The following is a 139,280-nucleotide window of genomic DNA, read 5'->3' on the forward strand; positions in this document are numbered from 1 at the left end:
GACTTATTTACATAATATGACCATTAATTTTTTTCACAGCTTATAGTTCCCAGTTTCCCAGTTTACAGTTTGAAATCTTCATTCCTTTTCCTCCTTTTCCCCAAATCCTAATACTACTTCACAGTCACTTCATACGAGTACACACCAGCAACAGTTTAGCAATCCCACCACAATGTCTTCAAAAATTGCAGTTTCTAGTTTGTACAGAATATAAGTGTCTTGTCTTTAGCTGAATTTTTATTTAAGCAAATCTACCAAAGATTCTTATCACTTTCTGTAGCAAAAAGGATGTTACCAACTGAACATCCCTACCCTTTGTATCACTGTGTTTGTGTTTGGGTTTGTAAAGTGTGTGCTCATCTTCACTTCTGCTGGTTATTCACTAGGGGTCAGTGTATGTTAACATATGACCACTAAAGCAATGGCTTTCATCATTTCACTTTTCAGTCCACAGAAGTTTTAACTTTTGGATGCCACATGTTTGTGACCACTTCTTAAATTATTTTATATCATCTAATAAATCTGTACAACATTTTGTCTCTTTAAGAGCTCCTTAATGTGGAGATCACGGGATTAAAGCTAGGTGACAGTCAGGCTGTACATTTAAGTCTTAAGATTGGTTTATTATAACAAAGGCTGTATGTTAGTCATTTAAAACGGACAGATTTTTCAGTTTATCTACAAATCTACAGTTGGCCATCTCTTTTGAGCTCCCATACATTTTTACATCAATGTATTGCACTGAAATATCTTTGTATGCAGAGTTTTACAGAGTCAAATTCTATAAAAGCACACTACTTGCAACCTGTTACAGTTGCAGTGTGCTAAGAATGGAGGCTGATGTTTCTGTACAAATTTAAAGCCTTCTGTTTGTTTTATCACTTTCAGTCCGTCAACCTTTGTTTGTATAGCACTTTTCATATAGGTTAGTGCAATTCAAAGTGTTTTATGGGTGACTGAAGACTGATAATTAGATTTCAGGTTCAATTTTAATTGGAGAGCTCCAAATCATAATATACATTATCTCAAAGCATTTTACAGGGTAAAACACTGAAGCAATTTGAGACACACATGTATGAGGTAAACGGTTACATAAGGAGTGCACCCCTTTTTAGTTGCTTTGCCATCATGCAAATGTGTGTGGTTTTATCCAGATCAGATTCAGCCTGATCCCAGCAAAGCAGACACAATGTTTGTGCATTAATTTCTTCCCAGAATAACTTTGTATCATGGACAAACACAAAGCATCACATACATGTTTGGCTCCAAATGTAATAAGTAAAGTTTTAAGACCTGGGATAAAATAAGAGGGACACCAAAAAGAAATCGCCCCGTAAGTCTGCAAGAAAACACTGCTCCTGTTTGTTTGAGACCCACTTTTATTTTATCTGTTGATCTATGATTTTCCATGGAAGGCTGCAACCCCAAAGACACAAGTAAAACTCATGTGCTAACACATAACAGGTGCAGCATTACATAAGCAACGTGCTTCTTGCAGCCTGGCTCTTATTATGCAAATGCATGTGGCTTGTGTTTCAGGCAAAGCGACTAGCCAGCGCTGACAATGTATGTGTCCACACATTATTCCTCCACTAGTGGAAAGTACTCATGGGGATCATGTTTAGATCTGCTTTAGCCAAAACAAACTGCTTGAGAATTCCCACCAGACCAGGCAATGTAATTTGGGACAGATTGAGGTGCCGCTTATCATAATAAGAGTCCTTTGTATGCAAAGCATTTGGCTACTACACAACTACAGTAGTTTGGCAGTAACACATGAGGGTTTGACCCAAAGACTGAGAAACTTTGGATTAAAGGAAGAGGAGAACCAAATATTTTTGTATAGCTCCCAGTGATTTTTATTTTTTTCGACATTGGACACTTGTCTAGTCTAGACTACACTACACTCTTAAAACAAATGGTTTTATAATGAACCTTTTAAGGTTCTAAGAAATAGAGATTGTTAAAGAATGAGAGAAATGTCACATAAAGGGGACGTCCTACCAACCCAGATGAGCTGACATTGGGTGCCACAGCACTACCTCTGCTTTCCAGTCACTGGCAAGTCAAAGAACAACATTGCATATTCCATTTTCCAAACAAATTGAATATTGATTATTGTGGATAATATTCTTTAATTTGGGGGATAAAACATTCTGTATTGAATCTCTTTACTCCTTTACTTCATTTTTGATTTCACAGGATCTCAAAAAAATTTTTTTGTAAATATATATAATAGAACAGCAACAATAAAACACATGCTTAAAAATTCAGCTGTTAACAGGTTGATTTGGTCTGGGTTCATGCCGGTTGCTACATTTTCTGATGCCACAATGTCATGATTCCAGATGTCAATAGTCAGTAGATGCTGTGCCTGTTTCAGGCCCAGTGGCACAAATTTGATTAAGCTTCCTACTGTCACTCTTTAAAATAAAAATGGGGAAATACTGGTTCCCATTATAGACTTGTGGTTTTTCAACTCCTAATGAGGCCACTTAAATCCAAAATCCTGTCTGTGCCACTGTTTCCCTGTTTGTCTGACTCAGACTTTATCCTTAATTACCTTTCTTGTTGCTCTGTGGTTCTGTGTGTGTCATGCACAACCCTGTAGTTATGAAGACATAGGAAATGCTGTTTGTGCTGCAGCTATTGTACATAGACCATAATTTGATATCTGAATCTCATAATCACATAATTACATTAATCCACTGTAAAGTTGTGTGGTGGTGAGAGGACTAAGGGCTGCAACAGCGGAAACACATCACATTATACAATATGACACAGTTTCGAAAAACTTTTTAGTCTAAGACACAACATTCATACTGAGTGTCAGTTGTCATGTGGGAAACCACATGCAAATTGATGTTGGCACATGTTATAGTCTAATAAACCAGTCTCAATACAGTCACTCACCCAGTGCCAAAAAAAAGATATACTTAAAGGAATGGTTTGATATTTTGGAAAATACGCTTATTTGCTTTCTTGCTGAGTTACCTACATGGGAAGGTCGATACCACTTTAATTATATAAAAGTGTTTGTGTTATCACACAGACTGGACACAGAGAGAGGTAGCACGCCTGTCTGTCCAAAGGTATTAAAAATGATCTAAGAGCTCACTTATTATAATGCTACATTTTGCTTGTTAAAGTGATGGAAAAAAACAAAGTGTAAAAACAAGTTTTATGGGTAAATGTGCCAGACACAGTGACTTCCTGGTGTCTTATTGTCACTGAGTGGTGATGTGAACAAGGTGAAGCCAGGTCAAGAACCAGTCCACAATAAAACTTCCCGTAAAAACACTGTCTCTTCTTTTTACACTTTCAAATTTAACAGATTAAAAGACAAGATATGATTTGTTGACTGGTGAGCTTTAAGCTGCAGTTATGATTCTCTGGACTGCACATAATCAAACATATCTGCTTCTTTCACATTTTTACAGATGTGTCCAGCAGGAAGCAGTAACACATTTAGAAAACCGTAAAGAAAATGTGGAATAAATCAGAAAACAATATTCAGTTTAAACAAACCACTACATCTGTAAAACAAATGTGGAAGGATTAGGAGTTTTCAGTGTGAACGGATGGGACAATGATATAAGGTGCCAAGAGGAGGAAATTTTTTTCCTGTGTTCTGCAGGAAAAAGACTTGTGGCTGTGCTACACTGAAATGTATGCCCTGAAAGGCAAAAACAAGAAAAATTCTCTGGTTGACACACAGGTCCTCACAGTGCATTGTTGAGGCTGCACAGTTACCCATTATACTCTTCTCTGTGCAAACATGTTGACATGTTTCCCCACAGAAGCATAATTCAAGCCTTAGAGGTTCTGTTGGCTAGCTGTTTCCCCTTGTTTTCAGTCTTTGTGCTAAGCTACGCTAACTAGCTGCTGGCATTAGCTCCATATTGACTGTGCAGACATGAGGGTGGTGTCGGTTTTCATGAATCACACTATGAAAGCAGAAAAGAGTATTTTTCAAAAAGGTTGAACTTTTCCTGTTAACACTTTAACTACACAGGTAGCAATAGACTTACTGCCATGACAATGGATATTTTGGATAATACTTTCATTCTCAGATAAGAATATTCTGAGGGGAAAATGTTCTTGCATAGAGACACAGTAGCAGCAGCAGAATCAGCATCAGACTAGTATTACATCAAATACCACACCAGTCCAACCAGCTGCCTACCTCATACTCAGCTATTCTCTGCGTTTGACCTGCCCTGTCACAGTCAGCCAACATGACAAAGACTTTAAAGGACACTGGTTCAAAACCAGTCCAGACAGGCTGTTCCGCAAGAATCTCAGCAGTAAACAAATCCCAAGTGGAAAACCTGAGAAATCCCCAGTGAAGAATTTACACTGGTTTCAGGATAAGAATCTACTGCCAAACAGTGTTATGCCTGGAATTTGCTGATGTGAGTGCGAACACTTCTGTCGGCTATCAGCCACCTCCTTCCTCTTCCTCAGCCTCTCTCTTCTGTTTACCTCCCTCTCTGTCTCTACCCTCCTCCTGTCTTCCTAACATCCATCACCCCTGTCTCCTCACATCCTTCCTCCCTTTCTCTCTCAAATTCTCTTCTCTGTCCCAACTTTACTCTTCAAACTGTCTTCCCTCTTCTTCCTACCACATTTTCTTTTCAGTGTCTCTTCTTCAGACTTTTCTGCTTTGCACTTGGATGAGAAAATATAAAACAATATGTACGTTGTTATGTCCGACCAAGAAATTCAAATTCCTCTGGCATTCCAGCACAGCTTAACATTCTCTTGGGTTTGGATCTCCCCACTTCCTCTCTCTTTCCTCCCCCCCCCAACCCCTCTCCCACATACTCCTCGCTGCTCTCCCTGTAGTTTCACTCCTGCTTTGTTTGCCCGATTCCTCTCAGCATTATAAGGAAGTGGGCTCACTTTATGAGTGTCTCTAACACACCCACAGTTGGATATTCAAAAACTTCAAAAACAAATTTTTCCATATTACCAGAATTCTGACATTTGTATTTACTTCAATCTGTCCTGACAATATTTGACTTTTCACTGTAGAAAATTCTTGTTTTGCTTTCTTAAAAAAATTGCCACACGTGCCCTTGTTATATCCCTGCTGTAATTCTCTGTCCTTTGTCAGTGTAAAGACTCCCTCCCTTGCTTTGGGTTTGTTAAAACTGCAGCTACCAGGGAAGATATAGGATCATATTACACTAACCCTTGTATTACTTTGCTGGCTACCTATTACCTGGTTAATTTCAAAGATTGTTTAAAACATTATTGCTTTTAATGCCCAAAACCTTTGCCATTAAAACCCAATGACTTTAGAGCAACTGGTCAGTGAAGACCAGCTTCGTGCTAACATCCGTATACTATCCTAGTATCACTGCAAACATGAAAAGCCTCCACAGAGGATGACTGTTGTAACTTTCATGGCAATTCATTCAATGCATTTTAAGACATTCCACTCAAAGCAACAAGTGCCAACTTCATGGTGGTGCTAGACTAAAAGTCAGGGGATCACCAGTCATTCGAGTTCCTGTGCAGGAATAATATCTGTATCAAACTTTATAAGAATTCATCTGATGACTGTCTGCACAAAATCTAATAGTAGGCCATCCAGTGCTTTTTGAGATATGTCAGTGTGGATCAAAGGCCACTGTCATCACTAAAAAGATCACATATTTCTTATGTTTAAGTGTAATCACACATGAGATGGTATATTTTGGTCCAAAGAGAGAGGTGTTATTTAAATCCATATATTGGATAAGAAGGTGACATACTTATGTATTTAGATCATTGAACCATTTACAACCAGAATACTGTATGTACATACTCTACATTTTGAACATTTTGAACTTGATTTACATATTTAAAGAGAAAGGCTGTTACACTGTATAATTACAATAAGAGGTATTCTTGCAGTGCCCAAAGCCTCTGCTCACGAGAGGACAATAGGATTATATGTACAAAAGTCTGTTCTTCCTCTCACTTTTCTTGCTGCCTGAGCCTCTCTCGCCCTCCCAATGCGTTCAGACCGCCGCTGCCCTACTGGGACAAAGCACTTACATAACCAATCCTTCTCTGTAATCCCAGCCCATGTAGCCCCTCCCATCCCCACCCTACACTCCTCCCTGTCTCTCCTCCCCTCTGTTCCACTCTCTTTCCCTCCTGATAATGGGGGGGGGGGGGCTTGCTTGTGTCCAGATTACAATGGAAGGAGCAACATGACCTCTTAATCTTAATCTCACCCAGTTACATGTATGATCAGCATCATCAAGACTGAATCACAAGGCCTCATTCTGAACTGCTGAATCACTAGTTTTTATATTAGTGGGTGTTAAACTGTCATTAGGTGAGTCTCCTTATCATAATTTGCTGATAAAAAAGACAATGATAACTGAGAGAGGAGACTTACTTTTGCCTTGATTTTATTTTCATTTATTAAAATGAATATAATGTGTCATTAATGATTCAATTGTCACATTTTTAAAACTTTTTTTTTCTCTACCTACACCGGAGAAATGTCAATGATGGTCTCAGTCAGTCAGGAAACCCAGACAATATCAAGGTGACTTGTCATTTTGAATAACTATAGTGAACAACCACACACAACAGATGCAAGGGGAAATTCAACTCCGATAAAGGTTCTGACTAAGAATTTGGAAAGGACAACTGAAGAGGAAGTAAAGTGAAACGTAAATGGCACTTGTGACTGCTACCCATCCCCTGGCGATGGTGTGTACTAATTTAAGAGGGAACATTTACTTATATATTTATTTATCTTTTCATTATAACAGAAGAAATAACTTTGAACAATGTGGTAGCCGGGAATTATTCATATTCATATATTTATTTTCAAATTATTTTGTCATTTTAAATTTGGACGAATTTGTACAATCGGCTATTCTCTCTGAGCGCGCTCCCGCGACAAACTTCACCAACTGTGCGCGCTCCTGACGAGCGGCTGGTACTTAAGCCTGGCGTCTCGTCCGTGCTCCAGGAGCAGTGCGAATGTGTACAGCCAGCTAACGAATGAAAGACGATAAAGAGGGATCCTGGGTGTATTATTTCGCCATATACACACCTGTCTGTCTACAGTGAACTGAAGGATATTTCGTCCGAGGTAAGCGGCTGTGCTGTAGCGAATGAAACATCAGATTTTCGAGTGTAGTGTGTGCTGGGGAAAACAACAGCCCCGCTGTAGCAGACATTAGCTTCCTTCGTTAGCGCGGTGCTAATGTTGGCTGTTAGCTAGCTGTGCTTGGCAAAAAAAGCTGGATAGTCGTGTCGCTAGCTTGTTTGTTGTCATGACGCACACTTGTTTGTGGTGTGCAGTCGATTGGCATACTTAGCGAGCAAACGTGGTCGTTAACGTTTACTGGACTGTGCATGAAAAACGGTAACGTATCGGTCGCTAAGCTAACAAGTCACCGATTTAGCTAGCAAGTATGCAACGGGGGACTGCTTTACGGCAAGACGAGGCCTTCTATGTCTGTAGTAGTCAAAGCTAGCTATGCTACGCTGTTGTCTGCCTTGCCAGACAGGGCCCTTTTGCTTTCAAAGCAGGTTAGTTCAGGTCAACAGAAACCTATCGTGGCATTGTTTTGTGTGGCAGCGTCACTGGCACAACCTGGTTTAGTGACGGCCGTGGGAGAAGTGATGACTAATGTTTACTCAAAGTAAGGATTGAGGCTGCTGTCAGAGAGCCGCCGTGACTGTGTCTGACTGTGTGTGTGTTTGGCCTCTCTCAAAGGGAGGACGAGTGAATGTCAGGTTGTAGTTGTTGTTTCTCAGAGGGTCCTGAGCTGCTTTACTGCATGTTCACCTCAGTATGCATCTCTAGTGCAGCAGTCGATCAGATTGTATTATTGTTAACATGGACACCTGTAGATGAGTTGTGAACGTTGCTTTGAATAACTAAGCCCCAAAAGCATCACGGTGTGACCTTTTATGATAGACTTCATTCAGTAGAGTAGGGGAACCTCACTGGAGACCACATTTGATGTTTTTCTACCGAGCAAGGTCTCTGCTCAGGTTGAGGAGGGATTGACCTATGCTTTTTTTACCCCAAAGTTAAGTTTTCACTGTCTTTACATGTAGGTAAAGCATGTAGGTAATAGAAGACATGTAGCCATATGCTTAATGCAGCTTTTAACGTGTGATTACATCGTAGTAATAGATTGTGAGCTTGTTTGTTCATTTTTGATCAGACCAGAAATTACTTTGTAATGTTTTAAGGGTAACAGTGAGATGTGGTCATGCTGACTAAGCTCAAGTACTCTGCAAGTACAGCTACTGTATAGTACACACACACACACACACACACACACACTTGTAACAACTGCATGTAGATAACTGTGTCTGGGCGGCCCAGAGAATATGTAAATGGAGGTTCACATCTATAAAGGTGTTAGGTTGTTCTAACCAATTTACTGAAGGGGACCAATAGAACTCAGAGTTGTTTTAATATTAATGAAATAGTAAACTATATTGTCAAACTTTAGATAAATAACCTCAATATCATTCCTATATTGCTGGTTCCATTGCAACTAAAAATGGCACACAAATCTTCCCTATTTGGGAAATTTTGAATGAAATTTGAAAGTCCTTTGGCCATTAACGCAGTCTGTTACTGATAGGAAAAGTAGTTGTCTTATATATAATTGATTACAAAACTGACAAAGACTGGTTTTCACTTTACTTTTACAAACATTTTACAAACATTCTTGGTTGTTCAGAGAAAACAAAAGAACAATTACTGAGGAGATACTCTGTTCTTTTTTTTTTTTGTTTGTTTTTTTATATATAAAGACATTTTGACATCTTTTATATTCTTCTGTTGTTATCCCTGAGGATTGTGTGCTTGGTTTAATTGTGCCAAGAAGAAGAAATCTGCTACTAGGGATTGTAACAATCAGAGAGGCCTCATACTTATGAGTTGTTTGGATAAAGTGTTAACGAATGTATTACAAATGTGTCACAAGGTTATGTAAGTATTTAGAAAGAGCCACTCTTCTATCGATCACATCTTTCTATTAAAACTTGTTTTTGAATTGTATTGATTGTTCCTGTATAGAGCACAGTAAGGCATTTGATCCAGTTTATAGATAACTCTATGTTATAAACTGCTAAAAGCAGGTATTATTTATTATCAATGAAAAAAATTTCTATGTTTTTCAAATTTTGTTGAAACAGTTGTTTCAAAATAACCTTCGTCAAGAGACTTTGTCAAGAGTTGCAGGCTGCACAAAATTTGACAGAGACAGCTACCTCTTAATTTTCTCAACTTTCTATTCTAAAACCCTGGATGAGTGTCATCTGTCTTACCTCTGGCTCACAAATACAACAATGTCATCTGAAACTAACTTTTGAGCAGGGGTTGAAAGATTAGTTGGTACAAAATTTGCAGCTCAAGTGACTTCAGAAGTCTGTCAGCTGATCTGTATGTAGTGTTTAAACAGCAATTTAAGTTTTAAAAATATGTATGAAAACCAAATGTAAGGACAGCAGAAAGCCCAAGGTTATTGGAGGATATAAAGTGCTGGATAGAAAGCAGAGTATCTGCAATCTTTGTAGAGACAACTGCCGGGGTGATTAATATCATTGTGTTTGAAAGTAGGAAGGTTGGCATAATAAATAATGGAAGCAAAATTCTGTACAGTACCTTAAGGAGCTTGTTAACATACAAGATGTGATTGTGGGAATAAATCCCAAGAAAAGCCTGGTTTTCAGACCCCAGTATTCTTCCTAAAGCTTGATATAGATAAGTTCTTTTCATGATATCCACAGTCAAGAATTTGAACTGTGAACCTCTTCTTTCACAGACACACACACACACACACACACACCTGCACAGAGACGATGTTGGTCCCCGGTGCTAGTTAGGGTTGTGTCAATCAATCTATCTGCACACGCCCTCGCGGTTTTGAGAGGAGGACCAATCAGCTAAAATAAGCAAAAAAACGCACAACATACCATCCTGAGCAAAACGGCTAGCTGCTTGTTTTTTGTTTTTTTGTTTTGTTTTTTTTTTGACTCTGCACAGTACAGTGTTGGTTGTATGTAATGCAGCAGCAGAGATGAACTTGTTTTGACCCATGGGTTTTCAGTAGCTTTTAGAGAGGCTTAGTCGCTTGTTAATGTAGCTACAGGGATGGATGGATTTTCATATGTGGACGGATGTTGACAAATGCCAAGAAGGTGGAGGTTTATGTCATGGATAGGAAAGACTCATCCGCATGAAGTCCTCATACTCAGTTGAGTGTTTCCAATCCATTGATTTATTTGTGTCAGCACACCACAATATCAGCATTGACTGCCACAGTGATTTTTACTATTTAAAAAAAAAAAATTATTTCATTGTAGAGCTCATTTTCTCTCTCAAATGATGGACACGTGTCACAGGCATAGTTGGACTGGACATAGGGATAACCTGGAGAAATATCGCTGCATTGGTGGACCATGGAAATAATCCATAAAGTTTTAAACCAGAAACACTGTGGCTACACTGCTCTTGGGATGAAAGGGAGAGCTGCAAAATAAGTTTTAAAAACACACAATCGCCGACCAATGCGTCTCATACAGCTCACTCTTTCTTGCCTGCATCTCATTTCATTGTTATTATCTTATATCCAATGCAGTATTTGGTCACAGTGTGATAGCAATTACACAAAAGGTAGCAGTGTGCTGAACTTCGATGCATTCACTCATTCATCAACATTTTGAATTTCCCTTACACAAAAGAAAGAAGGCTGCTTGCAAATGATGAAGGTCCACCGGTGGGATGTTATCCAGCTGACAGGAGTTGCTGTTGTTGGTATGCAACCTTTCTGTGAACTGCTAGAGTTTAGAAACTGTTTTCCACTCCATTTTCGCTGGTAAATTCAGCCAGCTATCTGCACATACAGTTTTTGGGGGCTGATTTCCTTTATAATTTTAGTTCTGCAGTGATGATGTTGTAACCACATATGTGCACTGATGGTGCACATATGCATCAACCCAAGGGGTCATCACTTCTAACCTTTGAGCTCCTGTTGTATCTCCATCATACAATAGCTATGCTAAGGAGTGTTTACCTAGTGAGGATGTTTTACAGGTTGCTTAAAAATAAGCAGCACAGGGCTGTGCACCTTGGCTTGAATAGATTGAATTAATTGATCATGAGTTTTATGGTTTTTCCAGTCCATTTCTTTTAAAATTTCATTTTGTTTTTTACTTTAAAACGTATCTAAGAACATTGCAGAATGAGTGCCTGTGGTTTTATCACTAACATCTATGGTAGACCAAAGATGGGTTTGAAGCTATGGCCTGCATGGATCTCACCTTCCTACACAAGACTGATGTTTGTGTGTCTGTGTTTGAATCTGAAAAGATGCCACACTTAAACTGATTATCCTTGGTAAATTTGTTTCATCATCCTCAACCTCACATCTTCCTAGTATCCAAAAAGCTTGGTTTAGACATCTTGTATTTGTATTTCACACGGTCCGTCAGAGCTGTCTGTCTGCTTCTGTTGCTTCTGCCGTTACCTGACTACCTTTGTGCTCGTGCATGCACAGTATCACATGGAATAACAAGCTGGACTTGTTTTATGTGACAGTTTAAACAGCACAGGTTGTCTTAAGATGTAATTATATGTCTAAGTGTCTTTTTGTTGACTAATACTAGTTGATTTTGGGAACAATGACGGAAATTGAATATCAATATTCAATAATAGTCAATATTTATGGACAATGATGTTTTATTTTGGCATGACTTTTGGTGCTTTCTAGTGATATTTAATCTATCAAGGGGTGAATGAGAAGCTATGTGCATGCTTGCCTGTCTGTACAACCTAGTCAACCTTGTTGGCAGACCTTTGGGTTTTCATGCCTTTGCACTGGCAACAACGATGTCTGGAGACATTATGTTTTTGAGTTGTCCATCCATCTCTGTCTGTGTGTCCCATTCATGTGAACACAATATATCAGGAACGCCTGGAGGGAATTTCATTACATCTGGCACAAGCATCCACTTGGATTAAAAGATGATCTGATTAGAATTTGGTGCTCAGAGGTCAAGGTTACTGTGACCTTACGACCTCACCTTACTAAATTGGTGATACTAATCTTTGATGCCCACCCGGACAATGTGGTAATTGTATAGATTAGGGCTTGGTGCTGTGGCCAATCATGCCCCAAATTTTCATGTCAGTCTATTGATCGTTATTGATCATTTTTAATAAAGAACTGGAGAAAAGTAGTACACTACTGTGTGGGTTATATTCATGTACTGTTTGGATGTTGTGTTGTATGGTGTTGTTGCTGAGTACCTCTTCATCATGGACTGTGTATGGGTTGTTTCTGGAGATGTAACAGATGTTGGTTAAAACTAACAAGAAGTTATGTTAGAAGTTAGTTAAGTTTGTTGTATTCCTACTATTTGTCAGGATAGTTTTCCTGCACAGTTTACACACAATGGTGTTCTGATATCGTTTAGACTTAAAGAAAAAAAATGCCAAATTCGCGAGCTGACCTGCCCTCTCCGTCTTCACCGGCTTATTTTCTTACTCAACAGTTCTGTTGTTGTTGGTGCAACCAAATAACACACCTGTTAACCTGTTTGTGTGTTTATAAGGGAGAGTGCAAACTTGGGGTTTGTTCATGCAACTGTGCAACTATCTGACTTTCTATTGAACCATTTTCCTATTGCTATTGATGAAGTGTCTATAGCTGGTACATATCGTTATCGTTTTATTGCATGGGCCCTGCTGGGTTGAAGAGGTGTGCGTGTGTGTCTGTCATGACTACAACTTTGTTCTGTCAGAATCAGCTTTATTGGCCAAGCATGTGAACACATACAAGGAACTGGAATGTTTTATGTTCCTCAATGAACTTACACACTAATATCGTAGACATGGAGCAGAACAAGAGCAACAAAGCTTAACAATTCAAATCAGAATTATTATCCCTATTCCATGAATCAAACAAATTTATTAAATCCCTTCAAAGTCATCACTACATATATTATGAGTCTGGACAGACGTGGATGTAAAATGAGACTTGATTCGTTGGCAGAGGCATACATCTGCAAGGTGGTAATTCTAGTTTTTAATGCACTGTCACCTGTCACAGCATCAGCAGTGCATGTCAAGTGAGTAGAGTTCAGCTCTTCCTCACAAGATTGACAGCTGTTGTGACAGCTGGCCTGATACATGGTGTGTGTGTGTGTGTGTGTGTGTGTGTGTGTGTGTGTGTGTGTGTGTGTGTGTGTGTGTGTGAGTATGAGAGACAGAGAGCGAGAGAGAGAGACTCATTGGCTCTGTATTAATGAGGTAATTCTAGATCTTACTAATGCCAAAGGGAGTCCCGGCTTTATCACTCCCTATGTGTGTGTTTGTGTCTGTGCATGAACATAAGACACAAGGTGTTTGTGTGTGTGCACGTGCGTGGTTTTGCCTCTGCCCTGATATCCCTGATCTGTGTGGCTTCTCCATGGTAACAAGCTACTAAGCTGCACTGTTACTCAGTTGTTTTTTCTGCTGTGGAAAAGACATGATTGCCAAAGCAAAAGAAGTTATAACATCACCCCTAAAGGAAATGTTCATGATTTTTTACTTTTGTTTGACTCAAGGATTGCATATGGAGCATGGTCTGACTTATACACACATTTACAGTAATATTCCACAACTTGTAGCTAACAAAATATCCTTTATTTGTATACATATCTTGGTGCTTTCTATATTGATCTATCTCCTTTTACTTTCATCCTGAATGTGTTATATGACAGTTCTCTACAGTCTGGAGCAGGTGCAAAAATTCAATTCATGTGTTACAAGGCTCTGGACTAACTTTTTTCACCACCATCCCGAAAAACAATTTAACCATCCTGGAGTGAGTGTAAACGGTCCCAAAATGAAAATGTTGTTCCTTTTACTTTGTGAATACCACACACACACAGATTCTTTCGTTATAGATTCGATAGTTAGATGTATGCTGCCTCCTGTGGTCCAGGTTTTGCTCCTGATAACCAATATTTGTGTCTTCATTTCTTAGTATTTCCGAATATTCAGTAATGGAATGGGGGGGGGGGGGTCGGCCTAGGCTTTTGACTGGCCAACCAGAACCAATCTGGAGACACAACCACCTGTAGCCTGTGTCACACTTAGTAGTAAATTCAACACCAGACATTTTCTTTCTTCCTTCACTGGATCTTTCTAGAATAAAATTCAGTAGATCTGAGCTGATCTGACTCTGAGTATCTTAATTGGCTTATGAGAATTTCTGATGAAACAAGAGCAGAAACCAAAGACAAAGAATATTATTCTGATAAATAAACTCAGACCAAATTCCTGTTGACTTCTGCGTAATGCTTATTGTGTAAAACTGGACTTGCTGGGAGCTGTGGTCCTGAGCCCACTCTGCTGCTATGTTCCTCCTCATAGACAGTGTTCCTCCCTCCTAGTTCAACAACAATTTGATACATCTGGATTTTTCTAGATCTTAAGTTCTTTGCCCTGAGATTTTCAGCCACTGTTGTTTTTTTTACTTTGTTATTCACATAAAGCAAGTCAGCAAAAGTCCATTGCTGCTTCAGTATTTAATCAATGATAAAGACACAAACACAGACAGTAAGCGGGTGATCTGAGCTGTGAGGCTGAACTGAGCGTAGTTACCTGGGGTGACAGCGAGGGAGACAACGGCCACACAAAGCCACAGTGTGCAGTCTGCACACAGCGCGTCTGATCCCCCTCCCTCTTTCTTTCCCTAGCTCTCTCACCCTTGCAGCCCAACAATCAGCTAGGCCCACCAGGAATCTTCCCGTGCCTCCCGATCAGCCACCCTTGTTTCCCAGTTTGTCATTTTGTCCAACACACATTTTCTATCATCCCCGGGACAATGGGACGTCGATAGTCTTGAGCCTTGTTAAACAGACAGCAGGGTTCCTCCTCTGCTTCACCAAAGCTCCAGTCCATGTCAGCGAGCGGCTCTGCTCTTTTGAAGAATTATATCAAGAGTCAAGGACCATCCTATAGTTGATCCTTCACTGTGACCAAAGCACTTAATGCATCTAAAATTCAACTTGAAAATGACTTAAAGGACTTGTGTCCATCTAAAGTAAACATGAGAGTATTTTTTTAAAATAGAAGGCAAGACCTGAACCAAAATGGTCCAGGTGGCAACTGAACCTGAGCCAAAACTGACCCAAATACACCTGAATCCAGAAAATGTGGGTAGCCCTTTCCACTTGCTGATGCACTCCCTTATGTATGTTTTAAGAGTGGTTTCCTCTGTTACCTTATCTAACTCTGAGCCACATGGGAGAGCCTCTCATTAATAGTGAATTTGCTCCTGACAAGTTCCATTGGTTTGCTTACTCACACACTGTTCAATAGAGTGACATTCCTGTTTTGGAACAGTAACATTAATTTACTTGTTCTTGTGGCAGTGATGCTCAGAGGGTGAGGTGAGTGAGAGAGTGAGGTCAGGACCTATGTTTTTTTTTTTGCTGGTCAGGTGTGCCTGAGATTTCATATGTTGAGAGCAGATGATGCAGTTCATATTAGGCTGGGTTCCATCCACCTGCAAAATGCAACCCAGTGCAATGTAAATAAATCATGTAGTAAAAGAAGCAGGTAACTTAAATGTCCACTGAAGCTTCTGCTCCGCTGGAGTGATGAAGAACAGGCCTATGAAAACATCGGATCTGTGTGGAGTGACAAGGAGACTGTAATGTTAAAGTTTGACTGTCGCCCTTTTGAATATATCAATGTATTGCGCTCTTCCCCTGCTCTGGTTTAATGGGCCTGCATTCTGCAGCCAATTTGGTTGAAAGATGATACATTTGGGCAGGAACCTAACCTATTTCTTGCTGTTCTTGGCTGATTTTACATTCTTCATCCTAAAGATGTAGAGTTTAAACAGGCGTAGGGACAGTAATGTGCTGGTCAGCTTTTAAATGTACTTTACAACCACCTTTATGGACTTGTAATGCAAGGTTCATTCTGTATCTACAATGTGCTTTGTTAAATTTAGCTCAGGATTAGCTACATCACGTACTGAGCAAAGGTGAACCCAATGAGACCAGTGAAATCACGTCAAATCAGACCTATCAAAGCATTGTTAGAAAGCAGGTTGTGATATTTTGTTTAACTACAAATGGAGACTTAATGTAATCAAAACACATACTTTTGACAAATGACTGAAGAATATATTTATTTGCCTTTTATATTGGCCTTGCATCAGTGACTCACATCGGATTAGCACAAGCCAGACTGTACATGGAAATGACAGCACAATTCATTTCATATGGAAATGTGGGCTTGTGCACAACTCGGCGACAGTGTATTTTAGAACCTCCTCGCCAAGCCAAGCTTTTTTTACATCTCCAACTCACTGGTCTTGTTGTCTCTTACTTAATTTCAGTTCAGTGGTGCTTTGTTGGCTTGACAAAATTAAGACCTCTGCACTGCCAAAGCATGTTTAAGATGTAAATAATCTGTCTCTCTCCCCTTCCTCCCTCTCTTCATCTACCCCATTGTAAACCCAGGCTGTAGATGATGAAGTATTTGGGTCTCAGGAGTTGAACTGCTGCCTGGTCCAGATGGCTCATTGTTGTATTTGTTGCCCTGCCCCTTTAATAGCACACTTTGGGCATTGACTAGTGTCACTAGTGTTGTTTTATGGCTCACAGCGTGTATGTCTGCCACAGCAGGCTCTCTTTGTGCCCATATTTTTTGTGCTGCTGAATTTCTGACTGCATTATGTTGATATTGTCCGGTGATAATGTGAACAGATGCAGTGTAACGATGGTGAAGAGAATACAGCAGTGTGCCTCCTGTCTTCTTTTAAAGCTGAACAACTGTGCTTTCACACCGGTAGCGCAACCAGAATCCAGGAGCACTTCACCTAAGAAATTATGGTGTTGTGAACAACTATTCCTCTTGAAATGTGGTATGTCATGAGGACATTTTCAGTGGCATTCTTAGCAAGAGAATGGATGCAAACAGAAGAGAAGGAAAAGCTGGGTGGTTATAGTGCTTAAATCAGTTACATCTGTGTTTGAGTCTGTCCATATGTGATTGAATCACCCAGAATGCATTTTGGTGCACCATGTGAATGGGGCCAGCATCTCTTTCTGTGTACACTAAGCTAGCTATCACTTTCTCTCCTGCTGACAAACAGATTCTGGCTCTCAGTGATATTTTGGTTTCACTTTGGCTTCTTTTCCTGGCTGGCTCAGTTTTGTGTGTTTAGAGAGGGAGCCAGAGTGTATGTGCAAGAGAATGAGTGTGTATCTAAGAAAGGAACAAATGAAAAGGACACTTTTTACTTTCTAGAGTCATTGCAGATATGTAAAATGTTTACATTTTTAACATTTAAATCATGACAGCTGCAGTCCCCTGATCTAAGAAATGCACCATATTGTTTTGATCTGCAAATTCTGGCTGTAATTTTGTAAATCCCAGAGTTCAGTATGAACATAGAGTACAGGTTTTAACAAATTGGAAATTGTTAGGCGTGAGATTATTGAGTGTGATTCATACACTGGTTACATTGAGGCAAATGGTGTGAGAGGAAGTCAGTAGAAGGATTAAATGAAAAGAAAATGCAGTGAGAAAGGTATGGTGTCAACAAGGGCAGCGGGTGGTACAGCCTGCAGCCAGACAGGCTGAAATCTGAGACCTGCAAAAGCACAGAGCTAGACCGAGGGAGGGGGCAGAGAGAAAGGAACACAAGTGGGAGAAAGAGAGTGAGACAGACTGTCCATTGGGGAGAAAGACGGCAAACTATGCAGCCTCTAAGCATGAAGTGTACATGCAGAAAGGAAAATGGAGAGATACTGACATGATAAATGAAGTGTAGTGTGTTAAAAAAAATCTGGAAGAATCAAGTTAAAGTCTGTGTGAAAGAGAAATAATGTGTTGCAGAGAAGAAGGGGTTATGTGCGAAGGTAGGCAGCTGCCAGGAGAGAAAGGGGAAGGGTGTGAGTGAGCATGCTCTGTTTGGAGAGACATTAGATGCCGGCTTAGCTTCTCCCTGTTCTGCACAAACACACCCAGCAGCAGTGACACCTACCACACTCCAGGGGACAGAGAGAGCATGGCTTGAATAAAATAGCGCAGAGGAGAAAAAGTCAGGGGGAGAGAGACTTTGTCTGGGACTTTCCCTTCTTTCCCTCTCTTGCGAGCTACAGCTTTCTTCCAGCAGGAGTCTAATAGGACAGGGCTTTGTTTTCTAATCAGTAAAGTGTTGTTTTTCTAGCAACTCATCAGCACAAGATTTGTTTTTCATAGAAACCAGCCCTACTTTTGCCCTTGGAATTGGCTTTTTTTGTGCTGCAAACCCGCAATTTTTGGAAACTGTTTTGGTAAAGGACATACCTGTCCAAAGCTGGTCCAGTTGCCGATTTGGCAACAGAAGAAACAAAGGTGGAACTTGTAAAAGGATAAATATCCAACGTTGGAGAATGTCTAAAGTGACTTGACTACAATGTCTCATGTTGCCTTTAGTTCCTAGTGGCTGGGAGCAGCCAGGGAGTGGCTAGTTGACCACACACTGACAGACTGCTTACAGACTAATTTTGCAAGGCTTTCTGTGGAAGAGAAAGCAAATCAGTGAGCTCTTCTGTTTCCTTGTACAGCGGCATAAGCACATAGCAACCTGCTTGGTGCTCCTTTTTAGTTTGGCATTCAGTTTGGTCCTGATAGGCAGGTTTGATGGATGTCTTCTTCACCCAACGGATGTCAGCGACTGCTTTGCTTGCTGTTGCAGTGACTGGGGGACTTTGGAATTTGATGTTTTGTAGTTTTTGGGATTCCACTGATGCAGGCATAGGCTCTTTGGTCTCTTTCTCTTGTCCAGTCCCCAAGTGAGCATTTATTTTTCCGGCTATCAACAATCCCCATCTGCTTCTGTCTGGACACAGCTCTCATTCTTTCATTACAGCCTGCCCTGGACCCTCATGTGCTTACCCCTCCTAAATGGTGGACGAGGAGGACGAAATATGATCCTCTGTTTTGTGGTGTGTTTAGGGCAGCAGCAACAGTGTGTGGTTTCCATGGAAAAGGCAAGAGAAATAATGGTACTGAGAGGCTGCGTGAATGCCCTACCCCTATGTCTGTGGTCCAAGTGAATTTGAAGCCAGCTTGCGTAGCTCTGCAAGCTCCGCCCTGGAACTCCTTGTTCAGACTCTTCTCATGTGTAGCCAAAAGGAACGTAACCAGGACTGAAGGTGAAGGAGCTTTTAAAAGATAATGCACGTGTGCACTTGTTTGTGGAAACATTTACACCTTTACTCCTCATTAGCTGGATTAGCTTTTGTGTAACTCTCCTTCTAGCTGCAGCTATGGTGTTGTAAAATGTCATAAATTCCTGTGCTCAGTCCAGCTGTAGCTCTGGGAGTTTGTTTAGCCAAAAGTGTACACACTGTATGTTGTGACGGTATGTATGTTGAATAGCTTGTGTGTGGGTGGGAACAGAAGATGCTTCAAGCAAATGTGGCCTGTGTGCACTGTGCATTATATCTGCTGTGTATGAAAACTGTAGAATGTGTGTGTGACTGAGAAAAGAGTGGGCTATGAGTTGAGAACAAAGAGTGGCATGCATGTGTTGAAGGCCAGCGTGTTTTCGGTCTCCCACTCAACTCATGCTCTCTTCATCTAGCTCCCGTCTCTTAGCCCTTTTCTGCTTCATGGTACCGGCCAGTTGATTGACAGCTTGGCTCGTCAAGGTTGTAGCAAAAGCAATACATAAAAGCATGTTTTTATTTCCACTTTTTTATTGACTAATTTTATTTATTCCTGTTTATATTTCCACATTTATTTTCTTTTTACAGACTTATTCTTTTTTTATGGCAACCCTATGACTCCATAGCCATGTTAATTCCGAGAACGAGTGCGAGAGTGTGTCGAGTTTTGTTCAGCCCATAGACATCGAGGTTGCCTATAATAACAGCAGCAGAGTAAGGCAATTCTCCATGATGTTTATGTGATTTTTACTGAAATTGTGATTTAATGACTCAAATGTCTTTTTAAGAACCACATCCAGACAAAATCAAGGGTCTTAATGTGCTCTGATGGTGTGAAGCCTTGTTTACAGTCACAGCCTGTATTTTCATGTAAATGTATAAATTATAAATTTGTTGCTAAGAGAGTGTTGATAACACGCTAGAAGAGCTAGAGTAAAGTAAAACTCTTGGGCATGTGATGACAAGCAGTTTGTTTGTTCTGTATATCACCCAAAGCAGTGGAAAATCAGATAAAGTTGGTGAAAGTGAACTACACAGCTTATAACATTATGGAAATCTGTACATATTCTACTATGAAAATGCTAGCTCCATGCACATAGTGGCATTTACATGACTGTCATGTTTACATAGGCTCCAACTTACTGCTTCAGTCACATATTTTGACTTTTGTGTGCATGTAAACTCTGCAGTTGTTAATCTGAAGCTTGAATCTTAATAATTGAGGGAATGTCACAGAGCTCCTTAAATCAATGTTATGTCTTTTAGTTTTTTCAACTACAGACTGTCCTGAGGAAAAATTGCAAGTGCAAACTGTTTAGACAATATACTTTAGCTGCAAGGTTTGCCTGCTGTGTTGTGTTTGTAAACACTGTCTCACACTGCTGAATGTGTATGCGCTGAATACCAAGGCTTGATCCAGAACTTTAATGTATAACAACTGTGTTTATCACTTTAGAAGTGGTATCTATAAGGCAGGTACCTCAGTCATATTGCAGTTGCTTTAGCAGCGTAGATGTTGTTTTTTCACTTTCAAAATAATGAGTCTTCATGCTTGTTTCCATATAGATTGTTTAAAGCCACATTATGCAACTATTTACCATAAAAGAACAGCTTCAAAATCATTCATTTCATGGTACTTAACCTAAAATTGTGAGAATAGTGCCTCTGTCATTTCCATGCCCTGCCCTGAACGCCTCTTCTTGCACTGTGTAACTTGAGTTAAACATGTTCAGTCTCCCAGAAGAAGTCTGCAATGCTTAACATCACACAGCAGCAATGGGCTCTCAGACTGCTAAAAGAAGAAGCTAGCTTGGTATTCTCCGTATGGATATCATGGCAGAGGCAACGGGACTAGCTCCTAGCCTTTATGTTTTAGCACACAATTGCCCTGGGTTCAGATGTTTTCGGTCAATCAGATTAGCTGAATGCTGCCTTGACATGAGAGAACAGCGTCCTGTAATTACCACTTGTGGCTGTAAAGGCCTCAGTTGTCCCTGCTCAACACAATTTATAGTGTTGCTTTAAGAGCTTGCAGCAATACAACACTGCTATTTTAAGTAGCATGAATGACAGATATGCAATATACTAAGGTCAGACTTAAGTCTTTTCCAGCTAATGTTTTGGCTTTTACCTTTTGTGGTATAATGGATGCACTGTATGTGCATCTGAGCTAAATCTATCAACTTGATTCAGAGTGAGAGTCATGCAAAAGTGATTTCAGTCAGCTGAGAGACACTTATGGAAAAGTTTTGCATCAGCATACTCCAATCCTGACTACAGTAGCAAGGAGCCACTGACTTAAACACGTGGGTGGAGCTTTATCTGTTTTATGAAATATGAATTAACAGTGCTGGGAAAACGATGGAGCTAACAGACAGTACAGTAGGAATCAATGATTGTAAAAGTCTCAAGCTAATGTCCAGTGCATTAGCAGCACACTAAGTGTCTTAGATACCTTGAATGAGCATTGTTCAGTCTAAATAAGTGTACAAGACAGACAGTGCCTTTCGTGGTCTTTAGTAGCCTGGTAGCACCGTGGAAGAGGCTGCGATAAACTTCAGACTGTGTCATCATAACAATCAGATCTGCTTCATATGTGAACTGACTTGAGCATGTATGATACCCACTGTCAGAAATGACAGAACCAGGCCACCACTGTAGCCAGTGAAGGAAGATGTATGTGTACCACAAGTGTAGCACTGCATATTTTGCTTCCTGTCTGTTGCTTCATGGTTATTTGAGAGATTTGTTGCTTTGTTTCTCAAAGTCCTGTTTGTTTACACTGTCTTTTTTTCTCACTTTTCAGAGGTCCCCACATTTCAAGAGAAGACGAAGGCCTTATTTGGAAATCTTATGGACGAAGGTGAGTAAATATCTCTCTGCTAATGTTTTTTTTCCCCTCTCTTCACCTGATGCCCTTCAGCTGTGTTCTATGACAGCGACAGCCTTCTTAGTAGACTGTTTCACAAGTGTGTGTCCTGATCTCCTTCTTGTAGTCTTAGCTGTCAGTTGAGTTGTTTCCTCTTCAAGGATTTGCAGCTTTCAGTTGGGCAGCTCCTAGCACTATTGCTCTTCCTTCAACATGATGTCTGTCTGCTAATACCCTGTCATTTTGCCTCTTGTTAAAAAGTGCATAGAAAACTCTGTGTTCAACAGAAAATTGTTTATCCCTTCCCATATACCTGTATGTTGCTCCTCCTGAACAGAGGGTTGTGTGCCGAGTCATTGTTTGTGACTGCTCATCTCTCTGCCATCATCCTTCCCTCCACCTTCTAGACACAAAGCAGTATGTGCTCATTTCACTCTCTCTATCTGTTGAGCTGACTCACTCTGTCTCCTCAGCCCCTCTGAGCCCATGTTTTCACTTCCTTTGTTCAGTGTTGCCAGATTTGGCCAACAGCCAGAGCCTTGATGCTGCCCAATCATTGTATCATTAGTCTAGTTTCTAATTTTCACTTAGTGTTTTTCTCTGGACATTAGTCTTCACTTATATCAACAGATAAACTTTTATCTGAAAGAGGAAGTATTGTTGTTATGGTTGCCATGGATCCAGTTACTCTGGGGCCACAACTCAAGCTTTTTTTGTAAACTTAAAATTCACCCTGTAAAATCTATTTGTATTCTCCTGAAAACAAAAGGGTGCTGGGGCTTGCTTATCTGTATTTGTCAGTCACTTCTTAGTCCCCATGTGCCAGCTGAACAAGTGATACTATGTTTATCCCCCCACAAACTCTCTTTAGCTGGGCATGTTGCTACTTGTTGTAGCCTTACGTGCTGCCAACTAGCTATTGGACCTGCTGTTAGAGAGGTGGGCAGATTTTTTGTCAAGTAGTATTTAAACCATAGATGTGATTCTTACAATATAGGCTTTTTACCATAACCTGTGCTTCCATGCTGGTGACGTTTTCAAGAGCCTGTGTATTGTTTGGCCAATCATAAGCAATATATGAACTACATCAGTCACAACTGTGCTAAGCTGTAAGTGAACTATATATCATTATCCCTAAATAGATGACATCCTCACGGTAGAATTAAAACAATATGTTTTTATACAGTCCTATTGGGATCGGGTTTGGCACCTCTTCTCAGCTCTTAGACTATAAAACCTGCCCCTTATCTTGGCCTCCTGATCTATTTCAGGAAAGTGTGTTTAGCCATAGATTAGTTCTATTCACTGAGCACTGAGTCAGTATATTTCATCCTAAATTAACTTTAGCCCATTAGTCATTGCCATACACAAGCATCTTCTGTTTCTTCTGAAATGAAGAGGGATTGTTGCAGCCAGTCTAGATTGGCAGGTTGACACTTGGAAATTTCTCACTGACTTGCATTGACACTTGTCATCTCCAGTGGTCACGCATATTATAAGATAGAACTGCAGTGTTACATTTGTTTGACAGCACCAGTCAGCCACACCCCAACAACACAACTACCCATGCTCACATGCTCTCTGTGTGTGTGTGTGTGTGTGTGTGTGTGTGTGTGTGTTTGTGTGTGAGAGACAAACACACAGCTGGCAGACAGCCTCCACTTGTGATAAGTTGATGTGTCCTTATCAAGGCTTTTTTAAGCGAAAGGAAAATGCTCTACAATGAGTCCATATATAGTGCATGGTATGGGTCAGTTGTATTCGTCTGAGTTGCGCTTGAACTGAACAGAGGCAAAGGTTAAACTTATTTAGTTAAAGTTGATGGTACAGGGGTATTTTGTGCTTTTAAAAATTAAGTAAGTTAGTTATTGAGCTTGATAGAATAAATGTTCTCCAAAAATGCTGTGTGAGTTTCCAACTTGGATGTATAAAATGCTATTTTAAGTGTATTTTTATAGGGATACAGTGAATTTAGACATACACATGCTTGTACATGTTTCATGAAGCTACCCATCCACAGCAAATGACTCTATCCTTGCATTTAAGACAATAGCATTGTCTTCAAGCTGGATTTGCCAAGTCATGACTCCCTGTTCGAAGCCACCCTATGTTAGACATTCTAGTTTCACACGCTAGTTGACTGTGACCCTGGCCTTGGACAAGCTGAATGTCCTGAGCTAGGTGAATGTCCTTAGCTAATTTGGTCCCACTGCTCTTAGTGCTGCTGCTAGCATGCTAGCCAGCTAAGAAGATCTATTAATAGCTGCTAAGACAGTATCTTCATCACAGCAGACGTGTTTATAGGCAGGCAGGCACAGGAACAGCGAGCTCATTAGATCCCGTTTGTACTTCTGCTGTTGGCATGAGTGTGTATATACAGAGAAGCTCTACCCAAGCAGCCCTGCCTGCTGGTAAAGCTGCCAGTTAGCAGGCTAGATGCAAGAGGGAATGATTATGATGTAGATAAAAGCATCACACTGAGTATTTATGGTTATTGGATGACTTTAAACCATCTGGGATGGGTCAAAAATGTCATGAAATTACAAATCACTGAAAGACTTCCTTTGTAGGCATTTTGGAATTAGTTATTGGCTTTTAAGTGCTGTTTTCAAAAAGTACAGTTTATCAGTTTTACTTTTTTACAGATATTTTTAAAAAGCTGTTTATTGTTAGACTTCATAAAAAGAAAAGGATGAGAAGGATCTAAATGTTGCACTAATCAAACATCCCAATATGTTTGTTGAGTAAAAGAATTCAGAAGACCACCCAAGATGGTCTCTGACTCCCAACAAGTTTTTTCTATTTAACATCTTTTAATTTAACTGCTACTTTAGGCAAATTGAGTTGCCATATTCAGAGCTTTGGCAGCACTCTGTTGGTTGGTGTTAATTCCCCAGCTGTTGTACTGTCTGTCTACATATTGCTGCATTATCTCACCACCTGATTCTCCTCTTGTCTTCACCTCCCACATACTATCCTCCCCTCTCTTCACATTCTCTCCTCTGCTCTGGGTGTCCCTGTAGTGCGTCTGTCTGTGGGTAGGGCTATAAAAAGGATGAACTATGCGGGGGTAGCAGAGTAGGTGGAGACATGGGCATGCACAGTCATCCCCACCCAAACCCCTGTACTGCCCAGAAAAGATTTGACCTCAGAAACAGTTGCCTTACCTTCCTCTTCTTCTTCCTTTTTTAATCTCCACTCTCGCCCTGCTGCATTTTTTTTGACACCCCATTGTCCTGTTCAATTCGAAGTTTTTATTTTTAAGGCTACTTGATTCTAAACTTTGCTGTCTCACTCTCCCCCCACCTGCTCCCCCTCCCTTTTTGTATCATCTCCTCCACCCTCCTCCCTTCATCTCCACTGGCTCTCCTCCTTCCTCTCGTCTTCAACACATACCTATTCCCATGCCCATCGTATTCACTGGCCTCTCCTCCACCCTCTCCGTAGCTCCATAGGCCAAACCATACTTAATCACAAACCTGTTACCAAGGCAACTGCACAGCACGATTGGAAACAGCAGCTCCACACACACATACACATACACAGCACATCTGAGTTCACTTTACTGTCTCGTTGGTTTTTTTTTTTGGTTTTTTTTTTTTTAAACATATATGACTAAGAAAATCTGTGCAGCTGCAGCACTAACTTGGCGCTCGGACAATAACAGATATGTTGTACATGGTAGGTGAGAATACTGATATGTTGTCTGCTCATTCTATTATTGCTTTTTTGTTGTTTTTTTTTTTTTTAAGCGAAGATACTGTAAGGTTTCTGTCTGCTTGTTGCTGCCAGCCATAGAGAGAGAGAGGGTATATCCCCCTATAGAAATATACTGCCAAAGACAGCAGTCTAATTGGTTTGAAGAGCAAATGCACTGCGGTTACAGACATGTAGCCTGCAGCAGTCACACAATATTGGGTAGTGTGATAGAATGACTAGTTTACATAGTTTGAGACAAGTGGGTAACCACACTGATTGTTTCTTTATGGCAGTAAATCTGTTGGGTGTTCTATGACAATCTATTTGACATTTATGTATACCAATAAGTTGTAGATCACGGAGTGCCATTGCAGTGAGAAGTGTTTATGATAGATGGTTAAACATGCAATATATGGTAAACATGCTGTACAGTGGGTTGTGGGTTGTGGCTCTGGTTGACCCTGAATGCTGTGAGAACTATAAAGACTGGTGGATATCACAGATGACATGAGTATGGAGAAGCTCAGCATGTAAGCTGAATAGTGCAACTGGTGAAAGCATGTGAGGAGGATGGAAGTTACATTTCCCACATTTGTTCATCAGGAGGTAAGTTACAGGGCTGTCACGGCCTGAAACACTCCTCTCTCACATGATGATGATGGTGATGAAAGCTTGCTGATGGGGCCGTATTTGGAGCCACTTAGGCTTGCTTAAGCTCTCAGCAACGGTCACTGGGTTGTCAGTCTCAGCCTGCCTGTCGTCATTATCTCTCTTCCCACATTTCTTTAGTGGATTGCCCTTCAGTTTTGATGTAGAGGTGTCAGAGGTATACAACAAGGAAACAGAACTGTCACAAATATGTGAGTAAATAAAAGGCATTACAAGGAGAGCTGTAGACAATTGGTCATACTTAGTTTCTGATACAAAAGCTTTGTGTCTGTGAAACAGTGCAGTAGGATCTGCTGAAAACTTTATCACAACAACCCCTCTCTTTGTCTTGTTACCAGAAATGAGTCGCCAGACTGCCACCGCGCTGCCCACAGGAACCTCTAAGTGCCCACCCTCCCAGCGCGTGCCCACCCTGTCAGGCACCACAGCCTCCAACAGTGACCTGGCCAGCCTGTTTGAGTGCCCTGTCTGCTTTGACTATGTCCTACCCCCTATCCTGCAGTGCCAGTCCGGACACCTGGTATGTACAGTCCGGCCTGGAAAGTAACCAGAGCCAGTTGTTGCAATACGTCTTAGATATCATTTAGAATATCTACTTGCGTAAATTTTTTAATTTGTAAATAAAAATTTGGGTGTAGTAATGCAGTGTTTCCGCTGGTAACATTTCTGTGTGGCGGCCTGCCTCACCAAAATCTTTGTCAAAAAATCTAACCAAATCACCTTGGGGATTCAACAACATATTTTATTTCAGGAAAAAAAAAAAAAAAAATATATATATATATATATATATATATATATATATATATATATATATATATATATATATATATATATATATATATATATATATATATATATATATATATATATATATATATATATATATATATATATATATATATATATAAATATAGAAATCTAGTCTAAAGCATTTCATAAATGTGCAGTTTAACCCTTTTGATGCATTGAAATAAAAATCACATGATAAAATGATGGCTTGCAACATTTGTCTGCATTAAAATTTTGGTTGAATGTTTATTCATTGGTGGTTTATATTTGAACAATTTTAAATTAGCAAAAAGGGTGAATTACAACAAAGCTAAATTTACATGTTAGTGTAAGGCAAGAATCCATGATAAAGACATTTAAGGCCTTGAAGCACACTGCCTGTGTGGCGTGTTCAGAACGTCTGACACCTTTCACCATAGTTTCAGTGTCCGAGCCCAATCTGAATATGACACAATCATATAAATGTTATATTTTTAACCATTTTAGCAGCTGCATGTGGAGACAGTGGAGGCCACATGTACTATAGCAGAAAATAGCAGAAAGCTAAAGGCTAAAATCATATAATGCCAATATTTGAACAGGTGAAGGGCAGAAATGTGTTCTCTCTCTGTTTCTCCCTCTGTGTGTGTTTCCTTTACTGAGATCTGTTTATATCTGATATATGTTTCATAAATATTAGCCAATAAGATCACAGAAAATGGAAATAGAGATTCCAACAACTACCACTAAGAGACTAACGCCTCAGGGCGAAAACACTAACTTGTATTATTTGTCCCTTCCCAGGTATGCTCCAACTGCCGGCCCAAGCTTACTTGCTGCCCCACCTGCCGAGGCCCCCTGGGCTCCATCAGGAACCTGGCCATGGAGAAGGTGGCTAACTCTGTACTCTTCCCCTGCAAGTACGCCTCGTCGGGCTGTGAAGTCACCCTGCCTCACACCGACAAGACGGAGCACGAAGAGCTGTGCGAGTTTCGGCCGTACTCCTGCCCCTGCCCTGGCGCCTCCTGCAAGTGGCAGGGCTCTCTGGACGCTGTCATGCCTCATCTGATGCACCAACACAAGTCCATCACCACGCTGCAGGTCAGACACTGACTGTGGTCCTCACTATCTTGAACAAAGTAGCCATAATGCATTTCACCGGTAGCTGTTTTGGACCCATATCTATAACATACTTAATGTACATTTAATGCTTCTCAACTTCTCATGTTAACATAATGGAGCCATGGCTAATGGACACTTGCTCCATTAAATGTATATACATGGATTAATTGAGTTATATGTAAAATATAAATTGAACATTTCTTAGCAGATTGATAGGTAAAAGGTGTTAAGGTCTTACAGTGCACTTAGTAAGCAGTGTACCAAGGCATCCTTTTGTGTGGCAAACCTAAAACCTCTCCAAAATGGTAAAAATGTCCTTTCCTCTATTTGATTTTTCTATTTATTTATGTCTTTTAACAGCTGATCACTTTGATTTAGTTACAGACATATTTATTATAAGAATTGACAACAACAAAATGAGGGTGACTTTAAAAACTATTACACTGGCTTGTCTGAATGTCAGTTCTGTGGTGCTCTGGCCCTCTGCAGGTCATGCCTGTGTAGCAGAGATCACTCACACATGCATTACAAGACCTGTACTTGAAGGCTGTTCAGTTTTTCTTCATCAGGGCAGAGAACACAGCACTTCCTGCCGGCTGTTGTCTGGTCCAGATGATCTGAGGAGATCACATCAGTAACAGGTTTAGGAAAACGTCCATCAGGCCCCTTTTCAGCAGTATCCGCCTGTGTGCCACATTCATGTGCCATGAATGACACAGCAAATTCAGTCACAGTGCAGCTTCATGACCAACACAAGAAATCACACTGGCAAACGACAGTAATGTGTAATAAATACAAGCACTTGTTTACCCTGCAAAACTGTCTTCCTTTAAAGATGATGTGATCCACAAAAGAGTCAGTGTTTCTGATATCAGAGCCTCAGTTGCTCAACAATTCAGATTCAATTGTAAAATCCTCCAACCTCTCCACCAAGATTAAATGTTACATTTCTGTTGTTTTCAGTGAACTCTAGTAACTTTGGGACCTGCATTATGACATAGTTTTTAGTTTTGGTTTGTGAGCAGCTTGTTTCACATGTAAACAAACTGTAGATGCTGGCAGCCACACACCAAGTGACACTGCACAAAGGGGTGAATACTGGTTTTTTAGATGTAAGGACGAGACTGTTTGGACGTGTTATCATATACATGGTATATCATATTAGGGATTAAATTGTGTATGTTGCTTAGAATGACTTAAAAGTTATTGTCTTGAGCGCAGTCTGCTTTTTATGCCTCCACACCAGAGGCAGCCAGGGCCATAGGCATTATGTTTTTAAGTTGTCTGTCTATCCACATATACGTCCATCCCATTCTTGTGAACAAGATATCTCAGTAGCACTTTGAGAGTATTTCTTTAGATTTGGCAGAAACAAGGATGAACTAATTAGATTTTGGTCATCAAAGGTCACTGTGACCTCATAAAACAAGTTTTTTGGCCATAACTCAATTACACAAATGTCTAATATGATCAAATGATAAAGTGATGACATTTTATATCCAAATGGTCACAGGTGAACTTGGAAACTATGATATCATGATATCATGTCCTGCAAAAACATTATTCATCACTGTAACTCGGGAACAGAAGGGAAGATTGTGACCACTTTTCCTTGCTTACTTGACTGGTCGATGGAGGTATGCAACCATCTGGCAGCAATTCTTTTTTTGCGTTTGTTTCTTGTGTTTTATGTGTTACATGTAATGATGAAATCAATGCAGCACCCCTTTTTAGTTACCATGCTGCATTTACCAAAAAGACGTGACAACAGTTGACATTTCCATCAGTTCTCCATGTGCGCTGGAACAGCATCCCCAGCAATTTTTCCATCCACACATTCTGTATAGCAGCACTGGTAATGATGTATAAATTAAAATTGTCATGGTACACAAGTCAGCAGTGTTTTCCTCTGAAAGTAAATTTCCTGCAGTGGCTCTAAAAAACCTTTCACAAACAATTCTGAAGTTTTGACATTTCTCATTATTATGTAACCTTTGTGTAACTTTTATGTGTCTCTGTCCAGGGGGAGGACATCGTGTTCCTGGCCACGGACATCAACCTCCCTGGTGCGGTGGACTGGGTAATGATGCAGTCCTGCTTCGGCTTCCACTTCATGCTGGTGTTGGAGAAGCAGGAGAAGTACGACGGCCACCAGCAATTCTTCGCCATCGTGCAGCTTATCGGTACTCGCAAGCAGGCCGAGAACTTTGCCTACCGGCTGGAGCTCAACGGGCACCGGCGCCGCCTGACCTGGGAGGCCACGCCACGCTCCATCCATGAGGGCATCGCAACAGCCATCATGAACAGCGACTGCCTGGTGTTCGACACGTCCATTGCACAGCTGTTTGCCGAGAACGGCAACCTGGGCATCAACGTCACCATCTCCATGTGCTAAGAACTTTGAAAAGAAGAGGGTCAAAAAGTTACAGATTGTCGGGGGCATTTTTAGGGGGTCCAATCAGTTGTGACCTCACAGCGCCCCCTCTCTGCCCCACCCCTAGAGACGTGGAACTGGACTGTCTGAACGGGCAGCCGTGGAGGCCCAGGGGGTGGGTGGGATGGATGAATGATGAATGGATGGAATGACAAGGACATAACTGTGTAGTGATGGCTATAGACTTCTAAACACACACATATAAATATATATGTGAGACTCGTGCACGCACATGCAGTCTCACCCTCTCTTGGTCATAAACACGGACACAAACTGAGAAGCTGTTCAGTCAAACTCGCTCGTCAAACACTCGTTTCTTGGTCACGTCTCTCTCTCGGAGCGATATCCCGCCACTCTTATTTTAGTGTCTCGCTTTCTCCTCCTCCCCTCAGTCATTTCTGACACTACAGTTCTCCAGCCTTTGCTCCGAGTTGCTGGAGGCTGGTCACAGCTAAGCAGCTCTGTGCCGTGACAGCTACACAACGAGGAAGGCTCAAGCTATGTCTCAACACGGACTCCTGGTCAGTGCCAGATAGCTAACCAGCTATCTATCTTTCCCTTCTGTCTGTAATGCACCTCAGTACCCGTCAGACCTCCCGGATCAAACGGTTCACACAACACTGACACTTGCAGGGCCAGGGCCGCGGCTGTGGCTGGTATTGACTAACTCAAACTGGAACCCAGAGCTCATCAAAACTTCCTTATCATAGATTTGGATATTTATTTTCACCTGTGACTGACATGGATGTGGATAGCTGGGACTGGAATTGTCACCCAAAGGCATGGATGGCTGTAGCACCCAAAACAACCTCTGATCTGCATTAGGGTTCCATGGATGTCCATCTACATCTGCGATGTAAAACATCCGGACAGGCTCATCTGGTTTCCTTCCAGGCCACAACGGTCCACCCCAAGGCTAAAGATTGTGCATCGGACGCTCTTTAAGTAGTTGACTGTCATTGTTGATAGTTATTAGACTCTGCTCTCATACTGTATGGATTTAAGAAGGCCCTCAACTACATCAGCTCTGGATTTTTTTTCTTTTTTATTTTCATGAAGTGGACACAACAGTGACGTTATGACACACACACACACACATAAACACACACACATACACACACACTTTCAGTCTCTGCATTACAGGCTGTGTGTGTACAGGTGTAATAGTGGATGAATTGAGTGTGTGTCGGAGCATCTTTGACCGAGGAACAGGATGTTTTTTCTTTTTGTTTTTTTTTTTCCCCTCAACGAGGAAAAACACTGCATTTCAGTTGATTCAGTTTTCTTTTTGAGTTTATTCTTAAGTCTGTATCTTTTTAATTATTTTAGTTGTATTTTTTTTGTATTAGAGGAGAGAACGCCGTGTGTGTGTGTGTGTGTGTGTGTGTGTGTGTGTGTGTGTGTGTGTGTGTGTGTGTGTGTGTGTGTGTGTGTGTGAGAGAGAGAGAGAGATGGACATTTGGCAAGAAGCCTGCTCTTTTCTCCCTTCCATCTTTCCCCCGCTCTTCTTTCATTTCCACTCTGCCTCCTTCTCGCTCTGTCTGCCAGCGTTGGCCTCAACCACTGACTGACTGATCACCCAACTAGGAATGAGGGACAGTTTCTACCGTTATAATGTTGCTATTGTTATTATTATTAAATGGAGATTATCATAATTATCATTTTTTGTAATGACTTTTAAAAACAAACGTTAAAAGGCAGTTGTAAAACTTGTGGCTCAATGTCAGTGTTTGTAGTTAAAAAGCAAGTTGTGTCGTTCTTCTGAAGGTTTGTTTGTTTTGTTTTTTTTCCAGAGTTGAATTGTTTTTCCCCATCTGTTTGTCTCTCTGTCCTTTTTGTTTGTGTGGTAAGTCTTTTGTTTTGTTTTTTTTCCTTTTTTTGTCTGTGGGGAGGGAGGGAGGTCAAGCCAATCATCTCTCCCTTTCTCTTCATGTGGAGTCTCAGTAATGTTGCTGCTCTCCCTCAGCTCCTTGACTTTTTTCTGTTTTAATTTGTCATTAAATAAATCTATCTTTTTCATATCTAGTGTCTTCATTTCTTTCATTGTATGCCTCAGAATCTGACTGTGGCTGTGCGTTTTTTAATCCAACACTGAGGAGTGCTAATTTATGTCTGGGGGTCCCCATTGTCTTAGTATTCTGCACACCAGTGGCACAGTGCACAACCTGCTGTTGGTTTCCCTGTGTTCTGCTGATTGACAGAGGGTGGTGGGAACACACACAAAACGCACCAGTGCACTTGCAGGAACATCTACTGGAACATCTACAGCAATGATTCAAAAGCTCCAGAGCGGCTGAGTGAAATGTTATTTCACAGTGTTGACGCTGTAGTTGAATTGTCACCACATTTCTAGAATATGTCCTGGTGGCAATAATAGCAATAATAGTACTTGTAGTCATTTTCTTTGAAAAGTTACAAAGTGCTTGGAGCAAATGCAAATTAAAACAACAAATGGAATCATTAGAAATAAAGGCAATAAAATTGATTAAAAAACATAAAATTCCAAAACTGGAGAGATGAAACCAGATTAAATGGTTATTGTACATAAAAGCATTTTTACAAAAACTTTTTTGAGAAGTGATTTAAAAGAAGTTACAGATGGAGCCTTAGTGCTTCAAGTCAAAGGCTTTTGTCAGTGAGATATTTTGCTCATTAATTCCCTGACAGTCAGCAAGATGTTAAAATCAAAGGTCAGGGTTAGCTCCAGAACAGGACAACAACAGAGGATTTAGTCGTATGAACAAGTTGTAGCACAGCAACGTGTCTGATCTTGCAAATACATACTTTGCTAATTATCTGGACCAAGAAGTGACTGGTTCAAGCCCCAGCCAGAGGGAATCTGAAAGGTTAAAGGAACACGGTGGTTATTTTCCTACCGTGTCTCAGGCTGTGAGTGACTGTGTTGGGCAGCCTGCAGGTGTGGATAGGTGCATCTTTATTACCATATCAGAAATAAATAAAAAAACATACCCTCAAAATTCCAAGTCGAACCAACTAAGTTCCAGTTTCTTAATGTTGAGATCATGCTTCATTTATTCTGCTGCACAAATCAACATCGTCAACCTTTATCTTTTTCCGGAGATATATTGAGGGGTGACCCTGATTTTCAGTGATGCCGAGATTACAAAAGCAGAAAAAAACAAAGCAGACAATCAAGAGTACAAAGCAGTTCCTGATAAAAACAAAACGATTTAAAAGCATATTTCTGAACTGTCCATATGTTCTCAGGGTAATGAAATTTAAGCTTAGTGTAAATAAGCATAGTGTCACCTAAATCAGTATATGGTGATATACAGCATTTTCTTCTAAGAACTGACATGGCCAAAGGAAAAAACCTCCAAATTTTAGCTGTAAAATTCATCCCAGTGATATTGTCCTCAAAGCATGTGTCGGCCTCCCGAGTTTGTCATTGTTAAGTAGGTCTGTGGATGTAGGGCAGTCTGTGAGGTCAGATAGGTGGATCCGACAGGCAGCGTGGAACACAGAAATAGTTTTGTGCAGCTGCAGGCCCACAAGCTCTTCACTTAAGATCAGGGTAATACTGTGGAGAGAGTACACGCAGATTCCTCTGTCTGTCGCAGGTTCAGCAGTGGCCTCTGCCTGGGGAAGGGACTGTATGCAAATTCATTACATTTTTCTTCTTGGTGAGGGCATTCTCTTCAAGAGATTTATTGCATAAAAATGATGAAATGGCACTATCATGATGACATGCATCTGTAAGGCATAGTTTGATGTTTTTGGAAATGCACTAACTGGTTTACCGCTGTTATATCTGTGTGGTAAACATGTAGCTGAGGGTTAAGCTAGTTAGCGGAACGTAGCACACAGGAACGACTGGAAACCGGGGGAATCAGCTCGCACTGTTCTGTCCGAAGGTCATGAGACGGCTACCGGCACCTCGAAAACTCACTGAGTAATATATTTGTCGTTTGTTTGTACAAAAATGAAACAGTAAAAAAAGAAGAAGAAAAAAAAGACATTTATCATAATAAATGCATTAACTTCATTTTCCTTTGTTCTGCAGCAGGGATGAAAATTACATTTACTCCCGCCACTCTAATGCTGTTGTTTTTTAATGTACTTTTTTTTAACTATCTTTAAGTATCAGTAATTTTTCTTTGAAGTGTTTTGTTTTTCAAGCTACAGCGCTCATCCTCCCGCAGTGTGCGTATGGAGGTATACTGACAACAACAACAACAACATTTGAGGGAGCACAGAACAAATACTGCACACTCAATGTGTTACTCAATGTGTGCGTCGACCTTTGAGGGAGTGCAGGCCTGGATCTGTGAGAGCAGGATAAGGTTGGTGTTCGAGGGAGGACAGGATCGCGAGCGCAACAGAGGAAAAGTGTAACCACCTTTGAGTCGGCAGCAGTGGCACTCGAGCTCGTAGCGCTCAGCCTCAGCTGCGCTTTGTTTGTGCTAATCAGTGAATGTTGACATGCTAAGCTAAGGAAGGTCACCGCAGTATATGTTGCCTGCATGTTAACATCTTCTTTGTTAGCATTTAGCATGGCTGTGTCTAAACACAGCATCACAGAGCAGCTGGCGTGGCTGCTGACTCATGAGTATTGTTTTTCTGACAAAGAAATAAAATCCTGATAAGGCTGGGGAGGTTCTCTCTTTTTCAGACAGTGAAATAAAAACCACGCACACACACACACACACACACACACCATAACTTTTGCACACTCCCTAATGATCCTCCTCATCCCTCAAAGGAGCACAAGGGCCCCATTTATCTCACAGTGGTAGATATTAGGTTATGTACAGGATCATTTCATGTGGTGCACAGTTCTAAAATATCCGAACATTAAAAAGCAGACAGCGTCTTCCAGAAGCTGCATCAGGCCTAAAGACTATTCCAGACATCCTGGGTCAACCCTCTCTACACTTCCCCTCTCCTGCCATCATGTGGTCACGGGGGTCCACACCTAAAATTAGCTGAAGAAAAGACAGGGGTGTGGGTGGAGGCGGTGGGGCGCCCTGCCAGTATGTGAGTAATTATGTACAGGTTAAAGACTTCTATTCACCAGAGGGGAAATGTGTGTGGTTAAGGGAGGGGGTTGAATCCAGAGGCCTCACAGGGGGAGTCCTAACACTGGGGTTTCACTGAAACTGGGTGTGTCTGCAGTGACCTCACTGCAGAGCACATGCAGAGCACATCCATGCACATCAGCGTCACAGAGAGCCGCATGCAAACACTGTAGTGCTCCGGCTGAGGTGAGGCCTTTTGTGTCGTGACCAAGAGGGAGAGATGTGAGGAACTAAAGCCCAGACACGGAGGTGACAAATGCTGTGGCAAAGCACAGGAAGGGCACCGGCCACATAACAAGACTGATTCAGTGAAGGAGGGGGCAGGTTCGTAGTCCGCAGAGCTTCCTCAGTTGATCCTTAAAGACTAAACAGCAGCCTCTGGAGGCTCATATGTTTATTACAGCCCCCAGTTTCAGGAAAAAAAAAAAGGTGCTCAACAAATGTTAACATCTTTTTATTTATGAATTATCCTGTGTGCTACATTTACATTCAGCTGAGTCCCACTTCCATACTATATACTCACAGTGCACAGTGTGGCCTATAAACCAATTGACATAGTGTTTTCTTTGTAGTTTTTGCCTTTAATATACAACACATCACTGATCTCCCACATTCTTTTGAGAAAACCCTTTTATTCAGTGGGATGTTATTCTGCGAGAAGAAGTCATTTTTTCATCTCTGGCAATTATTAATATCAATCCAATGCATTTATAATGTATAGACATGTAAATAAGGGTGAAACAATAAAACTAAATTGTGACAGAAGACATTTTACTGTTGATGAGGTACGTCAGTGAAATCATATAATGAAGAGAATTCTGTTTGCAGACGATGAAGATTCTTAGACAGTGATTACAAATAAAAATCAACACCCAATTTATTTTTGTTGTTTGCACCACTGACGAATGCCAGAAAAGAAAATTCGCTGTAACATCAAATATTCAAATCTAAATAACACTAAACTAACTAAAACTAGTTTGCTTTTTTATTCTCAAAAAAAAAAACCTTGGCTGTTTCTGTGCTGCAGTCATCAGGGACCTACTCCAGAGACCTCTGCCGCTCTGAGACGTAGGAGTTTGATAGTTTTTATTCTTAGGTTTGTGAGAAGGATTAAAAGTAGCAAAGTTTTACCTTTATCAGTTTGATAACTACAGGTCCTGGTGGAGATATGGTTGACTGGACATAAAGTCATCCAGTTACCACCAACACCACCATTATCCGATGAGCTAAACTGAGACAGAACATTCCCAGAATTGGGAGTGTTGCGTTTCTTTCACAGCCTTGTTTTTGCTGGACTGCATTATATGGCTAAGTGCTCCTGTTGTTGTGTCCACCCCTGCACACGGGTCATTAAGGCCTCCCTCAGTGAGCTAAGTGCAGGCTGTGACTAATGCAGCTCATTTACACTGTAAAACGCGACAGGATTAAAGTGCTGGGTAAACGCACAGGTTCGTACACACAGTGTGTGAGTCAGCAATTAAGGACACGAGAGAGAGTTGACGAGGAACGTCTCTCGTCTTCAGTGTGTTCATCAAACAGCTGCGTGTCATCACAAAACATGGGACCGACATCAATCATCTCTCTCACAGACACACACTTGGCTGCCATGACTGACTTTTTTGTCAGTGTGTAATGTGAATGGACTTGGTCCTGATGATGAACCCACAAAGAATTATCACCCAGCCGCTGATGTTTGCATATTTTCTTGCAACGACGTGTGTTTTAATATTCCCTGCAGTACAAGTGTCGTATGCCAAGTCTGTTTTTCTTGCCTGATGCTTTTGATGTGTTAGGCTTTTATGCGTGGACAGTATCTGTGTGAAATGTTCCGCTCCAGTCCATTAATCTTGTCATGTCTGTCTTAACACTGCATGCTGGTGTTTCACATTATAGGGCAAAGGAAAAAAAAAAAAAGTCACATTTCTGGCACATAGTTGTAAATCACTTTTTTCTGCTTCAGGGTGGATTTAGATGAATTACATGTACACAAACTCAGATGCTGATACAATTATATCCATGTGTGTATCCAACACAGTCCCTCACTGAGGAACAAGAACATCTAAAGGAATGAAAGAACATTTTTTCAAGAGTTCAACCATCTTTAATTCAATTTTCTTTTTTTATATTTATCTAATAGGACACAAGTGCATCTTGGTTTAGTATGAAATCACTGTATTGCATTTAAAAATCAGTATGTTTGCACCACCGCTCATCTTTCATGTTAATAACAGGAATTGCAATCCAATCTGCAGTCAGCACTTCAGCATAATCACAGCCTCGTGGTCACAGTCAAGTCACAGCACACAGATTGATCCCAGACCTGCCTACAAGTCAGCGTGCCCCTTCTCTGCAGGGTATACTGCACGAACATAGTGCATTATGGGAGACAGAGTAACAATTCAATGTAAAATAAAGTCAACAAACAAAACCTTAGATGAAACCCAGGAGATAAGCAACCATATACTGTACTGATACTGCTGTAGGAGCTTGAATTAGTTTTTTCAACTAACTGATTAGAGATTAAAGGAAAAGTAATTCATATCTATTTTAGTAATTTAACAAACAATATTTCTCATTGACCTTCACAGATGAAATACAGTTTTATTTTTTATTAACCTGTGCGATAACCTGTTAATACATTGTAACTTTTGGAGCTCCATACCACGTCATCTTTGCTCGCAGATGCACAGGAATCCAGAAAATAAATGTGTCTCATTCTCTCTGCCAGAAACATGGTGATGAGACAACACGCCCATCTAAAACTGTAAGATATATATGGTCAAACTAACTAGTCTTTTGTGGTTAGTAATAAAAATTTCCACTTTCCAGATAATAAATTCCAAAGTCTGAAAGTTCAGAAACCGGTAATAGATCCTTCGAACAGGCTCCTGGTAACTGAACACGTCTCAACAGCATCCATTGTCAATATACAATTACTTGTGTGTTCATTAAGACACAACTAAGTGTCAATCGTTCGGTGCTAAAGTTGCTCACCAATGTGTCCTGGCATTAATAAGCTCACACCCTCTTCACAAGGATGTGGCAGTGCTGCTAATATGATGTAAATGTACAAGAAAACAGCCGGCTGTAGGCTGAACCCAGACAGGCAGCAGAGCAATATTCAGCAGTGACATGAGCTGGATCTGGTCCACTTGAGTTGAGTGAGTGGGTGTGCAGTGCTAAAATGCATAGACAAATAAACTGCTGTGACGTCATCTGACAGGACGTCGTTGTGCACTGTCCGTGTTCATGTGGACTTAAATCACATCTTCATTTAGCTCAAATTAGCTTGTCAATATAAAAATCTCACCCGCAAACATCCTTAAAAAGGGGTTGGAGCATAACTGTGGGACTTTTCTGGGCCTTGTTTTCCCATGTTTTTATTTGGAAATGACTGATAGAGACAAAAATTACTCATGTCAGTGGAGTCTGGGGGCTTTGAACATAGTGATTTAACTGCTGCTGTTTCTGGTTTTAAGAAAAATAATCTTACTCCTTAAAAAAAAAAAAGATCTATCTTTGTAGAAATCCTACCCATGTTTTCAGATACTTATAGTATATTATAGGCACTTATGATAGTACTTTATGCCAAATGCCACGTTCTTCCTCTATAGCTGAAGAAGAAGATTTTGTGCCTATCAACCATTTACACAAAACATAAGAAAATAAGGCCCTGGTTCAAAAATCCAGAGGTTATCCTTTAAAGACTGAACAACATGACTTCTCAGAATTAGATATGGTTTACTCCTGCCACTGCAAATCAGGGAAAAGCTCATTAAACTCTAAGCTGTTCGAGCTGAAGGACACCCCACTTCCTCCTCTGTTAGGAGGAGTGCGTGTATTCTCATCAGTGTGTCACAGTTTGCTGGTCAGCTGAGGCGGTGCGTGTGTGCTGGCTGTCCCTTGAAACCCTCCGTCGAAGGCGGCGTTCAGCACCTCGTCCAGGTTCCTGGCGGTGACGAAGTCGAGGTCGGCTCGGATGTTGGCTGGAAGCTCCTCCAGGTCCTTCTCGTTGCGTTTCGGGAGGATGACGCACTTCACTCCTGCCCTGTAGGCAGCCAGGACTTTGTCCTTGATCCCGCCCACCTGAAGAGGACAGGCCAGTCCAGTGGGTTAAAACAGCAGACCGGATTTACACCTTATTTTGTGTGTTGAATGTGATAACTCACCGGCAGCACCAGCCCTCTTAATGTGATCTCTCCTGTCATGGCAACGTCTGATCTGACCAATCGGCCGCTAAATAGCGAGGCTAGGCAGGTTACTATGGTAACGCCGGCAGAGGGGCCATCCTTGGTGACAGCTCCAGCAGGGAAGTGGAGGTGGATGTCCGTCCCTTCTAAAGGATCTGGAGCACCCACCACTGTTCAAACACACACGGATGGACTCTGTCAGAGCTTGTTTTTTAGCCTCTTTCACAGTTTTACCTGCTGCAGCTCCTGTGTATTTCTGTAAAGGCATTGACAGTGTAAGTATGGAGACACATCTGCGTGTGAACTCACTGTTGGTGAGCTGGTAGGTTTTAGCGTTAGCTCTGAGCCAGCTGATGGCCAGATGGGCGGATTCTTTCATAACGTCTCCCAGCTGACCAGTGAGAGTGAGCTGACCTTCTCCCTCCATTCGACTGGCCTCCACAAACATGATCTCCCCACCGAGCGGGGTCCAGGCCAGCCCCAGAGCCACACCAGGCAGGGTAAACCGCTCAGACACCTTCCATCACACACACACACACACACACAAAAACATCTGTTAAGCTGTATTTGGTGGAATAATCAGATCGCAGAAAGAGTTGAAGGATGGTTTGTAATCTTAAAAAAATGCAGGAATGAATGTGAAACACACGGCAAACATGACCTGGAGAGAAGGAGGGAGAGAGGCAAGATGAAAATGCATGAAGGAGAATGGAAGACATGTTGAGGGAGGAAAACAAAGGGAAAAGGGGATGGGGGGAAAAAATCATCAAAAAAATATGCAGGAGGAAAAAAAGTGGAGTCCTAGTGAGAGACAAACTGTATCATATTTTACAGTATATGAAATGATGACATCTCCAGTGATGTTTTCAACTAAGCTGACTTTATGAAGAGCAGCTGTTGTGTAGCAATGAGACATTTTCACACGCCACCTTTATATTTTTAAGGCTTTCGCTGAGGTGCACAAGGTTCTGACCGTCACAGAAAAAAACAACTGCACAGGTTTCTGTCATTGACTGTCTACATTATTATATACACGACTAATCCTCTGTAGCTGCTGCTCCATCTACCCCACCCAGCTCTCTCTCTCTCTCTGTCTCTCTCTCCCTCTCTCTCTCTCTCTCTCTCTCTGATGGCAGCCTGCTTACCTCCATTTCAAACAGTGGAGGTCCCAGGATGTCTTTCAGGGCGATGTGGTCGATCACTATGGGCATCTCTGGGGGCGCTGCCTTGTCTAAACACACACACACACACACATACGGTTAATTCATTATGTAACATTACATCTGTTTAAAGCATTAAACACCAACTCACTTTCACAGTACGACTGAAAGGTCACATAAGACGCGTCAGATACCAGATTAAAGCAGGAATGTTTCTCTTTTGGATCCAGGTTTCTGGACTCAGGTGACTGCAGAGTGTGAGGAAAAATCACCTCACTCTGAAGCATGTGAACACACTGCGTGCTGCAAGCATCTATAGAAAGAGGGCCTCAGAGAGGGACGGAAAGAGAGGAAGAAGGGCGACAGCAGCTGCAGCCGAGACTGGAAAATCAGCTGCTAACATGCACAGGTGCGAACACGCTGACGTTATGCAAAGAAGCGCAGAAAAGCGAACACGGAGCTTCAAACAGCTCACAGGAGCATCAAACACGCAGCACACCTGTGGCAAAATGCACAACACATGCACGAGGACACAGATATTCTGCACGTAAACTAATGTTTGTGCTGCGTGTGGTTGATGTCTGTTACCTGGCAACACAGACAGCTTTCTACAGAGGAGCACAACTGCTGATATTTTCTGTTTATGTTTGTCCTCTTTCACTCTAACTTCCTTCACCCTCATGTCTGCTACTTTACACTGCTTCATAGTTTGTTTTGGCAGCAGAGCAAATTGCCTCCTAACGTGTGTTTTTAGTAATCTGCTGTTTTTCCAGAATCACTTTGTGTATCAGGAGCTAGTCTCCCACCAACCATGCGGACAGAAGACTCGACAGATCTTATTTTACAATAAAGACCAGATGGCTGCACATTATCCAGCTCATTACTCAGCCACTGAAAGACATCAAGTTGTACTTTTGAGGACACTCCAGATAACCAGCAGCCGCCATAAAATACTGTTTTCAAATGATATTACTTGTCTAAATGACACAGTCTACTTAAACAGGATAAATGACAAACATCAGGCAGAGCTATTTGACTTTATTCAACAGAACAGTTAAATGAATGTTGGTTTATACTCGCTCAAAGCTCATGAACGCATTCAAGGTTCCTATTTCTGTGTGGTAGACTTCATGCTACCCACTTCCTACTCTGGTCTCTTTCACTGATTTCCATTTGAACTGACCAGCACCACCTTGTGCCAAACAGCTGTGACTCTGTAAAATGGAACATCCACATGGATTTTGACTTTTTGTTCCAGATTAGATCTCTGACCGACTGTTGAGGCTTCAAATCCAGCCTCAGAACCCATCTTTACACCTAAACTCTCAATGGATATCAAATCTGCCTTAACTAACATTTAATCTTTTAATCTTCTAATCACTTTAATTATACATTATCTGTTCTACTTTATACTGTTTTCCTATGTTCTTTTACCTCTATTTTTGTGTGTATTGTATTTTCTGTTAAGCACACTGAATGACCTCTGTGTGTGACAATATATTTGCTTTGCCTTATCACCTTATTGTTTTACTGTGTCAGGCTTTGGACCTGTTATAGTACATAAGCAATGCATATATATATATATATATATATATATATGCATTCAGATCAGCCTCAGTCTCAGGAAATCAGTTAAACATGTCCTGCTGACAAGATCACTGGAAACTTTCAGAAAATCACTGCATCTCTCTGACTCTGTTTTTTTTTTTTTTACTCCCTCAAACATGACAGCTCAGGCTGTGTGCCTCTCTCTCTCTCTGTCTGCCTCCTGTTCCACCTTGCTTTTCATCACAAGGCATGGAGTTGGGGGTTGGTGTTTTATTTCTTGCTGATAAGCAGTTAAGAATTTAACTTTTTGATTCCACATTTCCCCAGTGAGAAAGAAAACAAACAGCTCAGGCTCCCACCTTCCTGCTCTGCGGGGCCCTCCAGGATCAAAGTCTCTGTCTTAATGACTCTGTGACCTTCAGCGACTTTCACAGCCACAGCTCTGCAGATCGCCCCGATCTTCCTCTCTAGGGAGCGCACACCTGCCTCTCGGGTGTATCTGACACCACAAACACAGACACAAAAACAACAACAGATGGATAAAATTAAGTGGATGTGAGATAAGGATTCACTGGTACAATGGCGTCTCTTGCTAGGTGTGTAACCACACTGGCTTAAGACAGTATTCAGACCCATTCACTTTCTGCACACTTCATTGTGCTGTAGCTTTAATTTGAAATGGAAAGAGCCATTTTTGCAACTGGTGTTTTCAATTTGATTTTAATACATTTGCAGAAACATGTTTTCACTTTGTGATTATGGCTTATTAAGTGTAGATTGATGGGCAAAAATGGCAATTTTATCCACTTAAAGTGAAATCTAAATGAATACACAACAGGAAAATGCAAAATGTTTCACAGCTGACCAACACATGAATCTTCTTGAAGCAAAAAGGAATGAAAAGATGAATACATTAATGAATTTGTGACTAAATGAACTGATACATAAATAAATAAGCATTCTCCATATAACTGAAAAACAATAAATAACCTTTTGCATTTTGCATTGCGTTTTGTAAACAAGCAAAACTCATGAACAGAGGAAGTAAAGGTGCATGTGTGCACACACACTTGCACTTGGTCATAATGAATACATCGAATAATATGAGTGTTCTGCAGAATTACTGGTGCTTGGGTAGGGGGTCTGGCGTGATCCACAACATCCTAAACAATCCACAACAACCTTTGAATCAGATTTCAAAGCAGTGTCATGAGTGTGTGTGAAACGGAGCTTTGGACGTCACTGGTCCAGTGACTTTGATAAAACTAATCAAGCCTTTATACAAAGCTTCACTGAAAATAGATTCATTTTTCTGATACACGCCTCAGAGCTTCTGCGTCACAGGTAACATCACTGCTGAACACTTTCTTTTTTGTTTGTTTTTTTAAAAGCCAGTAAAATAGGAAGCATCGCTCTGACAACGTGTGCTTTTGGCTGTTTCTATAGTAACCAGACTGGAGTGCAGCGAGTGGTGTACGGAGGCTCTGCTGGTCTGCAGACAACATAATGCTTACCATCTGAAAAGATCAGAGGCGTTTTCATCAACAGCTCCATGCAAGCAGCTTTCTTTTTAATCAGCCAGACAGTCTGATCAGGCCATTTAATGCACTGCATTATCAGAGGTCACCGTTAAAATCACACCGGAGCTGACATAATTAATCGATTAGCTGATTGACAGAAAATGAATCAGTGTCACTCGTGAAAATATGAAACAGACTCCGCTCCCAGCTGATACTTCGAGGCACTGGAGGCTGAACAGAAAGAATGTGGATGTTCTCTCTAATCAAAAGGTCATTCAGCCAGACAAGTACAGGTCAACAGTCAAGACAGATACCAAGTGAACCACTTGACAGAGCTCACACTGGGTTTTTGCTTCATACGCTAAATGTAGCAGTGTCTCAGCTGTGGAGATGGTGAATCGTCCAGATGAGTCTGAGGAGTTTAGTTCAATGACCTTCTTACTGTTTTTTTTTTCAGGAAGACATATGTGCTTGGCAGGACTCTGTGTCTATCACATCAGCGGACAGCAGTGTATTAATCAACTGAATAAATCTCCATCTAGACGCTGATATAAGAAATATTTATTTTACAGCAGATGTTCACAATAAACTATATGAAGAGCAGACTGAGGAGGCCTGTGAGTACAAGAGTCAATTCTGTGCTGCACGGCAGAAAAATTATTGTACAAATTCAGTTAGTGACTGTTATTGTAAGACACTGGAGCACACAGTTCACTTTATCTGTTTAATGATCAGGTGCAAAACACATTGACAAGTGACACATTGAACTGTTTGTAGTATTTTGCCCTGTTCTGACAGCACCAACCTCCGTCAGTGGATAAACTGAAGCACTACAGACTCCTACTATGTGCTACAAAAGCAAAACACACAAATAAGCTTATTTCCCAAAATGTCAACATATTCCCTTAAAAACTTTTTCGTTTTGAGTGATCTTAGGTTGAATTATTTCCTCTTCCCATTAAGTTTGTTGACATGTGTGTGTGTGTGTTTGTGTGTACCTGCTGATTATATCTTGTGTCGTGTCCTGAGGTATATGCAGCTGTTGAGGTGTTAATCCATGCTGCTCCAGCTGGTTTGGGATCAGGTGACGGTGAGCTATCTCCACCTTTTCTTCCTGGGTGTAGCCTGAAACAATGGATATGGAGAAAAACAAACACACACAAAAAAAGTTTAATTTGATGCAGCAAACTAGAGATAATCTTTTTTTATTCTGTGCATTCCTCCCCCTCATCAAAATCTGTCATTGTTACGTCCACTGATGTCCTAGTGTGTGTGAGTGTGTGCCACGCCCTCCTCCTCTCTCCCTCATTGGCCGCCTGAACTAACTCACCTGGATCGGTCAGCTGTTCATCACTTCCTCATCAGTGCACATCTCTATCAGCCTCCCAGAACTACTGCCCCCCCTCCTTTTTTTTCTCTCTTTTGGCCACCAAGCTGCCCTTTAATCTTATTAATGCAGAGGAGGTTTGTGTGGGGGTTCTCTGTCTTTTCTTTTTAAATTCAATTTTTCTGATGTTTTGTGGACAGTCAGGAAAAGTCAGAGTTTGTTTTTTGTTTGACTGGGTCGGTCACCTGAGTTTTATTTTCAAGCTAGCGTGGGGGTTTTGTTTGTTATTGTTGGCCTTGGAGACCCTGACGTTTCTCTTGACGTTTCTCTTCCCTGCTTCCCCTAATTCCATGTTTGTCTTGTTGTATTTTTGTTACCTGTGTTACTCAATAAACACAGACTCCTTCCAGACTTGCGATGCTCTTGGCTGTTGTGGTTAATCAGTGTAAACTTGTTAAGCCTGTTATCCTTATGTCCCTCCCTGTGTTCCCCTGGACATTTTGTTAAGGGCGTCTGCACTTCTGTCAGAGATCTGAGCATGTTGTGTCAGTAGTGGCTGTGGACTTGAGGCGCGAGTCTGGAGCAGAGATAAGGAGCAGGCTGCAGAGGTCCAAGTTTTTCAGACTTCACACAGCTCCCTCTGGAGTCACAAAAATACAATTTTTTCACATGCTGCCTAACACCTGTAAACACAGTTTGACGTGTAAAATTGGTGGAGTTCTCCTTTAAGATTTAATGAGCTAAAATTACCTAAATTGGTCTTTAAAAAAAAAAGAGCTGAACTGTCAGGATACTGATTGGATTCGCAATTGGACATGGAGATGTTTCATCTGCTCCCACACTACACTGCAGTAAATTCAATCATACGGATGACATTAGTTCTGTCACAAGTGTTTGTCTTCAAGGTCAAACTGAAACTGTCAAGATGATTCCTAAGAGCAGGACTCATCTGCACCCAAACCCACCTGGCACCTGCAGTACCTCCATCCTGTCCAGCAGGGCCGGGGGAATGGTGGTTGTGGTGTTTGCAGTGGCAATAAAGAGCACTTGAGAGAGGTCAAAGGCCACGTTGAGGTAATGGTCAGTGAAGCTGTGGTTCTGCTCTGGGTCCAGGACCTAAGGGAACATGTGGACAGCATTTGTTTCGATGAGTGTTTTCAGTGTTTCGCTACGCTACATTTAACTCATTTGGAAACAGAAGAACACAAAAGCACAAAAACAACTAGAATGGCACTCAGTAGAAAATAAACCTCTGCCAAGGGCACAGTCTGGATGTGTGGGATACACACCCAGACTGTGTGAATATTATATGAATCTGCACCAACTTGCACAAAGTCATAGATCTCAACATCATCGACATTAATATGTCTGATTGTTTACATCAACATTATTTCCTAAAAACTTGACAAAAGTGTCGAAAAATTTTAAGGAAAGTGATAAAAAAAAAATAATTCCTGGATCCGCCTCCTGAACCGCATCTGCACCAAAATATGTCAGGTTTTTCCCTGGACCACGCCCCATACCATCACCAAGTTTGGTGCAAATGGGTTCAGTACTTTGCACGTAATCCTGCTGTTCAATAAACAAACAGCAACAGGTGAAAACCTTGAAACAGGAAATTAAAGGACGGCGCAGTGAGGAAGCAGAACCAATGCTTATTAGCAACTTTAGCAAAGGTTAAGGTTTTGCTCAGGAAATGAACTTGCAGTGATGACATGTGATACTACTCCACAGGTAAAGTGAGAGAGAAAGAACCAGACTGACCTCCAGCAGCGCGGCTGCAGGGTCTCCTTGCAGGCTCTTCCCCAGTTTGTCCACCTCGTCCAGGAGGAAGACAGGATTGTTCACACCTACTGTCTTCAAACCGTTGATGATGCGGCCAGGCATGCTCCCTACATATGTGCGCCTGGAGATATGGACAGTAAATGAACTGCTTATCTACTGTGTAAATATTTTCACTCAATTTCAAACAAACTGAAGACTCTCAATGTACTTTATTCTGCTGGTGACTACAAAAAAATGCCAAAATATATTATGTCGAGGTCAATTTTGCTGTGTCACACTATTAGAGCTTTTACACATGCACTGCAACCCTGAATTGATTTTTTCTCAACTGACATTAAACAGAGTCCCTCATAAAAAATGCGTGTAATATCTGACCAAGTTGTGTGTAGAGCCAGTGAACGTGTAAATGAAGTTGATCATGTCACTGGCACAAAACTGGAAGAATATTAACACCCAAGGGTGAGAAAGAAGGACCATCTCAGCGTGCTTTTTGTGTCCCATTCCAGGTCTATCAAGCATCTGTGAAGGCGTCTGACGCTAGACAATGTCCTTTTGTGCGCTACACGTGAAAGGGCAACACCTAATTCTATGGACAGTGTCCAGAGATTGTCTGGAGTTCATTTGAGAAGATGGCTGATGTTCTCTGTAACAAATTACCTAATGCAAGCAAGCTTCAAGTGTTTACAAGTTGAAGGCATGAAATGTGCAGTTTCTGAGGTTCAAAGAAAGCAAATACAAGAAACAACAAAGAAAACACAAACAAGAACAACCACAAAACTGTAAACACAAAACTACTGGAGTTGTCTATTTTTCTGAGAGTTTTTTTTTCTTTTTTAAAGTTGAACAAATTGTAAATTGACCGTCACAGGGCTTTCATCTCTATCTCTTGCTCTCCTGCTGTTGGTATGTCAGACACGTGTTTCTCATCTGACTGAGTCAAAAGTTTCTCAACCCTGTTTAGTCTTCCTTTAGAATACCAGGATCATCCCTGCGAGCCCCGCACACCTCTGTGCATGCCCACACACATGCAAACACAAACACAGACACACACACACACACCCTTGTACATACACTAAATCTATCGCGTTGCTCGTCCCTGATAGAGGTTCTTAACAGACTGATCAGAGCTGAGCTGAGTGACATAACTCCTGAACTCTACTGATTTTCTTCATTGACAGGTTGTACTGTGTGTGTGACTCAATCAGTGTGATCTGTGATAATGATTTTGTTGTGTGTGTTTCAGTAAATTTGATGCATGATATCAAAGAAACACCACAGTACTCTCTCATTTCTACACCTTTGTACAGAACATTTTTATAGCTGTCAGATTACAGTTTATCACAGATTAACAAGAAAGAAAGAAAATTACATAACTGATGACCTCCCGCTGTTTTGCAGCTTAACAAAACTATGAGATACTATGTTGAGAGGCTGCTGGGGGTTTTTATGCCAAAGATCCTCGACAAAACAAGTTGGAACTTGCAACTACTTGCAAAAAAGTGTGGTCTGTGAGATTGAAGCCTGCCAGTTTACATCATTGCAACTAAACAAGACAATGTGTTGTCTCCATAGCAACGACACTTTACCTCAGCAAGTCATCTACAAAATTTCACCAACATAATGTTGACGGTGTCAGCTCAGGAAAAACTCCTTCCTTTGTATTCCCCAAAGAGGAAATAAAGAGTTTCTTCCTCTTAAAAGCATTCGTTTCTCCCGAGGATACACTGTGAACCACATGTTATCACTGAGTTTAACGTGGGATTTTTGGGGCAACTTCAATATGCACACTATTTAACACTATTCAGAACAAGTGGCTTTAATGGTATGACTGCACAGGATGTTGCCAAAGCATTTTAACACAAACTACACATTCATGATTATCATAAATAAATTAAATGCAATAATTTTCTGAAACAATATCAGCAGCTGGCTGGATTCCAGCTGAGATGGGGGGAAGATTACGCCGCTGCAGATGTTCTCTGCAGATTTATAAAGAAAATCTGCCAAACTAATTCTGCCAAAATGTTATATGCTGCATAATATGTGGTATATGTGACATATGTGACCTTTGTTTTGTTTTGAAATAATATAACATCAATATAGGCTAATTGCACTTATTTTCCATTTCCAGTTGCTGCTCTCCAAAAAAACAGCTGCACCCCTGAAGTCTGGTGGTGAGCACGAGCTGCGCCCCTGAACATGGTGTTAAGACCACCTTGACACCATGTTTTATGGACTGATTAAACTTGATGTTGAAGTGGAATCATTTAGAAGAAAAACATGCAGTATGATGTCAGAAGGAAACTGCATACCAACACGAAAACATAATCCCAGCGGTGAAGTGCAGTGGAGGGAGCATCATGATTTGTGGCTGCTTTGGTGCCTCTGGGCCTGGATGGCCCAACATCAAGGGGGACAATGAATTTCTTCGAGGTACCAGGTCAAATACATCATATCAAGCACCTTTATATATGACACTAAGTCGTGTGTGCAAAGGTGCTGTTAACTGGAGATTTAACAACTCTCTCCTTTTAGAAAGTGAGTTTTTAACAAAGATAAATCCAGAAGATATAAATCCAGTAATAATATGGGAAGGGGTTCAGGGTTAAGGGGCGAAAGAATGTCATATGCCTCTAGAGAAAAAAAAAACAAAAAGAAAATGCAAGAAAATTACTGAGGAATTAGAAACCTCAGTATAAATGGGTCTTATCTGCACCAGCTAAAGAGGCCATCAATAGTGCAGTTCAATGAAAATAAAACCAACAAAAGTATTAATAAGGGGCCTGGAATGCGATAGCAAATCGATTTCCAAATATTACCAGAATCTCTATAAAGAATTTGGAACAATTGAATGCAAACATATCAAAAGTAATGGTTTTGGGCTGCAGAGTCAGGGAAGAAATCAAACACAAAGCTGCATTCCAATTGGAAGTTGAAAGGATAAAATACCTTGGGATAAATAAACCAAAGTATCTGGACATCTTGTTTTCTAAAAATCCTTAAAAAATTATTACTTGATTAGTCACATTAGACAATTTAAAAATTCAAATAGATCCATTTTTCTGGGAAAGAATTAAAGTAAAACAGATCAATGTTTTACCAAAATTGTTATTCCTTTTCAAGGCACCACCTATATTTTTACTTTTAAACAACGGGATTCTATTTTAATAAAATTCATCTGGAATGGCAGGAAACCAAGAATAAAAAACAAAGATCTCAAACAGCCAAAAGAAATGGGCGGTCGAAATCTATCAAACCTGGCAGCTTACCATCAAGCAGCACAGATCGGAAATGTTAATGGGTGGATGTTAGAAAGCTCACATACAACATGGAGAGAGACAGAAATAAACTGTGGCGATATACCACAGACTCCTCTGCCTTTCCCCAAATATAAAAAAAATCATATGCAAGAACTGAATGAAAATGAACTCTCATTCAACATACCCTAAGATGATTTGGAACAAATATGCATGAAACAACTAATTCAAATGACTGGAAAGAATATTTTAAGACATAAGAAAAATGAAAACTTAACTCTAGGATGCTGAAGAGAACATTGTGAGCAGATGGCAAACCACAGTCATATATGTAAAAGTTTAAGTGGCTATTGGAAAAGTTTCTGTTAGAGAAAAGTCTAACATTTTTGGTATTTTTCTAAAGAAAAACCCACTTGTTCCACTACTTTGGAAAATGCCAGAGATTAAGATGATAGACTACTACCTGTTTTTAGTAATAAGAGTAGATATAATAAAAGAAATTACAAGGAATTGGTTAACAGATAATAATTTAATTATCTCTAAATGGAAGGATCTTGTAAATGAAATTGATGGTAAAGAAAAAAATACCCTGATAGTTAAAAATCAAGTTTATATCTTTGAAGGCAGATGGGAGAAATAGATGAAGTATTTAACAAACAATAATGCTAATCACCCTAACGTTAGACAGAATGACTGGGACAATGATATGCTGTTAAATGTATTGATGTCCTTCACTTGATACGTGGGCATACACAAGAAGGTATGTGGGAATATATGTGTACGCATTTGTACACACACACTCACAGGTGTATAAGTAGATGTACATCTATGGTAACCAGTTACTCATTAAATAAAAAAAATCTGTTTAATATATACCATGATTTCCTAATTTCTTTTTTGTACCAATATGTGGTAACTATGTTTTATAATTCAAAAGAAGCATTTCCTATACTGGTCCCACACTGATGTGCTGTGAAATCTTATAAATGTAATTAGATCTCACAGTAGACACTCTGCTGCCTTTCACCAGCATGAACTTAACATGTGTTCATGAGTCATTTAAATTACCTCCAGAGTCACTGGAAATATATCACCAGTACTCTCCAAACAATTGCATCTTGTGCCAGTCTGTGAATGGACTGAATAAAAAAATCTTTTCTTCATTTTTCTTCTTTTATGGCTGGACCAACTGACAGACTGACTGACTGACTGACTGAGTTGAAGTTTGTCCACTGAACATTGCTCTTTCAAAATGAATCAGTGCAAACTGTTTCTATTAGGCGGCGCTGACTGACTGCAGCGGAGCCAAACATTTGTTGCTGGATTAGAGATGTTTTAGCTGGACAGCAACAGCGGAGCGGGACCTTTATTTACCTCAACTTCTGAAGGTAACAGGCCTTTATTTCGAGTTTCCTCTGTTTGATATGTGCAATTGGTCGTATTGGCACTTTAGTATGAAGCCTTGTTTCAATCCACTCCTGATAAAAGTACTACATTATGTGTTTATACAACATCAACATTTCCTGTAACAATTCCAGATTAAAACCGTAACCATAACAACAGACACATTCACATAGCACTTGTTCTATACATAGAGCTTTTCAAACACAAACACTCACACATCATGGTACATCACTGGGGGCAAAGCGGGGTCCAGTATCCTTCCCTAGGATACCTGGAAATGCAAACTGGAGGAGCTGGGGGTCTGACCTACCGATTAGTGGGAGATCTGCTCTACCTACAGCTGCTGTGTGATGATGGATCATGTATAACATGTAATCCAGATGTTTTACTCATGAGAGCTCTTGCTCCTCTCTGCAGAGAGTGCTGCTCCAATACACCATCAAAACAATGTACTCATTTTCCTTTGGCACAGTGTTATATGCAGAACTTCAATTAACTCTGTCCTGAAACTAGATTAAGTTTTGCTGTTGCTACAAAGCCAACATTAACATAAACAGCTCTTAGCATAACAGCCTAGAAAAAAACACAAAGATGTAGATACTGTTGAGGTTCAGCAGCAAACTTGATTCCTTTACTTGCCAAGAGCTGTCTCCAGCGGTGGAAAGGAACACTGATGTTAACTGTTGTTTCTACCACTTGTTTCCTTCTATTGAAGTTAACCAGCTAGCCCCTCCCCATTCCAGCCAATATTATCACTTTCCAATGGTGACTCACTGTAGCCCCCATCTGCCCTGAAGACGTATTATAACCTTTTGTATTCGTAAGACAATGATGGCTGAGACTCTATTGGCTGAGAATCTCTTGGACTCAATTAGCATTGAGTCCAAGAGAACGTGCCAAATTTGAGGGGATTCCCTCGAGGTGGTATGTCAGCATTCACAAAACCAAAACTGTGTTTTCACACTGACCTTGAACATTGATCACCAAAATCTAATCAGTTCATTTTTGAGTGCAAGGAAACGCCTGTACCTAATGTGAAGTAATTCCTTCGAAGTGTTACTGAGATATTGTTCACAAAATTGGAAAAAAAAAAAGACCCAGCTGGAAATTCAATAAATGTTGCATCTTGTGAAGTTTCTCAAAGGAGTTTTAAATCGAAAGCAACTGGACTTGGTTATTTGTCTAGGAAGACGTTTCACCTCTCATCCAAGAGGCTTCATCAGTTCTTTGGTGGAGAGTTGGTTTCGACTTCTTTAGAGCCCTATTGTGCTCTAACGAAGTCGAAACCAACTCTCCACCAAGACAGTCACTCTAACGACTGTCGTTGGCACATGGAGCACAAAGGGAACCAATGACATCATCAGCCTTGTGAAAGCCCCTCCCAGAGGTTAAAAATACCTGGGTCTCCACACCAGATAGTTGGACCAGTCCCAGCCTGGTCAGGTGCGAGAAAGAACTGATGAAGCCTCTTGGATGAGAGGTGAAACGTCTTCCTAGACAAATAACCAAGTCCAGTCGCTTTTGATTTAAAACTCCTTTGAGATACTATGACCTGGACAAATGAGAATATTCACAGGCATCTTGTGAAGTTGAATCATGTCTTATCTTGTGTGGAGTTTGAGGTCCATAAATTCATATCTTTGAGATGTCTCTGGGCACATACAGTGGAGTCAAAAGTCTAAGACTACTTTCCCATTAAAGTAAATTTGGACCCCACCGTATGTTGTACCAACATCTGCTGTTATAGGCCCTCCAATAGAGTTACTATCTTAGAAGCCTACCTGTGTCCTCGGATGTCAGACTGGTCACAGACACCTCCTAAAGCGATGCGGTGAAATTCTCTGCCCAGAGTCCTGGCGATAGAGCGTCCAACACTAGTTTTACCGACTCCTGGGGGGCCCACAAAGCATAGAATGGGGCCCTAAAGACACAGCAGCAGATGTGGCACATTAAAGAAACTGCTTCATATAACACGAAACATTTGCCTTTACACATTTATCAGACTGTGCGATCCATAAGAAGCACCTTGAGTGAAGTCTTCAGCTGTCTAACAGCAAGGTACTCCAGCACTCGTCTCTTCAGCTTGTCCATGGCATAGTGATCGTTGTCCAACAGAGTGCGAGCAGCTTGGATGTCCAGGCAGTCTGAAGAGTGTGTGTGTTGGGTGGGGTGAATGTGGATGAGATGGATGGTTCACAGAAAGAACGGAAAACATTAAAGTTAGTGAAGATATGCCGAAAGTGAGATGGGAAAGAGGAAAAAGTGACTGTAATTTGAGAGTGGAGAGTAAAAAACAACCTTTTACTACCTCGTGGGGCTTTAGAAACCAGTAGTTACATCAATAAAGACACGACACAAAGCACAGGCATAAAAAGCCCCAGGTGAAAGATATTTCCATTCAAGGACAGCCAATTCTCCCAAACTGTGTGATGAAAAAAAACCAGTTTGGATTTATTTGCAGCAGATTGCTCCTGCTATGAACTCTGATCCTGTAACTGAATGAACCCTGTCCTCAAATTTTGGAGCCTCCACTATTATGAGGTTACTTATTATAGGATCCATCTGTGGTGAGCAGAGACAGTGAGACAAAGGAAAGCAGTGACTGTGAGCCTTTGTACAATACAGTCTGTTTGTGAAATCTGTTGGCAGTGGGTCTTCATCATTTTGTGGCTGGCCACCACATATGCAGTGTATGGTTTACTGTATTTACTTTGCGGGTAACATGATCACCATGGAATTTAAATGGAAATGAGTCTGGGTTCACATTTAGATATGAGTGATCTGGGAGTTAAGACTTTCGGTTATCGTTACTGTTTGTTTGTTCAGAGGACTAACAGAGGACTGTTAGATTTAAGGTAAGTGGTGTTGGGTTCATTACATTAAGTGAAACACAACAAGCTGTGAACACAGCACTGACATTTTATCACCTTCCAAAATTGTTATGGCTAACATGTTAAATTACTGCCAATTTATAAATCCAGCAAACACAGAGCAACATTAGCAGTTATTCAGAGTTGTGTGTCTGCCAGCTGATAAATATAATCCCTATATTCACTCTCCCTTTAGCTTTGTGTGGCTTTCCACCAACTCTTGAGAAAGATATCTGGCTCTTTGGCGGCTAAATGCTCCACTATGCACACTAGCTAGTCTACTTTGCTAGTCTGTTTGGTGATGGGTAGGTAGTATACAGGAAATTTAGGATATATAGGAAATTAGCTGTTTGTTGCCGCTGGAAACTAGGATGATGAGAGCTGTGAGACTGGACCAAACTGTAAAAGTGGTGGGCTGTAAAAGCAAAACATTAAGCTGCAAAAGAAGCTAAAAAGCTCTGTAGAACTGGGAACTACAGAGTCTATGATCATTGTTTGTAGGTTCATCACTAGAAGTGACACCTTTAACATTACACATCGTCACTTCATCCATTGTTAATATAAAAATACTGATTAGTGCAGTTTCAAATACTTGTAGAGTTAAGGGTGCGGATGAATTTGTGAAAAGAACAGCTGATTAATCATTAAATGACTTTTTTATCATAGTAATTGATCATTAATACTTCAATGTGATTATTTCAGTTGGTCAAGAGAAGATTTTAGTTTTGACCACTGAGAGAGCTCCGGCAGATACACCTCGAAGCAAAAGTGCAGTGCACCAGAAAAACATTCAGACTGATTACACTGAAAAATTCAAAAACTCTTATCAAGCATTTTTCAGCATTAAAACACAGTGAGTGATGAAACACATGGTGCAAAGACAAAGATAAATATATACAGATATACATCTGAGGCATCTGACACCTGTAGCTTTATTTACCTTTGGTGTTTTTACTCCATGGCAACTCTACCATCAGATCCAAGTAGTTTCTGGTCAGGGCATACTCAGGCATGGACTGAGGCATCTTCTTCAATCTGAATACAGATGAGAAGGTTAACTCTAACATCCATATGACAGAAGACATAGGGCTATGTACTCAAGACAGAACCAGATCAGAGTTATGATTTGAAGGATTTAGTTCAGAGTAAGGTTCAAAAATCTTTAAAATGTCAGCTTCTTATAAAAATTCTAATTTTCTTCTCACTAAAAGGATTTTTAAATTTAATTTAATAATGTCTGATCTGATTCATTACAACAATGTTGCAGAATACTGTATGTCGTTATTTTACCAAAAATGCCCCAGCAGTCAAAATCATAGTTTAACCAAGATACCAACTAGAAATACATGAGTGGATATAAAAGGTGCATACAACATTTTTTTAATGTTAAATGAGAAGATGCTGGTTAAAAAAAAAAAAAAAAGAAGCTCACCTCTTGAGTTCTTTCAGGCAAACTCTAAGTGCAGCTTCAGGCATGTTTGCCCCATGAACTTTCCTCTCCAGGACTGCGGTGTCATCTCCATCATCATCTTCATCCTCCTCATCCAGATTGAACTGCCGGCCTGGAAACACTCCACCTTTACGCACCGATAACACCTAAACAGATGGGAAACAGAGAGCTTTCTGTTTTCCATCCCCATATATATATATATAAATGTGTGTGTGTCGGTGTGTGTATGTGTATAAAAGAAGAAAAGCAAACGTCTGTTACCCTCTTCTCATTATCAGGACTCGTCTTCCTGGTTTTCTGCAGTAGTTTCAGTCCCTCTATCTGTCTGGTCAACATGGGCAGGGCTTTCTTAAAACGCTCCTCCAAGCTCAACGCATCCAGGACCTTCACAGCGCACAAGAAGATACAAAAAGTACCTGTCAATTATTTAGAAAAATCACAACCTTACACCAATGTCTTGTGGCAAGCAGAAACGTATGTTTATACACAGTTGTGTTAAGCCAGACGCTTCACCAATTTTCACCTGGACTGTCTCATTTTTCTATAAACAAAGATGTAGATATAAGAAAAAATGAAAAGATGTTAAAATCACATTACAAACACTACAAATTGTGACTTATTTTAAACGTCTTACTTTACACCTTTTGTCACATCACATGTTTTGTATATGAGTAATTAGTGAAATTTTGACTGAGAGACACTCCACCTGTAGCTTCTCCTTGTTTGAAGTGCGGATCATGGAGGCGACCACATCAGGCAGCGTTTCCCTGGGCAAACTGTCCAGCAGACGCCTGAACTTCGCCACCACTGGAACAGACATGTCCAACATACCTAACAACTACACATATAAACACACAAATGGAGACAGTGGGATTTGCTTTACTCACACAACCAAGCAAGATCAATCCACCACAGCATGTTTGTCATCATCCATCATAGTTTGTGCCTGTAATGATTTGAGCCTGTTTCCTGTGATTTTGACAAATTCTGACATTTCAAAGTTCATTCAGAGGGCACCAGGTGTTCACCCAGCTGGAGTCAAAACCAGCTCTAAGATAAATTCTGAGTGCAAAGAAAGCAGAATTTTCAATTTATAGGTTTGTCAACTTCTAAAGGTGCTTCACAGCTGGAACCCGCAGGATGTCCCACAGCAAGATGAGATAAGAGAGGACACTTTTAATATCCCAAAATCAGCATCTGCTGGCTAAAACAGAAATGATGAGCTCAGCAGCAAGAGGTATTCTAATATACTACATGTGAAAAATGCACTCGAATGCACTTTTTGCCATCAGATGGCAAAATAATGGTTTTGTAGTCTCTATTTGGTCTCACTGAAACAGATGGAAACAGCGAGCTCTGTTGAAAGCAGCAAAATTTGCCTCCCTGCACATCGAAAGGTCAACGATTAACACGTTATATTTCATATGTGTCAAAAATGACACTTTAGCTAACTGTTTCCCCTGTTTTCGGTCTTTATGCTGAGCTAAGAGTGGTATCAAGTTTCCTGTCTAACTCGAGGCAAGAAAGTGAGTAGGTGTATTTCACAAAATATTGGAATATTCCCTAAATAGCTAAATATTTTGAACACCTTGGATTTACCTGTATTGGGGTATAAATTTATCTTAAAATATGGTTCCTGTCCATACTGAAAACCTCATTCAAACATTCACAGAATAGGTTGGAAAAAGTGTGAACTCCTCAGCTAATGGCATCAACAAAGCTAATTGGAGTCAGGAGATATCAAACCTGTCGAGTTAATGAAACAAAATAGTAAGTGTTCGTTAGAGATACTTGTTTGAGTTGAAACAAGTTTGAGTTTGCTGCTCACAAGAAACATCTGTTGATGTGAACGATGCCTCACAAAAGAAAGAACTAAGAAGGCGCAGTCATCTAGAAGCTTTAGATATTCATCAGTCTGCAACAGTAACAGTAAATGGAGTCCTGGCAGGACACCACAGAGGAACCTGATGGTCTCCAAAAAAAACATCACTGCACCTGAGGTTTGCAACCTTCAGACTCCACAACACTACTGGAAAGATGTTTTATGGGCTGATGAAAAGTTGAATTGTTTAGCAGGAACATGGAGCATTGTATATGGTGTAAGAGGGGCACTGCATATCAACATGAAATCATTATCTCAAAGGTGAAGTACGGTGGAAGGAGCATCAGGATTTGGGGCTTTGCTGCATCTGTTGCTGGACAGCTCGTTGTCATGGAGGGGAAAACTTCCCAGACCTTAATCCAGGAGAGAAGCCGTGGGATGACACTAAGAATGAGGCTGAGCTGAAGCAGTTCTGTAGGAAGGATGGTCCCAAGTTCCTCCTGAACATTGTGCGGCTACAGCTACCACAAGCTCTTGTCTGAGGTTACTGCTGCCAAAGAAGGTTCAACTAGTCATTAAATCCAAGAGTCTACTTCCTTTTTCCATCAGCACTTTGAATGTGTAAGATTATAACTGTTTGTGTGATACTAGCTTATACTTGTGACTTAGGTGAAGATCAGCTCACATTTTATGACCAAAAGGTTTACAAACTTTTTCTTGACACTGTACAAATCATAGCACAAACACCGAAAAGCACATCTGCACACTAACATGTGCACACACAAACTTACCTACTTTAAATCATATCAATATTTAGACATGCAGCCAGAGGCACTATCATTATATGGGGTGGAAACACAGTGAGAGTCAATAGATTAAGTGGAAACTGTATAGCTCTGGTATTTTGGGAATGTGCTCCAGCATGAGAAAGTTTTTATGGTTATTTGTCAAAAAGAAACAGTTTCAAGTTAATGTCACTTTCAATTCAAAAGTCATTCACTTCAACCAAAGAGGTCCTTTACAAATTCTGACTAACAAGTCACATCTGGATGCGACTGGATGCAACTGGTAAAACAATCTTCGGCTTTCCATTCTCAAGCGGTTAAAACAGTCAATACTGAATGAATAAAAGAAATGTTGAATATCAGGGGAGAGTAAAAAGAAAATTAGGTGAAAGCTAAAAAGTACAAAGGGGAGAAAAAGTTGAATTACAGCAAAACCTGGAAGCTTGAACTGAATTATCAGCTGTTGTCCAGTAGGTCAAGATACTGAACCTCTTTATTTTTCTATAACACTTCTGTCTTTTAAGCAGTATTGAACAAGCTGCCTTTAAAAGATTTTATCATTTGTATAATCAACACCCAAACTGCTAGATGACGCTGCCTGTTTGTGGGTGAGTTCAAAACAATGTCACTACTGCAGCGCTCCGAGTCCTGCCGCCTACTGTCAGCAGACAAAATATAGATTTTGCTTTGTCAGCAGCTGTATTAAAGGCCCCAAAACAATATTAAATAGAAAATATTAATACATTGACAACTACCCCACAAAATTTTTGAATGTATCTATTTATTTTTTGTATTCTTCCCCAATTCTACTATGACAATGAGGGCCAATAAAATAACATAAAAATGAAAAAACTGTTCTGTTGGCTGAGCAGAGCAACAGGCAGTAACTCAAGAACAGTTTGGGGGCATTGGATCTTTTTTCTCTCAATTAAGCCAAAACTTACTCAAGTACTCTGAGTATATTTTTTTCCTTCGTTTTTTTTTGTTTTTTACTACCTCTCACTCACTCCCTCTCTTACACACACACACCTGTACAGCAGCCTGGTAAAACTTCTGGGACAGCTCCCCCAGCTCGCCATCGTCAGCGGTGACACCTTCTGTTGCTGAAGTCGTGTACTGCTCCAATTTATCCAACTGCTCCACCTGCAATTTTTTTGCAATTAGAGAGTTTTTGGTTGTACTTTACCTAAAACATATACCTACACCTCTCCGGCTCTCTGTGCTCACATATATACAGAATTTCAATACAGTTCCCAATAAAGCTGTTTTCATTTACATTACACAACGCTCTTTCATTTTGCATTCATTGCAAATAATTGCGGGGCATGTCAGAACAGATTCAAATCACTGTTGGGTGTGATTACAGGTGCGACAGAACACACTTTGGACCACACCCAATATTGTCAGAGGTACTTATTAACTAATTTAAAAATTAACAAACTTAAAATTTCCATTCAGACAGGGCAGTGAAACAGCTTTGGATCCAGATATTAGGTTAAGCTTTAATTGTGAGACAATCTCAGACCAGTTTTACACAAAATAGGGTCTAATATCTTTACCTCTGCCAGAACAAAGGGTCGCTCCTTCAGCAGACTTGACACTCTAAAACGGCACAGTCCAGTGATGAGGAGGGTGTAGTGGGGCTTAGGCCAGTTACTGCCCACCACCTGTACTGCTATCCCTGCTGTACCAATACTACACAGAGACAGAGAGAGAGAAAGTCAGAGTGAGATAGAGGAGGTGGGTGCTTAGAGACAACTCACTGGAAGACAGCCGTGACCAATTTGGGTAATCCTGAGCCAGGAAGGCTCATTCTTCAATACAAAATGACAGTCTGCCCTGATGCTTGTAAAGACTCAACCTTCACCTCTGATCCTGTTGGAGGGGGGTCTCAGAGACCTTCTAATTTGGATCAAACAATACTGTCATAAGCAGCAGGGCTGATGCAGTGTGTGAGAGTCACTAATTTAAATCTCAGTCAAATCCTGTCAATTACAACTACAACAATCACTCCATTATTCCACAAACAATTAATCAGCAACTGTTTTGGTATTCTCATAATAATTTCTATCACTGTAAACTAAATATCTTTGTTATCCTTTATTTCTCCGTTTGTAAAAAGACTTCCACGAAAAAACAAACTTGACTGACAGTCCTGTGGTTATTGGGGCTTTACTATGATATAATGCGTGGAGCTGCCACTTTGTCAAAACATGCAGCAAGGCGGCCTCAGCAATTTAAATAACACAACACGGGTCAAATCACTTGTTATATGTGAGGACACCACAATTTACTGACACAAAAGCTTTCTTAACAGCTGATCAGCTTGCATTGCTTCTGTCAGCCTAAGCAGCGTTTGCTATTTCATAGTGAGCCAGTTACATTTGAATCCAGTAGAAGCTGTCAGTGTTACCCCTCACTAAAACACCTCTGTGATTTTTTGCTAGTCTCTATTCAGTAACCAGACTGGTCTGGTAGATAGCAGATGAAAGGTTGAAGTCCAGTTCTCTGTGCATGGTTGATTGTGACTGACAAGGGGGCACTGCTCAGTAGACTTTTCTAGAACAAATCACACACTAAAATATTTGTCAAAAATTATGACCTATACATAACAGCAAATACCAATTAGCTTAATCACAGCAGGATATGTAAGCTCGCAGTCCTTTAAAAGGGAATAATAAAGGAAAAATAGCATTACATACTGTGCAATGCCGCTGAAACGTGATATGAAGATATAACCTGTTAAATTTACATGTAATATGAACTGAGTGTTGATCAAATGGTTAATATTTGGATATTTAACAGTCAAACAGTCGCCTGGTGGGATGATTCACTTTACTGAATTGTTTAATTTTAGCCACTTTTAAAGGCCTGACAGGGTACAAAGGGTTCACAAGAAAAGTTAACTATAACTGCTCTTTTCTATCTTGTAATCATCTCCCAACCCCTCAGCTTTCCCTCGCAACATCTTGAAGGGTTCCTGTCCTCCATGTCGGGGTAGCTGTTGTCACCCCCCCCCCCAAAACAACACCACAGCACCGTATCAAACTCAGCTGTTGGCCCAACTGTTCACTCTACATCCATGTAATCTAACTTATGTTATATATATTACTTATGCAGGGTGGGGAGGTCGTCAGTGTCGTGCTCTGGGTCTCTGGTGTTGGGAATCACTCCAATGATTGTGCTTTTCAGCGAAGTCCCCTTTAGCAGCCGTTGGCTGACCAGGTGCATATTTCGCGCAGAGTCAACGCTAAACCTGACGGTGGAACCCGGGAGGAGCACTCCTTCGTGGGTCAGCAGCAACGGGAGACGGCTCGGTATCTGAATGCCGCCGCCGGATGTCATTGTTTGTGGTTTTTTAGAAGCCAGGTCACGCTTTGTAAAACGGGTCCCGCAAACAAACACGTCCTCCCGCTGTCAAACGGGCCAGTCCAACGTAAACATTCGACTTCCGGGTAATAATTTCAAAATAAAGTTCTCATCGACACCGCAAACGGGAAATTAATCACCACAGGGTACATAAATAAGACACGTCATCAAAGATTTTTTTTTGTACAAATGAAAACGTGGCTGGTGTTGTTTTCTCACTCCTATTCGCACCGTTATTTGCCTTAAAATGGCATATATAAGGTTCTTCCCTTCTCCTTCTTTCTCGAGTTCCTGGATTGGCTACGGTAAGTACAGAGGGACAAACCAACTGAAACTTGAACTAAAACGTAATTTCAATGAAGATGCAGCGGGCTTGTTGCGCATCTTTAAAGCTGTTGTTTCCAGTAATGTAAACTAACCAAGTACTTTTACTCAAGTACTTCTACATTCCAGAGGGAAATATTATATTTTCTCACCACTATATTTCTTTTTATGATCCATCATTTTCATGAAACCAACTGTCTGTACAAAGACAGACAATAAACAATGTTTAAGAGAAAGAATATGAGCAATAAGAGGATTAAAAGACCTTCAATTCATTTTGTTAGACAACTAAACACAGTGAAACAATAATGACAGTGTATTTACTTGCTTTAATAATGACTTGACTCTGGACACAGGCTTAGTTGATAAATTCTATAGGTAGCATATAAAAAATCTGTCTTTAAACTCTATCTTCAGACCACAGACAATAACCCCCCCATGTGTTTGCAGTTATCATCTCTTTGTTGTTGCCAGTCAGCTGTGGGAAACATCACTTTATTTTCACACCTCAAAATGTTCTTATGGTTACAAAAAGACAACCATACAGTTACATATGATTGATAAAATATAATAAAAATACATACTGCATTTATAGAACTACACCTATAATTATCATTTATCTGTTACATCATTATAGAGCTTCTTTTGCGAGGGTCAGGTTTAGCCCCTTAAAACTTATGAAAGCTGCTCAACCCAATGCTGTATATATAACATAATTGCTGAACATCATCATTCTTCCTCCTAAAGAGTGACACAGGCTTGCAAGGCTTGAATGTATATCATATGTGAGGTTAGGACTAAACGCATGAACTGAAACTGTAACTTTCACTCAAACAGAGAGCTTTCACAGAAAGATATATTGTGTAGTGGTGGGTGTTACTCAGATTGATAAGATAAGGACCTGAAGCCTTTGGAAAAGTACAGCCTACAGTGTCGTCAATATGCTATCACTAAATACCTCCTATGCTTCACCCACACATCTTTTTTCTATATGCGCTGACTGTGAACCATCAAGAGGGGAACCTTTTCATCTTATGAACATCTAACCCTATCTTTACCATCGATACTCTAGTTAGGCATGTAAAATACAACCACCTGTTAAACACAGTGCAGACTTTTGAAACTAAATTTTATGAAAGTGCCAGTTCCAGTCAAGCAACAGACAAGATCAACCCTCATTCCAACCCTGAAAACTATATAGGGGCTTTCAGGTGATGTATTGTACCACTCAGCAGCCATCGTGGCTGTCCTCAGCACTTGAAAACAGTGACTGAGTATGTTATTCATATACTTGACCCTTTTACACAAACATGGCCACCATGCACAGAAGTCAGAACATTTTAGGTCAGTAATGTGTTCATCAAAGGTTTGGTTACACTCCAGTACACTGAATGTATGTGAAACAAAGACCATGAGATTTAAAAACTAATTTTCAGTCTAAAGCTCACTAATTAGCGTTAGCCAGTTAGTAGTTAGCAGTTTCAGTACTGCATTATAGCACACTGAAGAATTCTTGAAACCACATCTGTGCTGTTTGTTTCTCATGGAAGTCGAGCTCTTCTGCTAGATATCTCAGAGAATGTCTCCAGATTTTACAGAATGTACCAGATATGCCTCGTAGTGTGTGTCTGGTTTTTTATAGCTTCATATAAAATATTTTTGATCCATTATGTATGGTTTAGAGGGATTGCAGCCAACTAGTGGACCCTTAACCTCAGATCTCACTGCTGTTTTGGGGAAATTAAGGAGCAAGTTGCCAGCCTTGTTTATAAATGTACAGTATGGCTACTAATAAAATAAAGGGACACAAATAGGAACCCTTCACATCTCATGCAAGCATAAGATCACTTCAGTTTTTTGAAATATTTACCTATTGTTCACTCATTTATTAGAAGGGAATGTATTTATAAATTAGTGATCATACATCCGTTAAATGGATAAATGTGAACATGAACAATTCTCTTCCAAAACTAGAAACTCAAATACCACAGAATCAGTCTGAGCTGCCATGAAGATTCAAATACTTTGGGCATCCTGACTGACAGAGAATTCAAAAATCTTAGGAGTTGTAACTTTTACTCCAGAATTAGCTTTATGTAATTTTAATATAAAGTTTATATGTGCATAAAGTCATCTTAAATATTATTAGTGTGCCTACAGTTTTAGTCTGCTTTGATAGAGGGTCCCAAGCCAGGGTTAGTTTTGTCTAAACTTCAGCACAAGATTCCTCTCAGATTTCCCCTTTTTGAGGAGACACATACAATTACTTGCAGATGTAGTTGCTAAACTGTACTATGTTGGCAGTTTATACATATAGAAAATTGGAAATAAACCGCAGAGACCTGGACCACTGCAGCAGCATTTGCAGCTGATACTATCTGGGTCATTTTCAAACTACAGTGAAACATCTGTTTTATCACATGAGCAACTTTTTATCTGTAAGAAATGTGTATGTATAAATATGTGCAAGATGTAGAACAAAGGTTATTTTTAAATTACATCATCTGCATTTTTCGGCATAATGCATCAAAGTGTTTTCAACATTTTGGTACACTCAATACACTGTCGCTGTGTTGCAGAGAAATAGATGAGAAGACTGGTACAGCTCTCATGTATGCATGCTTAATGTGAAGCTGGAGCCAACAACCGATTGGCTTAGCTTAGTACAAAGACTAGAAACAGCATAGTTCTGTACAAATGTAACAAAATCCACATACCAGCATCTCTAACACTCTGTAATTAACATGTTATATCTGGATTAATCTGTCCAAAAACATAAGTTTAAAAATGACAGTTTGGTGCTTTGAAGAGAGTAATGTCCTGGAAGTCACTGCTCCCAGCCAAGAAATGTTGGGGAAATTATCATTTCTACACTTAGGTTTAAACACAATAATATTATGATAATTAACCTAATTATGAAATGAATTGTAATGCTTGCAGTCCTTCTAGAGGCATATTATAAAAAACAAGGCAGGTCAGGACCAGGTTAGGCATTTATATTATAGTATAATTGTATAGTCTAGCATATTATTAGTTGCAGCTCTACTTGCTACCTAGTGCAAAGTTCCACTGCTACATAGTGTAATAAACACAATCAGCTTTAAAAAATAATTAAACTGATTTAAAACTTAATTTAAAGTGAGAATAACAAAATAATACTAACAAACTCTTTTTTTTCTCATGACTGTGACTGGTAGGGAGACAAAACATCCAGAGACTAACTGTTAAGACTGGCCTGGTAGACTGCTGATAAAAGGTTGATGTCCAGTTATCTGTGCTTCGTTGTGTCTGACTGCAGGGCCACTGCTAAAGAGTAGACTTTTCAAGCTAGCTTAATGCAGGCAGTCCTTTTAGAGATTTAAAAAGAAAGACAAATAGTATTACCCCTGTGCCATGCCAGTGAAACATCTGGCATGAAGATATAACCTTAAATTAAATTCACATATGAACTGAGTGTTGGACATGCTGATATCAAGTGGATAAAATGTGGCTATTTAACAGTCAAAGATTACATTTTTGCCTTATGAGATGAATTTTATCCCCAGCAGTTCAGGAGATGTAAATTATGTGTCATCTTCAAAGACACCAGATGAAGTGTGTTGGTACTGTTTTCCGTGGAGATTTAAATTTTCTAATAGCTGTTTCTGGTATTTCATACGATTTGCAACTGTATTTCCTGTGACACATAGAGGAAGAGTGTCTGACGGGAAGTTCCTGCTCCTCAGCAGAGCCACAGCAGATCAGAGCATTTGTATGAGGGTCTGGGCAGGGAGCCCAGATCACCCTCTCTTCCACCTGCATGCCTCTGCCGCAGTAGCTGTGTCCAGGGTTGGGTTGTTTCACTGATGGCCCTTCTTGGCCCATCAGTCTTTTGTTCTTTTTTTCTGTGTTGCTGATTATGGATATTGATTCGTATTTGTTTGGAAATAAACAGTCTCTTTTCCATTGCAACAGTCTGGCTCCTTTGGTTATGTTGACTTCACATTTGGATAAAAATCTTGTGGGTAACACACACCTCATATCAAATCTGCCTAAAACAAATATTGCCTGTTCCTTGGAGCAACAGCATGAAGAGGAGTTCAGCTGGCGGTGAAGTAGAGTAATTAGAAGGAGAAATAGAGCATTAAGACAGCATAAAGCTCACTATATACTGGAAACACTGCCCCTCTATAAAAGAGCAAAAGCACCAGTTTGGAAAATAATGATCAGCAAAATGTATATCAAAGACAATACTGAAATAAAATTAGGAGAAAAACATGTGTGGAAAATGATAAGGAAAATGACTGGCCTGAGGAATGACTGAAATACCGGTGCTGAACAGCAGCAACATAAATGCAATTAGTCATTTAAAATAAGGAGAGCTGTTCCAGATCCCACCCTGGAAGGATGGTATCTGTTACATTATGTCAGCACTGTGTTAGGACTGTTTTACATGATATATGTCCATTTGGATATGTCCATTTGGAAACAGTCATAGTATCAACAGAGCCATCAAACTATTGACCAACCACAATAACACCACAGTTAAGAAAGACACTTTGTACTTATCAAAGTGGATTTTGTAAAGGGAGAGGGACGATGGACTCTGTCTTACATCTGGCTCAAACCAATAAAGAAATTGTGACTTGCAAAAATAAATAAAATAATTTGCCTCTAAACATTTTCATCAATAAACATCCAACAGCCTTTTTTTAATATTATCAGCTGTCTTAACAAATATAGACAATAAACAACGCTGCACACAGTGAAATAACAATGGCATGGTATTTAAACACCCACTTCAATAATGACTGGACTCCGAACAAAGGGTTAGTTGATAAAAATAGGAATTTGATTTTTATTTCTTTCATAAAAGTATTGTCACATAGCATTATACAGCATTATACATTTCCAAATAATAAATAAATTTAATATCTTGTGTATAAAAAATCTGTCTCTAAACTCTATCTTCAGACCACAGATAACAACACGTGTTTGCAGTTATCATCTCTTTGTTGTTGCCAGTCAGCTGTGGGAAACATCACTTTATTTTCACAATAAGGGATCCTTGAATACACCTTAAAATGCTCTTATGGTTACAAAAAGACAACCATACAGTTACATATGATCGATAAAATATAATAAAAATACATACTGCATTTATAGAACTACACCTATAATTATCATTTATCTGTTACATCATTATAGAGCTTCTTTTGCGAGGGTCAGGTTTAGCCCCTTAAAACTTATGAAAGCTGCTCAACCCAATGCTGTATATTTAACATAATTACTGAACATCATCATTCTTCCTCCTAAAGAGTGACACAGGCTTGCAAGGCTTGAATGTATATCATATGTGAGGTTAGGAGTAAAGGCATGAACTGAAACTGTAACTTTCACACAAACAGAGAGCTTTCACATGAAGATACTTTGTGCAGTCTTGGGTGTCACCTATTCTTTTTTCCTCAGGATTTTGATTGTGTTTAAAACCAACTCTGGTAACAACTGCATAAAAAAATATTCTATGGAAATAAACACAGTTAGCCCAAAAGCAATAAACTGACTAAACCAGCAAGTCAGGATCTGCAGGCAATAAACCAGGTGCATCGAGATAAACGTCACAACTGCTTCAACTCACATCCAAACACATCGGTCTGAGAAAAACACTGACTGCATGAAGTAGTGAGCAGATAGTCTTGAGCCCCGACCATGCTCAATACTGTAAATGACTGACCCCACCCACCTCATTGTGACTGAATGGTTGTAGCAATACACACTGGAAAATAAATACATTTCACTCTACTTCAGCAAACTCTGTTCACATTTTTTCCGGCCAGAGAGGCTGTTTGGCCTGTTTGCATCCTGACAAGCTGAAGGTCTTTATCTTTTAGCACCTGGTCCATTTTAATATAAAGTTTAAAAATGTCAAAAAATGTATGTTTTTTACCAAACTAAAACATATGTCTTGCGCTCGTTTGTGGGAGGATGCACATAAGGAATTTATAGCTAACAGATACATTATAATTCTCATGTATTAGTCGTAATAGCTAAGGTGATGCCGTTTCCCCTTAAAATCTGAGCAGGCCAAAGGGAAGTTTTCTTATCCTTCAGTGAAGGACCTCCTCTGTTAAAATAGTGATTTAGCAATCCAATAAGACACTGAATCTGATGGAATGAGCTTGTTAAAAGGAAGTGCCTTTTTTTTTTTTTTATTGGACCTTAGGAAGTGTAACTTGCCTAAATAAGCCAAGTGCCTCACAAGTCAGTCATTTAAATATCTCTCAGAAGGCCTACAGTGTCGTCAATATGCTATTACTAAATCCCTCCCACACGTCTTTAGTCTACATGTGCTGCCCATGAACCATCGAGAGGGGAACATCTTCAGCTCCATAGCATCTAAGCCTAACTTCATCACCATCTATAATCAAGCAAGGCATGTAAAATACAACCACCTGTTAAACACAGTGCAGACTTATGAGACTAAACCTTATGAAATTGGCAGTTTCAGTCAAGCAACAGACAAAATCAAGGTCACTTACCCTGAAAACGATAGAGGGGCCTTCAGGTGATGTATTATACCACTCAGCACTTGAAAACAGTGGCTGAGCTTAGCTGACTGAATTTCCTAACAATTCAGCGATATCAACGGTACACAGTAAACATTCTCACTCTTGCCTTAATTAGCTAAATACTGAGGAAAGATAAGTTTTGTGGCTAGTGAATGAAATTAGCTGGTAGCTGTAGGTCAAATACAATCTACCTTGCCTGCTTTGCCAATTTATTTTACTAGCTACACAACTTTGCTTAGGTCACATGAGCAAACTGAGTCCAGCCGTTATTCATTTACTTGAATCTTGTGCCTACTGACCCTTTTACACAAACGTGGCCACCATCCACAGCAGTCAGAACATATTAGGTCAGTAATATGTTCATTACTGGTTTGGTTGCACTAGTACACTGAATGTGAGTGAAACAAAGACTGAGATTTAACTTTCACCCAAAAGCTTTAAATGAAGGAGTTCACATCCAGGTTTTTTTTTTAATGAATGAGGTCAAACAAGTATGTTTGCCATATTTGTGAAAAGGGTCAATTTATCATTGACCTTTGACGTGACATTGGCTGTTGCTCCATGGCAGTCTTGTTTTTAAAGGTACAGTCTGATAATATAAAGTGACACAAATGGGAACACATCACAGTTCATGCAAGCATGCAATCACTTCAGTTTTTGAAATACTTTCCTATGTTTTACTCATTCATTTCTGAATGCTCATTTGAACTGCATCTCCCAGAGTTCCTCCCGTGCACACAGGTTTTGGGTTTAGGTGAGCTTTTCTGTTGAAAACCATTCCTGATGTGGGCCTGTCCCACAGACATTGCACGTGATAACAGAGTATGAAATATGAATAGAGTTGACTTGCCTTCATTTTTCAGCTATTTTCACACATTTGTATTATTGTTTATACATTATAGAGCCTATTAAACAAATGTAAGATCACTAAAATAGAGCTGTTTGCCTTGCTTCCTCAAAACCTGACAATTTCAAACATTCTGGAGATAGCCTTGAATTGACATGTAAAAGTGGAAAAATAAAACAGTAGAGCTAGCACAACCTAATGGGCAATCTTAGACAAAAAATGGCAGGAATTATTGATTTGAAGTAAAATCTTAGTCAGAACTTGTTACGAGTAATACTAAAATTTGAAAGTGTAGAAGATTGAAATGCTGAGAAGAGACAGTCAATGCTTGTCATGTTTGCAATGGTGCAGAGATGAGTTTCAAATTTCATCTTTTCACCTTCTCATGTACAGATTTCTAGTCTAGCATGTTTATAGTTGGAATTATAAAAGGAACAACTCAAAATAGCCCAAACAAGACCTTGTGCCACTTTTGTGTACACTAACAAAACGTAACTTATCATCTTCCACATTTCCAGCAAATGTATTTCCATTGGCCAAATATCACCGCAACCATGTGGTTATTGTTAGATTGTTTATGAATTCGTTTGGAAATGTATAAAGGCCTGATTATAAAGTTAACAAATACTGACTGTGATGCTGCTTCATATCTGAAATACAAATGGTCACTCTTTAAGCTTTGCACAGATAATGAGTTATCAAAATATTCAACAGTTACCTAGAAAATCACAGATCTTCAGTAAATATAAAATGCATAGCTCAGATGGAGGGAGATGATTGTACATTGTTTGTCTGGGTTCAGCTCTCACTCTTCATGCAGGATAAACATAAGAAATGAAAAAATGAACAAACTTTCTGAAGCTTTTGATTATGCAGTCTGGGCCTATAGCGTGCTTGTAGAATAACGCTTTAAATGAAGGATGTAGGTTACATAGTGCATAATCAACAACTGAAGAAGGAAAACAGCAGTTATCCTTTTAGGTTTGAAGTTCAGCTCATGTACACTGCTCTCGCTGTAGCTCACTCAGGCGTTCATAGAAGAAAAGTCTGGCTATGTTACAAACTCAGTTGCTGTTTTTCAGTATAATAGCGATCCAATGTGTAGTCTCTCTGCTTTTTTTTTTGGTCTCTGAGTTGAACCATGCAGGTCCACAGGAGCACATCACAGGCTTTCTGGGCAGAGATTTGGCAAAGCCACAGTGACGTCCTCATTCCAGGTGGAGTTAACCTTTTGCTGACGAGGATTAAGCAGCTTGCGCCACGCTCCCCTTCTTAGAGGATCCACCTTAGAAAAGACTTTATCTAATATATTGATCATACATCAGTTTAGTCGATAGACAGTACATTCGGAAAGTGTTCAGACCCCTTCACTTTTTTTTTTGTTATGTTTGGCTGAGCTCCAGAGATCCTGTGTCAAGATGGGAGAAACTTCCAGAAGGAGGTTTATTTATTTGTTTAAGTTTATTTGTTTTTTCGATTTCAGCATAAGGCTGCAACATAACAAAATGTGAAAAAATTGAAGGGGTCGTACCACTTTCCGAATGCACTTTATGTGAACATGAACAATTATCTTTCAAAACCAGAAACCCAAATACCACAGCATCAGTCTGTGATGACATGAAGACACAAATTCTTTGGGCATCCCGACTGACAGAGAATTGGAAAATCTGAAGAGTTGAAGCTTTTACTCCAAAACAAGCTTCATGTAATTTTAATAGAAAGTCCAAATGTACATAAAATAATCTCGAATACTGTTAGTGTGCCTGCAAATTTGATTGATGGAGCTATGCCAGGGTTGGTGTCTTCATCTTATCATCAAGACAACCTGGACCCATTTGGTAGATTTGGGAAAGATTTATTGATGTTCACAAACCAGGACTGAACCGTCTTATTTCAGTGTGCATTGTCCTTTTTCTCCTCTCCCTACAGTTCAAGGGAGATAATGATACTAATCCCTAATCAGTATCAACATGGACAACTTCACCCCTCTGTCCTCTTCTCAGCTTTCCGGCTGTAGGTCTTTCTTCCTGCCTTTCCTCCAATGGGAAACACCACAGTCTGTAAAGTGGATGAGAAGAGAAACTCCATTACTAATTGATTAACTCTTATATAAATATTGTGCTGAATCTATCACATGTTTACTGTCACACTATAAATGTGGTTGGCTTACTCGATGTATATATACACTGTGAGCACAACTTTCCTTTCAGATTTCACCTTTTTGAGGAGACATATACAAAGTAGTGGCAGCTGTAGGAACTGGACTGTGCTGGCAGTATACGGGTTGTTGACATGACATGGTATTTTCACTGTCATACAAGATGCAAATATGTCTTGCTAACTGCTAATGACAGGTCAGCTGGGTGTAGCAAGTTCAATAACTGACACAAAAGGCCGAAACGTCCTTTGACATTCGGCTGACCAATAGTGGAACAATGATCACTTAACTCTATCACTCAGTCACGGGCATTTGTTAATACAGACTGACCCTGCCAAGAACAAAAATTTGTTGTTTATCTCAAAATATATAACAGTTGAGCATTGAGCATTAGAGGAGATATAATAATCACTTATTATCTCTTATATTGGTATAATTTCCAGCAGGAGGCCAAGGGAAGCCAAGCAAGTAATTCTTCTGCACTGCTGCTGCCATCTTTACTCTTCTCCATTTCTCATGTATTCGCAGCAAGGGATTTGACGACTCTGGACTTGGCAAGAAAACCAGACCTGTATGTTTTTTTTACCTTGTACGCCAATAATCTTGCAGAGCACTTGAGATTCTCAAGAGTGTTCAGCTGTATGTCAAACACTATATAGAATGACATACTCACAGCCACAAGAACAGATGAGACGTTCAGTGGCATTTGCAGATATGGAACACCTGAGCTTTTTTTTTGGATACTGGATCACAAATCATTTGCATCCGTCTGCAAGCCCGCTGCATTTCCTAGCAGTGAGTTGGCTCAGCTGATCATATAGACATATAGACATATAGACATATCCATTCTTTGATGAGCAGAAATTAAGGAATGAGCTGCACACACTGTAGGACAAGTTGTTTCATGAACCACCAGGAAAGCTGGTGCAGCTTCTTATCGAGGCAGACCTTTAAGCACATTCTCCAGGGCCTACAATGCTTCTCCAGCTTATGTTCACGATACCAGCCCCCAGCACACCAGCACAGCACTCCTTTTCCTGTCTAAAAGAATAAAAACTCTTCTGAGGAACACATGTGCACAGAGCACGTGTGGTGAGCGGAATTTGTTTCACCTTTGGGCAGAGCTGTGCTTCCCCCTGTTTCATGTCTTCATGCTAAGCTAAGCTAATGAGGAGCAGGTTGCTTCATATTTAGTGGACAGGCATGATAGTGTTTTAGTGAATTCCTCTTCTATACCTTCCTATCTGATGTAGCTATATTGCAGCTTGAACATATTTTGGTTTGAGTTGTTTAACAGAGTTATGGTAGATTTTCGCGTGATACCGGCCCCCACTCCACCACTAAGTGGCAAAACACCTCAAAGGGGATGTTAGGACCGAGGAAAGCTGCAATAGCAGGAGACCATGATGACCGATGACATCACTTGCTGAGCCTCTGATCTTTTTTCTTCTGCTCTACCCTGTTTCAATTCACTGCCCCACCTCACAAATCTCCTTCAGATTACTTTTTGTTATGAATTCCAGTTGTAGCTTACTGGGTGGCTCTGTGACATGTCACTCAAACGGTTACTTGCTCCACAAACAAGACTGGAGAATGGTTGAGCATGTTTGAGCATGAGTGGAGAAAAGAAAAGAGGATAGTTTCCACAACCATCATTCAAAGATGGCTTCATTAGATACTCAGAAGATCATGAGATTTTAGTTAAGACTATCGCGTTAAAAACACATGGGAGACAAAACAAAGTGCCAGTGCTTCCTCCAGTGGTCAGTATCACATTCCAGATGTGAGGGCCTCAAACAGCACAGATTATATGCTTTTATACCCAGACAATGACAGATTACCCTGTGTAGGACGGTATGACCAGGGCAGCATTTCAGCACATAAAAACATTATTGAAAGTTCTGGCTTACTTCCAGCAATCATATCGCATGTCAACAAAGATATTTTGCTATACAGAACTGGCGACCCCACATATTCTCTGAGCTTTTCTGCTCATGGTTGGGCATGTCCCGAAGAAAGCAACGTTAGGGGACCGTTAGGGTGGGGTATAAGAGTTCCGAGGAGAAACGAATGAAACTTTTACTGCCAAGATCTCAACAACAGAGTTACTGATAGATAGAGTCAAGCTGTAGTAAACATGTTACTGTAAGTAGAGCACATAATATGAGGAATTTCTGTATTGAATTGAATGCGAGCCAATGTATAAATTTAAGCGTTCTCGTATGTTTTACCTTTTTAGTGTGTTGTTAATCTGCTCAAATGGATAACAAACAGATCTGCTGAGAAAGTGTTTCCTTTCACTGGGTTTGCACTGTAGTGTGAAGCACCCAGAAGAATTATGCCAACCAAAAAATGTGTCAAGTGTTGGCTGCTGTACTGATGAGCCACAGTTTGTGCTGCTGCAGCACACCACAAACAGGCTGTGTTACAGTGAGACACACAGACGCTTGATATTCGGAGACGAAGCATGACACAGGTAATATGAAAGTAATTAAAAATGACTTTAGATCCTGACTGCCTAATTAAATCTTCCTTGCATGTCTGGCAACACAAAACAGTGTGGCACTGTTTTCATGATGAATGCAGGCATGTGTTCAATCACCACGTGTTAGGGCCTCTCTAACAGAAAACACTAAGCGAGGTCACATTCTGACATTGAGGGAATCCATTGCTGTGATTTGGAAATGCGCTGCAACATTTTCACAGAACTTGCATGGAGTTAGAAATACAGGTGACTTAAGCCAGGCTGAGACTACAGGTTTTTTAAAACCCTAATAGATTATAAAATCAGGTTGCATCTATGATCCTTCACAGATGTTCTTCTCTCTCTAATCTCAAACATGCACACATTACAAGATTTGACGATAATGATGCATAACACACTACAGCATATTAGTAAGATTACCATGCCAGAGGGAGCAAACGGGGGCAATGCACCGATGCTGATCTCATCAATGTGATCTTATCTCACCTGATCTCAAGGGGAAGCAGATGTAAACAAAATGGAGACTATGGTGCAAGGCCAAGACAGGTTGTCTGGTAATGTAATATCTGATGTAATAATATTCGTAATCATCCAGACTTTAACTCCTAAATAACAAGCGTGTAATTGGGGCAGCCCCAATAAGTCAGCGAGCCGTTCAGGAGGTTTAAGACTAGATCTGTAAAGCCCTCATACTACCAGATAATCCAGTCCAAACACTGGTACTGACCAAGGTCCCAAACCAGATTTTTCCTCTTACCCAGATAGCCAAATTAAACTCATGGCCCAGTATACACCACGGTTCCACGGCCCAAGTCTGGCTCAAATACTTCAATTGTTTGGAGAGTTAAATCAGGGTGTGGTGAAGTCTCCAGCCCAGCCCAGAGCATTAAAGGCTCGGACCGGCTTAGCAAGAGAGGACACTTAGGCCGGGTTCAGAAGGGAGTCAAGAACAGAGCCTTGAGGGACACCACATTTTAGCTAAGTTGTTGAGGAAGTAGATTTACGCAGTGACAGAGAGGTATGAACATTGTAGATAAATGTATGTAGCACCTTTCCAAAACATGGTTTACAAGGTGCAAACTACAACCATAATCATTAAAAAATAGAAAGAACAATAGCATAGCAAAAAAAGATATTCACAAACGAAACAAAGCAAGGAGAGGAAAACTAACATAATGGATCACAGAAAGGCTAGACTATAAAAGTGTGTTTTAAGGGGAGATGGATTTACTCACCCTAATTTTCTCTAGGAGATTGTTCCAAAGTCTGAGGGCCCTGATGATAAATGATTTGTCACCTTTGTTTTTTCAGTCTGGATTTAGGAACCACCAGGAGAGCAACACTACTCCAAGGTTATACTGTAAGCATCTGAGTGTGCAATGGTCAGCGTGACATAAATGTAATCATTGGAGGGTGTATACTAGGACTAATTTGTTATACCCTCATGGACTCCTCAAGCGGCCACTACACTGCGAGGGTATTAACTGACACGTGCGCTGGAAAACAAACACAGATGCTGAGTTTGAAGAGAGACTATGTGAGGAGGGCAGCTGCGACTCTCACCTCTACAATTCATCCTCAGAAGAATAAGTACAGCAGACAAAGCAGCTCTTCTTCTTGAACCCAGACTGGAAAAGCACCAATATTGTTTGTAGAAGATATCAATTCACATTATTTTACTTTGCAGATCGGCCTATAGTTACTTTAAATGTATAGTCTTTTAAGTGTGATCATTCAGCCAGGGGAGGAGGTTATTACATTTTTTGTTTTCAATTTTTAAAAGGCGCTGTCTGGTCGAGGAGGATGGATAGGCACTGATTGTTACATGAATGTAAGACTGTATCTGGATTGAGAGGAGATACATTGGAATTAAAGGATAAGGAACCGAAAGCATCACAAAATTTAGCAGCGGAACATCTGTGAAGTTTCTCCTTATATACATGATGCAAGCTGATTTCAAAGCCAGTTAGGTTTTTAAAACTCCTTTAGTCTGAGGCCAGCTTTACACAACATAGTAGGGCGAAGAAACAAAAAACTATGTCCTATCCACTTATCTTTAGTCATGCCACATCTAATCTGACACTGGAGTTGGTTTCTGACTGACAAATGTGATTGACAAGTGAAATAAATGCACGCCCAACTCAACCTGTTTGAGTTTCATAAAATATTTGCACGAACTCTCTGGCTTATCCAATATGTATAAGAAAAACATCTGCTGATGGAGGCTTATACATCAGGACTTTGACATACTGGAATGTCCTGCCAAGGGAGTTTAAACTAGATAATCCTCTTTAATGTAATAAATCCGTTTGACATGTTTATATGAAATGACTTTTCATAATTAGTTGTTGCTCTGATTTAAATTGAGCTATGTCTGTGCTAGTCTCCATAATTATATTACAGTCATATTAGGAAAAAACTAAGATTTTAGTTGTAACCCACAGTGTCCCTGCAGGTTTTACTTTTACAGGTTTCCTCAGTCATACTCACAGTCCTGCTGCACTTCTGCGCTGGCGAAGCACTCGCTGAAGAGGCAGCACATGGTGTGGCAGAAGTTGTCTAGGAGGGATTTCGGAGAAGCAAATCGCCAGCTGGACTCTGGCACTCTGTCAGTTTCTTCTGTTAAAGCATCCCAAATGTCCTGGATAGGCTCTGGAAGATCCTGCTGTAACTCCTGGACACATAGGAAGACATACACACGAGAGGGAGAGTTAATGCACACAAGATATATGCCCTAAAAAAAAAAAAAAAATTCCCCGAGCCTCCAAAAAAACACCATCAGTCACTTTTTCCGACATTTCCTCCATCCATCATTTCCATTTGGAGAAAACCAACATATGCTTTTAATTCAAAATACAGCCAAGTTTGCAGGCTGAGCCAGTTTCAGTTGCCCCGTCTTCACACTTTACATCCAGCAACACCGAGGACCTCAATGAATTGAAATGTGAAGTTAAAAATGTTGGCCTTTTAGTTGTCGTTATTTCCTCGCACAGTGACTTTAATTGTCCATATGGTGACATGATGTGTGTCCAGCTGCTACACAAAATATAAATTCATCAGTCTCTGTCCAACAGCCACTGCGGACACAGTAAATAAAGGCAGTCATGAAGCGTGACGTCATGTATAGAAGCTAACTACACTGTTTCACTGTTACAGCTGGTGATAGAAGCACAGGCAGGGAGGGGTGGTGCCATGAAGCAACTTCAACAGATCAAGTGATGAGAACCCGGCTTAGAGGGAGGCGGGCCAGCAGGCAGGCAGGCAGGTACAGACAACAGGTAGCAGGAAGAGGAATCCACAGAGGGAAGCACACAGTGATATTAGCCACCGATCTGGCAACTGACTGGGGAAACAGGGCTGGTATAAATTCCAGGAAGCAGAGGAGGGACGTGAGGAAAAGGCATGTAGGTAGGTGGGGATGTTCCAGTGACTGAAGGTGTAAAACAGGTGAGCAGGTGCATCTGGAAACAGGAAGAAAGTCCGGTGACCTCTGGTGGGGAAATGGAGTTTGACAGGAGTCCAATAAACAGGGCTGAGTCTCTTCTCTTTAACTGATCCTTCAATTGGGAAAAGTTGCCCTTAGACGTTTTAAATAATTGGACTTGAATTGAGACATTTAGTGTCATTAATGTGATCACTCACAGTGATAAGATCAAATGCTTTTGTAAATGTCAGGAAGACTGAACCATGGCAGCTGACCAGCCGAGGAAGCCTGAAATGGGGTAACCAGCAGGGCCCCGATGATTGTCAAGTCCTTGTAATACAGGAGATACGAGGATTTCAAGTGGCAGACATCCCTGAGGTATACAGTGCGTTCAGAAAGTATTCAGACCCCTTCACATTTTTCACATTTTGATATGCTATTCTCAAATTGTTTAAATTCATTCTCCCCCTCATGAATCTACACTCAACACCCCATAAGGGGCAGGAGGTAGAGCAGGTCGTCCACTTATCAGAAGGTCGGTGGTTCGATCCCCGGCTCCTCCAGGTCGCATGTCGAAGTGTCTGTGTTTGGGGCACAGCACTGAACCCCAAATTGCCTGTGATGTTGTTGTTGTTCCATCGGTGTATGAGTGTATGTGAATGATAGAAGTGGTCCATGTGCAGATGTAAGCGCTGTATGACTGTGTGTGTGAATTGTGACTTTGTAAAGCGCTCTGAGCGGTTGATAAGACTAGAAAAGAGCTATATAAGCAGTCAATTTATCATAATGAAAGAACTAAAATATCAAATACCATACATAATATCAAATGTAAGACATGTGATTTGCTTGTGATCAGTCCAGACTCACTGTTTGCAGAGATTAAACTAAATGTCTGCTTCACTCCCAGCCCTAAGGAATTGTGTGATCATGCCTGATAGATTCATCACCCTTCAAAATATCTCTCATATGTATATTTTCACTGCTCAATGGGCGTACTGTGTAGTTTACTAAACCTGATTTGGATCAAAAATAGAAGTTGTGGTGAATTTTCAAATGATATGGGCGTTCCCAACAGAATCAATGTGACATCTGTATCCTGCCAAATATAGTCTGAGGGAAATTCACATAAATATTGAATGGCTTCATTTGCAGTTAACTTAATACAGATACGAGACTTCTGCCATACCTCAGCAGGATGAGACTGTACAAAGACTCCCTCAGCGTCCCTGAAGCGTTTTTCCAACTCAGCCGTGTATGGACGCGAAGGATGTCTCTCTGGCATAACTCGGATGATCTGAAATTTCAGTTTGTCGTTACAGCATTTAACATGTGGTGATAAACTTGGACAGCAAGAAACACATCTTCTCTTTCTAAAATTGCCAAAACTAAATGTGTTGATGAAAAGCTTGGATCGATCAAATGCAGGACTGATGCCAACTAACTAGAGCCAATGAGCCAGGCCCTCATGAGGGACGAACAGGAAGAATACTATTATCAAATCAGCGTGAGAGCATGGTCCTGCACGCTGCAGATTCAGAGTAATAAGAGTTGCACCTTGTTTTCAGGCAAATGTAGTCATATAACTGAGCTCTTGTCACTCAGCAACAGAGAGCTCATTACTTCACTGCACAGCTTCATTTCCAAAAAATTTTACATATCCAACAAATACGTGGGAGCAGCAACTATTATTTTAATATTATAGTAACTTTACAGCTGAATTCAACATGTAATGAACTTAAATGAACATGAATTCAGCTTTTTTTGTTGATTTCATCCAGCAAACCAGCCTCTATGTGCATTACTGCCCACAGATGGACTGTTGTGCAGCAGCAGACTGTGATGAACCCTGCCACTCACTTAGCCATGAACACCAGTCCGTATTAGGTTAAACAATCATCAAGTGCGGTTTAAGGGTGTTGCTATTTTTAAGAACAGTTACACACTTGTCCACATGACTGCGTGACGTGGCTTGTGAATAAACATTTGAAGTGTTGAAAATGTGGCTTTTGGGAAAAAACCAGCAGAAGGACAGAAAATCTATCAGAAGAGCTTAACTGTAGTGGTGGTTTTTTGTAATTAGAGCCTACTTAATGCATAAGATTACAGGGGCCCTGAGGATTGAGAGGGCTCAACAAACAGGAGACAGAGCTGCAGGGGGGCCCGCCTCATTGGCTTTGTTGGCAGCCGAGGTGAGCAGCACATGCTACTTTAGTTTTTCCCGAAGGCAACAACGGGTCACTGGTCAACACACTCAGCGAATGACTGACATTCGATTTTAAACTTGATTGACAGAGTGGCATTTTACAGAAAAAAAAAACCAAAAAAAGTAAACATGACACAAGTGAGTCAGTGAAGCAAAGATATTTTTAACATAAGCTTCATATGCTCCTGCTATATTGTGAAGCTAAGATGAAGCTATTACTTGTGACATTTTACCGTATGAAATTGATGAGTGACATTTAAAATGAAGATTAAAATACTATTTCTCTGTTTATTTGGAAATAAATCAATGAGTTAAGGGAAAAAAAGGTCTGTTTTTTGCAGATTTCTCTCTTAGCCGGAAAGTAGAACAACTCTACTTATCAGGAGCTCCTCCCTCGATTACACTAAGCTACATGTAGCTACAAGCGAACATTTTATACGTGCTCAAACCATAAAACAAGAGGGTTTTGAATAAGTGACATAATTCTACTGGCTGAGCTATACTGAAAAAACTGAATCTGTTTAATGAAAGAAACAGGGTCTTTAAAGTCAGGACTTTGGTGTCCTCGCATAGTTACTGCAGACTAATTTCATCCACCACAGCTCTCTTGAAATGGTATGTTGTGCATTTATCTATTTAACTATTTTAACTGTCACTGCTGAAAGCACAGTCACTCATCCCCTGTGTTTCTAATGATGAAGAATGGAGGCTCAAATTACACTTAAACCCGATGCCCCCAGCTGACCCCATTCACCTCTGCTTACAACACTTTCAGATAGCACCAGGCAAAACACCACACAATCAGATTCTCACTACTTTGCAATCAAGGCTCATCTGAGAAGCTTTTCATTAAGCAAAGAGCCCAAATTTTTCATCATCAACTGTCAAGACACTTGTATTTACATGATTAGTTGGTCAAAAAATGTATCACTCCTATATACAATAACAAGCTGACATTAACAAATAGAGTTTATAGTATAAGTGGATACTTGAACAACAATACATGAATAAATACCCAACAGAAACCCAACAGTTCCCCCAAAGGGCAAGCATTTAGCAACGGGGGGAGGAAAAGGAACCTGAGCCTGGAAAAACAGAGGCCGTCTTCCTCGACCCAACTAGTTCTGTGTGAACAGCATCTGATTTGTCCTGCACTTAAATGATTGCATGACAGACTTCAGCTGTAAGCATTTTATGATCCTCAATCAACTGAAAAAACCTTACATAGTAATAGCATTTCTCGCTTTGTGTTACTCACACACAATGACACACACAATGTAAGCAAATGGCAAAATGTCAGTTTGTCACCTTTTGTGAACCTTTTCCTTGCATTTAGGTATTTACAACTGAGTACTGACTGCTCAAAATGTGTCCTTTAGCTTGTCATATAATAGGGATAGTTTCAAATATGGACAGGACAAGTAGTTGGTGTTTTCAAGTTATCCCTATCTAAAAAGTCCAATAATATATTTCTTTTTACCTTTTTTAACACGCCTTGGTTGACCTGGAACCACAGCCTCTGGAGAACAAGTTCATCCAACTCCTCCATCTTTAACTTCTGATGGGTTGAGAAGAGGAGAGCAGATGAGAGGAGAGGAGAGGAAAGGAAAGGAAAGGAAAGGAAATGAAAGGAGAAAGTATTAAAAAGAATGGTGACTATATTTTCATAAAAGTTTCAGATGCAATTGGAGATGCATTGGTCTGATGTATCCAGACGTCTGAGAAAAAAAAAGTCAGAGACTTTAAGTCTGTCCTTCTGAGACAAGTAGTTGCATATGAAAGTCACCATCTAAGGAATGTCCACCACCATGTCCTCTGACAGGAAAGGTTAACAAACTTTACTCAAAGAGAGCGGAGGTCATGATTTTTACCATCCTGCTGATGTTTGACAGTTTGAAGATTTCCCTCTCATGAACCCTGATGGTGTAGTTGATAGGGAAGTTGTGCTTCTGTAACACAAAGAAAAAGGGGAGAGACAAATTAACATATGCATTTCATACACCCAATGCTTCTTTTGAACCCTTAAAAATCCACAACTGCTTTTTATGCTATAAGAAGTTGGGTGTGACATTTACTATTAAACCTGGCAAATCATCACAATTTTCTTCCATAATCACACAAATCCAAACTGTTCAGTAAGAGCCAAGGCTGTCAGAAATATGTCACAATCTAGTAGGGATTATGTCCCGATGAAGGGCCATTCAGTTGAGAAATAAATAATTTCCCCATGTTTTGTCAAAACTGGATTAGTTGTAGTGCTTGTTATTTGTGGTCATGCCCATACAGGTTCCTGGACCACATGGATTTATAAGACACAAACAATACCATTGCAGTGGTTTAACAACATTTGTCATAACTTATTATGCATAACAATCCATTACAAGGAAGTTAATCTTCTCTCTCACGCTCTACAGCTATTGCATTACATTACAATCTAATCAAAATGACCTGAGATATTGTACATGATGACTGGGGAGAGGGCACTGATCCAGATTTTCTCTGCCCTGATTTCATTGTCGGGGACAATTACTGCCACAATATAATAAAAAAATTAATACAATCTTGTTTTATCACCAGTACTTAAATAACCACATAAAATATTATCTCAACTTGGTCTTGGAGACTATACATTTTTAACATAAAACCTAGAGGCGTAGCGTTTTCAAACGTTTCACAGTTAATGAAAAGCACTTGGAAGTGCTTTCAGATGTTGTCCCAAATTAGGAACAAGTCAGATGTGAATGTGAGCATTTGCTGCTTTGACCATTCTTTTTAAAATATATCTCTTGCCAGTGCCCTGGGTTTATGGAAGTGCAATGCTAAATTGCTTTAGCCCCCATTTAAATTCAAATTCAATAAAGTCTCTTTTCCTGTTGTTTTGTTTTCTATTACTGTCTAGTTGGCAAGAATCAGCTGAAAGTCCGGGAATGGCTAGAAGTCATAAACTTCACCAGGATTACAGGAATATACCAAACACACACACAGATGAATATATCTAACACTGCTCTGACCTCCCTGGTCTAGACATTAGGACCACGGATTGTACAGCTACCTCCGCATTCACTGAGACATGCTTACAAGCCTGCCATCATTCTCTCACCATGTACCGCCGCCTGTGGCTGAGGCTGTCGTTGAGCGTCTTCAAAGGCGTGCACATGCTGGCTGGCGTCGAAGCCATAACAGGCAGTAGCAGAAACAGGCCTGCAGAAAGAAGAGCAGTGGAGCATGAAATAAACTGCACATTCGTTGTCTTTACAGAGCATCAACTGCTGTGCATGTGGCAGAACTCTACTAAAATTGTGTGTACTGTGTGTGTGCACCGTTTACATATAGGCCGGTCTTTTTTTACAGTCTGACCCTAACCATTACCCTAAAATAAACAGAGATGGCTTACTTCACATGTTGGGCCAAAGTGCTGTATGTGGTCTATCTCAGCAAGTCAGTATGTGTTTCTGTGGAAGGGCTCTTAGTGTTTGCATCTGTTTGATCTGTACAACCACTCTGAGTTGAAGTAAAGTAAACACACAAGAATCTACCCATTGTAAATCTTATCCACAGACAGATTGAGAGATTGACCTTACAAAAATCACACTCTCTGTTGATTATCCGTAACCTCTTACTCCATGAATCAAGCTCTATTTGATTGCAGTCACCACATCCAATTGTTAGCAAGACAAGGTACAAACCTAGCTTATGGTTGGAACGTGTATAGGTGACCCCTAGGAAATATGGTAGTCGTATATTGTTGTGGATCCTCTTTAAACGCCCCCCGAGGACATAATAAAAACTGTTTGTGCCAAATCGTTTTGAAAGTATAACGGCAAATGTTCAAGTTCAATACACAGCCGACCAATGATGTAACAAATCACTGTCACTCAGTCACACAGTCAGCAATGTACGTTTGTGTTTATAGGGTTTTGTAAATTAAGGCCCTGGAAACCGCTACCAGTAAGCCAAACATAGCAATCCTTCTCTGCCTCCTCCAGTCAACAGCTCACCACCTCCTTCACTCTGTCCTGTAGCTGAAGGCTCCAAGAAGTGTAACATGTGGCAATGCTACTTCATGTCCATCTCCTTCCAATCACCATATCGCACACCATGTGCTCATAATTATACATGTGAGAAATGCTTCACTAGCTTTGGCAACATTTCAAACCGCATTCAAACAGGCTTAGGTAACACATCTGCACAACAGCCTTAATTCAAACCTGCTGCTGAGAACTATCGACCTGTTTCATTACCTTCATTCTTATCTCGGTGTATCGAAAGGGTGGTTTTCAAGCAGGTCTCAGAGTTCCTCTCACGAAATGCCCACCTTGATCCAAATTAGTTGGACATCAAGAGCGGCCACTTCACTGAAACAGTTCCGTTGTCTGTGACAGAAGCCCTGAGGGCAGTTAGAGCTGAAGCTCAGTCCTCAGTTTTTATCTTGCTGGATCTATCAGCAGCCACACGGTGAACCAGCGCATCCTGCTACCTGTACTCTCTGATGTAGGCATCTCGGGCAAAGCGCTTTATAGGTTTTAATCTTATCTCACTCAGTGTATCATGGAAAGGGCAAACATCCTTATCCCATTTCATCCCAAGAGGAAGGGGGAGAGCATTGGGCCCCACATAGTATGCGCCCTAACCACTCAGCTATCAGGTTGCCCCAGTGGAATCCATACAAATAAGACTGTCTTCACTAAAAACACAAGGTCAGTGGCCATTTTTTTCAAATGTGTAAAACATGCTGTTGACAATCGTGGTTCCCAGACGACGAATTCTGCTGTCTTTGGTGATCCTCTGATGTTAGGTGCCACCATGAGGTTGACATTAGTAGTTTTGAATAAAATGTGTTTTATTCATGTCCCTACAATGTTCCCACTGTGACAGTCAAATTAATCCAACGCGTATGTGAGATTTCATGTGTTTTCTGCTCTGGCCGGGGTCATCTGTACCCTTTGATCCTACCTGACCGCCGGCATGGGTCGAGACATGCAAAAAGTGGTCAAGTGCAAGAAAAATACAGATGAAATTTGTGTTTTAATGCATCTGTGTCCTCTTTACTGAGTACATTTGTTCTTAAACATCCATCTTCATATCTACTCTCGACTAGACTGACTGGGTCAGTCAACACACCTACAAATCCCAGAGGCTGTATGCACAAACAACAGAGTTGTTTGGGAAAGGCTTTTAAAGTGACCTGAAAACTCCCAGAGTCCCAGTGATTTAGAAAGGTTCTCAGAACTGAGGAATGGACAAGATCATTTTTTCCAACAGTGAGCTTGACCTAACTGCTACATATACAACATTTACTCTATAATTTGTCACTGGGTGCACACTTCATTTTTTTTTTTAGGGATTCAGTATACACAAATGGCTCACTCCAAAATCCCACAAACAAGCCACTGGGATGCCAGCTCTACAAAGAACTTTCACAGGCTGTTTGAACTATGGTATGAAACGTTACACAAACATGAGCATGTAAAATGCTGTATTAGTATCAAATTATTGTCTTTTCAAAATACTGTCTTGTCTTAAAAGTATAATGTACAGCAGAGTATATAAATTAAACCATGCTAACAGCCCTGTGAGGCTGTACATAGGCACGGTGATGCTAAATCATAATGCTGACAATTCTGATGATGCTCATAGTTTACCGTTTTAGTTTAACATGTTAGCATGATAACATTTGCTAATTATTTGTTTATTTGCAAGTATTTGGTCATTGAGCAAAGCATATTTAAAAAACTGACCTGATGATGACCAGAAAGTGACACAAAGTAAGATTAATGCTTTGTTGTGCTTTGTGGTGTTTTCAAACTGTATTTTTCAGTTCTGCAATAGATAAGAATTTAAGGATGAGGTCTATCTGGTTGGTTTTGCAAATGTACATCTAGTACATCCATGTCCTTAATGAGACGGTCCTGACCGGGGCAAAGGGAACGCCAGAGTTGTTTCAAATCATCCTGAGGGGGACATAAAATTCTTGATAATCCATTCAATGGTTGTCCACAGAGTTTACTCAAAACCATAAATGTCAACTTCATTGGGCAATAAACATCAGACATTAGGATACATCACCTGGGAACTACAAATGTCAACAGCATGTTTCACACATTTGAACCAATGGTCGCTGCTCTTGTGATTTAGTGAAGAGAGTCTCATTTACATGGATTCCACTGATTTTTACCTTCTTGTAAAACATGCCAGTAAAACACATACAAGTGTCAGATGTCAAGTACACTTCGACAGGCAAATCAATCAAGGAAGCCAATATTCTGACAGTTGGCTGACATGCTGTATTAACTGTATAATTTTTGTGTCAATGTAACAAAGCCAAAAAGTCATATATTTAAGGTGGGCTACTGCTACATGGCTTCTTGTTATTTATGCAAATCCTGCACTGTCAACCCCGTCAGCTGTCTTTGGTTGTTCCCACTATTCACTTCAGCTTATCTGATTTCTCCCTGACTTCTTTTGACCAGCCAGCTCGTTGCTGTCGCTATTTAGATGGACCTTTTCTGAGATGATTTCAGCTCTCATTTCAGGGGTTCTTAGACATTCCACACCCCCACCGGTCCACCTCAAGTTGGGGTCCAGGTCCAGTACTGGCGGACCCAGACCATGTCCCAATTCAGACATCCCTTGTGTGGGTTCAGTGGTGTTTTTATTAGCTGAAAATGAAGGTCTGGTTCCCAAAGACACTTTCTATTCACTCTCAGCAATTGGTGCAGTGCATTCTGTAACAAATAAAGGCGTCTGTGGACATCTCTTTATCCCTCACACCAAACTGGTAAAATGTACACACTCAAAAATGAATGTACTTATAAAAAACTGAATTGAGACCAGATGGTCTCCAGATGGTCAGGAGTGTTTTTAAGACTAATCTTTGTCTCAGTCTCAACCAGTGACTGGGTCAGAGCTTTCACTCAAAGTTACTTAATGCACCCACACCCCTCACGGGCTACAATCCTTGTAAACACTTTTAAGATAATGTCTTAGGCTCTTACCTTGAACTCGAGAGGAGTCCCAGGTCAAGATAAATGGCAAAAGAAAAATCACTGTACTTATATAGTGCTTTCCTAGTCTTAGGGACCACTCAAACCACTGTACAATATGTGCCACATTCACCCATTCACACACATAATCATACATCACACCCAGCTGTTCAGAACGTTATTATTACTATTTCTCATGTAGATTATGATGAAGAGTTACAGAAGTTTGTTTGGGGGTTGGCTTATATTCCAGGACAAGACAATTACATGTTCACAGCATCAGATATTCTTTTTGAATGAAGGGACTACCAGCGTAACCCGGTCTTCTACAAAGAGGGTAAAATGTGGGTTTTACATATAACTGTATTTCATGTTTCACTGATATGAAAGAAAAGACTTCAATGATAAGGACTCTCTCTTCTCCTTGGATTAACAATATCACAGAGAAACTTTCCTAAAAGGATGAGTTTCAAAGTATTTCCTATCTTCAGAAAGTCTTTTTCTCAAAACCAGATGTTGGAAAATGGGGGTTTCCTTAAAATCAGAGTGGTCCTATATTTGTCTTTCATTTGTACCAATATAGTAACTGATGAAACCAAAACCTGGCGCATATATTGCCCACAATTCAACTATCAACAGTTCAGTCAGAGGTTTGTATGTTAAGCTAATAGCTAATGTAACCTCAAACGGGCTACAAAGGTCTGGTAGATGATTTCCTTCTAACTTCACACCCCCAGTTTCTTTTTATTTGTAGTCTTCAGACCCAAATGACACTGAGTCAAGTGGTTTCATTTCAGTTGGTTTCCCTTAGAACCACAAAGGCTTTGTGCAACCTATTTCAAATATTCAGTAGTACCCTCCAAAGTACTCACCAAAAAAGTAGTCAGAACTAGCAATAAGTTTTAATGCCACTGTAAACACGTTTAAATGCTAAATGTATGTTATTTTCTAGCTGTGATAATTTTGGAAACAGTGGGTGGGTTGCATGTCTGCCTGTTACCTTTTAAACTCACTTTACTATACTGACGCTTTAGTTTTCTCATAAATTTGATCACCTCATAAGAGAACATTTACAGCTCCTCAATGAAAATATTTGCACATCTAATAATCTGGTGCAGTTGCGCCGGAGAACGTCGTCTTAGAAGAAAAGAGACCCCGAACACTGTTCTTGCTCAGCATCACAATTTATTCATCAACATCAACATTTCAGTCCCATAAGACTTTCATCAGAAGTGAAGGATGAATAAATGAATAAATTGTGATGCTGAGCAGGAGCAGGGTGTGGGATCTCTTTTCCTTTAGGAAGATTTGCAGCTGAAATGAAAGTCGGGGAAAAAAAAGACCCCGACCACAGAACATAAACTCAAATTCAGTGACCAGTAAAATCTGACATTTTATTTATAAATACTATATATAAAGCATACTCTTAGTCCATTCTGTTCTCTTGATCCACCTTTAAGTGCTGACTTCTCAAAAGTGCTGTTTAACCTGCAGCTTGTTATCCTCAGCAGAAATCACTTTTTACACACTAACTACACTTGTGGGCATTTGAATTGCTTTGGAATGTTGTTCCACTACAACATCAATTACTTAGAGTGCAAGTGGAAGCCAAAGCTGTAGCTGCTACTCTATCCAACCCATTGCACCATGAATACATTAAATCTGCTAGACTAAAGGGTTCAATTTATTATTCTAATATTATATATCATTATTGTTATTTATTATGTATTATTATGATCTATTTTACCATTTTACCTAAAAATTGCAACACCGTCACATTTAACAACACAACAGTCCTAAGAACAGCTATATAGCTTGACAAAGTTAGTGATTAATTCGAGAAAAAAGTAATAATAATCTCCTTTACTGTTTGAATAGGATATGAATTGCATAGAAAACTATCTCTGACTACAACATGTTCAATGAAAAGAACCCTATGTCTTCTTCCTCATAACAGGCTGATTCCCCCACGCAGGTCAACATGCTGCTGCCACTTTGAAGACAAAGTCTATTCACTCACAAGTAAGAGAGCAAAAGCGCTGCTGCACAAGACGAAGAATGCAAAGGCCACATATGGAACAACCATTAATTTGGTTTCACAGCTGCTTTTCTTTATTCCTTCACGCTGTCAACAGCTGTGGCTGGAGGCATTATGTTTTCAGGTTGTCCATCCATCTGTCCATCTGCCCCATTCTCATGATTGCAATATTCTAGAAACTCCTTGAGGGAATATCTTCAAATCTGGTACAAACATTCACTTGGACTCAAGGATGAACTATTTTGATTTTTACGGATAGGGGTCAAGGTCACTGTGACCTCACGTTGTTGTAAACAGGATATCTCATGAACGCCTGCAAGGAATTTCATTACACCTGCCGAAAACATTCTCCTGGACTCAAGGATGAACAGATTAGAATTTGGGCCATAAATCAAGAATTCACATGCTAATCAACTGAAACTGCACTGGTTGGCTGAGGCATACAAACACAAGGCGGTAGTTCTAGCTATCTGTATTAGTTCTGATAAATTCAAACCACTGATAGAGATATCCCAGTCATTCACTGAGCAGTTTCTTATTATTATTAAAAACATTATTAGTCACATTACATTGGTGATATATATTATAAGGAAACAACTGCCCTTTGATTAAACAACTAAAACAAAAAAAAAGTTGAATACCTCAGTAGTTAGTTCGGTTACTGTACAGGTCAAAGATTCGGAGAGGGCATAAATGCTTTGTAAAATGTGTTTCTGTATCTGAATCTGCATGTCAGCACATGTTTGTAACTCTGCCTGTACGTACCTGTGTGTTCGTGCCTCTATAAATGTGCGTGTGTGTGAGTGCGTGCACGAGAGAGAGAGACTGAATGAATTCATTTTTACTCTATAAACGCACTTGATAGGAAGCTGTTCATAGCGTGTTTCAGTCTGTTGAATCACATTGCGCCACAAACACCTAGCTGCATTGGTCAAACAGGTTTTTTTCTCAGCAGATAGAACAATGATATATAACACCATGTAATCAGTGAGTGGTAGTCAGCAGATAATGGGCCTCATTTACTATAATCATGAACACCAAGCTGACTAATGTGCTCTATTTCACTGATACGTTTGGTTTGTCCTCTGTATTACAATAACTCCTACAGTGTTTGTACCAGAGCTCATAACAATCTATCCAATATTTAAGAAATTTCACTGAAAACCAAAAATGTCAACCTCATGGTTATACAATCGGAAAAGTCCAGGCATCACCAAAGTCAGTAAGACTTATCTTCTAGGGACCATGAGTGGCTGTATAAAAGTTAATGATAATCCATCAGTTGTTACTGAGATAAGTCAGTCAGGACCAAAGCGATAGACCAACCACTGACTGACATTGTTAGCTTTAGCCATTCCAGCTAAAAATCAGTTCTGTGTAGTCCAACTCCATCAGTTTGGAAGCTACTAAACATTGTCCACAATGATTATGAATGATGACCAAAAACTCTAGATTACTTTGAATAACTAAAGAGTGTATCATCAGTTGGTTCGCATCCTAGTCACTAGGCTAAATAAGTGTCTCTACAGTAAATAGCTTGTTTGACATTTAGGGTTTTAGCCTCTGTCAGTACCCAGGGGGGATCATTCTTTTGGAGGCTTTCACCAAGTGGGCCTCACCTATGCCTGAGGCCAGGTTTGAAGATTGGATGTCAGGAGTCAATGATGGTTTTAACAGAAACTGTCCACTATTAAGCCAAATAAACAGAGCTAACACTCAGAGGCCCAACACAACCTCAGTAGTTGCTACACAAGTAACGGTTCTCCTTGAAATAGCTAAACTAGTCCACCAGCTTGAGCTCATTTTATTTTGTGGAACAAACACATTGGTAGCTTGTCCACACTGACCACAACCAAACAGAATGTAGTTCAAGCTCAACTTTCCGGCACTTCGTGGTTCACTGGACAGGAAACTCCTAAATCATTAACACATCTTGACAAATGATGATGTACCATGAGAAAATTCCTATATTGTTTCTAACAAAGAATCATCTCTCTATTGCTACACATACTGCAGCAGATTATTTATCCATATCAACCCTACCTTATCCAGATGATGTCCCTGATAGTAGTTCCAAGCAAACAAACACTACACAAGTTTCTGCAAGGGCCAAGATTCAGGACTATTTGAACATACTTCCAATGGTTGGAAGTGACAGAAACAATTAAAGCAGATCATTTTGTCATCCAGCTTAAACAAAAAGAATAATACTGAACAGAGCTTCAGTGTTTTGATGCAAAACATATCCTCCCAAATAAAAGGCAGCCCATAAATTCAGTTTACTTACTGACGGTAAAGGCTCACTGGAAAGGGATTAGGATAATCCTCTCTTAATTACAAGTTGCCACCACATGGAAGAGGTGGAAAGTAAACATACATTATACAAGTACATTTACTCAAGCATTTACTCATTTAATCAAACACAATTTTTCAACAAAGAGCGATTTCCCATTTAAATAAACTGTTCAAGACCTAAAGAGGTAAAAGTATCACGAAAAAAGAAAGAAGGAAAAAAAGGGCATTGATTGATTGAGCAACTTTAAGACTCGTTAATCATCTGACAACCCCTCAGGAATATATTGTGACCATTGGAAGGGTCCTTGACCCTAGCACTGTCTTGACTGGCTTCAACAGCAAAATGCTAAAATATAATATCAGTCAAAGGGCCATAATGAGCACTTTAACTTTTGATTCTTTAAGTTTATTGCTGATAGCACTTATACAATTCAACTTAGGTACTATTTCTTAGATTACTGCACTGGTACTGTTACTTAAGAAAGGGATCAGTGTACTGTACAACAGCCAGGTAAAAATATTACTAGTGCATTGCCAGCACCAGGATATGAGACATTAAATCAGACATTTGCTGTCTGTCCTGTCTGATGTACATGCTAAAAGACGCCCCATTGTGTCATGTCTTTGGACCCGAGGGGATAACCACATGTTGCTCTTGGTGTGGGCAATCCAACAGAAAGAGATTGACAGACCCCCACCAAAGACCTGAGGTCTGACTGTGGGATCAACTTGGGGTTGAAACAAACATGTCCTTGAACAAGTTGGGTCTTCAATCTGCAATAATAATTTTTTTTGGCATTGTAACAGAATCCATGTTGACTAAAAATATTCTTTTGGATGCTGTATTAATTGAGATATAAACTCACAGAAAACAGGCTGGTTAAGATAAGAACTCAAATTTTAATAGCTGATAGTGTTTGACAGGTGATGCTACCACATATAGGCTATCTACATAACAAAAATCTACCAGTGCTCTCCTCATGCTTCCACAAGTCTCATTGCTTCTGGAAAACACTGGGATGAAGCCAAGGACTTGAACTTGAAAGAATCAAAAATCTATGGTCGGCACGATGTGTCCTTAAACAACCCCATCAAGCCTGTTGTTAACAACCCCTGACAAGGATGTCATCAGTCTGCTCAGTTTTACTCTGACTTATCCTGATCAGGGTAGTTGCACAGCTGGGTTCCATCACAGCAAGCATTAAAGAAGAAGCAGTGACAAGATAAAGAGTGAGGGAACTGTTTGTTTTTTTCTTTTATGTCCATTTATGTAGGAATCTGTCCTAAAATATGGTCAGATCATCATCCAAGTTTACAATTATGAACCAACACAATCTATTTTAACTTATAAGACACAAATCATAGTATTGTTCTATCCATATTGAAAACATCATTCAAACATTCACAGTGGAGCCTGAAAAAAGTGTATGAACCCCTCAGCTAATGGCATTAACAAATGCTAATTGGAGTCGGGAGTTCAGTCAATGAAACAAGATTGGAAGTGTGGCTTACAGTTGCTCTGGTCATGGACAGCTTGCCATCATCGAGGGGAAAATCTTTTCCCAAGTTTATCAGTTTATCTTACAGGATAATGTCAGGGTGACTGTCCACCTGCTGAAGCTCAGTAGACATTTGGTGATTCAGCAAAAAAAATTACATTAACATCATAGAAAATCTACTACAGAAATACTTCAAAAAGAAAGAAAATCCACCTTTTGGAGTGTCCCAGTCAGAGGGCAGATACTGTGGAATGACTTAAAGAGAGCAATCCAACCAAACATCCTAAGAATGTGGCTGAGATAAAAAACAGTTCTGTAATACAGCTACCAGAGATGCTTGTTTGTGGTTACTGATGCCAAAGGAGGTTCAACCAGTTATTAAAACCAAGTGTTCACGTACTTTTTCCACTGTCACTATAAATGTTTAATGGGTGTGTTCAATAAAGACATGAAAAATGATAATTGTTTGTGTGATATCAGTTTAGGGACTATGTTTGTCTACATTTCTGTCTTAGATAAGGATCAGATCATATTTTTGGACCAAGAAATGCAGAACACCAGGTCATTCCAAAGGGCTCACTGTATGTTGGGCAGGTCACCAGGATATCAGAGTGATAGCACATGACCACAGGCAAACAGGTCCACATAATGGGCAGATTAGAGTTTCTTAGCTTGTATATCTTTGGGCTGTGGGAGGAAACCTTTGTGAAAAACCCAACCCCTTTAAACCTTTAAAAAAAATTCATGAACTAAAACCTTAACTACCGACTCAGTGGGGTATTCTATTATTATAGGCTTTTGCACTGCAGATAAATGTGGACCCCACCCACCACAGCAACCTCTGCAACCATAAAGCATTGCTGACTAACAGGATGAGATGCCAGGCCACACTGACCTTCCACACACTTGACAACATTTGTGCCTGAACCATGAAGAGCTGTCAGTTCTGTTTCCTCCTGATACAGCCCATCTATCTTCATTGGACCATGCTTCAGCTTGGGCTTAAAATCTTTTGTATTGTTTAGATTTTCCTACACAAGTTTAAAGAAGAGTAGCTGAACATGGTCGTGCATGTGGGTTTAAAAATTTCTCTGACCATCCAGACCGCTGCCAATGTTTTCTTATTTTGATCAGTTTGCAAGGATTGAAAGTGGCGGCAATCTGTTAACACTAGAGAACATGTCTTTCTTTATTTTTGCTAAATGAGACTATATATGCTTATGACAGGGGTATTTTTTGACTGTGATCAGTAAATATGTTAATATTCTCTTTGTACAGTACTGTGTTCCAATGCAGGAACATCTGAAACAAATACATAACAGATGTGCGACTGTGGTAAACTGACTGTTGCCTCAAAATTTGAAATCATTCATTGGTGTAGTGCTGAGAGCGCTATTGTAAAAATGTAAATTAGCTTTCTGTGATTCTTGTTGGCCACCATACCTTTTTGAATGGTTGTATGTGCTCATTATGCGAGATGTAGAATAAAGTAGCACAATGTTCACTTTAAATATTCTCAGTCACTGAGTCATAGTATTTCACATGGTATAAGAAAAGGTGAAGAGACTGAATTACAGTTGTTGAGTGAGTTGTGTAAATAACTGCAGGTGTTGGACATAAAACCACAGGTAGCAAAGTTGGGTGCAGAAGGACTAAAAAGGTCGATGTTCTAAAGAAGGAGCCAGTGGAGAAAGTTTGTGAAAAACAAAGCACGTCACCAGGATTTCAATTTTGGATGGGCCAAAGTAATTTTGGCTGGGCCTTGTAATTACAGAAGTTAATAATGTTTGCCATTTTTTGACGGTTTCCAACTTTAGTTTATTAGTCTCTCTAAAACAGAAATGACTGATATCCGGCAGTGGAGGTTAATGTAGTTTTGTAGTTTTTTAAAATTATTATTGTCAAACATTTCTCATCTTTTAGGCTATTAGGAATTAAAGACAGAAAAATAATGTTTCTAAGTCAATATTGTTGTCAACAAGTCTCATCTGGCCAGTTGTGATTGGTCCAGACACATGATCGTAGCCCAATCAGAGTTTCTTTTACTTTTTAGAAAGGGAAACATTTTTTAATTTTTACTATTTCATCATATATTTAGATGTTCAAGAATAAAAAAAAGTTAAGCAAATATAAGTTCTCCAGGCCATTTAGGATGGGCCATTTGTACAAGTGGGTGAGCCCGGGCCCGTTAAGCCCACCCACAATGCAGCTCCTGTTAAAAAAACGTAACGTGCTGTTTGTATGTATAATTTCTTTGGATATGCTAAAGAAGGTTGTATAGCTGAGATTTGTTTATATAGACCCAGTTATTCAGTCTTACTTGGGGTGCTGCTTTTCTTCACCTGAGGACACCCTGTTATTCAAAAAGCTTGTTTCCTAAAGATAACAAAATAAAACCAAAGGTTGTTTCCCCTTGTTACTTATGCCAGAATGTTTATCAGAAATCAGCAGTGCCATCCCAGCATGCATATGTTGTCTTAACAACTGATGTCAGATAAAAGACAAATTTATGCCTTAACTTACTGCTCAGAGTCCTCTCCAACAGTCATGACTGCAGTAACTGTAACGAGGACAGTGATTTTGAAGGCTGAAATCAGTAAGATCAAGTGAACCAGACTCAAATTTACAAGTTCTCCACAATTGTCCTGTGATTTTGAGAAAACATGACAAGTTATCTCGTTATCTTGACTTCTGCCTTTTGTTTTCTCAAGATAAGATAAATTCATCATTTACCACAAGAAAACAAGCTTTGTTATCTCAAGATAAGAAAAGTTATCACAAGAAAATGAGCTTTGTTACTCCAACATAATGAAATCATTAACTTTCCATTCTTAACTTGCATAAATTATCACCAATGCACGGAGACACTTGAAAATACAGAGAGCAGTGTGGTAGGTAAATGATGTAACTAGCTGACTACAACATGTTGATGTCAGCCAGTCTTTTAAGCAGCTACCTGGGTAGTTGTTGAGTGTAACTTACCAACAGCTATGTAATATACATTAGCACTTATCAAGGACATAAGCCTAAAAGGTGATTGGCTTTTCAAATGTGGGACTATGTGAAAAAAGCTGACATTCAGCTTAAGCAGCTGCAGACCGGAGCTGTCAACAATATAATTTAGCTACAGTTTGTCAGATATTAAGCTAGCTTTATATTGTCAGACATGACTAGTAAAGTGTCATTTACCACAATGGACTACAACTGCAGCTGCTACCAATAAACAGAACACCACATTTGGCATTAAGATTCATTTTTGAATAGTATGTTTTTCATTTATGTGTAAAGCTAAGTAAGACCAGGTACAACAATGATATCACGGGGTGATAGTAAAATGTTAGAGAATGCAGGGGTAACTCGGCTTGTTGTTTTCATGGCACAAAGGAGCAGACACACGCTTAAAGGCAACACATACCGGTACACAGACAAGATAAAAACATCAGATGGGAGAGTGTTGACTTGGCAGAAAGCTACAGTCAAGTGTGGACCAAACCCAGAAAATACAGATCTGGACGCTTAGAAAGCTTGATCTCTCAGAAGTCTTAGATTGGCACCAAACCCAAATTTTAATTCAATTTTTGAATAATGTGCGCAACACAAAAAATACCATTCTGTTATTTTCTTATTATATCATTACTGTGCCAGAAATCACAGAAGCAGCTGTATCTCAAAAACTGGACAAATAAAACTCATGCCCGTACTAGATAGATAGATACTAGTAGTCAGTGAGCTTTCTTTCAAAAGTTATTTTAAACCATTTTCTTTTCATTGGTTTTCCTTTTAATTCAGACCAGAACACACACTGGATGCATTTTTTCAGTTGTCATGAGGGTTAACAGAGGTAATGCAGTGAGTCTAGTAATTAATAAAGTAAGTTCACTTAAGTGTGGCAGCAAAGGTCCTCAGAAGACCCATCTATAAACTGTCAACAATGGTCACACACAAGAGCCCGTGTCCTGTGAGGTTACTGTGAGGTCATCTTGTCTTTATCTCCTCCACTGTCTCAGTCGCATTTATTCTCAGGCAAACAATTAGGGCAACCAGTTAAATGTTGAACCCACTAATAGCTCTTACTAACCTGCCGGCCTGCAGGAAATACGGTCATTGTCAAAACTAGAGTGACAGCTTGGGTCTTCTTAATGTTACTAAAGAGACCAATAAAAGAAAACACTGGAGCTTCTGTCCGCAGCAGCCTAATGACCGCTCATATTTAAACAGTGTTTTGATGTGATCATCCACGTGACAAACTGAATCTCAATGTCTTCATTCATTTTCTCATTCATGAATCACTGTCACATTTATGTCTATGCCCCACAAAGATGTGGAGAATCCTGTTTTTATGGTTGAGGCAAAAAGGATAGTTGAGGTACCAAGCCTGTGGGAGATAGACGATTGGTATTTTCATGGCCAAAGATACATGGCCCACCTATGGTGTACTTGGGAATGGGCTGCAATTAGGCTATGGGCAGTGGGTGTAGGGTTAGCATTAGTCATGGTCAGCTCAGTGGGGGTGATACTACCCAGGTACTTTGTCACAAATAAATAACTGAGCAGTATATATCTCTGTTTTTTCTGTCAATCTCACCTGTTGCTTCTGACCCTTCTGGCTTCCCCACAGCAGCATGTTGGCTGCTGTCCTCCTCCCCCTCCTCTCCCACATCTCTCTCTTCACTAGCTACAGCTATCCCTTCCTGGCTCTCTCTTGCTGCACGAACTGCCAAAGCAGCACACTTCTCATGGGTGTTTTCTTAAGTTTTCTAGGTACTGACCTCTGGCTCAGACTGTCTTTACATCTCTTCAGGATCAGTCAATGAATATATTTTTTCAATATACATCTGAATTGAGGGAGCAGACATTCAGCATCAGAGTTAGATAATAAATACATTATCCACTTGCAAAAGCAGTCAATATTGACTAGCAGCTCACAGCTGACTGGCGTGTCTTCAACATATATGTATATGTTATAAATTTACATAGTTCACATGTAGACATCTGCATGACCTTTGCACGGGCCCCTCCTTCGCCTAGGTCCAGGGTCATCTGTACCCAAGCAACCAACCCCACACCCGCATCTGTGTCAGAAGGGTTCAGACCCTTGAAGTCTTAAATGTGTAATACCCATAAATAAACAAGACAGTGAACATTAATTAATTGCCAGACCCCACTATTTATTCATAGACTCCTCCAAGGAAACCACCAAATGCCTCAAAATGGGCACAAATGGGGACCATCCAACACAGGGACTGACAACAACAGTGTTCCTAACGGGCCCCCGACAGAACAGCAATCCAGGATCATAAATGTGAGTATCTCACTATGCCAAAGATGGTTCCAATAATGAATGGTTTTTCAATAATAAAGCAGCCTATCCAAACATAGAGATCTCATATTGAACAGACTTAAGGATTAATCAGTGAACTGAGAAAATAATCAGCTCATTAACCCATAATGAAAATAACATTGATTGGAGCCCTAATCCCAACTGTTTACAGTGTTTACAGGCCACACATTACAGCCAACATAGTGTACATACTGTAAATAACCTTTCAAAAAAATCTCATACTTTAATGGCAATAAGAATATTAAGCACATTCCACAGTGACTGACCTATGACTGACAGCGAGTGTAGCCAATCAAAGTATTTGCACTTGAATCCAGTGCAGAAACAAGACAAGACAGAGGTGAAAGTAACTCCAGTCCTACAGGTCATATCACATGTCACAGTTTGAGACACATTTGAGGCCAATCCACAAGTTTTGTCCCAAGCAGCTTATCCTAAAAGTAAACTATTATTATTGTCCCTCAAACTGCAGAGTCACATTGTGTTACACAAATGTCTTTTCAATATATATATATATATATATATATATATATATATATATATATATATAAAATAGTGTGTCACCAGCTGCCACACTCCTGAAGCCCTATAAAATACTAAGTTATAGAAAAGAAATTGAGTTGTAGCGTTAGAGTACTGCATTGATTAGTTAAAAGAAGGTTGTACAATTATTTTGCAATGATTTGCTTATCACATCAGATACAGCATGCACAGTGCATTGTGCTTTCACACTGTGTGACATCACACACACACATACACACATAAACACGTAAAATATGTTCACATCTTTTCACGTGCTTGAAGGATGCAAGAAAACCAGACTATATGTGGTTTCTAATTCTAATCCTAACCTTAAAACCAAGTCTTAACCCTCAAAAACCAAGCCAACACACATGCACGCACACACACACACAAATGTCTCTTACCCAAAAGGCCTCCCACCAGGCAGATTGAGGTGGACAGTTGGACCATACTCTGGCTTAAGTCCTCAGCTCCACAGTGCTTTAAACTCAGCAGAATGTGTATGCACAAATACACAGGTCTGGCTACTCACTCACACACACACACACACACACACAAACAGACACACACATACAGACACACAGACACACACACACACTGCTGCTGCTGCTACAACGCTGGCGTCTGTAACTCTTCAGTGTGTGTGTTAAGCGGGGCACACATGGATCGTCAGGCTTCATGTCATCATTGCATTGTTGAGAATCTCTGAAACATGCCGGCGGAGACAGTTCCTGGTTTTTATGGCTCTTGTACTTGTGTATTTCCCGCTGCTGACAGTCTGAAAGCAAAAGACAAAAAACAGTCAGGGAGCTAGAAAGGAAGATAGGCAAACAATCAGACAGATGGTGGAATAAAACTGCCATTAACCCCAGAGACAGAGACAGAGTTAAAGCCTGAAAACTCTCAAATTTTCTGGAATGTTTGTATTTTGTTGTACTTGTAAATTAAGACCTGTTAAAAGGTTAACACGAAATGCGATTTTTTTCTGTCTGAACAGAACATGTGCGTCTACACTTCATGTTATCTCAAAAGATGACACCAGCAGAAAGCACCAAAGCTATTCAATTTTTATATTTTTTTATATTTATAATTTTGGAACTGTCTGCTAAGACTGAATTGGAAAATCTTATTCCAATAAGTATCATATGCAAATGTTCTGGTAAAGTTTATGTGGAATCATTGTCTCAAATTTCTTTGACAAAGTATAGCTGAGGCTGATGGGAATGTCATTACTTTTGCTGGTATTTGGTCATAAACCAAAGTATTGGACAAAATGAACTTTCACTCTGATGATGGGACCAGATGAGAAGTCAGAGTATCACCAAAGTTATCGCCAATCATCTTGAAGAAAGTATTAATATCTGTACAAGATTTCACTTCCATCCTTCCAGTAGTTATAGATATTTCCATTCAGACCAACTGAATATTCAACCAGACCAGTGCTGCTAGTATAGCTATAAGCCAAACTCCAAATCAACCATTAAACATAGGCAATAAAATATTTAGAATTAGAGGTTTTTTTTCAAGTTGGATTTTAATACTGAAAAACCCAAGTCTGCCTAAGGGCAAAATGTGTTAAAAAAATATATATGTGTAAAAAGAAATATGTCCTTGGTGATCCCAAAGCAGCCAATCACCCATCCTGGTCATGAGTTAAAGCTAATGGTCCTGTGGTCCCCTACAATCTTGACAATCTATAAAATCAAACACAAAGCAGGATGAGCTGGGGCTCAAATCAAAAGATTTACACATAGCACCTCATAAATAAATAACAGCCATGTCCAAACAAATACTCCATATGAACTACACAAAAAGTGTAAATTCTGTGATTCTACACTGGCCAGATTGCTCACCCCGACTTTGGTCCAGACTGAAAGAACTCAGTTACTGGATGGATTGCCATAAAATTTTGATGACATTCATGGCCCTTACAATTCTTCTAACTTTGGTGATTCTCTGACTTTTCTTCATGCCCCACCAGCTAGTTAACATCGTTGTCACTGTTACTAAAATATTCTCCACACAATCAACTGTCAAATCTGTGTTAGACAAACTGTTTGTCTGACAGCTGATCCTCAACCTGGACCAGGTTGCAGGGACAAGCTCTGGTTTGTCGACATGGCTAATGACCAAATGGCATAGCTCAATGAAAATCAGTCGGGCAATAAAAACAGAGATTAGAGCTAAAGTAACAGGAATGACAATAAATTACAGCAGTATAACAGTGCAGATGAGTCATCTACCATCTGCAGGGAGTACTGACACTTTCTCTGAGCACTTTCTATAGAACTACTGAGGAAGACAATCCACTTTAACATTTATTAAGACAAAATTAATACTGTTCTTTATCACTTTGTAGAAAACAATGCCCAGATTTCTAATGCAGCATCTGCTTTACAAATCAACATGTATAAAGGCTATACAAGTTGCATGTAGGCAGGTGAACAAGCATTGAACAGACAGCTTCACTTAAAACAACCAGAAACAAACATAAAAAACTTGACGATTTTCTACTACGAACGAAACTAAACAAGTCCTACAAATGCATGTTGAGGTAAGGGTTGGGGAAAGCTAAAACAATAAAACAACACATACCCCCTAATCCTTTTTCAATCACATTAGGCTAGCACTCTGCTTGAAATACTGTGCTTTTCATTCATGTTCCACATGGGCTTTAGCTGTTAGACTAATAATCCATCCATCCATCCATTTTTTTCTGCTTATCCGGGGTCAGGTTGTGGTAGCAGCGGGCTAAGCAGGGTATTCTTGGCATCCCTTTCCCCTAGCAACATTTTCCAGCACTTCCAGAAAGATCCCTTCAGCATCCCCTCAGCAAGTTCTTGGTCTACCAAGGGGTCTCCTTCTAGTTGGAAACCCTCCAAAAGAGGGTGCCCAGGAGGCATCCTGATCGGGTGCCCAAGCCACCTCAGTTTCTTCCTTTCATTGCAAAGGAGCTCCAAGGTCCCTTTGAATGTCTGAGGCTGAGCCCAGGCACCCAATGGCAGAAACTCATTTCAGCTCCTTGTATCTACAGTCTCATTCTTTTGGTCATTGAAAGCTCATGGCCGTAGATTGACTGGTTAATCATAAGCTTTGCCTTCCGCCTCCACCTTCACCACAACAGTCCAATACAACATCCTCATTACTGCTGACACTGCAGAAATCCTCCTGCCCATTTCACCCTCACTAGTAAACAGGATTCCAAGATACTTAAACTTGTTCACTTGGGTGAGCAACCCACCACCAATTTAGAGGGAGCAATCTACCATTTTTCAGCAGAGAACCATGGCCTCAGCAACCTTTGACAGCTTTGACCTGTTGGTGGCACTAAAACCTATCAGGATTCCCCCTCTGGGGACCATGAACATCTGTATGAAATTTATTTTGCAATCCATCCAATTGTTGTTGAGCTATTTCAGTCTAGAGTCAAGTTGTGGACTGACCAACATTTCCAACCCTAAAGTCATACGTAGTTGACTAAAAGACCAAATTCATCCTCCGTGATTCAATTTTGTAAAACACAATAAAGTCATAACGGGCCTAGTATTTCTATGTTAGAAAATCCAGGGCGCCCCCCACTGTTTCATTAATCACCAAAACACTACAACATGTCTCATACATTCAGATTTAAAAGAGCTGGGCTCATATAGGCCGTGTTCAGACCTGGCAATAATATGCATCTTTGGTGATCTGATCACAAGTGGTCAGCTCCGAGTACGTCAGTTCACACCTGTACTTAGAAGCTGACAATTTGTGGTTGGACGATGGATGTTAGTGGCCTGAAGGGGCCATAGAAAAGTTGTTGAAAATGAAGTGCAGGGAGAATGCACTGTGCGTACTGGCTGCATATTCTTTTACACACATTGAATTTTATACAAACATAAACCTGACTTACTTGTTTGATTTTGTTTTAGTTTTTAATTTTTCTCAGCATGCAAGGACAATTCTGAAGGTGCATAAGTGCAATTTCAAACTGGCTGAAAATCCTGGCAAATTTAGATATAAATTAAAAACAAAAAAAAAAAACATATTTGGTTTTGCTCTGAACCCAGAGGGAATTCTGTATCTCACCTACAATCTCTCAAACTAACATCAGCATCCATGCAAATATTTACAAGGGTCCCACAGAGTACAGAACTTAGCAACTGAGCACAGCCAGCTTCCACTCATCACCAATAAAGGCCAGTCTTCCTATTAGCTGATTCTACAGGTTAAGAGAAGTCCTGCTGTTCATCCTTAACCCCATCTTATCTTCTAGCATCCTCTTCACATGTGGTTAACAGATGTGCCTCTAATAAAGACAATATGCTTGTCTGCTCGCATTCAAAAATCTCACACCTTCTGTCAAACTACAAGGTAATTTTAGATTCAACTCTTCGGCTCAGTGCAGCAGCACAGCATGCAGCACACAAAATCAGAAGACAATAAAGATAAAAGGAAAGTGTATAAATTTCACACTGTCAGACTGCATTCCAAATCAATTAAGAGACTGTCAGAGCAGCACACCCACTGCCTGCCGCCTGGGCCTCATCAACAACATGTTCCAATCTCAAGTAAACTCCAGTAAAGCTCAGGAATGTTTCTGATGTTTTGAATACACATACAGGGACTAATCTGTATAATCACTGGTGAATGTCACCAATTTGTTAAAGTCACTCAACAGAATATGTTATTTCTAAACAACTTCTTGTTGTTTAGAAATAAATTGTTGTCCTTTTGGGACACAACATACTGATGACATGACGACATGTCAATAATGTAATTCATAGATAATAGAGAGGATATTTAAACATGACTCACTATCACATAATATTTATGTGCAGTATTTATCCAGACAATAAACAATTTAAATTATGAGTCATTCCTTCCGTCTCTGCTTCTCTTACTTGCACTTTTTATTCCTCTCTTCCTGTCTTAATCTCCCTCTTCGTCGCTTCCTCGCCTTCTTGATCTACCTCTTGCCAATTTTATTCCAGGACTTCACAGCTGCACATCAGTGAGCAGCCAGCTGGCTATATATCAGTGACTTACTGGCTGGTTGAATATGCCACCTGTGGTGAAGTCATTGTGGCAGGCTGCCAGCCTGTTGCTGCAGATTTCAACAAACGGCTAAACCCAACAGTTGGTTTCACAACCAGCAGAAAAGGTTGAAAAAGTGTGCAGGTTGTAATTACATCATGCAGCATGTAGACAGGCACCTTTAGAGTACAAGCAGCCAAAGTGAGGAAGTTTTAGTATGTTCCAGTGGGGGTGCATAAAGATTAACTATAGCAATGAATAACGATAGTTGAGGGTTTGGAAGCAGATTAATAAACTGGCCAAGGTTAAAGATTGTACAAATATAATTTTAATGTCACAACAAATTGGCTTCCCCTGTGAACCTTTAGGACTACTTAACTACTATAACTACTACAGCAATAAAGCCACTTACGCTCATATTACACATCTGCAGCCTGCATTTCCACACTGGTTAGACTTAAAACTGATGTGCTAACCTCAGGTTCAAATTCAGTCAGAAGCGTTTACAAGCTGCTGCCCAGCACTACAAAAGTGTTAATAGGGTGCAGGGATGCTTGACTGACCAAACACAAAATTGTCAATATGTTACAATATGGCAGCTCTCATGGTGAACCTTTTGCACCCATACAGCCAATAATGCATTCAAGTTTAATCTCTAAACTGCCTTCAGGGTACACTCAGAAAATTACAGTCTGGGATCATCCTGAATTTTTACAAGATGAAAGGTTTATTTGTTCTTTCAAAGGCCCCCAATGTCAAGTCCCCTAGGACACATTAATTCTAACTATATCCCTCAAACCTATTGTACGGCTTGACCTCAAGCAGCCATAAGCCTCACACAGTGACCTGTGAGTGGGTCAAAATGTCCTCACACAAAAACACAAGCACCACTGCAGGTCTAAACCTCAGACTTGTCCTCACAAAGATAGATTGTTGGGATGGCACTCGCAAGCAAACACACACACACACACACACACACACACAAACACACACACATTGCTTGCAGCTTACTCACCGCAGCTTTCCTCTTCTGTTCTCTTACCCTCCTGTTCCCTCTCTGCTTTTTTTTTTTTTTTTTTTTGGACCTACAGTATATTTCCCTACATTTGCTATCTGCCAAGGACACAGGCCCCTGAAGGCTGCGCCATGTTCAGATGAAGCAGAAACGCCTGCAGCATATGCATTTACTGAAAAAAAACAAGCTTATTCATTCTTCATCAAAAAGAATTAAAGCTCGGTCAGTTGAGCAAATTGTAAAAGAGTGAACTGCCTGTGGTTTCATTGACTTCTCCAGACATGTCCACTTTCAGAAATAATAATTTTTACTAGTTTGGAAGAAAGTTTTGATTCAACCTCAGCTGCAAGCGCACCACACGCACTTCACAGGTTCGACCAGGAGCTGGATCTGCCTGAGGCGACCTGTTTGTGCAGTTGAGCTGTAGTAGCCTACTCTGGCTGTGGAAATCTATGCTCCCCTCTGGGGTCAGTAGGGTCTCACTTTACCGTTCATGATCAGTGGCAGCTGCTGTAAACTTCATGATGTCGCGACTGGCTGCATAAGTCCATGCATGCTGAGTCACAGTTGATTAGCGTTGCAGACCTCATCAGAGGGACCATAGTGTCATTTTCCTCTGGCAAGAGTTAAAGCACCGCTTGAGCAATAAACAGACTATACTCCGCGCCTGACGAAAGTGAAAGTAGCCTGCTGCTGGACTGCTGGAGGGACAGCTGCGCACACACACACAGGCGGGGAGGCAGAGGCACACCTGTGTGTCCAAGAGGAAAGTCTGCGAAATTAAAATCCGCATCCAACAGCACACACCCACTCACACACACCCTACATACATACATACATACAAACATACATACATATACACATACATACATACATACATAGGTACACACGCACCTCGAGTGTCCGCTTTGCCCACACTCCCTGGGTGCGTAAATGTGGCACGTCGTGATGAGCCCTTATTAAATTAGACGAAAGGTCGACCCGACAAGAATCCAATCATGAAACAGCCTAAAAAGTCAGTGAGGGAAGTCCGTTACTGGCTCCGTCCATCCACGCAGCTCTGGTGTGCTGACTATGTGCGCCGCCAAGTGCGCAACAGGCTGGCCTGTGGCTGCTGCAGTCAATTTCTACTGGCAGGCACGCACCCAAAGGCAGCCTGCTTTCAAAATAAAAGCATGCGCTACTCTTTGCCCTTGTGCATACCTCGTAATCCTGCCCAACCAAAGACCCATCCACCCCCCCCCCCCCCCCCACCCCACCCCTCCACCTCCACGTATATCTTTCTTTACCTAAATCATACCAATTGCACATTACGGACAGGATCCATAACTATTGATCCGACCCGGAAAAACTAAATATTGTTAAAATAACGCATTTTGAAATAATCCAACTGCCCCATTAAACTATAAAATAACAGACTTGTATTCGCAGGCTTAATTAAATCTAGACGATAAAAAATAAATGTTTTTTTTTTTTGTCTGTTTGTTTTTTTAATAATAACTTAACCTTGACTTGTTTTTATTTAGCCAGCTTTAGCCTTAAACTGTTGCTTACCTTGACAGTCCTGCTGAGTTATGCTGATTTTTCAGGGATGCAGCTGAAAAATACTGGATTTCGTTCTCAATGACAAGATTTCGTCTTTTATCATCAAGCCTCACGCAGTTTTGTTTCCATAAAGGCCTAATGTATGGATGTATTGACGTCACAGCCTGCAGGGGAAAAACATGTGGTTTGACTTAGCACAGACTCAGCTGTCTTCTCGTTTCTCGGCGTGTTGCATCGTAAATGAAACACAGAGGTGTTGCTCCTTGGGGATTTTACTTTGAAAGCTGAGTCGTCCATTCACAGTCATTTCTCCCATCTGCTCCTCTGTATTACTCACATGCATGTGCTGAACTCCCGCGGGAAGCTCGCCACCCATATAGGCACCATCAAGCCAAGAGCCGGGGTTTGTAAAAGCCTCAGACAAAGGACATGATCTTGTGCTAGAGTGATGGTCCCCACACTGTCACAGCAAAATAGTAATTAAAATGTTCATTCAGCCTCTGATTCAGCCTTAGAATATGATAATAATGTGATAATATGATAATTTTAGTCATTTGGCTGAATGCCATCCTCACATCAGTTCAGAGACAATGAGGAAGCATTCTGTGCCAGACAGGCTATGGCCTCTGTCAGTGCCTCTAGCCAGCTGCTGCCACAGACAACTACCTTGATCCACTAAGTGATCCTCAACTTTACACACAGGCAACTTGCCATAATCCGTCAAAATCGACCAGGCCTCCGTTAGAGGTCCTCACCAGTTACTGCCTAACCTGTCTCCTCCTTCAGCAAGTTTAGACCTTCCAGTCATGAGAGCGTAGGTCGAGTTCACATCGATCTATCTATCTATGGCCATGAATAAATAAAACAAATATATTATGGCATTATTATAAACCAGAGCCAGATTTCACCAAAAGACTATGAACCAGACCTCCTCCACAACCGCATGAGACGCTCCAGGCAGGCTGCTGAGCTCAGATGGGAAAGCCCGCAGGAGCTAAGCGGCAGCACACCAGATTTTTTTTTAGGATTATTTCCATTTCCATATGAGGTCGCCTTTAATACAGTTTTTAAAACAAAACTGTGCTAAGATTAGGCGTTTAAATGCTTTTCAAGAAAAAGAGTGGTCAACAAAATAAGTTATGAGTTGTAGACAATAAAAAAAATGTAGCGCTTACAAGCAAGTTATAATCAAAGTCAATAAAATCATGCACCAAAGTAGGTTGTGTAGGCGCTCTAAAGGGAAGAGTAATGCCAGAGCAGTAGACTCATGGGTCAGACAGTAGTCTATCATTTATTAAACAATCATCCTTTATAAATGCCTTATATGAAAGAGTTATATGCTTCCACTTCCCAACAGTGGTTTATGCATCACACAAACATCTGTATTAATGGTCAATAAATCATTTACTAATGTTTTATAGATCAGTTATGAGCCTTTGATAATAAAACGTCTGGGTTGCTAGGCTGTGAAAAAGCTTCAGAGCTGTTTTCTTCATCAGAATGATTGTTAACCTTTGTACATTTGTACAATGCATAAACCACCACCAGGAAGTGGCACAGGTCAAAAAATAAAAGGCGTATACAGAAGGGGTTAAAGATGTTTTATTTTGAAGTCATGGGTTGCTGAGCTCAGTTGGGAAGGACAACAAAACCCAAAGGCACATTTGCAAATTTAGCTCTGAAATCGGGTAGAGAACATATCAGACCAACCTTTGTATTTATTTATTTAGTATTTTTGAGTATTCACATTAAAGAAGACCTTCTAACCAGAATGTTGCACCTCAAGAAAACTTTAAGCAGACCCCAAAAGTTCTCCACAAAACTCTAGTAAACAGTTTTTTCTTGTTCCCTGTTCAATTAGGTTAAATTGTCTGCAGGCCCATGGTCTACATGTTGTTCCAAAGCACTCAATACACAACTGGGAATACAATTTTGGTGAGGAAATACAGAATCAATTCTTTGTTTATTTACCCTGGAAGTATTCAAACTTCAATATTCTGAGTCTAAACATTTTTATAACTTTACATTTACTCATTTGACAGATGTTTTTATCCAAAGTGAGTTACAACTGAGGGACATCACTGTAAACATACTGTAATACTAGCAGCCTTAAAGTGTCAGCTAAGTATACTTTAAAGTGAACTCCCTTTACAACCTATGTTAAAAACCCTCTGACGTTCCCTTAAAAACGACCTTGATCGTGATCTCAATATCCTCTGTGGTACAGCAGCTACTGTCCTGAGGCCTGTCAACCTGAAATGTTATACCTCGGTACTGCACTACACCGTGAGCTGATCCCTAAGACGAAGATGAGTCATGCAAATATTTACATTTACATTATCTGGCAGACGCTCTTATCCAGAGCATAGTTCTGATGATCAGGTCCAGAAAAGACAGGCATTAACCAGATGATTGCAGAGATTAGCTGCAACAGGTGGTGCCACTGAGAGTACGCTTAAAGAGATGATGAACAGGTCTAGTTCAGATGGAGCCGGTTTTAATAATACTTGCAGTGCTCAGAACAGGTTTTAGTCTTAAGACTTTTTACACTTTCATAACAGACAGATGTCTATTTGTGTGGCACAAACAAATCAAATGTGAAAACAACTTAAAATTCCTGAAATCATAATCAGCAAGTTATTAGTAAAACCATAGAAATGCTCTCCCCCTGCCAACAGTAGTGACTCAGCCGTGGTACAAAAGCTCAGTGCCAAATTGTGATTTGGCACTGACGGATTTCCTTTGGTTAACAACATAAATCCTAACAGATGACACCTTGTTATACAGTGAGCCAGAGCAGACATTTACAGAAACTGCAAATGAAAAAAAACAACAACAAAACTACTCTGGTTTGATTAAAAGCTTTTCACACAGGGACAGGGAGATTCAGTAGCTTTCAGACCTTATGCCCATAAGTGGACGGCATGTTTATGAGACTGAAATGAAAAATTACAGAGCAGACAAACTGTTAACAGCTGCTAACAGCTTGAAATGACAAAGTGGGCTCCATGAGTTCACCTGCTCCTTTATACTGTATACTCCTGAAACTGTTTTCTTTATGACAGGCTCTACATCACACTCTGCCTCCTCACTGCTCCTCACTGATGCAGGGAATAGATGAATCATAAGGGAACTTAGGAAGCAGTTTTGTGTTTTATTGCTTCCATCACAGTGGGGCTCAATTTTCCAAGCCAGGCTGGGAACCAAACTGGTACCACACTGGTGGCACTGCCATTAGTCTGGTGTCTGTTCCAGTGGGGGGGGGGGGTTTAACCAGGAGCCTTTCTGCCCCTCACAATGACTCTGGGAGAAGGACTATGGATTGTCAATAGCCTGTCTGTCCATTTATCAAACACAAGATCTGTGAAATATTCAGTCAACATCATTGATTGGATTATGACTGATGTTTGTTTAACTGTTTGATCACACACAATATCTTTGACCCCACTGCTGTTGACCCTGCAGATGAAACTTTAAGGAATAACATCTATAGTTACCTTATTGTGGCTTTTTCCACACATTGACATGAGAAGAATCAACTGCACCTTCTATAAGAAATGCTTCGCTCAATGTGTCCACAGATCTGCAGGTTTAGATTACGGCTGTCACGATATCAGATTTTCACAACACGATTATTGTGGCCAAAAAGAATTGATGATAACATAACGTAATAATGTTATCAGCCATATTCATCTTTAATTTTGTTTATTCTGAGTTTTGTTTATTTTTTGGCAAATGAATTAGACTCAGATATGCGTGTAGAGAGGTGGAGAGAGAGTCTGCAACCATAACTGCACAAAAGTGTATATAAAAGAATTGCATTGAATAGATATTGAAAAGGCAACCAGATGAACTGATAAACAAAAGACCCACAAGGCCTAACAGCTGCCATCCCAATATTATCACATATGTATTATGAACACAATATCAATATTTAATTTTTTAAATATCATGGTTATCATCAATACTAGTTTAGATTCAGTAAATGTTAGAAATACTATGGCATCATGGGAGTTAGTCATGTTAACAGCTCTGTGAGGCTGTAGGCTGCATTTTGTGGCTAAATGCTAACATCAGCATGCTAACATGATAAGCAGGTGGAACATTTACCTTCACCCCTTTAGTTTAGGATGTTAGCATGCTAAAATTCAGTAATTAACACTAAGCACAAAGTACAGCTGAGGCTCATGGGAAGAAAGTTTTAGACAAAGTTCCATCCCATAGACTCCATCCGCAAGTATCAGCCTTATGGTGGCACTAATATCTCTGGGGATCACCTAATTCATTACATCATACATCATAAACGTCCATCTAATAGTTGATTAGAGAATTAAGTCTGGACCAAAGCAGCAGACAAACCAAGTATCAGACTGACACTTCCATCCCTACAGCCACCACAAGCATGGATAAGAAATAATTGCATGTGTGAAGACAGAGGGATTAGAGAAGTCCAACTGCAGTTCACTTCCTGCAATTTCTCATCTGAACCCTGGGCCGCGTCAGAGGTTTATTTGCACAGATAAGCTATCAGTGTCTGTACAAAATCATAGCCACAGTAGACTAAATTATCAATTTATCAGGCACTTTGCAATCCGACAAAAACACAGTTAAGGAAACAGGCCGACCCTTTCGGAAATACAGCTATTCTGTTCTTGTTGAGAATTACATGAGAAGATGATAATGTATATTATGATATGGTGTTATACAAATAAAATTGAACTGAACCACTTACGGCTATTACTATTCAAATGGGTAATACCTTGTTTAGAACAAGCTACTGCTAGTAGCTGGTTAGCTTCACACAGCATAAAGACTGCAAATGTGGAATCACTTATCCTGGCTCTAAGCTAAACTACGTTAAGCTAATAGGTTGCTGGCTACAACTTTATATTAAACACATGAGGTGTCGATCTTCTAATCAAATGTGTTAAAATCTTGTTTTAATGGTTTGTGCTTACGTGCTCTCAAGTGAGTTTTGGCTTTCACTATTGAAGGAAATGTGTGAAGCACTGGATCAACCAATGAACTACCAGTTCTCTAAAACAGCTCACTGACGCATCTCATGAACCCTCTATTGCCAAGAATAACATAGACAGAGCATAACACATAGTTTCAATTTCTAACAACAACAAGGAAATGAACAGCAAGGAGGAAGAAGAGGAGTAAGGCTGTGTGGAGGAAAGGTACAGGGCAAAACAGAGGAAGAGGAAGAAGAAGCCAAGGACACGGTTCCCAGTAAAATAAGGGCCACAATTGTGGACCATGTTCTCAATCATGGCCTTACAATGGCTGAGGCTTGTGGAAGGTTACAGCCAAATGTTGGGACGACAGTGTGTGTGTGTGTGTGTGTGTGTGTGTGTGTGTGTGTACTTGTACTTGCTAATGAGGACATTTTGGGAAAGTGAGGACATTTTGGCCGGTCCTCACTTTTTGAGACACCTTCAAATCACATTTTGAGGGTTAAGACTTGGTTTTAGAGTTATGGTTAGAATTAGGTTTAGGTTTAGGTTAGGGTCAGGGTTAGGGTTAGGCACTCAGTTGTGATGGTTAAGGTTAGGGTAAGGGGCTAGGGAATGCATTATGTCAATGAGTGTCCTCACAAAGATGGAAGTACAAGTGTGTGTGTGTGTGTGTGTGTGTGTGTGTGTGTAAGACATGGCCTGTCTACAAATTACAGAACAAACACAATGTTTGTGAATCTCCCACATACACTGATGTGTAACATTTTATTGCTGAAAGTGATAAACACCAAACAGAAATATGTTATATGTTATGTTGACACGATGGCTAAGAATTTGACTAACTTGTTTAACTTGTTTTTAAACACCTACACAAGGACTTCAGTCATTCTGACTGCACTGACATGTTCATTGGGAAATATTTATACTTTATGAGAGACCTTCTCTCAATGGAGGTTAACACAGGCCCCCAGCATCAAAGATTTTTCAAATGGGCCTCTGTTTACAATAGGTTAATCCAGCCAGTTTAAGAGATCCCGCTAACTAACAGACCACCACACAACAGCACCTAGTGCGTAACTCCACAGGGAGAAATACAGATGTCAATGAACTGAATGCGGCATACTTGTGTTTGACATCCGCCCTGCCTCATCTGTGGCAGTAACCACCAAAGAATCCAATACAGGAGGTGACGAGCTATGATTCATCTTCCTCTGGACTGAGTACTCTCAATGCCATTCACATATCTGTCTGTTAAATATCAGGCTACAGTCAGCAACCAGTTAGCTTAGCTTGTCCATAAGGAGTAGAAAAACAACCTGAGTTCAACTTTGCATTGCTAGTAAATTTACATTGACATGCAAATATCCCTTTGAACTCAAACCAGAGTACAGCTCACACACAGTACTGAAGTAAGCTCAGGGGATAAGACAGAAAACGTAGGAATTTTCCTGCAACATCATTTCAAATGATAAACTCAGTAAAACCAGCATGTTGTAGATAAACCAGTCCCAGGCTCTGTTATAATGTAAATATAAAAACAATTTCATGCCGCTCTGACACCAACAGCTCCGACTGCCTTCTGAAGACATTCCTCGTCACCACAAGACTCAACACTGTCATCTGTTTCTGGTACAACAGGACTGGCTGTTCTCCATTTGTTTTAATGGCTCAAGCTGCAGTGCAGTATGTTAATTTTTATTTAAAACCATCATCCTCTTCTGATCTCATTAGCTGACAGTTCTTAGATACATTTTACCACCTAAAATAAGTCTAAGCAGGGTCAATTTTCCAACCTTTGATTTATGATATTGGTGACCTGGCTCAAAAGAGAGCTTGACCACCATTGGGCTTTCTGTTTTTGTTTGACTTTGTCTCACTGCTCTTGCATCACTTCATAAAGGCAGCTTCCCCAGGCAGCTTCTGGGTCACCGAGGACACCCAGCATATGCATCTCATCCCAGTCGACAGCTGGGAGAGAGTGTTAGCATATCTTTAGGTAAAGTATATGATTTACAATATGCTTTGAACCAAAAGTGTCAAGTTGTGGTGAAGGAGAGAACATACTTGAAGAAATAAGTATTCTAAATTTGTGGCTGTGAGTCGGGCAGGCAATCCATCTATCATAGAATTGTACTAATATAGAAGTCAAATACTGTTGTTTGACCTGGAAGGGGGAAGTGAACAACTGTGCCAGGTCAGACATCACATGTGGTCCACTCTGGGGGCACAACATCATGTATTGTTGTGATAATTATTGGGCCAACCCTGAGGGAAACTAAATTCTCTTTCAAAGACTTAAAATACCCATTCGGCTCTGTAAGTGGCCATAACGCGTGCACACTCGGTCAACATCATTTTATTTTATGACACATTCAGTTCGTGAAAATACACCTTAAAGTGGCTCAAATAACCCCACAAAAAAGTTAAAGACTTGGAAAAGAGTACACAATAAATTATACGCTAATTAGTTTACACAGCAAAGTGCACTTTTAAAGGCTGTAAAACAGCCGTGTGAAAAGCGTCATATGGTAGCCCAGGGAGGCGTTTACACACTCAGCTGCCCTCATATCCCCTGTGGGATGGTGATGCGTCTTCAGTGCTTTTTTTCAAGGAGCCTCTAAGGATCAAAGGAGTCTGTCATTAGTTATGTTATCAGAGAATCAGAGCCACCCAGCCACGGAGAGACTTGTTGACTAAACAACAAGCCTCTTAATTATCAATTGTAAATGGAACAAACAGCCAGCGAAGCAAATTTAAATAAAATTCTATTATTATCTGTCTTTGCAAGTACTCTCCTCTCTGTGTATGATTCATTGTGTTTGTTTGGTTGCTGAGTCTAATCAAATTATTCATACATTCTATGTCCAAGCCAATCTACAAATTACAACACTTACACTAGTTAAAAATCATAATAAAAAATTTGATTTATTTGAATCCCTCATGTTGAAGACTACTGACTGAACCAGATTTTTATCATCCATGTTAAATTAGGACAATTACAGGCTATTACCTCATCCTTTGGACAGTATATTTGGAAGTATATTTCTGATAAAAACCTTTTCTTTGGGAAGCAGTCAGCTGTTAGTGCCTTGTGTCAGAACCAAACATGATGGTTTTAGCTACACTGCTGCACAAAGATGACATCAGCTACCAGATGAGCTTAAATACGCCCCAACTTTAGCCTCTTACAAATGTAAATTGAAAACACACACAGCTGACTTTTGTAATTCTTAGTCTTTTATTCTTTAATTAATCTTGTTTTATTGTGTTTTTGAATGTTTTTGTTGATTCTTCACTTTGTGTAATGCACTTTATATTGTTCTTGATAGGCATCATACAAATGAAGTTGCCTTGATTCCCCATTACCTTGAAAATATAACAAGATTTGCTTTTCACCTAAACTTAGAAAAACTTCACCACACTAAAAGGTTGGCCAGACACTGCTGATAGAGTTCTCACTAAGACCAAGAAAATGCATCACATCCCTCCAGTTCAGATATTCTTGCGCTGGCTTCCTATGTGTATAATACTACTGTTGGTTTTTGAAGCACCAGACCTCTCAGACTAATGTCCTTGGGACAAGTCTGCTCACTTTCAAAACTTAAACATGAACAGCATTCAGCTTTTACGCTCCACACTGAACCAAGCTCCCAGAAAACTGAAGGTCTGCTTCAGATCAGAGCTTAAAACTTTTCTGTTTTAAGAAATTTGGGACTATTCACCCAGATCTTGCACTGTTGTATATAGACTACATATACTATGTGTAATATGAAAGCTTCCACCTCATTTTCTCCTTTGTGGGGAAAATATGTCATATGCATGATTTTATTTCCAGCCACTATCCACACAATGTAATCACAGCAGTAACATGGTAGAACTGATGAGCTACAGCAGATCTAAGCCAAGTTTACACAGCTGTGCGCCTTTTTGGAAATAATAATACCATACTTGAACACTTCACTGGCATACAAGCAGTATTATTAATGTTCCTATTCTCAAATATTAAGTGTCTTCTACAACAGGCAGTTTGCAGCCACATGGCATGATGAAGAGGCTACACTATGGACTTGTTGCTGCTGCACAGTAACAAGCTGTATCACTTGCTTCAAGAATTAGGTTTTTGTGTTCTGAATTTGAATTATGTGTTTTGAATTTATCTAATTAATGATGCTAGAGATACAATTGAGGCCTTTTTCTAATTTATATCCAGATTTTTTTTTTAATTAAATGACAGAATTTTTTTTCCCAAAATGTGTTATGAGGCTGAATAAAAAGCAAGAACTGACCAAGTAAAACATTTAAAATAACAACCTGGAGGTGAGTTAGATCTGGAAAAACCAAAGGTGTAGTTAGGGTCAAGTGGGACCATCAGGCTGGGACTCATCCAGAGCTTCTTCACATCCCACTTTTCCTGCATCCATCCTGTGCAGGTTGGTGACATGGAGGCCCAGTGGTCCAAATTCAGAACTTCCATTTCTGAGGCAGATGCTTGAAGCCGTGGGCCAATCATGCACTAGGAGGTTGCTGGTGGGCAGGAGTTGTAGAGGAAGGCATCAGGCTGAAGAGAGAGCATCTCAGTCTTGGCTGCCCTGGGATCTCCTGAACAAGTACCAGGCAAGAAGTACTGTAAATTCCATGGTTGCAGAGGTAAAAAACTTGCCAGAGGGAGGAGTTCAGCAGACACACTGAGAAGGTTGACCATTTGATGACCAAAATGTTGTTAATCTGTCTGACAACTCTGAAATTCACAAGAACAGCTGACCTTTGGGCTGCAATTAGTCAATAGTGGGAGGAATACAGTGAGGAACTTGTGAGATGTCCCCTTCATGGAGGAGGCCAAGCCAGAGGTCTTTGAGGAAACATTGCCCATCTCCTTGAAAAGAGGCAGATAAAAACAGTCAGCATGGTGCAGGAGGTGGACCAGATGCTGAAGGCGCTGGATGCTGTCAGGCATTCATGACACCATCTTAATCACACATAGAGGTTGAAGGTAAAGGCCGCTAACTGGAAGTTAAGAGCAGTATTTCCAATTTTTGTACGATGAAATTGGAGGGTGTGCACCAATTTTTGGAGGATCACGCTGCTCATACTCCGCCCCCAGACCCCTCAGCCTGAGCAGGAGAGACTTGGAGGTGGTAGACACACATGGGAGGGATCATGGGAGTTTCCCCATCAATTGTATGTTAACATATGTTTAGTAGACTTAGAGTAGGTGTCTGACCCTGTCCTTTGGTCTTTCTGAGGGGGATGCTGCAGGAATACAGAATTGCAACAGATGTTTCGGAGCCATCTGTGCTTGTATGAGCACAGATGGTTGTGCACACATTCTCAGTGGTGATGGGCACTACCCAGGCTGTGCATAATTACCATGGACAGAATCTCAAGGTGTGTCAAAGGAGTGAAGAGTTTCTCATTTGGTGGCCTAGCTTTTGCTACAGATTCATAATTTATAAATGGCAGTAAACTGAGTCCATAGCATGTAGTGCACCCAGTGGTAGTTTTTGGTGGTTTACCCTCCTTGTCAGTGAAGCAACCTGTTGTTAACACGTTTCACAGGTACAAGACCACACCATAAAAAGAACATAAAAGGGGTGTTTCTAGTTGTTAAAATTGTTGACTGTGAATTACCCTCCCTTAAAACGGGTGAGGCACTTAACGTAATGTAAAAGTTTCAGGACCACTGTTAAAGGCTTGTCAGAGGGGCTAGGTTTAAGATTCAATAATGATAGGATGATGATAATAATGCTATATTTTTATTGAAGCAATTTTGGTGATGGACCTAATGTTTTTTAAGAATGATTTTTGTACTAACACACAATCTGGATCATTTCACATTTTAATGCTCTTCAGGCTTTGAGCGTCAGTGCATTCAATTTGACATTAAATAATGGACACTGTAATAAAGGGCTAAGTCTCAGTTTAATTTGAGAAGGTACTGTATATGTCAATATAGAAAAAACTGAGAGTGATATGTAGCTCATTTTAAAACATAGCACCCAAACTGTAAGGGTTCCTCATACAGGATCAAACATGGTGCTGGCTCTGTTATGACTTGGGCATGTAAGGCTGCCAATGGCACTGGTGCACTGACATTAACTGATGATTTAACCGATGACAGAATCGACAGGTTGAATGCAGAGGTAAACAGGAGGATCCTGTGTGCTCAGATTTAAATGCATCAAAACTGGTCGGATAACATTTCATCATTCAGCAGGACAAGGATCCTAAACGTACAGCTAAAGCAACCTAAGAGCTTGTCAGATCGGAATATCCTTGACTGGCTGAGACAGTCACTTAATCTCAGTCTGACTGAGCTGCGTTCCACTTGCTGGAGACCAGACTAAAGAGAGAGAGCCCACAACAAGCAAGAGCTGAGGCTGGCTGCAATGAAGACCTGGGGGAGCAACACCAGGGATGATACAAACCATCTGGTGATATTTGTGGCCAACTGTGAAAGAAATGAGAAAGATGTTTTTGTTTTATTAAAATAATTTATGCCTTTCTCAAAAAAAGGTTACATTTAAGAGCAAATTTATGAATTCTCCTACAGTCGACAGTAGATTCTTTTTAGTAGTTCCACCATGCATGGAAGAAAACCAAAATTAAGTCAGGCAGTGAGCTGGTGTATGGAAGTGAATGAGACTCATTGAATCACTGCATCGTAACGCCTTAAAAGCTAAGAGGCAAATCCAATGAGGAGGCTAAATATAACAGGAATTTCCTCTAAGATAGAGCCGCAGCGATGGCTGAAAGGTAAATGTCCCTCATGTCTTCAGCTGTCCTCACTTTGGACTGTGACCATTTACTCTGAAACACAAGTGACTTTCCTTCCCCTATGGGGCTCCGTTATGGTTTACAGGGGACAGCTTAACTTTTATAAGGGGACTCTAATGCCTGCAGTTCTGTCAGTGTGTACACAAACTGATGCGGTGGGATTAATTGTGTGAACATCCTACTCCACTGATCAAAGGTTTGTGGTGGTTTGAGTTTGAGGACTAAATGTGCTTTCTCATGCAGTCAGGTTGTAAAAGGTGACATGACATCATAAAATAAGCTATAAACAGTGAGCCGAACCCTTTTGGTGCGAAATTAAGTTTATGACGACTAAAAAGATATGGTTACTTCAAAGCTGAGATGGCCCATATTTGAGATGCCTCCTTTTGCTTTGTGTCACACCACTTGGCCTTATTTTACGTTACCAGCATGGCAGAGCTGCTGATGATAATGCCTCAGGATGTATCTACTATACATTTGAATGTCCCCAAGTTTTGGTCACAACAGACGAGGACAATCGCTGGTGTCCATTAAAAAAATAGCTTTGCCTTTCTATTTGTTGACAAAAGTTTAAAGCCAGCACCAAGTTGACTTTCTGTCATATTATGTTGGCTTATTATTTATTTGAATAAGAGATGATAACGTGTTAAATTCAGTTATATTGTATTGGGGCAAAAAATCTAATCAAAAGACAGGATTTGAATGTGATTAAAGATGTACCTCTTTGTGACTGTATGCACCTCTTACATCAGAGGTTACATCCACACTACTATGTTTTAGTTTTAAAAGGCGTCACCTCTGCTACGTTTACGTCTGCAGTCAACACTACTGCTGAGTTTTCGGGCAGCTAAAAGTGAGACATTGGGAAATACTGCTGAGCCCATTTCAGTTTGAAAACTCTGGGGTTGTGTTGTAGCCTGAATAGGCAAAAACAAAGGCCTTTGAAAACAATGATGTAGACACCCCCCGGTGATTTCCCGGTTGGGTCTTATTGGCCTCGACTACCAGTGGGGAAAGAAACACAGATAACGAATTATGTGTAATTGACCTTGTTGTCTTTGCTAGCAGCTGTTGTGCAGATACAATTCTGCATTTTAACACTACAACTGCCTTTGCTGTTCCCCCTTCATAGTATTTTGTGCAACTGCCTTGTAGTGGCCTCAGAGGACAAGTAGTAGTTTTTCATTTCTCAGAAAGAGAAACAAGGCCAAACGCTTGGGGTAGCTTAAGAAATTCCAGCATGTGACAGTGGATGTGTGGAAAAAAAGTCCTACTGACTGATGAATCCAAATTTGAGATTTATGATAGTAATAGAGACAAATAGGAGACAGAATGATACTGCAGTGTGTCAAACTGACAGTGAGGCACATTGGTGGAAATAAATAAGTCTGGGGGTGATTTGTCTGCTCTGGACATCTTTGCTGAATTGACTGCATACCCTCCGGTTTACAGGTTTGCATCTTTGACAAAAGATTTGTTCATTCTGTCATGGTCAGTCACCTGACCTCAACCTCACTCAACATTTGTGGGGGCACCTGAAGAGTGGCAAAAAACATTTTGTACTTTGCTTTTATTGTTATTTCATACTCACTGGCTCAGTGAAGGGGAAACAAGTCAACTGGACTAACTGCCTGGGACAAAGTCAAATGTTCCTCAGAGCTGAAACCCTGCTCCCCTGCTCTGCAAAGAGAGGTGCTGCGCACTCAAAGGAATTTTAAATATAAAGCAACTGGACTTGGTTATTTGTCTAGGAAAACGTTTCACCTCTCATCCAAGAGGCTTCATCAGTTCATGCTCGCATCTGACCAGGCTGGGACTTTCGACTTAAAATGGGTCCGTCAGTCAGTCACTTTTCCACTGATTTGTTTGTTCTACCCTTTTTACACCAACATTAGCAGCTATTAGCAGGTTTTTAAATGCTAAGACAGGCGATTGACTGCTGTTACACTGCCAGAGAGTTTGCCTTTCTCTTCGCGGGGGAGACACACACACACACACACACACACACAACTGCAGAAAACAATGTCACAGAGCACGCCAAAAAGGAAGAGGACATTTACAACAGCTATGTTGATTTACGCTCTCCCTGTCCCGGACCTTTCTGATTCTGTGTCCTGTCCACCGCCACACTCAGGCTTAAGGTTGTTTTCCTCTTTCTGTTTGTTTGTTTGTTTGCTCTGGGCCCCGCCTCTGAGAGTTATCTGTGCTCTCTCACTGCATGTCTCATCGATCCATCCATTTTCTATACCGCTTATCTGCACAGGGCCGTGGGGGGGCTGGAGCCAATACCAGCTGGTGGGGGTGCACCCTGGACAAGTCACCAGTCTTTCACTGGGCCGACCTATAGACAACAACCACAAACACACTCACATTCAGACCTTTGTGCTTGTCTTTGGATTGTGGGAGGAAGCCGGAGTACCGGGACAGTACAGGGATCAATTCAAATATATCAAAGCTAATACTGGATAAAAAAAAAAAAAATTTCTTCATTAAATAAAGACTCAAAAAAATCGGATGTTTTCTTTCGAAATGATTTCTCCCTAAATTTACTTATGATTTTAATTTAAACAATCCAACATTTAGGACAAGAGCACCAAGGGAAGCCCACTGTTTTTGCTGAGATTATCATCATTCTGCTAGTAAAATGCATCACTGAGGGCCTTAGGATGCTCGAAAATTGACGAAAATCAGTATGCACATCAAGGCTGGCAAAAAACACAAAGTTCTGCAGTGAATGGGCTCGGGCATGGCCGGCGGGCCCCATAGAGCAGACAGGAAGAGAATAAATAAACCAGGCAAGCTCTGTCAGGGCATGCCTCCTGGATACAGAGGCGGTGATGAGATAGAGAGGGAGAACCTCTGCCACCCCCTTTATGAGACTGACAGCACTGGGGAACTCCTTCAGTGACGGGCTGCTCCACCCACAATGTTCTAAGGAGAACACACTGCTGCTATCAGACTGTTCATCCAGCCCAACGGCCACTCCACAAACACCAATGCACAGTAGTATGTGCAATATTTCTCTGTGACTTCGTTCCTCACCACTGCTTGACATATGTGCATGTAAGATGGACCACAATTACGGTTGGACGATACAGCCAAAAAAAAAAAAAAAAAAAAAAAAGACTCACAGGCAGGTTTGGCATGTGTATCAGATGAGGCCTTTTATTTATTTAGCCATCCATCTTCAGGAGCAAGCATCACCCAGCATCACACCAGCAACACACAAGTTGTTAAAATGGTGCCTTTTTATACTGTGTGTTGGCTAATGACCTCGGGAGACTCCATTTACAGGGATCCAGTGCCTGCTCACATATTAACACACCTTTCTTTTCTTACAACCACACATACACATCCTCACACCCTTATATACATATTCATTTCTTCACTACCAAATGAAACAAACCCCCACTAAACCACATTACATCTACTACAATAAAATACACACATCTAAACCACCCCACACCAATTTACACTTGGTTACCCCCGGAACTATAAAACATGGGGTCCGTTGTCTGGGGAAGCCTTTTGCCTGAACACCCTGAAGACAAAGAGACTGGTGAGTAGTTAGCACACTTTATGCTCCCTCATTGCACCTTCTTACACTTATTGCACATACTACACATTACATCAACCATTACATTCTTTTGGCTCAACTCTAAGCTCATTGTTTTATTCCTTCAAACATGGCTGCACATTTACTCCCATGTCCCTCTCTTTCAGGTGGAGCTGCGTGGCCCACACAGCCCCTGTCATCCAATCAAAATTAAAAAGGACAATAACTATGGAGACAAATATTCCAATCATCAACAGTGCAAAGTCTAGCCATACAAATGTGCAAAATGCAATGTAATCAAATGTGTTGTGCAAATCTTCAATAAAGTGCTGTTGCTCCTATTATAAAGTGCTTGTGCAATTATTGAAGTGCATGTGTTTCCCTACCCTAACAGTCAAAAGTGCATGGTGCCATATTTACAAAGTCAGGTGACGAAGCGCTCTTCGTCACAGTGCAATACTATACTAAATGTTAACGATGTGAAATATTACTCCTGTAAACAGCGTATTCTAAATATTCTTTTTTTCCCCTCTCTATGCTTAAGTAGCTACTCTCGTCTGTATCCTGCTGCTGCTGTAGCAATGCACATTTCCCCTAGAGGATAAATAAAGTTAATCTTATGTGGAAAATATGATGCTATTTATAAATTAGCTGTATTTTTTTTTAACAGCACAAGACTTAAAGGGATAAGGAATTCACATGTAACAGCAAGCATCAACAGGAAGTGAATCATTCTTGTTTTTCTGGAATATTCCAGTGGTCATCATTAAGTGCATTATAGTTAATGTTGACCACAACCGCAGTGACATGAGTGTGATTCATTCATTTAATTTGATGTGCCTTCAGATGAGGCGGTGCCCCCAGAGCAGCCCATAGTGACCGACTGCACTGTTTGAAATGGAGGTAAGCGGGACACTGACAGAGAGAGGGAGAGCTGGGTGGGGCAGATACAGCAACAACTGCAGAGGATTCACAGTATTCATAATGCAGCAAGTCTACAAATAAGCAGTCAGTTACAGAAACCTGTGTAGAATTGTCATCTTCTTTTTTTTTTATATTATCACTGTCTGAACTTTCTGAATCTCATTTTCTCAAAGTCTGCTGTACATCAAGTGCTCCTCTGGGGTGGCTGAGAGGCAGCTGTTACAGAGGGTGAGCAGAGGTGAAGAGAAGGATGGAAAACAGTAATAAAGCTCGCAGCTCAAAAATATAAAGGAAGCGTGTGATGTCTCACAGCTCCGCAGCAGCTGCTGTTCATAAGGTCAGAGAAGTAAAAAACACCACTCGATGTCATCAAACGGCATAATGTGAAACACGACATGGTCTGTCCTCCAGCGGGCGTTTTCTGCACAGATGGACTTAGGAAGAAAACACGGTCATCTTTGTTCAGGTCATCTGTCAGTCATCTCAGTCTATCTGACCTGTTTCCTCCTGTATCACCCACTCCTGTCATCTGTCTATTAGCCCCAGTATGTCAGGCTTTGGCTTCTGTTGTCTCTGGGTCAATGAGATCACAGTCACCTCTTTGCTGATCCTGTTCACCAGCTAAAGGTTCTCAATAAGCTTATCTTACAATGGCATTGGTTTCTATCACTGAAGAAAGTCGGGTTGTTTGGCTTGTTGACACCATTTTCACAATTAAATCCATACATATTGGACTGGTCACGCCTTATAATTTGTGTCCAATGCCAATCCAGGAAGTGGAAGTTCAAGAACAACAATAGCCAACCTCATTAGAGGAAAAGTCAGGGCCGCACCAAAATCAGAAGGGATATGTTCACTGGGGAACATGAGCATCTACTTTCTTTGGTTGAACATGTATAACACCATTTACAGTGACATACTGTGTTTCATGTTTCATTGTGTTTGGATCCATCTTTGCACCTTTGGTCATAGTTGGAACAAAACAGTGCATCAAGCTGTGTTTTTATTCTCCCAGTTGTGATACAAATGGAGTGGACACAGCACACTGTACTATAATGTGGGCGGTTTTGTGGCCTTAAATTGAGTTCTAAGCTGTGGTTTCTTTTTTTTTTTTGCTTTGTGTGGAGGTTGGCGAGAGGGCCTTAGTCAGTCACACCTCACCACTGATTTATTGCATCACTTTTCCATGTAGGAGCGGCCACCTCAGACAGTTACTGCCACATCTGACTCAACTGTTTTCAGTGTCTATAGGAGCTGGACAAGTGGAATGTAAAGCTTTACCGGAATCCTTACGTTACCTTCATGGTTCCTAGGCTTGGCCCTATATACAGTATTCATGGTCACGTACCCCCACCCTCCCCTGGGACATTGAGATAACATTTTTTTTTTTTTTTTTTTTTTAAATACTTCAGTGGTTAAACAATTAAAAAGATATATGACTCTGCCCTTGTACACCTCGTGATCTTGGGACTGATTGTTCAAAGAGATGCCTGAGGGGCGTAGAGGCGCTGACCAAATTCTGATTCAAGACAAACAGACTTAAGTTTTCTGGAGAGGCGATACATATTCAGAAGATCTGCCATTTATTAGAAAGAACCAAAGAAACTTTGGTTTTCTAAATCACAGAAAACTGATTCTGAAAACTTATGACATTTTTTAAATAAATCTTCCTCAGTGATAAGATCGTACAATGTTTTAAAGTAAAAGGAGACCATGATGTCCAGGGTAGGGTAGGGTAAGCTAAAAAAAGAATAGAAACATCATTAAAATGTCTCAGGATCATTCAGGATGATAGAATCCTGAATGATCCTGAGACAGACAGACAAACAGAAAGCTGCAGGATTCCCCAGCATATGAAGTAGCAGCCTGAGTCAAAATGTGGTTATGAGGAAGCGTTAAGTGTAATCTAGTGAAATGGATACTTCCTCTGGAGAGTCACTCTCAAATCCTTTCAACAGCTGGGGGAAAATCTGGCCTTGTCAGTGTTGTAATGATGATTGAAAGAAAACGAATAGAATGTCAACCACATAAAAGCAAAGACCAGATTCAGAGCAGGCTCTTCCTGAGTCAAGCTGTGCCAACGAGTCCCAGGCTTCACTATCACCACGTTTCAGGCTGTAAAGCTGACAGACAGCTGTAAAGCATCCTTGTTGCTATAAATATTTCATTTTGATTTTGATTTTTATCTTTTGTTTTTCCCCGTTTGATGCCTGTGAGTTTGTACATTTTTAAAATAACATTTCATCTTGCTTGTTTCTACTTAAAGCTGACATTGCAGATAACACATTCACTTACTCAAACATGCACACAGCTGCAGGACAGGCTGTCTTCTCTTGCATTTCTCAGAAGGGAACAATCTAATTCACCTCTGGAAAAAAAAACACTTTCTGCAGCAAAAACATTTCATGCATCAACAAGTTTGATTTTTAGACTTTGGTTTTGAAAAACGTTGTGCCCACAAGTCCCTGCAGATCAGCAAATACTGGTGGTCAACCTTTCATTCCTTTAACCAAAAGGAGTGAACAAAATATTGTGCCATTCTTTCCTCAAAGGGTGATCTGCTTCAGACCACTAAATACCTGCTAAGTAGTTACTGCAGAAGCAAATTGGATAATTAAAACGAATCAGATTATTTTGCAGCTATTTTTGGCATCTCACTCACTGAATGAAGTTAGAAATAAATTTTATTAGCTGGTCCCCATGAAGAATATTTTGAGGAACTCAAGCACCCACACACACCGTGCGTGGCCTAGCTTGTTTGCCAGCAGAACACGTGCCTGTGACCCTGAGCATAAAGGTACATGCACAACACATTAGACAAGTCCAAAGCACAGGGATGATTGATTTCCGTAGGCACCCATGAAAATATTATTTGTCAAACAACGATGACTCTGCCTCTGATCTGACCAGCAGCTTTTGTTCTTAGCGATGCACGGAGGATCTTTTTTTAGTGACAGACTGGATTTAAAAAGTGTGGGAAGATCTGCACTGTAACTGAAAACTATGTTGATGAAAATGGATCTAATTTTGCGCTCCATCAGCTCTTTGTTTTTCACTTCATCAGTTACTGCTCTGTAGTTGTTCATTTCCTAGCACGAAAACAACTTTTTGAAAGTGACACACACTCACACACTTTAACTGTTAATTGGCATCATCAGTGTGCATTTCTTCTAGATTGGTTTTTTTCATATTCAAATATTTATTTATGTTTCTGTTTCTGCAGGAAATTTGAATATTTGGCTGATTAGGAAGAACTAGGTGAAGGGTGGGGCTACAACAGGTGCTGAGAGAAGTTATAAGAGCTGCTCTTTAGGGAAGAGCACATCTTTTGCACATGAATGCAAATAGGTCTTTGAGTTCATATCGGCTATAGTGGGGCATATACAGCGGGACCTGACTGACCTGGTTGTATATATTTACAACACTGTCGCATTATTGGACGGTATGGTAACAGTTCTCGTGTTCCTTGGGTTTTCCCTGTGGTGGTTCAATAAAAGCATGCCTTTCTGTCTTTCTCAGAGGAAAGCAGTAAAAAGCTGACATTGACAAACACAGACACGGAAACATGAAAGGACAATGCTTTGTCTTTTTCCATGCCGAGAGCCTGAGGTTTTGGTGATTTTTCCGATGACGTGCATGTTCAAAATAAGTTGCAAGATGCTTTGGAGTTGTTTAAAGGATCCTTTGATGGAGCTGGACTGAGTGATGAAAGTGATGTTTGGACAGCTGCAACTAATTACTTTTGCTATTGAGTAATTAATTCATCTGACTACATTTCTAATGGCCAATTGACTACATTATTCAAGTACCTTGCCCACATGGATGTATACATGTATATAGTATTTATGAGAAAGGATTAACAGTCCAGCTGTTGCAGCATAAAGAGCCAAACAGCCAAAATTAAGTTTGAATTAGTGTCGAGAACACTGCTAAAACAATTTGTCACTTAGTCTGAGGACATAAAATCACCTGACAAACAAAACATGCAGCAACACCCACTGGTTTCAATATTTCTAACACGTGGTAATACTGCTGTTTTTGCAGTTTTACATAAGTGTGAACTGAACATCTTTGGGTTGTGGACTGTTGATTGGACAAAACAAGCCAATCTGCAGACGCTGCACTGGGCTATGGGAAGTTTTGTCAGGTGTTTTAGACATTTTATAGACAAACAAATTTTAAAAAAAATCAAAAAGAACTAGGGACAGCTTAATCAATGATTAAAGTAATAATAATAATAATAAGAGTAGCAGATAAAATTTGGAATTATTTTTCTATGAATATCTAATCAGCACTGCATTTAAAAACTGATGAGGTCAAAACTGACCTCTTTGGACTTTTTTCCTTTCTCCATTCACCTTGAAAGTAGCTGAAGTTGTGCCACAAACTTTACTTTGTCTCTACAACAAAACATGTTGTAGCCTGTAAGATCAGCACATCACAGGAGAAGCTTATGCACACCGCACCCTGCCACCTATTTCCTGCGGCCATCTTCAAGTGATGTCAACCACATCCACTCAAAATGGAATAAACCCAAATAAACAAATTCAAACCTCACATCAGTCATTTAACATCTGGATATTCTACGAAAAACAAATCAATAGTTCAAGCCCACTGACAGCCTTCTAACAAACCAATTAAACTAGGACCAGTCCAAAATGTGTTAAACTGTGCTCCAGAGGAGCAGGAGGAGGAGGGCATGTTATTAGGAGTTGCAATTATAGCAGCTCACTTGTCTCGTGTGTACAGTATCTTCCATCCAGTCTCAGCCAAACACTCTCTCAGGAGTTTTTTTTCCTTGATGAAAAATGTATCATGAAGGAACAGATGAAGAAAAACCACATGCATTTGTACTAATTAGCCATGTGGTGTTTTGGCCCATTTACCAGAGCCAGACCGGGGCCACCTGTTACATTTAAATCAACTCTTTTCAGTAATGGGACAATATCTGTGAAGACAGGTCTGCTAAACAAACAAGACAAGAAGGGGGTCTGCATGGTGCTGGAATACAACAAACCACATACCAATCAATTATAGTAAACCACAGGATGACATAGAGATGAGAGATTTATATTCATTTCACATCAAAATGAAACAGAACACATATGGTAAATATTTTACACGACTTGGACCTGAACGCAGCTCTTTTTACTACTGTGTAAGGCAGAATGGTTTCCTCGCTACACCTGATGAAAGGATTCGCTGTGACAGAAATCTCCTGAACAGTTTGGCTAAAGATGTGATGTGTCGATCGAGAATGATTGTCTGAGGCAAATCGTCGTACAACACAGACTAAAAGCAAGACAGTGATGAAATAATTCTAAGAAGCAGGCATCATACTTTTTACAGGTAAACTGCACACAATCAGCGGGGTGGAAATGAACCATGACATAAGTAGTCACACAAGTACCTCACTGCGATGAGTCAGAACGTCTGCTGTGAAAAAGGCCAGTACAACTTCACCACCTGCTTGGAAAGTTCACATTATGTGCATTTTTAAATGCCAACTGCTTTCGTTTTTCTTTTTCCCGGCCATTTGTTCACACTCACTTCACTCAGGTAAAAAAAAAAAAAACTTCAAAGTGAAACGCATTTGAGATATTGCAATAAACATTCGTGATGGATTGCACATAAAACTTTCAATTTTCATGCTCTGCAAGTTTCATAGTTACCTTTAATATTTTAACATCTGGAAAAATATTGTATGCTTTGAAGAATGGTGGTCCATAAGTTAAGTGTGTGAACATTAGAAGAACATAAAAATCACGTTCTCAACAGGCAGACTCGCAAGTGCTTATGTTTATTCTCTTTGAAATGCCTTGCCACACAATGTCAAAACTGGCGTTCAACCTCTGAAAGACTAAACTTTTGGAGAGATAAATGCAGCAGTAATAGTTTTCTTGGTGAACCTTCGGCCGTGTGACTTTGTAGTCTATCAATGCCATCTAGCATCTGCTAATATCTCTAAGAATCTAAAGGATTTCCAGAAGTTTTTGCTGAATTCTGAATTTCTAAAATGCCTGCAAAGGAAACATGGTAATCGTCTGTGGAAAATCCAAACAAGAAAGCAAGAAATAAAACACAGATCACCAGTGGGTTGCAAAAAATGAAAAAAACGAAATAAAATACTTATCTTAAAATAATCAGAAACCTTCTCAATATTTTGACATAGGCCTACCATTATGAAGTCGTTTGGTTTTGAAGAAGTCATTCTGAAGTCAGTCTTTTTTTTTTAATCACATTGGTGTAAATGGGCTTCCATAGATAATAACTACAAGATTTAAGTGTTGACTTTTGGCTTTAATGATGGTGGTTAAATCCACATTCAATAAACTGTATTAAAATTGTAGCTCTTCTAAATACACAGTTCTCTAAAGATAGAGAGAGCCATGAAGCCCTCACTATTCTAGTACCTAGTTTTATGAGAAAACCCTCAAACACACTTAAAGCTGAAAATCACTTTATCACTGAAGAGCACTTAAGTTCACAATCACTGTTTCAGTTAACTGAAGTAAAACATCATTAAAAAATATATCACTGTCCTTTTTCCTCATGTTATTTGGATATCAGCTGAGAATCATTGATTACAATGGGGACAATGATTAATAATGAATTAGTAATGAATTACAAAGGCTGAATGTATCCTCACTGAGCAGTGGTCAGTATATTTGGCTGGAGAGAGAAACAAAACTGATGTCAGTTCATGATGATGTGAGCTGGCCACAGTGAAGTGTGAGTGAGCTTCTTTTCAGATTTGCTCCTGTTGAATTTGTGCTTTTCGTATATAGTATTATTGAGCGCAAACTTGCTGCATAAGTGTGGCATTAAAGTGTGGTGTGAGTTCTCAACCTTGCAGCCAGCTGTGAGCAATAAATCTGTCTTGAGAAGAGGAACATGGGGCCACCCTCCTCATCCCCTCAGATAGACCAAGAATGGGAGAGTTCAGGGCAAAACAGCTTTTACATTCATACTGACAAAGGTCAGCTATGGTAGAAAACCTGAGTCTTGATTTAAAGCCTAGCGCTTAAATTCAATTTCACCATCTGCCTGATACAAAATCTAATCTTTTCATTGCCATTTCAGCAGTGAAACACATCCCACTGAGCTGGCTTCAGCGGTTTGTAGCACTCATGTGCTATCTGCTTACATGCCCTGAGGAGAATCCCATATGTCTGTTTAAAATTGAATGCAGTTCAGGTTTGTTGCTATTATTCTATCTGACAGCGGTGTGAAAATGCTTCTCTTCCACACGCTGAGTGTGTCATGTGAGTGGAACATAAAACACTTTAGGCTCCATGTGCCTGTTGTGTATTAAGACAAAGTTGTTCATCGCACTGATCAGTGGCTGGACAGGCAACAAGAAAAAGTCAGTCAAGAATATTTTAAATCGTTTTTGTTGTTTTTAAAGAGACTGAATGAACTGGTGTGTTTACTTAGATGTGCTGTCAGCTGGTTTAATTTTACTTCAAAATATGGAGTTGACATAAAATACAGTGGTGCTGCGATGGAAGTCAAATGTTCAAATTTGATTTGAATATGTAAAGTGCATAAGGTCAAACACATAGTTCATACAGTTTAAGTAAATTCATTATGAGCATTATTTCATAAAGAATATGAATGGCCAAAAATAGAATTGATTGATTGTCTATTACCTTGGACTTTGAAAACCGCAAATAAGTGTAATGAAATAAGACAGCCACAGGTTCATGAGTTCATTTTCTGACTGAATTCCTACTACTCATAACAGGTCAGTCATGGTTTTTCTGAGCTGTAGGAATTTGGCTTCCCATATCTGTCTTATATTCTGACTTCTTATTATTTGATAGATGTTTAGTTAAGGAAACGCTACACAACTCTAGCGTTTATTTAAAAAAGATACAAGGTGGGCACCCTGGCGGCTCAGTTGGCCACGGTGCCTGGCATGTGTCTTTGATGTCCCCAGTTTGAAGCATGCTTGGTTCTCTGCTACATGTTGATTGTCTCTCTACTAGATCTTACTACACTGGAAAGTACAAAAAGCTACAAGCAATGAGATGAGCTTGATAAGATACAAGGGCAGGTGTTAAGACATTTAGCAGAAAGGTGGAACCTGGAAAGGGTTTATTTTCTTGTGTAAAAAACAAAAACAAAAAAACACTTCATACCATTTATTTTCTTTACAATGGGAGTTGGAGCTGCTCCCAGCATGCACAGGGCAGATGTCAAGGAATCCTCCCAGACAACTTTGATATGTGCTGTTAAGTGTTAAGAATATCCAGTTCCCTTCACTCGCTCACTTGTCATTCACCTGAAAGTCTTTTGGGCTGTGAACCCAGCAGGCAAACGTGAAAACCCCACTCAGAAAGGACAACAATATTGATGGATGTCTTTCACAAACAGATTCTAACAGTGAAAAATGAATCTTGGTATGGACGCCCAGTGTGATATAAATATTCATATGATTGAGGTGTGTTTTATTTTGATTAAACTGCCAGCAGTGGTGCATTTGCAGTTATTCTGCCAACAATTTATTTACACGTTTGTAGTTTTTTTTTCATGAGAGAGAGATATCATTAGTGTCAGAAATGTATATTTCCAACTTGAAATTGCAACCTGAACATCAACCTGCGCTTGTATTTTTTAATTGGAGTAGTACTTCTTTTTCTGTGCTCATAAAGTAGCCTAATCATTGTTTAACTTTGTTTGCATCATGAAGGTTTTAGTTTCTTATAACAACTGCTGTAGTGGAAGTGAATTTGTCTCAGAATATGGAAAGTAAGCCTCAGGAACACGGATCATCTTTCAAAGAGACAGATCAAAGAAATACTGAATGAGAGCGGGCACGTAGTAATTGCAACATTTTTAAAATAATCTAAAGTTTTAGTCCAAGCTGAACTTCAAAGTTGCATTTCTCTATTTCATTACTTACTTCATAACCTTATTTATCTAATTAGTAGTAATTCTGATTGAAAAAAAATACACAAACACAGTAACTACTCTTTTATTTGTTCAACAAGGCTGAACTTGCTATTACTATGCACCACCATGAAAACTGAAGAGTCAAGTTGATTCCGACCTAGGCAGTGCTGTGATGCTGAAACTGTTCTCAGAGAAAAGATCAACAGGAGCTTGCTACTTCTAACACTGGCTCAAAGCTCACAAAAGCTTAGCTCGTTAGCTTGCTACTTTAGCAGCATATTCAACCTTGTTAAGCTAAATAAAAGGAGAGTTGGTTACTGCGTGCCGTGTCTATTTACAACAGCAGCTTGTCGGTTGCTTTAGAATATCTCTGTCTGGCTTAATTTGGTAGCCACTGGCGGCAAGATGGGGGTGTACTGACACCTCCTCTGTCATGAAAATGTACATTATGAAATAAAGTGACATGAAATAAAACTTCCATAGGGAATAATGCCAGTAACAAATGAATAATTTTTTTATGTGCTTTTTGAAATGTGAAGTTTCTATAAATAAATAAAAAGTAAACTTTGCTAAAACTGTTATACTGAAAATAAGCTTTTTTTTAACTTTAAAATATCATAATGGACTTTCTCATTAGCATGAATGAACTAATAGTTAAATCCTCCAGAACCTCCTGTGGGCAAACTTCACTTGATGCCCCATGAGGCTTTTATAAGAAGCTCCTACAGCCTTTTACTGCTATTCAACAATCATAAAATAATATATCAACACAGCCTCTTATATTACCTCAATATGACTTAGTTTGTCAAAGTTTAAAGCACTATCCAGTGTCCAATGTATCACAAAAGACCAGGCGTCAGATCCATTTTTACCTCAGCATTTCTCTCTCTCCTCTCCACGTTACAAACTTCGATGAATTCTGTATTGCTCTTTACTGCCGGACAGAAATCATCATGCAGATATCTTTATCACACTCCTGGTGAGTCAGAATCCACGTAATCTGAAAACAGCTGCACCATTTCAGAGATATCGACCATTAGACCCAGAAAGTTAATTCAGTTTGCAAATTTCCATAGGCAGAGATGTGCGCTAAGCACATTGGCTTGTGATGACTTTTACGGATAGGCAAGCAGAGATAAACAGTCCCCTGTCTCATGATTTTATGATGCCTCTCATTCCTTTGCTGAAAGTCTGGCAGCTCCCTGCCTGAAGATCTTCACCTTTCAGCTCTCCTTCCTGCCTGAGGAAGTACTGGGATTACTCCTTTGAACTGACAGTAAACATATTAATGTGCAGTATAGAGGGAAAATACTAAAAATCACTTCTATGTTAATCTTCAAAATATTTACCATTAACTGTCAATGACAAACTCCAGTGACAATGCAGAATCATGCATTTCCTTGCCTCAGTAGTGTTCATCTCTCCTGGCACAAACATTGCACTGCTACTTTCACAGCTATATTGCTTGTAACTGTGAAATAAGAGGTTCCTGAGGATCTAAAAAGTTCCTAAATCTAGCGACAAAGTCGATAAGTTGGCAACACTGGAAAATAAATAATAAAAGAAATAATTCTCTAATGCAGAAGTTTAGTTTACATCTGCACATGCATATGCATAGAAGGTGAGTCAAAGACCCCTTCAGAAACACACGTTGGCAATGTCTAGTCACCTGTCAAAGATTGCAGGATTATCTTTAAAAAATGCTGCTCTGCTTAACAAGTCTAGGCCTTTGTCAACCAGAGACGATCTCACCCGTGAAAATGACAGAAGCAAAAGATGAAATGACAGGTAGTCAAGTTAGCTTGTAGAGAGAATAACCTCGGGCAGTAAAAGATGAAGGCACACAGGCAGTATCAGATCCTTTATGGGACAGAACCCTGTTCTGATCAGATGTAAAGAGAAATATTGCTTCTACTTCAGTGTCGTTCTAACAGACGTCTATGTTTACCTTAAACTGGACAAGCACTGCTTCCCTTGCTTGGCCTCACAGCACCCCACTGATGAAATAAATAAATACAGTAACTGAAGCCAAAGCCAAATCAAACAGCCTATTGCTGTAAAGACAGTGAATAATTCTTAAGTGTGAGAACTTCATTGAAAGACAATCACTGGGCACAAACTCAAGTAAAATCCTTGGGTGGTTTTCAATATGAGTGGATCAAATGTCAAAATAAGGCTGGATTTATTGCAAAGTCAGTGGGGAAATACAGTTTCCTTCCCCAAATGACATAAGATCCTCTGTTTAAAGTTGAGAATGCAGACCAGATGTCAAACTTTACCCAGTCAGAGGTGCCAAACAATACAAATCCTAGCACTGTCAAGTAGCTTCAGATACAAACAGCAATAAATTTGCCAGCCTCATCTTCAGCTGGCTAGATGTGGGTCCAAATCCTTAACCACATAAAACTTTCCATGTTGTCCCATAGCTGCACAACACAGTACAACACAGCAAAGCTATTAACTCTTCTTAACCCATTTACTTCAACAGTTTAGATGTGGAAAAAAGTGTCAATAATCCCTGTTACATGGTGCAGTCCATCAGAAAGACAAAAAGACTGGAGGTGTCAACACGGGCCGCGTTGCATGTCACCCTCAACCACATGAACATAGAGGCTGATAGAAACACCACATCGTACACAAAGAGGATCAGAGGAGAAAAAATTATCAATAAAAAAAAAGGCTGGTACAAAATGCCATAGGCGGGACAGAGTCATTAAATTCCACGATGCATCAGACTTCCTGGAGCCTAATGATATCTTTTTGAGTGTAAAGGTAGTTGATGGGAACACACGCTGATTCACTACACATTATATTTTGCAGACATGTAATGTAACTAAAACAGAGAGCACCAAAGTTGCACCAAGACTTCCCCAGCTACCGCAGTACACAGGAAGTTCAAAGTATAGACACTCTCTCAACGTAAAAGCCACAGCGAACTTAAAATGCTTTGAGCATCTTGAAAGACAGTTATTAAGACGTGGCAGTGGAATGCAGTGTGATAAATGAGACGCTATTATCTCAGAGTCATGACCCCTGAATATATGCTAAGCCGCAGTCTAAACAGACGTGCTTTCACACAGAGCAACCTTTTCTGTTAGTTTGCATTTCGCAGGGTCATGTGTGAAAACCATACCAGTGACAGAGGAGCGAGCTGGACCACATGTCGTGTAAACATAAGCATTACATAACCCTTATAGACTGGGACAATGTGGAAACTGCTTCTCACAGAGATCATCACTGCACAGCAGAGTCACCATTCTCACACTGGGGTACACTGCACAAACGCAGCTGTAAAAAAGAGCTGCACTTTCACACCTAGATCATCCTTCTCTAAAGCTAATTGTGTTTTTGATTAGCACTGTTGCTAGACTGTTGGCTGGGATTATAACAAAGAGTAAGTGTCATCAACTCTCAGCTCACATTTCTACATGTCATATTTTCTGTTTTCTTATAAATATGTTGAGTTTGCTATTGTTAGCTGACATTAGCTACCATAAGCTAACGGTCGCTCCAGATCAAGTGAGGCAATAAAACCCGAGGGTGCATTTGATTGAGCAAGGATGCATTTTACTGAGTTCAACTTTCATTTTTTTGTGTTAAACCCTCTTTAAATATATATATATATATATATATATATATATATATATATATATAGATAGTGACAGTTAAAAATAATGAATGGGAAGTCCACTACACCTTGCAGATTTCCTATGTAAATATGAGATGAACTGTGCCATGTGGGAAGTTGAAGGACTCCCACAGTGTTAAGATTTATAATATTACCGAGAAATGTCACAACATCTGTAAACTTCTATTCTAGACACTCGTGCATCATCCATCTATCAACCTCATCTGATTACATGGTGAAGTATAATAAAGCATAAAAGCTGGCTGTGTGACAGTGGATAAATGTTGACCAGCTGGTCGGGTAAACAACATAATCTTCTGTGTGACAAGATATTAACTAGTTCAGTGTTACTTTAGTCTGCTCAGAGCTTGATCACTTTAGTGACAGGGGAATATTACTAACCAGTATTTGTTGATTACCAGTCAATAATTACTGGTTTTATATATGGCGAGAAACTACTGCATATACTGTGAATGTTCGGCTGCCTTTGTAGGTATTTTTGACTCTCCTTTGTGTTAACTTGCTTAGGTTTAAAACCTTTTTGTTGCATGTGTTGTTCCATTATTAACTCAATATGGAATGATGTTTATCATGAACATGTAGTTATCCTGATGTAATGTCACAGTCATCTCTGATAAAGTTTACTTTTCAAATGCAAAATATCCTGTCTCATTAAATAACAAGATTTAACAGGATCGCTGTTGTTGTTACCAGATGTGTTTTTTGGTTTTTTTTTACCTCCTGCCACTAGAAAAGGCTACAATGAGGGGACAGTTACAGATATCAGCAATCAGTCGGTCCAGAGGAAAGGTTGACATCCATGGAAATGCAAAGCCCTTCACTCTTACTGAAGTGAAAAATGACAAAAAAAGAATTTAATATCCTTAAATACCCAGGTCATAGTAGTACACTGCTGCCATCCTACCCTGCAGAATAAAGTCATTTAGAATTTAACCTGGTAAAGGAGCAAGTGAAAACCAGTGATTCCGTTAGAATGGGCGTTTTAATACATACAGAGGTTTCTTGACTGTGCCCTTTGCACTTTTCTCTTCCAATTAGGAGCGTGTTTTCAAGATAAAATTCAGCGCAGGGCTCTGTTTTGTTATCCTTTACATATTTTAAAAACCTGCCTACGTGGTTCCATGAAATTCTACAATCCCATTGTTCTAAGTGGGAAAGTTTAGTCTGACCAAGTTCTTTGCTTTTCTCCCACAGAGGCAAATCCCTATCACATGTGCAGAAGCACTTGACCAGATGGGAGGACTTTGTTGCAGCTGAGTGTTTGTTATTCTTCTGTGTGAGAAACCATTATCGTCTTGTCGTTACGCAAGTTAAACAGGCCGTTGTCAACAGAGGACTAGCTTTGGTGAGGTCTCCACAAGTAAAACACTACAGATGGAAGTTAAGTGCTGTCTGGTTGTTGTGCCATGTGGAACTATACTGTACCCAGCGATGGAGGAAAGATTATCAGAGTAGTTTGTTTATCATGCAAGAAGGATAAATGATGCTGAACCCTCAACATTTCATCAAGACCATGGACAAAAATATATCCGTGTAATATATAATATATACAACTTTAAATCTTAAATAAAAATAATTAAAGGACTTCAAGTTAAAAGTGTTCATAGTGAGTAGAGCAGATGTAAGAGAAAGGCTGAGACACTGGGTTGTGTGAACCATAGACTGTAGAGATGGATGTAGACTCTTTTAAACTCAGGGTGGGCTGCCCCGCCGACGCCATCCTGGGAGTGCCTGACTCCGCCTAACCCGGCAAATCCCATAATTGGTAAAGAGGTGGGGCAAGTGTGAAGCTGACACTTAGGGGCATGCTGATTTAATGACGGTGTCAAGCGGGTTGTGCTGATAGGCGGAGCCAGGCTAATTCATTTGCTGGCTAACAAGCTAGTTATGGTGAACACAAACTCAATACCTGCTGATTAGTGCGAACATATTCTAACACTAGAATTTCACTCACCTCAAAAAACAGGAGCACAGACGTCCTCTTGTTCCGTTGGTCAATCAACCGCACACAATAAGCCATAGTACTTGTCCGTTATTTGCATGGCAAATACGCACAAACCACCATAAACACAACCGAGAGGTTAGGTTCAGTGACTGCAGTAAGGTGAGGCGACGCCAATTAGACAGCTAACAGGCACTCACCTGTCACTCAAAGCGGCCACACCCTCAGTTACACCCTACAGCCTTAATCAAATTGAAATGGGTGAGTAACATACAAATTCAAATTGTACCTTTGGACAGGTCCAGGCTATCTGTTTCCCTCTGCTTCCAGTCTTGGTGCTGAGTTCATCGAACTAAACGCTGGCCTTACTGTCACATTTATTGTAGATTTGAGTGTCACTGATCTTGTGATGTAATTCTTGACAGGCACGTTTCCAAAATGTTGAACTACAATTTTTTCACAATTAAAAATACCACGGCTAAAAGCTGCTCCCCCGTGGCAAAGATATACCACATTCTTAGCTGCTCTACCTGAAGAGGACCTGAATGACAGGTCCTCTCACCTGTAACCTGACCCTATTTCACCAGAGAGAAGACACAACTAACGTTCATTGTATCTTGATGTGTTTAATGAGAAAAATAAATACTAAAAAACCTACCCTTTCATTTATTTTTTTATACATGAAACAACTTTCCCATATGTGCCCAGAGGTAAACTGTCTACTGGCACTTCTAAAGCTCTGTAATTCAAATGTTATATCTTGTTTCTCACAAATGAATGAATCACAACTTAACTTGACTAGCAAACAATACAAATCCTAGCACTGTCAAGTGGCTTCAGATACAAACAGCAATAAATTTGCCAGCCTCATCTTCAGCTGGCTAGATGTGGGTCCAAATCCTTAACCACATAAAACTTTCCATGTTGTCCCATAGCTGCACAACACAGTACAACACAGCAAAGCTATTAACTCTGTATTTTTCTTAACCCATTTACTTCAACAGTTAAGATGTGGAAAAAAGTGTCAATAATCCCTGTTACATGGTGCAGTCCATCAGAAAGACAAAAAGACTGGAGGTGTCAACACGGGCCGCGTTGCATGTCACCCTCAACCACATGAACATAGAGGCTGATAGAAACACCACATCGTACACAAAGAGGATCAGAGGAGAAAAAATTATCAATAAAAAAAAAGGCTGGTACAAAATGCCATAGGCGGGACAGAGTCATTAAATTCCATGATGCATCAGACTTCCTGGAGCCTAATGATATCTTTTTGAGTGTAAAGGTAGTTGATGGGAACACACGCTGATTCACTACACATTATATTTTGCAGACATGTAATGTAACTAAAACAGAGAGCACCAAAGTTGCACCAAGACTTCCCCAGCTACCGCAGTACACAGGAAGTTCAAAGTATAGACACTCTCTCAATGTAAAAGCCACAGCGAACTTAAAATGCTTTGAGCATCTTGAAAGACAGTCATTAAGACGTTATCAAGACATACAAATTCAAATTGTACCTTTGGACAGGTCCAGGCTATTTGTTTCCCTCTGCTTCCAGTCTTGGTGCTGAGTTCATCGAACTAAACGCTGGCCTTACTGTCACATTTATTGTAGATTTGAGTGTCACTGATCTTGTGATGTAATTCTTGACAGGCACGTTTCCAAAATGTTGAACTACAATTTTTTCACAATTAAAAATACCACGGCTAAAAGCTGCTCCCCCGTGGCAAAGATATACCACATTCTTAGCTGCTCTACCTGAAGAGGACCTGAATGACAGGTCCTCTCACCTGTAACCTGACCCTATTTCACCAGAGAGAAGACACAACTAACGTTCATTGTATTTTGATGTGTTTAATGAGAAAACTAAATACTAAAAGTACGCTAAAACCTACCCTTTCGTTTATTTTTTTATACATGAAACAACTTTCCCATATGTGCCCTGAGGTAAACTGTCTACTGGCACTTCTAAAGCTCTGTAATTCAAATGTTATATCTTGTTTCTCACAAATGAATGAATCACAACTT

General features: G+C 40.2%; 3 protein-coding genes across 4 annotated transcripts; 1 reads left to right on the forward strand and 2 right to left on the reverse strand.

Annotated features, from left to right (window-relative positions):
* Positions 1-6,938: 6,938 nt before the first annotated feature.
* Positions 6,939-32,791, forward strand: siah1 (siah E3 ubiquitin protein ligase 1). 2 transcript variants are annotated; one of them, XM_071457463.1, is made up of 5 exons: positions 6,939-7,105; positions 22,016-22,072; positions 26,785-26,966; positions 28,019-28,315; positions 30,360-32,791. In XM_071457463.1, exons 2-5 carry the CDS (start codon positions 22,063-22,065, stop codon positions 30,729-30,731), a joined length of 861 nt encoding a protein of 286 aa, XP_071313564.1. In that variant the 5' UTR covers positions 6,939-7,105; positions 22,016-22,062; the 3' UTR covers positions 30,732-32,791. The 2 variants fall into 2 exon arrangements, with proteins under 2 accessions (XP_071313564.1, XP_071313556.1); XM_071457455.1 differs by lacking the exon at positions 6,939-7,105 and adding an exon at positions 17,546-19,194.
* A 5,066-nt stretch (positions 32,792-37,857) lies between these two features.
* On the reverse strand, positions 37,858-62,417 carry lonp2 (lon peptidase 2, peroxisomal). The gene is made up of 17 exons (XM_071457477.1): positions 62,040-62,417; positions 60,487-60,622; positions 59,957-60,070; positions 57,027-57,158; positions 56,582-56,704; positions 56,303-56,466; positions 55,811-55,905; positions 54,026-54,144; positions 53,782-53,921; positions 47,319-47,460; positions 46,520-46,670; positions 45,226-45,352; positions 43,067-43,206; positions 41,145-41,230; positions 40,309-40,516; positions 39,979-40,169; positions 37,858-39,895 (listed from the first exon to the last, which is right to left on the reverse strand). The coding sequence occupies exons 1-17, from the start codon at positions 62,270-62,272 to the stop codon at positions 39,665-39,667; spliced, it is 2,532 nt and encodes an 843-aa protein (XP_071313578.1). The 5' UTR covers positions 62,273-62,417; the 3' UTR covers positions 37,858-39,664.
* A 5,015-nt stretch (positions 62,418-67,432) lies between these two features.
* On the reverse strand, positions 67,433-106,126 carry il34 (interleukin 34). Its single transcript, XM_071457486.1, has 8 exons — positions 105,892-106,126; positions 99,368-99,741; positions 83,386-83,486; positions 82,157-82,234; positions 81,766-81,843; positions 79,269-79,376; positions 77,149-77,332; positions 67,433-72,073 (listed from the first exon to the last, which is right to left on the reverse strand). Exons 2-8 carry the CDS (start codon positions 99,411-99,413, stop codon positions 72,015-72,017), a joined length of 654 nt encoding a protein of 217 aa, XP_071313587.1. The 5' UTR covers positions 99,414-99,741; positions 105,892-106,126; the 3' UTR covers positions 67,433-72,014.
* Between the last annotated feature and the right edge of the window lie 33,154 nt (positions 106,127-139,280).

Source organism: Trachinotus anak, unplaced genomic scaffold, assembly GCF_046630095.1.
Source record: "Trachinotus anak isolate AG129_WGS33_773 ecotype Australia unplaced genomic scaffold, CSIRO_AGI_Tana_v1 ptg000002l, whole genome shotgun sequence".
In the NCBI taxonomy this organism is placed as follows: Eukaryota; Metazoa; Chordata; class Actinopteri; order Carangiformes; family Carangidae; genus Trachinotus; species Trachinotus anak.

What these genes read in the sequence shown, in the direction of transcription:
- siah1 (XM_071457455.1), top strand. Translation starts at nt 19,077, where the DNA reads ATGTCTGTGGTCCAAGTGAATTTGAAGCCAGCTTGCGTAGCTCTGCAA. An exon ending in GAACGTAACCAGGACTGAAG is followed by an intron (nt 19,195 to 22,015) that starts GTGAAGGAGCTT and finishes CTCACTTTTCAG; the next exon opens with AGGTCCCCACATTTCAAGAG. An exon ending in AGTGCCAGTCCGGACACCTG is followed by an intron (nt 26,967 to 28,018) that starts GTATGTACAGTC and finishes GTCCCTTCCCAG; the next exon opens with GTATGCTCCAACTGCCGGCC.
- lonp2 (XM_071457477.1), bottom strand. Translation starts at nt 62,272, where the DNA reads ATGACATCCGGCGGCGGCATTCAGATACCGAGCCGTCTCCCGTTGCTG. An exon ending in CAAACAAGGAGAAGCTACAG is followed by an intron (nt 56,705 to 57,026) that starts GTGGAGTGTCTC and finishes TGCGCTGTGAAG; the next exon opens with GTCCTGGATGCGTTGAGCTT. An exon ending in ACACAAGATATAATCAGCAG is followed by an intron (nt 43,207 to 45,225) that starts GTACACACAAAC and finishes TTGTGGTGTCAG; the next exon opens with ATACACCCGAGAGGCAGGTG.
- il34 (XM_071457486.1), bottom strand. Translation starts at nt 99,413, where the DNA reads ATGGTCCAACTGTCCACCTCAATCTGCCTGGTGGGAGGCCTTTTGG. An exon ending in TGTCAAACATCAGCAGGATG is followed by an intron (nt 81,844 to 82,156) that starts GTAAAAATCATG and finishes TCAACCCATCAG; the next exon opens with AAGTTAAAGATGGAGGAGTT. An exon ending in TACAGTCTCATCCTGCTGAG is followed by an intron (nt 77,333 to 79,268) that starts GTATGGCAGAAG and finishes CTATGTGTCCAG; the next exon opens with GAGTTACAGCAGGATCTTCC.